The 121,896-nt window shown below is 44.8% G+C and overlaps 2 protein-coding genes across 15 annotated transcripts in view; one reads left to right on the top strand and one right to left on the bottom strand.

Annotated features, from left to right (window-relative positions):
• Positions 1–11,818: 11,818 nt before the first annotated feature.
• Positions 11,819–60,441, top strand: GAPVD1 (GTPase activating protein and VPS9 domains 1). 11 transcript variants are annotated; one of them, XM_033138257.1, is made up of 28 exons: positions 11,821–11,856; positions 19,477–19,696; positions 20,152–20,995; positions 24,688–24,774; positions 25,598–25,732; positions 25,836–26,025; positions 28,397–28,477; positions 31,113–31,273; positions 32,458–32,524; positions 32,888–33,016; positions 34,854–35,027; positions 36,364–36,504; positions 37,556–37,585; positions 39,594–39,728; positions 40,896–41,015; positions 43,878–43,955; positions 44,124–44,485; positions 46,518–46,605; positions 48,870–48,950; positions 49,952–50,074; positions 50,200–50,329; positions 51,532–51,641; positions 52,846–53,005; positions 53,282–53,469; positions 54,115–54,328; positions 55,358–55,430; positions 56,809–57,006; positions 59,391–60,441. In XM_033138257.1, exons 2-28 carry the CDS (start codon positions 19,512–19,514, stop codon positions 59,529–59,531), a joined length of 4,425 nt encoding a protein of 1,474 aa, XP_032994148.1. In that variant the 5' UTR covers positions 11,821–11,856; positions 19,477–19,511; the 3' UTR covers positions 59,532–60,441. The 11 variants fall into 11 exon arrangements, 10 of the variants coding, with proteins under 10 accessions (XP_032994152.1, XP_032994148.1, XP_032994143.1 ...); XM_033138252.1 differs by having other exon boundaries at positions 32,458–32,587; XM_033138253.1 differs by having other exon boundaries at positions 11,822–11,856; positions 32,458–32,587; positions 44,127–44,485.
• A 50,827-nt stretch (positions 60,442–111,268) lies between these two features.
• Positions 111,269–121,896, bottom strand: part of MAPKAP1 (MAPK associated protein 1) — a 181,779-nt gene continuing 171,151 nt past the window's right edge. For 2 of the 4 annotated variants that reach the window (XM_033137517.1, XM_033137516.1), the window contains 2 exons: positions 118,178–118,275; positions 111,269–111,971 (listed from right to left, as the gene is read on the bottom strand). In XM_033137517.1, coding sequence (XP_032993408.1) covers positions 111,846–111,971; positions 118,178–118,275 — 224 coding nt within the window. In that variant the 3' untranslated portion in view covers positions 111,269–111,845. Of the gene's footprint in view, positions 111,972–118,175; positions 118,276–121,896 lie in introns of those variants that run through there. The other 2 variants (XM_033137518.1, XM_033137519.1) reach the window with 2 other exon arrangements.

The raw sequence follows: 121,896 nt of genomic DNA, 5'->3' as shown, positions 1-121,896 counted from the left end.
CAGTTGTAGGTGTGCCCCTGCTTCTGACATTAATTTATGCAAAGGAAAAACTATTTTCAAATCATGATATCAAGTACCAGCTTGCCAGGGTCCATATTTTCAAACTTTTTTTTATGGGTAAGATAATCTTTCTGCTCTATGTCACTGCATAGAGGTAGATAAGACAAGGAAGATCCTCCACACACACACACATGCAGTAGTCACACATGATTTTTTACATGAAGCATTCATAAGCACATCCAAAGTCTGTTTTAGGGGCCAAATTTGGCCCCCATGTGGTTTTATCTAATTTATTCATTGGGGTCAAATCCTTAAAAAGCTCAACAACTTTGGGGTAAAATCATAAAAAAGGTTGGCCCTCACGCATGTTCACTTCATCAAATCTGGCCCTCTTTGAAAAAAGTTTGGGCACCCTTGGCATAGAATGTGCAACTGAGAGTCCCCATGGGGGAAAAACAGACATAACCATCCACTGAAGGGATATTGTTTAGATTGAGCTTTTGAATCTTAAATACACTTAGTTTTGGACACTATGGGTGGTATCCAATTAGGGTCACTTTGCTCTTTGTGGGGAAGTTAGACAACAGTCACACCATCTTTTCTGTATGATACTGCACATCAAGCAATTATCCATCACATTCGAGTGCATTTTCCTGTTACTTATTATAAAAATTCTGATGGGGTGGGGGAAGCAGGTTTGTTGCGCAAAAGCACCAAATCAACTTCAGTTGCACAACCTGGATTTAAAGCTAGTGTGGTGCAGTGGTTAGAGTGTTGAATTAGGACCTGGTAGACCAGGGTTCAAATCCCCCTCAGCCATGAAGCTCACTGGGTGACCTTGGGCCATTCACTGTCTCTTAGCTTAACCTACCTCACAGCATTGTTGCGAGGATAGAACAAGGAGTGGGGAAACCATGTATGCCACTTACCGGTAAATCAAATAAATAAATACCGGTACATAACTTTGTCAGTATGTGATCGCATCCCACCTGAAAACAGCAACTGTTTGGAAGCCTAAGCCATGCTCAGAGTAAACCTATAGAAGTCAGTGGTCATTGATTTCAATTGGTCTTTTCTGACTTAAGTCACATACCACCCAGTGGGACTAATATCTGAGTAAATGTACATAGTATGAGTCACCCCACAGTTTCGTAGTATTGCACCATATCCTGCCATTCAACTTCCTAGCATTCATCCAGGCAGAAGATGAGGGAGCTGTCCTAGGGTTACTTGAGCACAGACTTCCTCAACTTGCTCAGCTGCCTTCAAGAAGAACTTGTGAATCCTGTATACCTATAAAATATAACAAGATCTGTACCAATAAGATTCTATGACTCTAAGAGAAGTTAAATTCGGCTTAATGCCACTAATGTGCACATATTCCTCCTAGCTGCTGTTGTTAACCCTCTGTAGAATAAAACAGAGGTGATTCTACCTTTGAAAAAACAGTGTGTGTGTGTGTGTGTGTATATATATATATATACATATATATATATACATATATATATATATGCCACAGAATTAAATATGTTTAACAGTCATTCCATCTTCCCAATGCATAGGCGTAGCCAGAATTTATGTTTTTTTTGGGGGGGCAGGCTTCACGTTGGGGGGGGGCAGAACCTCAGTTAATGAAGTATTTTTATTGTTTTACTTAATCTGTGGGGGCAGCTGCCCCCTGCCCCCCCCCCCGATGCACCCAAGTCCAAGGAATCCTGAGAACTATAGTTCTGCAGTGACAGGGATCTTTAATGGAGATGTATCAGTGTTCTCACCAACTACAATTCCCATAATTCACTGGAAGAAAGCATTACAGTTAAAACATTTATAAGCTTGTTGTGTCACTATGCAGTCCTCGTATGAATTACTTCTGCTCAACAGAATACAAGTTACGCTCTATTATGGGGTCCCACACACTACTGTCATTCAAGGGGAAATAAGAGCTGCAAACAACAGCTGGATGTTACAGCAACAATTTAACACCAAACTACTGGCTGTTGTGAAATGTGCTATGTAGCAAGAGAACAGCCTTCAGTAATTCCTTCTGTAAACTGATTTGTTGCTTAACAATAAAAACACATGAGACAAACCATGGTATCCAGACCAAAGTCCCTCTTAGTCTAGTGTCCTACATTCCCACAGTGGCTACCCAGATATCTATGGGGAGCTCAGAAGGCGAATATGGGCTCAACATATTCCTGCTGTTTTCCAGCAAGTTGTTCAAATGCATATCTGAATCCTTGCTTTAAACTTTCAAAGGAGCCTTGGCAATTGATGCCTTCCGGATGCTCTGAACTACAACTCCCATCAGCCTCAGACAGTATGACAGCCAGTTGTCCAACAAAATATTGGGGAAGAAGAAGAAGAGAAGAAGAGTTTGGATTTGATATCCCGCTTTTCACTACCCGGAGGAGTCTCAAAGCGGCTAACATTCTCCTTTCCCTTCCTCCACCACAACAAACACTCTGTGAGGTGAGTGGGGCTGAGAGACTTCAAAGAAGTGTGACTAGCCCAAGGTCACCCAGCAGCTGCATGTGGAGGAGTGGAGACACGAACCCGGTTCCCCAGATTACAAGTATACCACTCTTAACCACTACACCACACTGGCTCTCTTTCAGGGAGCAAGAAGCTCTGATTCCTGGTTTGGATGTAGCTAAATGCCAAGGCATCTGGGTACATTTACCTTTTTTGTACTAAGGGAGGAGTGAATGGGCTGCAATAAACCATAATGAGCCAGAAAGTCTGTCTTATTGTGATGTGACTTATGCATCTGGGGCAGTGATTTTGGCCAGACATTAAAAGGTATTTTCCAGGTGTTACTAATGGTTCAACAGTGGAACAGATTGCTTTGGAAGGTGTCAAACTATCTTTTGCTAAAAGTTCTTTAGGTAGATGCTGAATGGCCACTAACTGTATCAGCAGATTTCCTGCATTGATGGGGTTGGACTAGATCATGGGTAGGCAAACTAAGGCCTGGGGGCCAGATACGGCCCTATCGCTTTCTAAATCCTGCCCACGGATGGTCTGGGAATCAGCGTGTTTTTACATGAATAGAATGTGTCCTTTTATTTAAAATGCATCTCTGGGTTATTTGTGGGGCATAGGAACTCGTTCATTCCCCCCCCCCCCCAAAATATAGTCCAGTCCCCCACAAGGTCTGAGGGACAGCAGACTGGCTCCCTGCTGAAAAAGTTTGCTGACCCCTGGACTAGATATTTGAGATCTGTTCCAACTCTGCTCTTATTTCCTTCTCCGCAAAACTGGCACCAAAAAGCAAGCAAGCAAGCAAACACCAAAACTGTGCGCTCCCTTGCCCCAAACCCTGTATACTGTGGAAGAACCAAAGCTGAATACATACCAAATTATTTGTGGGTGCATCTTAGCGAGAGAGCCATCATTTGTAGTTGTGCTATGATGTGTGTTGCCTTTTTGGCAGACTCGCAGTTTACAATTGAAGTTTTAAAACACACCTTTCTGATCCTTACTGAGATAATCATTGTCCCCAGGCCAGTGGAAACCTCAAGTAGGAATGATACAGTCTCAAAATATAATTCCTCACTATTGTTAGCAGACCTTGCAGCTTGAGTGATTTAGATTGAAACAATCAGTTACAAGTTTGTGGAGTTCAAAGGCTTTATTAATGCATAAACCAGTTACAGGATAAGTGGAGGGAATGAGAGAAATTGCAGACATCTTGTATCAACAAGTTAGGGAGAACAACAAACAAAGTGGCTCAGCTTTTAGGGGTGGACTTAATTTAAGAGCTAGAGACTACAAGCAGAGGTTGGCTAGATCATTAGACAAAAAGTTTCCTCATGCAGACACTTTTAAAGTAACACATTATTATTATTATTATTATTATTATTATTATTAATAATAATTGAATTTGTATACTGTACTGCCCAATGCCCGGGGGTCTTAGGGCAGTTCACAGAATAAAATGCATGCATTAACTACATGCATTAACTACAATCTAGCACCCTAAAAAGTGCTAGCACCTTTCTCCCTGAAGTGCTGGATTTTTCCTTTCAGGGAATATTGTCATGTTTGAAACAGGTGTTATTTATGGTGGAGGAATTTCACACCTGGTTATTTGAAAGACAAACTGCACTCACATGGGCCTATCTGAGCTTTAAGATCATCTCCAGGAACCCTGCTTGCCTTTTGATAAGGTCAGAATGAAATGTAACTACAGTAGTCTGGTCAGATGGAAAAGAGGACAGGGCTTTAACAGTTATGTAGAAGAGGGAATTCCAGCCGATGTAGATTGCATGAGAAGCAGCAGTGGTATATGAGAGCCAGTGTGGTGTTGTGCTTATGCTGTTGGATTAAGACCTGGGAGACCATGGTTCAAATTATGGTTCAGCCAGCCAGGACACTCACTTTGAACTAGTCACAGTCTCTCAGCACTAACCTACCTCACAGGTCTGTTGTGAAGAGATAGTGTTTTGGGGGGGCATGTGAAGGAAAGCTATGGATACAAATGTAGTAAGCACTAAAAAAACAACTGTGCAATGATCAGAGTATTAAAAGCTAAGGTAGTCCCTGTCTTAATTTGACATTTTAAAAAAGGGGTGGGGGGAAAGGATGGGGAGGACCAAAGAGAGCATAGCAAAATGCTCCAGTGAATTAAAAAAAAGTTCTGTCATAATTTATTGTCCATCTTTCCACCCCATAGGCCCCAGGGTGGGAGAGTACATCAAAACACACAGAACCCTAAAATAGTAGCACAATGTGAAATCACAGCATCCCCCCTATCCTAAATATGGTACAGCCCCCTATAACCCCCCCCCTATTTATAGCATGTGTTTTAATTCTATTAAAATTTAGCTGTTATTGTTGTTGTTCAGTCGTTCAGTCGTGTCCGACTCTTCGTGACCCCATGGACCAGAGCACGCCAGGCACGCCTATCCTTCACTGCCTCCCGCAGTTTGGCCAAACTCATGTTAGTAGCTTCGAGAATACTGTCCAACCATCTCATCCTTTGTCGTCCCCTTCTCCTTGTGCCCTCCATCTTTCCCAACATCAGGGTCTTTTCCAGGGAGTCTTCTCTTCTCATGAGGTGGCCAAAGTACTGGAGCCTCAACTTCAGGATCTGTCCTTCTAGTGAGCACTCAGGGCCGATTTCCTTGAGAATGGATAGGTTTGATCTTCTTGCAGTCCATGGGACTCTCAAGAGTCTCCTCCAGCACCATAATTCAAAAGCATCAATTCTTCGGCGATCAGCCTTCTTGATGGTCCAGCTCTCACTTCCGTACATTACTACTGGGAAAACCATAGCTTTAACTATACGGACCTTTGTTGGCAAGGTGATGTCTTTGCTTTTTAAGATGCTGTCTAGGTTTGTCATTGCTTTTCTCCCAAGAAGCAGGCGTCTTCTAATTTCGTGACTGCTGTCACCATCTGCAGTGATCATGGAACCCAAGAAAGTGAAATCTCTCACTGCCTCCATTTCTTCCCCTTCTATTTGCCAGGAGGTGATGGGACCAGTAGCCATGATCTTAGTTTTTTTGATGTTGAGCTTCAGACCATATTTTGCGCTCTCCTCTTTTACCCTCATTAAAAGGTTCTTCAATTCCTCCTCACTTTCTGCCATCAAGGTTGTATCATCAGCATATCTGAGGTTGTTGATATTTTTTCCGGCAATCTTAATTCCGGTTTGGGATTCATCCAGCCCAGCCTTTCGCATGATGAATTCTGCATATAAGTTAAATAAGCCGGGAGACAATATACAGCCTTGTCGTACTCCTTTCCCAATTTTGAACCAATCAGTTATTCCATATCCAGTTCTAACTGTAGCTTCTAGCTGTTATATATACCGATAATTTAAATTCTGTTATTGTTTAATTGTTTCCCTCCCTCCCCAATGTTTTTAGCTGTTCCGGTTTTAACTGTAAGTCGCCTCGAGTCTCTTTCAGGGAGAAAAGCGGGGTACGTATAAATGAATGAAACAATGAATGAAGGTAGCGACAACTCCGAAGGACGACACCACCTCACTTAACAGATTCCCCGCCTTCGGGGCGTGGCGTCCCACCCCTTCTCCTTTGAGTGACTGCACTTGCAAAGCATCAACGCCCTTGCTGCAGCTGCCGCCGCCACTGCCACCTGCTGGCTACGCAAGTGGCGAGCACCCTTCCTTCCCTCTCCCAGGACTACAGTATTTTTCCCAGCCACTCCAGGGCGCTCCCCTCTATCCCGCATGCGCAGTCTCTGGCTCGGGAAGCGAGAGGGAGAGGGAAGGAGCGTCTTGGTGTGGCGGCGGCCCTGCTGGAAGGAGCTCGCGCGGGGCGGCGGGCCCGGAGAGACCGAGGAGGAGGAGGCGGCGGCCTCGCTTCACAGGTTGGTCCCCTTAGGCGGGAGAAGGCCCGTACCAGGCCGTCCCACGTCCTCTCAGTAGTCCTGTCCCCTCTCGCCCTCGCACCGCCGGGCCCTGCCGTGAGGGGGCTGCCCGAGGTGGGACTGGTGGAGTTGGGGGGGGGGATGAGAGGCACACAATGGGTGCAGAGTCCGGCCTGAGCAAAAGAAGGGGCGGGCCTGGTCTAGCTTACACTCGTCTGCGACGACGGCAGCAGCCCGCCCGCCCCGCTTTATCTCAGCCTTATACCGAGCCCAGCTAACTCAGTGTTGTCTACACTGGCTGGCAGTAGCTCTCCGGGGTTTTGGAGACGCCTCTAGGGGTTGAACCCGGGACCTTCTGCACGCGGGGCGGGTCCTCTGCCGCTAAGCGAACGACCCCCAAAGCCCCGCCGTGTCGTTTTCCTCTCCGCTGTCCCGCACGCCCCATATTTCGCTTTGGCATCTCTTTACGTTCTCTCTCTCCCCGCCCTCCCTACACTCCTCCAGCTTAAATTCAGGATATTCCTGTCCCACCTGGTCATTCCCCAACCCCACCCCAGTTTTTTGCATTGCTTTCTTTACAGCTTGCACGTGACCGCCTATTTTCTCTCCCCCCTCCATATTTTGCATTGGCTTCCCGTTCTCTCACCTAGCCTACACCCTCTCCCCTTTCAGCCGAAAACCAAGGTGTTCCTATCCCACCTCGTGACTGTCAGTTTCCCAACCCCGCCCCCAATTTTGCAAGGACAGCAGCCCCCTGCCCTTGCCTTTTTTTTTTTTTAGGCCATGCACGTCTTAGTCCTTACCCTTTCAGTGTCTGGTCAACTATTCACACCATTGACATTGCATCCTACCCACCCCGTTTACAGCCCCTTTAGCTTAAGGGCAGGCTATTCTCTCCTCACTTTGTCAGTTCTTACCATGGTGGCACTGACACACATAAACCCTGCTTTCCTTACACTTTGCATTTGCTTACCCCCATCCTCTCAACTTCTGATCAGGTTACACCTTAACTTATATGCATTGACCCCCCCCCCCCTTGCACTTATCTCAGAAGTAATTTAGCTTACATATGTCCTTCCTCTGCCACAAGTTAGGCTTCCCTCCTCCATATTTTGCATTGACATCCCCTCCTTTCCCTCTCAGCCCCTACAACCAACACCTTACCTTGTTGTTGAACCAACACCTTGTTGTTGTTGAACTCCAGTTCCCATCAACCCCTAGCCAACTGTACTGGTGGTGAGTGATGATGAGAATTGTAGTCCAAAAACATCTGGAGGGCCATAGGTTCCTCATCCCTGCTGTGTGAAGAATCTGCCTCAGGGCATCACACAGTCTAATCCCAGCATCCTGTTCTCACAGTGTTCTCCCTCAGTTTAATTCTTAGGTCAGAGCATTCCTTCCCTTCCTTATGTGTTTATACCGGTAGTTTTCATCTATATCTCAACTAACTTATTCTACTCTTTGTGCCTCCACCCCCCACTTTAGCCTAAAGTCAGGATATTTCTTTTCTCTTTGCCAGTTAGGATTGTCCCCTGCTGTGTTGTTCTGTGACATCTCCCCCGCCAAATCTTGTTGAAGAAAAGGAATTTTCCTCCAACCTTCAAACTTGTAAGGCTCTAAAGAAAAAGTGTTGGGTAGAAGAGTACTCCAAATTGGAGGTGGTGGTAGTGATGGGGGCTGCTGGAGGGAGGGAGAGAATGTGTTCTTAATGTCTAGCACAAAATGTGCTGCTGGGGGCTTATTCTTGGGGCATTTCCAGTTTAAAATATCTCTGGTAATAAAGCTCGAAGCACTTACCCCCAAAAGAGAAAATTCTGTCTGAGACACTAGAGTTTCTTCCCTTTTGAGATGACAGTAGTTTGGCATAGATGGGGTCATGGTCTGGCTCAGAATCAGGCAGGTTCACAAAATCAATCTTGGGTAGGTTCAGAGTGGATGGAAGGAAGTACTGCTTCACACTGTGTGTAATTAATGTAAGGAATTCAGGGCCACAGTATGTGGTGGGTGATTGGCAACCTCTGGCTTAGATAGCTTTATTTCTAAAATCATGGAAGATAAATCTGTGGATGAGGCAGGTGCTGTAGTTCAGTGGCAAACACTATGTTTGAATGCAGGGCATCCCAGTTCAATCTCCAGCAGATCATATTGGGGACGGGACATACTGTCTGAGATGTTCAAGAGCTGCTGCCAGTCAGAGCAGGTAGTGTTATGCTTGATGGGCCAATGACCAGACTCTGTTTTAAGGTAGCTTCAAATGATCAAAGCCATTATACCTCCCTGGAGCCAAAAATTATGAGGGGTGGGGTGGAGGTAGCCTTCTAAATGCAGCCCGCGGACAGACCGGGAATCAACGTGTTTTTACATGAGTAGAATGTGTGCTTTTATTTAAAATGCATGTGTGGGTTATTTGTGGGGCATAGGAATTCGTTCATTTTTTCCCCCAAAATATAGTCCGGCCCCCTCACAAGGTCTGAGGGACAGTGGACCTGCTGAAAAAGTTTGCTGACCCCTGGGCAAACCTCACATGTGTGCTTATCAGACAAAGGAGGCAGTGGGGTAGAGGGAAGGATCCCATGCTGTTTTAAAGTGGCAGCTACTGGTAGTTTGTTCATATGAAAGTGATTTTGAGAATTCACCCATGACATACAGTCATACCTCGGGTTACAGATGCTTCGGGTTGCACGTTTTTGGGTTGTGCACTGTGCCGAACCCGGAAGTACTGGAACGGGTTACTTCCGGGTTTCGGCGCATGCGCAGAAGTGCTAAACTGCGCTTTGCGCATGCGCTGAAACACCAAATCGCGACCCGTGTGTGTGCAGATGCAGCGCTGCGGGTTGCGAACGTGCCTCCCACACGGATCACATTCGCAACCTGAGCGTCCCCTGTACAAACATTGTTAGACATGGGAGATGATGTCAAAAGGTAACATAATAAGCTGCCATCTAGCATTGTTTATACTGACTGGTAGCAGCTCTCCCAAGAATTCAGGGCGGGTTCTCTTCCAGACCTACCTGAAGATGCCAGGGATTGAACCAGAGACCTTCTGCATGCAAAGCAGGTGTTCTGCCAGTGAGCCACAGCCCCTCTGGAGAGTGCCAGGTTGGCAAATTTTGCTTATGTAGGATTTCCTGTCTCTCATCCTAGCACTGCACTTCAACTTTGCTTCGGCAAGGTGGTTGCTTTATATGCCTTCAGACACAGCCCCAGGGACTTTAGGAGAAAGGTGAACACCTGGGTCTGAGTGATCTTAAATGGGAATATAGCTGTCTTTCTACTTATAAGATTCATGTTAAGATTTGGATTTTTTTGTTCATTACTCTGTTTAGTAATGTGTCAAGTTGTGTAGTAGAGATGATGCAGAAAAGGGTAATGTGGATGATGATCTTCTGCCTTATTTGGAGGAGCTGGCACAGGCCACAAAGGAGGTCTTAAATTTATATTAACCATTACAGTACTGTGTTCTGGGTGGTGAGAATTTACTACATATTGCAGTTACTGCACCATCTGCATAGTTGTCAACCTTCCTTTTTCTTGCATTGGGAAACTGCCATAGCTGTCAACCTTCCCTTTTTTGGCAGTGGGAAACGGCGCTGGAATAAGGGAATTTCCCGCAAAAAAGGGAAAGTTGACAGTAATGCATCTGTCCCAGAGGCTGATTAGCCATCCTTTATCTGCTCACACATAAAATTTGAGAGAGAACAATTTTTTGATTATGCTACTATCCTCTGATTACATACCTTGTCCTCTTTGAATAGAATGGAAATGATAATATTCACTGTAGATTTATGATTTTCATCCTGTAAAAATTGTATTAGATATATTTGTAGCAACATGGCCTTTTTCTGTCTGTTGATGGTTGAAGACAGGTTTGTAACTAGCCACTTACAGTGGTACCCCGCTAGACGAATGCTTCGCTAGACGAAAAACTCGCTAGACGAAAGCATTCGTCTAGCGGGAGGCTGCCCCGCTAGACGAAAAAGTCTATGGGGCTGCCTCGCAAGACGAAAAAATTTCGTCTTTTTTTTTTCCGTTTTGCGGAGCGCGGCTCCCATTGCCGCTCCGCAAGACGAAAACCCCGCTAGACGAAAATTTTCGCGGGACGAATTATTTTCGTCTAGCGGGGCACCACTGTACTTGCTTGGTCTTATATGGTAACAACTCATGCAGGTTACAAGGTATGGAATATTTGTTCTGCTGCCTGGAACACTGCTTCATATGTGGTGGGATTGTTGCATAGTTCAGAGCTTCTGGAGCCATACTTTTTCATTTAAATCAAAGCATTGAGTGTCACCTGGGTTGAATCCATGATGCCTGTGCAGCACAAAACAATATTTTCTGCTGAAACATTCCAAAGGATGCTGCTCTTGCTGCCCACAAAGGTACTCTCAATACTCAGAGTTCATTGCTAGAACAGAAGGATATAAGATGAAGTAAACAAATTACTTTACTTTCCCTCAGAAACTTGTTTCACATTTTCCTCCTTTGCTTTTACATGCAGTTGAGCCAGGAACAGCTGAACAAACTTTACCTGAGACATTTTCATTGCAGCAGCATAAATAGTTGTCCGTTTAAAACTTAGATGTGTGTGTGTGTGTGGGGGGAAACAGAGCATAACTTCACAACTAACCAGTATGTTGAACATTCCCACCTTCAAACTACTGTAGCTTTACAAATATATCCTCTGTTATTAACCTAAAAATGCAACACTAAACATGTTTACTCAGAACAAAGTCCCACTTGAGTTCAGTGGGATTCACCTCTAGGTAGGGGTACAGAATTGCAGCCTTAAAAAATTTACATGGCCTGCCAGGCAGAACTATGAAAGCCATGTGTTACTAAAAGGGGAAAGGGAACCTACTTTTGATGCTATCTCCATTATCGCCTCACATATCATCAGACCCAGGCTGGAGCTCCTATCCTTGGAGAACAGTACCAACTCGCCCATCATGCTTCTAGCAGCAGCCGCATTGTTAGTGGCCTCCCACTGGAAGTCCAAATCAACTCCTTCCCAAGAGAAGTTGCTAGTGAAAGTATGGGACATTGCATTGCCAGAACATCTGGCACATAAGTGGAGAGTCCTTAACTGTTCATTAAAAAGATACTGTATTCTTTATTTGACAGGGTTTTTCTCCTATGTTAATCAAACAGCCCACTAAACCCCCTGTTTTATGGATAAACATGTGGAGGCTTTATTGAGAACTGAATTGACTCACTCACTGAATTGATAGTTGAATGTTGTATTGTATTCTCTGTTGCTTTCAGGTTTTCCTCCTCCGAAGTGGTACCTTGGTACTCAAACGGCTTGGCTCCCGAACAAATTGGCTCCTGAACGCCGCAACCTGGAAGTGAGTGTTCTGGTTTGTGAACGTTTTTTGGAAGCCGGACCTCTGACGTGGCTTCAGCTGCTTCTACTTGAGTGCAGGAAGCTCCTGCAGCTAATCGGAACCCACGCCTTGGTTTTCAAATGGTTTCGGGGGTCGAACGGACTCCTGGAACAGATTAAGTTCGAGAACCAAGGTACCACTCTTAAAAAAAAGAATATAGGTAAAACTCGAAAAATTAGAATATCATGGAAAAGTTCATTTATTTCAGTAGTTCAACTTAAAAGATGAAACTAATATATGAGATAGACTCATGACATGCAAAGCGAGATACAGGTATGTCAAGCCTTTATTTGTTATAATTGTGATGATTATGGCGTACAGCTGATGAAAACCCTGTAATTCTGCATGCATTTGTATTGTTTACACTTAATATTTTTACTGTATTTTGTATCTCTCTCTCTGTCCAGGATGAGCTTAAATTATCCAGTTGAATTCAGTGGACTTTAATTTCACTGTATTACACCCTATTATCGCATCCTGTTTTTAAGTGTTTTTCTGCTTTCATTCTTACTCTAACCATACGGAAATGTACGGAATCCTGAGCTCGAAACTACAGGCCTGGGAAAATATTTTTCAGGTTCCTATGCATGGTGTCAGAAGAAAATATTTAGACATCTTCTTTGCTGGAAGATGGATATGTTTTCTTGAGTGATGCTAGCAAAGAGTCAAGATGCCCAGGATTTTCTTGGCCCTGTATAGTGGACACTATGATTATGCTATCTTTTGATGGTATGTTTTTGTTGATGTTTTATGGGTTATTGTTTGGCAGTTGAAGTTGTATCCAATTAAGTTCTACTCACTGTAGATGCATTGAAATTAATATACCTACATTAGTTTATCAGTTTATTAATTTCAGTGGGTCTGCTCTAAGTAGAGCCAACATCAGAATCATAGAATTGTAGAGTTAGAATGGACCATGAGGGTAATCTAATCCATCTTTCTGCAGTGCAGGAATCTTTGCCCATTGTGGGGCTAGAACCCATAACCCTGAGATTAAGAGTCTTGTGCTTTACCAACTGAGTGATTATTATTAGTATACTGGATGCAACCTGGTTTTTGTGTGTGTTTTCCATGCTTTACGCTTTAAAACTTGGTAAATCACTTGGAGATACTTTAAAGAGGTATGTCAAGATACTACTAATACCAGAATATAAGAAGAATCTGCTGGATCAGGCCAGTGACCTATCCAGTGCAGCATCCTGTTTTCACAGTGTCTCAACAGATTCCTGTGGGAAACCTGCAACCTGCACTTCAGTGCAGCATCCCTCTGCTCACCCAGTAACTGGTATTCTGAGTTATGATGCCTCTGATATTGGAGGTAGAACATAGCCATCATGGCTAATCCTCTTTTAAAGGATTAATCATACTATCCCTGCTCAGGATTCTGACTGCATTAGCCAGACATCCTCTGCACTTTAGTATTGGACAATTACAAGTGGCTCAGTATAGAAATAGTAAACCTTGCCAATGGGCAAACTGCCAACAGGGCTAATGGAGGGGGAAATGGGGTTCATGGGAGCCAGCATCAAAGATCAAGGTGAACTATGCAGATTGAGTGCCTGTGAGCTTCTGTCCAGCCCTGACAACCACCCTACAAAAGCAAGCCCACTGACTTTCATCAATCTGGGTGTTTATAAATGTAAGTTCATGAATGTATTTCACCCTTGTAAATAAGTCTACACAACTTACTAGTCAGCCTGCTGCCATATACCTGTATTAGTCATTGGTGCAAGCTTACAGTATAAAAGCACCAACTCCATTCCTGTTTGCCAGTGTTCTTACCTTGTTTTTCTCATGGCAGTTCCTTGATGCTGCAGGTAGCCAGGTGGCCACCTGATTTTTAAGCCTAATGTATTTAACAGGTTAGTATTTGGGTGGTGCTGGTTTAATAAGGAAGCTGTCTTTTACTCAGAAAGGTAATTGCTTTGGGTAGGACCCAATCCCAAATTAATCTTTTTAAAAAACACATGTTTAAATTGTTCTTAGTTACTATGGATATTAAGCTTATCCAACAAAGTTCTAATGAACCTAAATCAGTCCTGTCCATTGACTTCAGTGGATCTGTTCTGAGTAGAACTAACATGGAATAGCACCGTAGGAAGTAGAGGCTATTTTTCATAAATGATTTCAGCTGTAACAGAGGAGTAGCGGATTGTTTCAGGTTCGTCTTAAATATATTTTGATATAGACAGATTAGTATTGATACTGCTTTGCCTTGGTCTGCTTTGTATTTGATGTGGCCATTTCTGCATTGGTAAGTAGATCTTCTACAGTATTGTCTGCTGTGGCTATGTTAACACAAAACAGAAGGCTTTCCAGGATTTGGGGGAACATAGCTTTTGGAGGGTTTTCTTAAGGGGAAATGGGTGGGAGGAAGAAGAATAATTACCGGTATAACAGCCTGCTGGATCAGGCCTATCTAGTCCAGCATCCTGTTCTCAAGTGGCAAATCAGTTGCAAACAGGACCCAATTATAAGAGCACTCTCCCCTCCTGTAGTTTCTAGCAAATGGGATTCAGAAGCATTTTTGTCTAAGCCTTTATCTGTCACAGTTCTGAAAATTCACTCCCTCTGTGGAGGGACCAATAAATTAGAACCCTAGAATGGGGCAATAGAGAGAATCAAGTTTGATTGGGTGGGCATTACCAAGGGCAGAGCAGAGTTAGCCCCCACTCTATAGTGTGCCTTATTGGACCCTTTCGTTTATCATATGTAAGGGAGTAGCTGCCATTCATTCCCCAAGTGAAGCACTGAGCTTTGAAGATACTTGTGTCTTTCCCCCCACCCTCTCAGGATAGGAGGTTTAGCCCTCACTACCAGCTTTTTCTTCCATGTCCCTTTAATCCTCATCCCAGACTGTAGCCAAGTTTTAAATGCATTTGCCCATATCCTCCCTACCTATATTCCCCCACCCCACTCCTTCTGTTTTCCCCATTGTCCCCTTATAAGATGGGCAGGGACTGTATTTTTTTGCCTATGAAAGTTTGTAAGGTACCATATATGTAGGTGACACTGAATATATTATAAGTAATAAGCATCCTCTTTCCACATGCTCACCTGTCACAATAACGGCTAGGTTTTTTTTGCTGAAAATTTTATATCAATTAGCACAAGCTTTTAAAAGCAGCTCCTCTTGGACTGCAGGATCAACCAAGTCCTGTGTGGGCTGCACCATTGTATTTCCAGCATGCCTCGTACAGCCTAAAGCATGGGTAGGCAAACTAAGGCCCGGCCCAATCACCTTCTAAATCCGGCCCACGGATGGTTTGGGAATCAGCGTGTTGTTTTTTTTAAAAAAAGATAAAGGGACCCAGAATGTGTCTTTTTATTTAAAACATATCTCTGGGTTATTTGTGGGGCCTGCCTACATGAGTAGAATGTGTCTTTTTATTTAAAATGCCTCTCTGGGTTATTTGGGGGGCATAGGAACTCAATCATTCCCCCCCACAAAAAATATAAACCGGCCCCCCACAAGGTCTGAGGGTCAGTGGACCCTGCTGAAAATGTTTGCTGGCCTCTGGCCTAGAGGCTGAAAAAGCCTGACAAGCTTGAATTATCTCATTTAGCTCTCTTTTTTTTAGTGATCTTTGTTCTGTAAATACAAAAAAGCCCTTTCCCTCCTCTTTTGATGTCATTTTGTACCAAGCTGTCAAAATGAATAGATTTTGAGTGTTTTGAGGTGTCGCCAGTGCTGTATTGTTGTCTGTTTTCAGCATTTGCCAAGCTCCACTTTTCTTTGGTTTTATCATATTGCAAGGAGGGCATCTCCTGTTTTTTATTTTTATTTTTTAAAAAATCTTTCATCCACTGGTGTTTGGGGCCAGTTTGAGTTTGGTGAGGTACTTGCAGTTCCAATACTCATGTGACCTTTCTGATGTGGTGAGGAAGGCTCATGTCTTTGACTATTTTAAACCCAGAATCTGTACGTGCGTGTTTAAGGTGAAAACTGGAGTGGAATATCAGAACTGGTACTTGGGAGCTTATCGGAATCCATGTGCCTAAATGCAACTGGCGGCTGATGTACTATAGTTTCTTATGTCTGCCTAGAATTTAAACTGTTGATTATAGTGAATCCAAAATAGTTGTGCTGGTTCATATCTTCTTGCATGAGCAGCTGTAATGCCTCTGCAAAAGCAGCATTACAGTGTGCAGTAAAATGTATAAATAAATGCTTGAAGTTATTCATAGCTGCTTCAGTGGTTTTCTACTGGAAGTGGGACATAAATCTTAATAAATCTGTGCCAAGAGTTCAGTCCCAATGGAATGTTAGCTTAGCTGTTGCAGAGTGACTTTCTTAAAGTGACCCCACATGTGGAAAACACAACAGAATGGCAGGCTTAAATGATTTTTTTTTTTTACCAGGATGATACTGCAAATGAGATCCTAGGTTCCTAATAGATGACAGCTCCAGGGCTTATTCCCAAGAGAAATACCATTTACATATAAATTTTTTTTGGTAACTTACTGTGAATCTGTGCCAAAGGTAGCCAATGTGATACCTTCTAGATATTGTTGGACTAAAACTCTTATCATCCCTGTCCATTGACCAGTGCTTGTTTTGAGGCCATACGCACTGGTGTGCCATACCGCCACCTAGTTTTTCCTTGCCTGCTACTGCTGCTTTTTTCATGGTAGCAGGCAGGCACAACCTCCTGGAAGTGCTTTGGCACAGTCCTTTAACGATTGCCATAGCACCTTCCAAGCAGGTGCTGTGGCACCGATCGTAAAAAGGTTGTGGCGGACCCCAAGGTTTGGCGTGACCCTTTTACGATTGTCAAGCACCTTCCTGGAAGACTCTTTGGTGATCATAAAGGGGCCACACCGGGAGGCCGTGCCTGCTGCTGCAGAAAATGGTGGCCACAGCAGGCAAAGGTGCAATTGGAAGAAGTGGGGGTGGGTCTGAGCAGGCAAACAGCAGTGGTATGCAACAAGATCTAAAGGGCAGGGGTCTGCAAACTTTTTCAGCAAGGGGCTTGTCCACTGTCCCTCAGACCTTGTGGGGGGCCGGACTATATTTTGGAAAAAAATAAAAACGAATGAATTCTTATGCCCCACAAATAACCCAAAGATGCATTTTAAATAAAAGGACACATTCTACTCAAGTAAAAACACGCTGATTCCCGGACCGTCCGCGGGCCGGATTTAGAAGGCGTTTGGGCGGGATCCGGCCGCCGAGCCTTAGTTTGCCTGCCCATGCTATATTGGCCATCCTTTCTATGCGCTTGTGATCACTTTAGAAAGTAATCTGTAGCACTTAACATATTGTTATAATGTAGTCTCTAATTCTTACGTCTGGGGCATGCAGCACTGCAGCAGGCACCTTAAGTACAGATTTATTTGCACAATGTAGTGGTTTTCAAACTGTTCTTCAGGAACATGGGGCGATTCTTTGAGCTTATTGAAGAGGGACCTCCCTGGGGGTTTTGAATGTATTGTCTCCTAGTGCATCACATAATTGTGCTTGAAATGTTAGTCTACTATATTCTAGTCAAGAAGACTTCAGTGAGGCAATTCTGAAGAAAACTTGTTGAGAACCACAAGTGGTAGAAATCCATTACACTGTCAGTTCCGAACAGCAAAAGCTCTTTATGCATGCGGCCTAAAGTACTTAGGGCCTTCTGGATCATGTGCATTAAAAAAATTAATCTTGGGTTGTCTTTTTGGTGCTGAGGTCGTTCCACAATGCTATAGTGCAGTGTTTTTCAACCACTGTTCCGTGGCACACTAGTGTGCCGCGAGATGTTGCCTGGTGTGCCGTGGGAAAAATTGTGTTTATTTGATTCCTATTCAAGAGAATTACTTTATATATAGTCAATATAGGCACAGAGTTAATTTTTTAAACATTTTCTAATGGTGGTGTGCCTCGTGATTTTTTTCATAAAACAAGTGTGCCCTTGCCCAAAAAAGGTTGAAAAACACTGCTATAGTGCAGGGTGGTTGCCTTTTGAACGCAAAATATGAACAATGCAAAAGCAAATTATTACAGATTTTCATGCAGAATTGCCAAGTACCGTTAAATATTTTCCCCCTTTTAGTTGAACTCCTTAACTGATACTGTGGTTATACTATGTTCTTTTTAAAAAAAGAATCGGCCAACACATTTCATGTCACTCTCTGTTTAAAAACAAGTGTATAGTCAACTATTTTTCTAGCATAACACAAGTGCAGCATATAAAACCATTTGTAATATTTGTTTTGGAAACCTGATGAGAGAAGGAACTGCCATGGACTGCCATATCTGGACTGTAGCGATTATTCTTACTTAGTGAGAGGATTTTCCAGAGCAGACTGTTCTCTCAATATCTACTTTGGCAACAGTGAAAGTGAGACCAAAGCACACAGTCATCTTGACAGTATTTTTTTTTTTAAATTCCCCTTGGGCTTCCCATTTCACTGAATTCAAGTATCACTTTTATTCACGCAGCCAACTTTTAAACACTTCCAAAGCAACATAGGATTGGTTCTTGTGGTTCTGGTCGGTAACTGGCAGATGTACAGGTGAACATGGGAGATGGAGAATGGTTTTTTAAAAGCTGGGGAGTGGAAGAATGCTTAGTTTATGGAGCCAGGGCTCAGTTTTTTTTTGTCTTTCAAATGCTGAGGCCCTACCAGAAGTGGTCTTACAGTGAGGCAAGGCAGAGAGGTGGTCATCTCAGATGGTGAGTTTTGAGCACTTTGAAGGGTTTTGGAGTGAAAGACTCCAGCCTCATCTGGGATAGAAAAATAAATCCTTGCTCCCATAAGTTTCAGCGGGGCTTGAACAGGAAGAATGAATAGTGGCACAGTAGAGCATTAGCACAGTTCCTGCACCATTTCAGTGGAGAACCTGCTGTGGTCTTCCCAGTATGTTATCCTCTATATTAACTGGTGGAAAGGGGGGCTAGGCAGATTTTGGATTTTCAGCTTCAAGCAGCCAGACATTTTGAGCCAGCTGGGGCCCCCAGGATCACACATGTTTGTACCCACTGTTAGTCCTACTCACTACCTACCCATTGAAAAAAAAATGGACACTTGACTATTTTAGACCCATTATTTTAGAGGGTCTTCTCCTAGTACAACTTAGTTGAATAGAAAATCTGATCTCTTATAGTTGGATGCGGTGAAACATTTGACCTTCTGGTCAGCTTGAAATGTTTTGTGTGGCTGGTTGATGTGTTGGGGTTTTGGGGGTGGGGTGGGGGGTCTTGGTTGAGACAGTGGGGAGTGCATAGTGTCTTACTTTTCTCAAAGGCTAACGCTTCCATGAGGATAATGTAATTACCTGAAAGCCAGCAAACCATGGCAGCGTTGAGCCCATTTTTCTTCTTTCTGCTCTCCCTTGAAGAAAATGCTGAACAGCCTAATTGATGTCATTATTTTTTAGGTGTGTTCAGTTTTGCAGCTGTGTTCCCTGATGCTATTATACTTTCAAAAACTGCTGCTTCATTCCATATACTTCACACCCAACTTGATACTTGGGCTGCTTCAGAATTTCATTTTTATTCTCTTCATTTTTAATTACTGGAGAAGCCAGGTATTGAATCATTATGTTGCTGTTGCTGGCTAGATTTGATAAACTGAACCTGACAGGTTCCCTAGCTTCTAAGTTAAAGGAGTCAGAGGGTGCTTGGGGTTGGCAGATCCCAGCTAATTCTGCCAAATCATGATGGCCACTGTGGTGGCCCCAGGTTCATTCAACCAATGTACTGTGGGTTGACTGAACACAGTGTAATGCTGCCTTATCCATGGATCTCATTCTGTTTCTCCTTCACAGCAAGTCACCCAACGTCCTGCTGCCCCCTTTCGAAGATGGTGAAGTTGGACATTCACACATTGGCTCATCACCTCAAGCAGGAACGGCTCTATGTGAACTCCGAAAAGCAGCTGATTCAGAGACTGAATGCTGAGGTGCTGAAGACTGCTGAAAAGCTGTATCGCACGGCATGGATTTCCAAGCAGCAGAGGATTAACTTGGACCGGCTAATCATAACAAGGTAACTGCTGGTACATACAGAAATAAAAATGCTAATATCTGAAATTGGACAGTGCTTTGTGCACTGAAACACTGCAGAAATCGCACATTGCAAATGTAAGCTTTCAAGTTTCACAGAACTTTGGAACAAGCATAAAGAAAACGTAGCTTTGAGCTGAGTCAAAGGGATGCAATTGGGCATGTATTTTATAGCGCTCTTGCAACCACTGAGAAGACATACCTGTGTCTTGAGTTGGTGGCCATCTCTTCATAGATGGGACTTTGAGATCTTAATATTTAGGAGATTCTCTCTAAATGTGTGTGTGTGTGTGTGTGTGTGTGTGTGGATATACTTGGCAAAATTAGGATGTTTCTCTTTCCATTGATTTTTGTGACCACATGACTATTTGTAGACTTTGAGAAATTAAGATTTTGGGTGATCTAAATGGTTTCTGTATATATTTATAATTTTCCTAGTGCTGAAGCTTCACCTGCTGAATGCTGCCAGCATGCCAAGGTCTTGGAGGACACACTGTTCGTGGATGGGTACAAGCAGTTGGGCTTTCAAGAGACAGCCTATGGAGAATTCCTTAACAGGCTGCGCGAAAACCCTCGCCTTATTGCATCGTGTCTGGTTGCTGGAGAGAAGCTCAACCAGGAGAACACACAGAGTGTCATTCACACCGTCTTCACCTCCATCTATGGCAACTGCATTATGCCAGAAGACGAAAGCTACCTCCTCCAAGTCTTGCGCTACTTGATTGAGTTTGAACTCAAGGAAAGTGATAATCCCAGACGGCTCCTAAGGAGAGGCACCTGCGCCTTCAGCATTCTGTTCAAACTCTTTTCCGAGGGGCTCTTTTCAGCCAAGCTCTTCCTCACTGCCACTTTGCACGAGCCCATCATGCAGCTGTTGGTTGAAGATGAAGACCACCTGGAAACTGACCCCAGCAAATTGATTGACCGCTTCTCGCCCACCCAGCAGGAGAAGCTCTTTGGGGAAAAGGGCACAGAAAAGTTCAGGCAGAAAGTTCAGGAAATGGTAGAATCCAACGAGGCCAAGCTGGTGGCCCTGGTGAATAAGTTCATTGGCTACCTCAAGCAGAACACCTACTGCTTCCCACACAGCTTACGGTGGATTGTATCCCAGATGTACAAAACGCTCTCGTGTGTGGACAGGCTTGATGTCGGAGAAGTGAGAGCCATGTGCACGGACCTTCTCTTGACTTGCTTCATTTGTCCTGCCGTGGTCAACCCAGAGCAGTATGGGATTATTTCTGATGCCCCAATCAATGAAGTGGCAAGGTTCAACCTAATGCAGGTATAACAGTCTTCAAAAATATATTCTCTCTCTCTCTCTCTCTCTTATAGTGTTGCTATATTAGTTTGTAGTACCAGGAAAATAGAGAAAGGTGCTGTGTCGTCTAAGAAACAAAGTGTACTTTGAGGTTTGGGGTGGGTGGGCGAGTTAGGCATTCTTGATCCTCTTTAGCTCAGAAAGCAGACTTGTAGGTGAATGTTGTCAAGAGGAATAGTGCAGTAAAAATGCCAAGGTAATCTAGAAACCTTCGCCTCCCCCAAAACCCTATACCAACCTGGTGCTTTCGCAGGTGTTTTGGACTATACCGTCCATCAGCACAGTTGTGCTGATATAAATTGTAATTTAGAACTCCTGTAGGGCACAGGGTTGGGGAAGGCTGCCCTGCATACCTTTTTAATCCATCTTTTTCCATCCTTGGTGCTGCATTCCCCTTTTCTGCCTGCAAGTGGTGAGACCAGTTGTTTGCAGGCAGCCTCTTCAGCCTTCCTGTTAGCTGGTGGTTCACAGTTTTCTTTGGGCAAATGTTATTTTGTGAGCTGTTAGCTTTTCCTCTAGACCCACAGACGAAGTCCAGAACAGTTATGTCAGATGACTAGGAGCCAGAGAAGCAAATGCTACACAAACTTGAGTAAATAACTTTATTTTGCAGTGTAATTCCTTATTTAACAATCACATTTACATACAACTTAAATGCAACAGTATAATACAGAAATAAAACATAAGGCCACAATCTTGCAATATTCCCAATAAAGTAAAAAGTTTCTTGTACTTTACTGTACAAGCAGATGGGTTTCTAACTTTTTCATACGAATGGCAAGCCTGGAGGGCAACTCCCACTGCTTAAAGCCATGCCCGAAGTGTGAAGAATGGCTGTCCTCATTTGTTGCAAGAATGAATTAATGCTTACAAACCCTTACCCTAGGCCAGGGGTCAGCATACTTTTTCAGCAGGGGGCTGCTCCACTGTCCCTCAGACCTAGTGGGGGGCCAGACTATATTTTTTTTTTTGGGGGGGGGATGAACAAATTCCCATGCCCCACAAATAACCCAGATATGCATTTTAAATAAAAGGACACATCCTACTCATGTAAAAACACGCTGATACCTAGACCGTCCACAGGCCGGATTTAGAAGGTGATTGGGCTGGATCTGGCCCTGGGGCCTTAGTTTGCCTACCCATGCCCTAGGCTGTTTTCAGATTCCTACAATTAGGTTGTTATTCATCAACCCTATATAGACTAGGACAAAAGTAAAATAAAATTTCTAGCTGCCATATATATATATATATACACACACACACACACACACACATACACATATACACATATATATACACATATATAGGTGCTTGGAGTGGCCTTTCCAGCCCTGCTTATATTGCAGATAACTCAACTGTCATAGTGTGCGTCTTTCTTCTTTGCTTAAAAGAACTGGGACAGCATCCAAGTTGCTTTATTTTATTGCCAGTTGTGCTACCAGAGTATTTTTCATTTGTTGAGATAAGGTGGTGTTGACTGTTATTTCTCCCAGCGCTACCTACCCCAGAGCAATTGAGCTCAAATAACCACTTTATTGTAAAAGGGTTGAATTTTTAAGAGGGATGTGGTTTTACAGTATCCATTACAAGGAAAGTGTGTGTACACAGTAGAAGTGATAGGTCTGTGTTTAAAAGACAATATAACACTAGATCTTTACAGGGAGGATACTTTTAAATACACGACTGAGCACTGAAAAGCATTTGTTGCTTTGATGATATTGTAAGCTAGGAGAGGGCAAAACCAAGAGATCCACCAATAGCCCTGCTACTTGGACTACCCTTTGCTACCTTCAGTGAAATTTACATTTTCTGGGTTGTTCCTTGCCTTCCAAGGACAGTTAGTGTGCCAGTCTAATTTGTACCATGCTGACCAGCTTTAAAATGCTGGTGTTCATACAGCATCATCAATGTAGATGACACTTTGTGGAGAGTTCCTTGGACAGCAGAGATCTTTGTTCCCAAGGAACAAGGAGGAAATGAGAGACAGAGCGGAGCTGTGAAGGGGAAAGTTACTAGTGCCTAAATATTGCAGTTTTGAATGATGTTAAGAGGGAGAGGTGATGTATGTTATACATTTAGAGCAGTAGTTCTAGGCATGTGAAGACTGGGCACAATTGAAAGACATAGACATTTCTCCTTTAGCTGGCAACTAGGCTAGTGATCTATTTGCTTATTTGTTTTGTGACTCTGGCCATATTTGAGATAGTTTCCGGAGGTAATAACTTTTTTGTTTTGTTATACCTAGCACACAACACCTTGTGCTGTTTAAGAAAATTCATGGATATTCAGGGTAGTCCTAGTTCTACAGAGCACACATCACACAACGTATAAGTGTGTGCTACTTTTGCATTACCCATCCTGCTTTTGTGGGGGAGGGAATTAGCATGGGTGTTGCAGTGTAGCATGCATGAAGGCATAAGATCAGATTTTGATGGTCAGGTGTTGTCTAGTATTCAGAGAAGAGCAGGAATGGAAGGACTTGTGTACAGAGCGATGCCAACCTGCTGTAGCTAGCCCACTAGTTTCTAAGCATTCACTAGATAAGCAGTCTGATCCTTGCAGCTGTCAGAGGCCTGTCCTTTATTTTTGGAATAGCTGGATGCCCATTGGTCTAACAGTGTGTGTGTGTTTTCTTCTCCCCCCACCAAGAGTTTCTTGCTTCTTTACTCATGTAAAAGGCTGCAGTTGAAAAACGAATTGTGGTACAATCTTTACACTTGCTTCAATTGCAGCCTTCTGCTTTGTACTGTAGAATTCAAGGCCTCCTGTAGGCACTTAAGTGGACACTTTTTGATATTGACCTGTTATCTTCCTGCTCCTGCAAGGTCCTTGTTATACTAGGTTTCCTGTCTGTGAATGCCCTCTGCAGGAGAAGCTGGCACCCTGCAGTTCAGCAAATTCAGCAAGACCCAAAAGACAAAATGGAATTTTGTGTGTTTATATAAACATGTTTATGGGTTCAGTCCAGGTTGATGGATAGATGCCTGGTTGGTTTTGATGGACTTTTGCTTCATCCCAACTCTGGATGATAAAAGCTGGATGTCATATTTATTGCCAGATGATTATTCCGTGTTTATGTGAAAACCACACAGAAAACACTTGGCCATAATCTTTTGGCACCTGTTAAGTATGGGTGGAAATAGAATGAACAAGTTTCATTCAGGCTGTGAACTGTGGCTTAGCAGAAAAATTAGTTTGCAAACATTCCAGGTTCCCACAACTGTTCTTGCCACTGAGGACTCAGCTATACAGCTGCAAATGAAACGTTTTAAGTGGAATATACAGTGTGACACTAGATGGTGATGGTGAGGTTTATGGGAAATTCAATGTATTATTTAAAAACACATTTAAAAAAGCATTTTCAGAACAGTTTTTATGTGTGTGTAGGTTCCACCTGAGATGAAGCAAAGCTGATAAGATGTAGCCAAACTTTTTGTAAGGGAAATTGAAGTTCTGTACCGGCATTTTGCTGTGGAACTTTTCCATGTAATTGTTTTTAATTTTTGGAAAGAAAATACGGTTGTAATGTCTCAGACTTTGTGCAAGCTGAGTATGAATAGTTATTTTTCATGCAGTTTCAACTTAGAGGGTGGAGGCAGCTTTCTTTCTTTGTGGTAGTATTGCAATCCTGTCTTTAACTTGTTTCCTATTGTTAGGTTGGGAGACTTTTGCAGCAGCTGGCCATGACCAGTTCTGAAGAAGGAGACCCCCGCACAAAGAGTTACCTGGGCAAATTCGACAAAGTAAGAGCAAAAGCTATTGAACTTGTATCTCTGTGCATGCCAGTGTTTTTCTCCTTCTGTATAATTTTGGAAAAGGCGCCTGCAAATAGACTTTTGTTATGACTGAAGAGATTCAAGTGAGCAAACTGCAACCTTAAGAGGAAGTATCAAATGGCACTTCCCCTCAACAGAATCTGTAGTGTGCAAGAGCCACTACTAAATGTAAATGAGTTTCAAGGAACCTGTATGAAGAAGTGTGCTTTGGCATATATTGGTGGGTTCCCCCCCCTTAACTATTAAAAATGTAGACCTGCTTCTATTCTTGCTGCATGTTTAAAATAATAATATAACAATTTCAATTTCTTACCTGCCTTTCACCATAAGTGAAGAACCAGTGTAGTGTAGGGATCAAGAGTGTTGGGCTAGGACCTGGGAGACCTGGGCTTAAATTCCCACACAGCCATGTATCTGACTGGGTGTGATCTTGGGCCAGTCACTACCTCTCAGCCCAACCTACACCTCTGGGTTGCTTTGCGGATTAAACGTGGAGATGTAGAACTATGTATGCCACCTTAAGTTCCTTGTAGAAAAAGGTGGGATATAAATGAAATAAATAAAACAATAAAATAAAATAAACAAAGGTCCCAATGTGGGTTACAGCAAATTAAAATACAATATTAAAATCAGTTTAAAACTAATACAAACAAAAGGTCCTAAATTCTTTTTCTCTCTGTGTGTGTATCTCTATATCTTCTACACGCTTTGTAGGGGTGTAAAGGTGTCTTGTTGAAGTGCTTGTATTGAAACAGCTCACTTGCCGCCCCCCCCCATTTTTTTCTTGCAGGGTTGTGTGGCTGCATTCTTGGATGTTGTCATTGGCGGACGGGCAGTAGAGACTCCACCCATGTCCTCGGTGAACCTTTTGGAAGGGCTGAGTAGAACTGTGGTTTACATGACCCATAGCCAGCTCACTGGCCTGGTAAATATCCAACTCCTTTTGGGCTGCAGGAGGAGACAAGTCAGAGTGTCTGTGATGGGGGCCTGCTTTGCTGCTTTCTTTTAACATCGCACACATTTTTTAGATCAGTTTTATGCGGAACGTCATGTCGGGCGACCAGCTGAAGGAGGACCGCATGGCTCTGGAAAACCTGCTGTTAAACGTGCCCCAGAACAAGCCAGGGAAAAGCAGCAGCCTGGAGATGACCCCATACAACACCCCACAGCTATCCCCTGCCACCACACCAGCCAACAAGAAAAATCGGCTGCCTATAGGTGAGGAAGATCAATGGTCAGGCTTTTGCATGATAGCTTTTCCCAGCTCTATTTTCGGATGCTTTCCTCTGCCTCTTTTGCTTTAGGACAGTGGAGTCCCCTTGACTAGTGTCAGTCACTTGGGTTTTAAGGTACAGTGGTACCTCGGGTTACGAACTTAATTCGTTCCGGAGGTCAGTTCTTAACCCGAAACTGTTCTTAACCTGAGGCGCGCTTTCGCTAATGGGGCCTCCTGCTGCCGCTGCACCGCAATTTCTGTTCTCATCCTGGGCAAAGTTCTCAACCCAAGGTACTACTTCTGGGTTAGTGGAGTTTGTAACCCGAAGTGTTTGTAACCCACATCGTTTGTAACCTGAGTTACCACTGTATACACCAACCTTTTCCAACCCAGAGCCCTCTTGACGTGTTGAACTATAACACCCTTCTTCCCTGACCGATAAGATTTATTTCTTAAAGTTTTTTTAAAATTCATTTATCCACTCTTTTCTTACTGTATCTAATCCAGATAGCTTTATTGGATTTGCTATTGGCCATGACAGATCTGAATCCGAAATAAATACAAGCAAAAGGGATGCTGTGCCACAAATAAATCTCTATTTATTTGATCTCTGTTTAGATCTCTGCATCTCTCTTACAGTTCATGGCTATATTGTCCAGGGTCTTCTTTTTGATCTTTTTGGCCACCAGAGCAAAAAGGGCAAAATCCATTTATGAATTCCTTCACACAAAGTATCTCAAAGTGATGTCAGCGATAAAAAAATTAAGAAAAAATCTGTATATAACACAAGATACACATGTTGACAAAATTTAATTTATTGTTATTTATTATTTTTATTATCAACTTTCTTCAAAAAACTGAACTCAAAAGCAACCTGCAAAAGCAAATGTTAGAAGTAGATATAAAACATGAATAAAAGGCAACCTAAAATTCAATGGGTGGTGGACACGGGTGGCACTGTGGGTTAAACCACTGAGCCTAGGGCTTGCTGATCAGAAGGTCGGCAGTTCGAATCCCTGCAATGGGGTGAGCTCCCATTGCTCGGTCCCTGCTCCTGCCAGCCTAGTAGTTCGAAAGCACGTCAAAGTGCAAGTAGATAAATAGGTACCGCTCCGGCGGGAAGGTAAACGGCGTTTCTGTGTGCTGCTCTGGTCCACCAGAAGCGGCTTTGTCACGCTGGCCACATGACCCGGAAGCTGTACGCCAGCTCCCTCAGCCAGTAACGCAAGATGAGCACCACAACCCCAGAGTCGGACACGACTGGACCTAATGGTCAGGGGTCCCCTTTACCTTTACCTTTAAAATTCAGTAGTATGTATTCAGGAGCAAATCCAGCACAACCCCACTAATAACATAGGCAGAGAATTAAACTCCAAAGACCTGGGCGAATAACAATGTTTTAACAGGGCACCAAAGAACTATTTCATATGTAAAATATCCAATTTCAAATCTAATAGGGATACAGACTGGGATAAAGATCCGCCTAAAATACTTGTTGAAAAAAGGGAGGCCTTCAATAAATGCCAACAAGACAAACAGGGTGATACCTTTCTTTAGTTTAAGAGGATTGCACTGTCGGGGGCTGATGGGAGTTGCAGTCCAAAACATCTGGAGGAAAGAAGGTTGTGAAAGGCTTGCATATGTACTTGTTTCATTCCAAAGCCTAAGCAGCAAATACACATTATCCCAACTCTCTGTTCCTGTTGATTTGCTTACTTAAAAAATGCCTCTATTCAGCTCATTGATGACACAGCCTGTCATAGTAAGTGGCCCATTTTTAAATAGGAAATTAAGCATTTTTTGTGGTGGGCTGCATTAATCCTGTTCCTGCTATAAGTTAGGGGCTGTGTACATTGTGCAGTTGACAGGAAGGTAGGGGTAAAGTTCAAAATTGCTTACTTGCACAACATTTACATAATTTATTCCATTGTTGTAAGTTGTTTGAGTTACTTTTGTACAATAAGCAACTTACAACTTTAAATAATAGTCAAGAAGGGCAAAAAACGAAAAGGGGAACTGGATTCCACTTGTTAAGTCTGCAAGAGATTTAGCAGCTCTTCTGGCTTCTGAGATCTCGCCAGACATGTTTACTTTACAATCATGAAGTATAGTAACTTGCCTTAAAAATATATCTGTGTATACTCAAGACAATGATTTCTGCTCCCAGTATTGCATTTTTTGGATTTTCTGCATCCATGCCAAATTGCAGTTGACACACGGCTTTACACAATGCTGCACTTGAATTGTTGTAAAGCCAAAACCTCACAGTCTGAAATAATTATTGACTCCTGCACCTCCAAATGAGGCATTTGTATTATGTGCTTATTTTACAACTGTTTGACCTGTGTTTCTTTTTTAACGCTGTCCACTCAGGACAACAGTTGGCAGCCATCACTGCCTGGGATACGTCTGCCACCAACTTGACAGCTCACATAAACCTTGTAACCCCATTTGGTGGGTAACTGAATCCTTCCTCTTTCTCAGTGTTTCTGCAAAGCCATGCTCTTGCCTTGCACGTCTGTGTCCACACCAGCTGCTTTTTTTAAAAAAAGAAAGGCATCTTCCTTTTGTTCTGTTCAGAAGCTTGCTTTCTATTTTTAAAGCTTTTTATAGCTAGAAAAAGTATTGGAAAAGTTGGGTCAGACTTTGTGCATGAATGAAACCCTGACTTAGGATCTTGACTTTTAAGATTTCTGCAAGGGGGCAGTGGAAAGGAGTCCGCTGGTTCTGAATATTGGGTCAGAATCCTGCATGGACCTTTTGTGGTCGGAATTATATTATATGCTTTGATAGTCTACGTGTGAAGAGATGTAAAAAGAATGTGTCAAAAACGTTTGTGCAGTGTTCAGATAGTTTGCTAGAGAATAGGCACCCTGTTCTTCTCGCTGAATCAGGCATCCACCTATGATAATGGAGACACGCGTTCCCTCTGAGAACATGGCTTAATTTCTAGGCATGTAGGTCCCCCAGTGGCAGCTGATCAAGTGAAGCTGCCTTAAACATCACAATGGTGTGTATATTGAAGAAATCCACCACACCATAAACCTTTGTCCACAACCCAAAGAAGAGTTCAAGCACTCCCTGGGCTGTTGAATTCTTGTGGTCTATCATCCTCATAATTTTCCAAGACCAACATTCCTGGTGACAACCTTCTTCCATGTAAACTCCATTTATGCCTAGCTGGTTTTGAATCATCTGCATTTTTTCCTTTTTAAGTCTTTCTAAATAATAGCAACCTATTCTCTAGATGCCTTTCTATTTATTATTATTATTATTATTATCATTATCATTATCATTATCATCATTATTTTTATTATTTAAAAAATGTATTATCCTCAGCTTTCAAAAACATCCTCAAGGCAGAGTGCTTTGACAAAAATGGTTTAACTTCTCAGTTGTGATGACCAGCTACCCTTTGGGATAGTTTATGCAATTGGCAAATTCAAGTGTTAATGTTGCAGATGGAATGGGGTGGTGTTTTTTTCTTCATATGTACATGTCACACTGTAAAAGAAACCAAACGCCCTGTGAGGTGGAACAGTTGAGTCTAACCTTGCAGATGTATTATCTTTCTACAGATAGAGACTTAAAAAAAAAATCGTGGGGAATGTTCAAACATATAACCCTCTTGTTGCTTGAAATAGTTCCATTCAAGCAGAAAGAATACCATTTAATTTTGCTGGTCTGTGTAAACTTGCCATCTTGCAAGAATTGGAGAGTAACCCTTGTCTGGAACGGAACTTCAGCAGGGATGTAGACTTGAAATTCCATCATGTATTTTGTTCTGTGTTGTTTATGTAGAAGTCTGTCTTAATGTAGTAAAAGTTTTGAAAGTTTGTGTTTTTGTTTGAAGCATTTTATGCTTTATTCCAATGTTATGCATTTTATTTTGTGAAAAGAGCTTGATTTCTTTTCTTTTTCTTTTTGGACGGGGGTAGAGGAAACTTAAGATTTTTCTGCAAGACCTCACCTCACCCCCTACCCCGGTTTATGCTTGGCTGTTTGGGACTCTTTCTGGTGCTATGTCTGCATTTAGATATTACCCAAGATACTTGGCCCTCATTCTTGGTAATGCTGTGTTTTTTGGCATGGAGTTGTTCGAGCAGCTGTCTAAATAGCAGGATCTGAATTGCTGCCAGTGTGACTTTTCCCCCTTGCTGTGAGAGGAAGGCCCTTTCCTTTCTCATACATTTGCTGCAAGTTGTGAAGAGACACTGGCTATTTCATTACTTGTATCTAGGAACTAATTATCTCTCATTGAGGTAACTCCATTAAAGATACTTAACCCTCCCATTTTTATGGGGTATCCTGACGATTTTTTCTCTACCAGCGGTCCAAGCACTGGGGGGATATTTTTTCTTTAACCACTGCAAGGCAGCTATTTATCCACTAACTTGGTGCCCTCTGGACATTTTACCAGAGATTGTGTTGCATTGGGGCAGAGGAGATGTAACGACAGACAGTTTGTCTTTCCTTAGAATAAAGCATGAACAAAAACCAGGGAAGTAGGAGTAACTGAATTCCTACTTATGCCTCCCTAGTGATTTTACAAAAGTGAGTAGTAAACAATGCAAGAATAGCTTTGTTCCCCCCTTGGATGGTTGGACAAGATGCCCCTGTGCCTTGAGTAATTACACAGAAGCAGGGATTTGGGCAGGGATTTTTCCACTTGCTCCCTGCAGCACTCAGATGTGGCAAAACCCACCTGCCAGTAAAGCATCTTCTGCACAATTAATATAAAGCTTCTGTCCACAGGACTGTTGGAAGATCTATGAGACATATAAACTACTGTGGTTAATGCCTGGTAGCCAGAGGGCAGGTGTACACGTAAGGTTTTCCTTGACCCTTCCTGAAGGCTCATAGTGTGCTGGCTTGATGCTTGCAAGGCAACCCTCCCTTGCACATACTTTTCTTAACAGCTGGAGGGTAGCATCATATAGCACCACTTGGTGCCAGTCTTTCAAAGTCATTTTTGCCTTTTGCTCAGCATGCTTGTATTAAGCATCACCCTGTTGTATGGATATTGCATTTGCCTCTTTTTAAAAAAGGTCAAAATCCTTTATAAAACAATCCCTCTAAAATGTTCCAGCTACCCGAAGCCGGAGCCGATCGAATATTCAAGTAGACCAGCATGCAGATCATGATGGATTCTCCCAGGAGACGATACAAGAAGTTCAACCAGAAGAAGTATTGGTTATTTCTCTCGGGACTGGGCCCCAAATAACTCCAGGAATGATGTCAGAAAACGAGGTATTGACCCAGCGAGGCTTTGAGATCTGTGTAGGTGGAAGTAGGTGTTGTGCAACACAGGATGCTACCTTAAATTCATTTCAGTAGCACCTTAGAGACCAACTGTGTTTGTTCTTGGTATGAGCTTTCGTGTGCATGCACACTTCTTCAGATACCTTCAGATATCCGAAGAAGTGTGCATGCACACGAAAGCTCATACCAAGAACAAACACAGTTGGTCTCTAAGGTGCTACTGAAAAGAATTTTCTATTTTGTTTCGACTATGGCAGACCAACACGGCTACCCACCTGTAACTGAACCTTAAATTCAGATAGTATTAGGTGCTGTGGAACTATGAAAACATTAACTGCTGTTTTCCATCAGCAAACAAGTACCTGTCCCTCCTTGATCCAGCTTTCAGCAAACATGAAGTAGTACTTCCTTCACATATGGGTTTGGTTAACTGGAGTTAGTATATATTGTCTGGACCCACAAACTATGGTCAGCATTAACAATGTTTAGTTTAAGCAAGCCAGTTTCAGAAATTGCACTTTGAAAAAAAAGTTCATAATAACTTGTTACTTGAACCCCAAATAAGTTTTGGGTTAAACACAACAAGCCGTGGGTAACCAGAAGCAAAAGTTTATGAGCTCCTTCCCTCAGCCATATGAGAGGGCTCATTCATGTCACAGTAAACCATGATTTCATGTGACACCTGAACAGTTGTTGGATGTGAGCTTTCTGGGTGAGGTGCCTATCACTTCTATATTCAGGACAATAAATGTTAAGACAGACGTATGGCAACTTGATAATTCACCTCCTCATCTCCCCGCCCCCGGTGTGAAGGTGAAGAAGATGTAAAGGATCCTGTGATGTGAATGTTAGATTTATTATGGGCTTCAGAAGCACTTGACGAAAACAGTGATAGCTCTGTATTTGCCATTGTTAATGAATATATACCCATTATTTCTTAAATATAGATAGTTTAATTTAGTATGTGATTTCTGCTATGTTCTAATGACTCCAAACAAATTGGAGAAGCACTTCTGATACCAAATTGCTACACTACAAAAGTTTGATGGCACTAGAAGCCAGAGAGACTCAGTTAAAAATTCTGTCTTAAAGGTATTTGACATAAAATAATTCTTTCTTGACTGTCAATCCATGACCAAAATGCTGATCACCCCCCACCCTCCTTTTCGTAGGTTTTAAACATGCAGCTTGCTGACGGAGGGCAAGGAGATGTCCCTGTTGATGAAACCAAACTCCACGGTAAACCTGATAAAACCTTGCGCTTTTCCCTCTGCAGTGATAATCTGGAAGGAATATCTGAAGGTGATGAGTCACTTTGGCCTCTTGTCTGTCAGGCAATATTTAATAGGAGCTTCTGTTCATTGTAGCTGGTGTGTGCTTTGTATCTCAGCCACTGTTGTAAATGCTGTGATATCTGCTCATTCCATCGGCCAATAATGTTTTGGTTGTTTGTTTTTTTAAAAAACTTTTTAGTGCAGTTTTCTTTTTGATCACCTTGTCTAATGACTTCTGTTTGGTTCCTGGTTGCATTTGCTTGGGTGTATATTTCCTCTTACTGGGTGAGGGGAGATCAGGCTAAATAGCACCATCTCCTTCCAACAGGCCCTTCAAATCGCTCCAATTCTGTGTCATCATTGGACTTGGAGGGGGAATCTGTGTCTGAACTTGGTGCAGGCGGCCCATCAGGGAGCAATGGGGTGGAAGCCCTGCAACTGCTGGAGCATGAGCAAGGTTAGTGCTGACAATGAACACAGCCCAAGGGGTAGCTCGCAGATGCTGAACTCACTGCCTTTTTTGGTTTATGCCTATTTAGTTACTTTAAAATATTTTAATTCCACTCTTCACAAACACAAAAAGTCTTAACAAATGCCAACAGCAAAAAAGTGAGTTGCTAATACCAGTGATCAGTCCCTGCTCTCAAATTTATTATAGTCAAACCTTGGTTTTCAAACATCTCTGCTGCTGAATGCCTCGGCTCCCGGACGCGGAAAACCCGGAAGTGAATGCTTCCGTTTTTGAACACGCCTCGGAAGTCGAATGGCTTCCGAGGCATGTCTCTCAATTTTCCCCGTTGAACTTGCTGACAGCCCTTTGATCCTCGGTTTTTGAACATTTTAGAAGTCGAACGGAACGGATTACATTCAAAAACCGAGGTTCCCCTGTATCAAAAACTGAGGTTCCCTTGTATCTAAAAAGATACAGTGAAAAATAAAAGGGGGTGGGAAAGCATTAGGAAAATAAGCAAACTTGGAACCTATTCCCGCTCTTACTCTTAAGAAGCCTAGGGCAGTGTACATTGTCCTCCTCCACAAACCCCCTCCGCCCCACGTTGCAGGTCATGATTAAAGAGGAAAACTTAAAGCACAGTTTCAGTATTTGGACAACCTGCACTGACTTGAAAAGCCCAGGAAGTAAAGCAGGTGCAAGTTTGTCTTCAGGAGACTGCATGGTTGCAGTAAACCATATTCTGACATGCAGACCAGTCACGTGTGTGTGCTTACTTCATGTTTGTAAACAGAGTGTGCTACTTGTGCCCTTCCTAATACCTTGGGAGCTAGTGGTTTTGATGCATGCCATGGATGGAAGCTTAGAGTTGGCTGCTCCAACTGTGGTCTACTCAAGTGTCGGGATAACCAGTTGCTGGAGAGCCTGCTCCCACTGGTTATGAGGGTTCTTGAAGGTCGTGAGGAGTTTTAGGAATAGTTGAAGGGCTGAAGAAGATAGCGATAGGCAGCAAGGAAAGCAAAAGGAGTGGCCGAAGAAGCAGAAGGAGGCCAAAATAAATCAGACTGCAGTCTCAACGTGAAGTGCACTCACTGAATGCGAGCAGGGGCTATTTATTGAGAAATTATACAGCATCACCAACTCAGCATCAACCAATTACAACTTAGCAATAACGAGCTTTTCCAGGCGGGAAACCAGCCTTGCAGCCGTTAGCAGAAGGCTTCCTGGCGCGCTTTTGGGAGCGCGGAGGGATCCTGGCTCTAACTCCGGCCGGATCTTCTCCTCCTTCTGCGCAGTGGCGCGGAAGGATCAGTGCAGCGGCTATCGCACGCGGGATAAACTAAAACGTATTCCCACACTCAAGTGTGGTGAAAGTTGGTTTAGATGCTAAAATGGGTTGTCTCCAACCAAATTCTACTTGAACCTAGACCCATTGAAATTGATGTTCCTAAGTGAGCTGTGTACATTAATTTCAGTGTGTCTAACTTTGAGTAACAGCAGCACTGGGTACAACCCACTTTCTCTGGATTTCTTCTTTACCTATGCATTGTCCTTCTCTTTCCAGGGGTGATCAAATACAAAGAAGGACACTGATCTTGTATCTGTAACAGTTGAGTGGAAGGGGGAATTCTGGCAGATGATTTCCCCCCTCATCCCTGTGTGATAAGCTATGCCTGCCAAAATTCCTGCTTCTGTTAAAGGTTCAATAAGCCTTCTGTCTTCTTTTTATGTGGTCATCCTGCCTCATGTTTACTTCAGTCCCCCACCTTTAAAAACACAAGCTATGAAATAATTGTGTAGGGATGCAAAATGTTTTAACCAAACTCTGATTTTTTTACAATAGCAACCACTCAGGATAACCTTGATGATAAGCTCCGTAAATTTGAGATCCGTGACATGATGGGGTTAACAGATGACAGGGACATCTCTGAGACTGTGAGTGAGACCTGGAGCACTGATGTTCTAGGGAGCGACTTCGATCCAAATATTGATGAGGACCGCCTGCAGGAAATTGCAGGTAACTGGTCTGCTGTTTGATGCAAGAAAAAACACTGGTCCTTCTGCAAAGCAGTGAGGTGCCTGCACTCTGTATTTGGATGTGTGTTTTGAAACAGGTACCCAAAAAGAGCACACTGCATAATTGTTGCCATGCTTTAAGGTTGAAACTATACATTTAATTAAGTCAGGAAATATTTTGCAACTGTTCAAAGTTAGGAAACACCTTTTAACAAATCATGATCAGAAAGTTCAGAACAAATCTTGGCTACAGATCATGGTTTCTGGGGAGCAAAGCAAAACTATGATCTCGTCCAGATAAAACATCAGTTTAGGGATTGCACTTTCTTTCCTCCCAGTGCTAGCCGGGAGGAGCAGAGGAGTCCATCTAAAGCATATTCATGCAATTTACAGACTGGGTTAAAGGATTCTCTGCATGGAGTGCTTTACCACAGTTCCTCAGAAGGTTGTTTAGCCTCGCAGTGCTAAATGTATGATGCATGGTCTTGACAGCACCTGATATAGTAACATGGTTACAGCTACTGAGGTTTAGACAGGATGTGCTTGGATGGAAGAACCAATAGAGAGCTGCATAGACATTGCCCTTAGCATTCCATAGGAAGAGCGGGGTGTAAATGTAATAAGCAGGAGCTCATTGGGTGGTTACTTCCGTTGCCAGTGGCCCACTTCCACCCCACAGGTGATGATGTGGGAATGAACCATGCAATTTGAGTAATCCACATGAAATCTGGGTAACTCATGTGGACATCCAGTAAAGCTGAATGTTGAAGAATCGGGACGGATAAAAGAAAGTATTTCCTCACGCACTGCAGAATTAAACTTCGGAACTCATTATCACAGAAGCAGTGAAGGCCACCAACTTGGATGACATTAAAGAGGATTAGACAAATCCATGGAGGAGAGGGCTGTAAATGGCTGCTAGCCATGATGGCTATATTCTGCCTCCACACTTGGAGGCAGTAATACTTATGAATTCCAGTTAGCTGGAAACAGCAGGAGCGGAGAGTGCTCTTGTGCTTGCAAGTTTCCAGCAGGCATCTGGCTTGCCACTGTGAGACCGGAATGCTGTGCTAGATGGGCCATTTGCCTGATCCAGCACAGCACTTCTTACATTCTTAAAAGATTGTAAGCTTCCCATGGGTGGTGGCCCATATTGTTTAGTGAGAATAGGGGCAACTTAATGTTTTCCATGTTGATAAGTGTTTTTGCCTCTTGCACATTCGCTACTGGACAGCCGGAAAATGGATCCTTTCAGAGCTAACCTGAGGGATAAAGGGTAGATGTAATTTCCTTTGGGTATCTCCCTGCCGTTAACAATTTGTGGGTTGCTTCCTCAGGTGCCGCAGCTGAGAATATGCTGGGAAGCTTGCTGTGTTTGCCTGGTTCAGGATCGGTGCTTTTTGACCCCTGCACAGGCTCAACCATCTCAGAAACCACCAGTGAAGCTTGGAGCGTTGAAGTGCTACCAAGTGATTCAGGTTAGATTCCTCAGCTTTTAAGATAACTGATTTCTCTGTATGTCCCACACAAGCAGGGCTGTAATTATGCAGGAATGCTGCCTCCTGGTTTCTTTGGTTAAGGAAACTTGAACTTCATTTCCATATCTCTGTTGAACTTCTTACTGGAGACTTAAAACAAAATAAAATAAAAAATTCCTTCCAGTAGCACCTTAGAGACCAACTAAGTTTGTTCTTGGTATAAGCTTTCGTGTGCATGCACACTTCTTCAGATACACTTCTTCAGATTCCAAAGAAGTGTGCATGCACACGAAAGCTCATACCAAGAACAAACTTAGTTGGTCTCTAAGGTGCTACTGGAAGGAATTTTTTATTTTATTTTGTTTTGACTATGGCAGACCAACACAGCTACCTACCTGTAACTGGAGACTTAAAAGAATTTCAGCAGGCTTTTAAACTGAATTTTTGATTTTATAGTTTTAACTCATTTTTAGTTTTATTGTGGGTCTCCTGTACACGCTTAGGGACAAATGTGCCAAAACAGTATACAAAATAAAATGAACAATCCTTCCCTACCTTCCAGTCCTTTCATTTCAGAATCTCTGTGGATTCTGTCCAGCTAAGTTCTACTTAGAGTAGACCCATAGAGATTAACAAAGCTAAGATGGTCACACCCAGCCGTTTCAATGGGTCTACTCTGAGTAGGAATAATGTTGGACAATGTTCCCTTGTCATTAACTTTAAGCGCTCTCCGTGACGTTTCTCCATCTCTTCTTGGCCCTTGTTTCCAATTATATTCTTAACCAGGCCTCTGTTACTTCGACTCTTACCACCCTCAGCTGCTGGAGGTCTTTTGCTTCCTTAAACATTTCTATGCTCTCTCCTTTGTGCCTGGAACTCTTTCCCAGAGGTGGACACAGAACCGTTTCTCTTTAAACCCACTTTAATTAATTTAAACCTTAAGCTTCAAGGGTGGCGGCACCTGTGCTTTGGAACTCCCTCCCATGCACATTAGGCAGGCATACCTTCATTGTACTGTTTTCGGTGCCTGCTAAAACCTTTTTTGTTCCAGCAATCCTGCCCAGGCACGTGATTTTAGTAGGTATGCTTCAAAATTACTGATTTTTTATTGTATGTTTTTTTTTATGTAGCCTGTTAATATTTGCTTTTATTGATATTTTAAACTACCGTAACATTTGAGTGTCTTGTACCCTGCCCAGAGGTCTATTGTTCTAGTAAGTAGGATTATAAATTTGGTTAAATAAAATAAGCTCCTGGAGCTGCAGGTGCCTCCATCCATCTTCCTCCCCTCTCTCCACCCCTGTTAGATCTGTAAGCTCTTTCCAGGCCAGGGACCTGTCTGCTGCCTATGAAATTCTGTAATGTGCTTTTGCTGAGGATGCTATATTAATAAATATTATACAGCTAATTTATTAATCTCCTTCTAAAACACTGTCCGAAGGTGATTTACACACAACATAAAAAACAATAAAAAAACACAAATACATTTAAAACAAGGCTAAAACCATGACAAGTGGGCACTCATAGTAAACGATCATTTATTCACCTGGGGAAGCCCATCAGAACAAAAATAACTTCCGTTATTTCTGGAAAGGGCAGAATATGGGTGCTTTTTATTCCACGGAATGGGGCAGCCACACTATAAGTCCTGCTCTGCATTACTGTGGAGTGAGCTTCTGAGATCTTTGTAACTTGCAGGAGAGATTCTCCTGCGGACTGCAGTGATCTGCAGGTGTATAAGGGATAAGGCAGCGTTTTAAGTAACCTGGTCTCAAGCTGTATAGGGATGGATGTGTTAGTACCAACACCTGAACTTGGCCTAGTAGCAAATAGACAGCCAGTGCAAATCCGACAAGCAAGGTGTTATATGCTGCTGATAGTTTGCCCCCCACAAACATACTAGCCACCTTGTTCTGCATTGGCTGTAGCCTCCAGATCAACCCCAAGGGGTAGCCACAAAGAGAGTACATTGCAGTGCTTCAGCCGTGAAGTTACCAATGCATGGACAACTGTAGTCAGCTAGTACAAGTAGTGCCTTTTCTCACCAGTTAACTCACCCATGCACAAACTTTCTGTTTCTTTATGGTGGAGGAAGATATCCTTTGTTGAGTTGCTCCTCTCACTCATTCCAGACAGCGGGGCCATTCAAATAAGGCAACCTAGAAGCCTCCCATGGGAGAGTAGCCTCCCCTGGTCTTCCATTCTGCCTACTCACCCATGCAAATGTTTCCTTAATTCTCTACACAAACCTTGTATTCTGGGGCTGTGGATCGATCCCACACTATTTTCCTTATGAACCACTTGAAAACTGCTGAGAGTCTTAGTGATTTTTCTTGTTGATTTTTATTCCTGTTGTAGCGATTGCAATGCACTGTGGTAGGTGCCACGTGATTTTTAATTGCATTTGTATTGCTTCTTTTGCTCTTACGTATTTTGAATTCCATAGAATCAAATTGTCATACAGTAAAAGACCAATACCGAAGAAATAAAATTGGCAATAAACATACTGTTAAAATCAGTATGAATATTTAATGTGGACATGCTATGGACCACCTGAATGAAGCTTGTGGACCACTGGCAATGCACATACCAAAATTTGGGAATCCTTGCTCCGGGGAATTCTGAGTTCTTCATTGAGGAGATTTTCCACAATGGGGCGATTATTAACACCAGGGGAGCTTCTCTGAAAGGCAGCTTGCCTGCTACTGTAGATCTTCAACATGCAGCTGCAAGGAAGGGTGATGAGTATATTATGGGACAGCCCTTTGCTCTCCAGATGTTGTTGGGTACCCTGGATTCTTGCCTATGCTGTTTGGAGCTGATGCCCCAAAACACCTGGAGGGCTACAGATTCACCGTCCCTGTTCTAGGGGGTTCATGTGGGGGCGATAATAAGGCCAAGAGATCCAGGTCAATGTACCATGTGAATTGAACATGACTCTGTGGCATCTGCACTGGGTTTCCAACTTAACTCTGTTTGGGAAGCGTTCACGGAAGGTAGGAAGTTTGTGAAAGCTGGATGTAAAATTACAAGACTACAGTATCTAGAAGGTGACCTTTGTGTTGTATTTCCCCCCACCCACTATTTAGAGGCCCCAGATCTAAAGCAAGAGGAGAGGCTGCAGGAGCTTGAGAGCTGCTCTGGGGTGGGGAGCACCTCTGACGATACAGATGTGAGGGAGGTCAGTTCCCGCCCCAGCACACCAGGCCTCAGTGTCGTATCAGGTGAGACTTCAGAAAACAACACATTATGTGAACAGTTGAAGCTGTGCTATGTCTAATAAGACTGCTTGTCCGTCTAACCTGGTATTGTCTACCCTGAATGGCAGTAGCAGTCCAAGATCTCAGGCAGGCAACTTCCTTAGCCCTGCTGCTGAAGATGCCAGGGATTTGAGAACTGGGGAAGTGACCTTAGCTCATATGGGCAGAGCATGCACTTTGCATGTGAAAAGATCCCAGGTTCAATCAAAAGTATCTCTAGACAAAAGGGTTAGGGAGCAGGTGAAAAGGAGGGAAGCATTCTTGGCCTGTGAGACTGGAGAGCCACTGCCAGTCAGAGATGGATCAATCTGATCTGGCATGAAAAGCACTTTCCTGTGTTCCTATTTGTGTGTCTCTTGTGTGTTTGTGGCATCTTTGTAAAACTTGTATATGAGATTGTAATCCATAAGAAGGCCAAGTCCTTTTTCAGTGTATAGGCTAGCTTTTCAAAATTGCTTCTCATCTCTTGGCTCCATGCTAAGATGGCTCTTGTGAGAGTTGTTCTGCTGCCTCCCCACAAATGGCAGCCTTTCAAAGCCAGACATATACTCACTACCATCAGAAGAATTTTAGCTGGTCTAAGATTCCTGACAGGGTTAGTGCCTGGGTGAAGGAAAAGTCAGTAAACACTGCAGGGGGGTGGTCTTTGTGTGTGTTTCTTGCTGCAAAGAGGAGGAGAGTTTCTGCTCTAAGTGTTGAGAGTTGGCAGAGAGGGGTGTGGAGGTTGATAACATGGCATGAATGGCAAGGAAATGCAATTATATATTCCTCCTCAAAGTTTTAATTGGGGATGAGAATTAAAGAGTTAAGCCCAAAGCATTCATTGTCATCATTCTGCTTTCTGGACTAGGCAAATTCCCATAGAATAATTGAAGCAGGAGGAGCTCATAATCCAGCTGTAAAGTAAAGGAGGGGAAATTGCATGGCTTGGATTGCTTCCTCAAGGTAACAGGGTTTGCTCTTGCCAGACAGGGTTCTAGATGTGGAGAGCAGGAGGAGGCTCTTGGCCTATATATCTTATGCACTCATTGCTGGAATGGATATCCACTGCAATGGTCTAGTTACTATTGTGCTGAATGTCTTCAGACTTGGTGGCTTCCCTTTCAGTGAGGTCTCTTGTTCTCTCCTAAGGCATTAGTGCAACCTCTGAAGACATCCCAAACAAGATTGAGGACCTCCGATCCGAGTGTAGCTCTGACTTTGGCGGGAAGGATTCAGTAACCAGCCCCGACATGGACGAAACAGCTCATGGTAAGATGAAGCACGGGCCACCCCGCAGTGAGTTTCCTAGCAAATTAAACATCAATCCTGAAAGAATTTGAATTTACCAGATGGAGGGTGATGACATTCCTGATAGGGATGACCCCCTTGCTGGAGGCAGTCAGGGTCTTAAGATTATTGTGTCCTCTCCAGGGGAGAGGAGTCATCCTGTCTCTCCAGACTGGCCCTTCATGTTGCTAGGGATGGTTGGGACTTCACATCTCTCCCTGTGTATGAAGATAACACTTGTCTGAGTACTTGTTTTTTGTGTGGATTTTTCTTTCTGTGTACAATCTCAGTCTTCTCTTTACTTTCTGCTCTTGGATGTTTCTGAATGAGTCTCGCATGTTTCCCCCTGCCTGCCTTTCCCACCCTCCAGCACCACCACACCTTCCATTTTGTTTTCCATTATACACACTGTCTGGTTGTTTTCAACATTGTGGTATATCACCAGCTAAACATTGCAATTTAGTGATATATCACAATGTGTGAAACATGGAACTATGTAGGGTGGAGCCGGGGAGATTGGGCAGAGCAGCAGTCATGGAGATTAATAGGTATGTGCTATGTGCACTGCGGATTCCTCCTCCCAGAGGCAGGCGAGCCCTTGTATTTGGAGGGTGAACTCCTTCCACTCCTCCCCAGACAGAGGGAGAAGGAAGAATCAGAGAATCATAGAATTGTAGAGTTGGAAGGGACCGTGAGGATCATCTAGTCCAACCCCCTGCAATGCAGCAATATGCAGGTATGCAGGAATATGCAGCTGCCCTGCAACCTTGGTGTTACCAGCACCACACTTTAACCAACAGAACTATCCAGCCCAGCTGTGATTCCTGCATCAGGTAGAGACACCACGGTTATAGGGGGGCACCAAGGCTGGGAGTGAGAGTGTTCTGCCATTGGAGGGGAAAGGGAGCCAAAAGGGCAGCCAGCCAGCCAGCCAGCCAGCCAGCCACCAGAGGACTCACAGGAAGGCTGTGCTTTGCAATACATTGCCAGCTCAATCGTTCTGTAATGGTTCTCATGATGTGATCCACAAACCAGTGTTGGACGATGTATCAATACATCACCCAGCCCTAACGCCCACCTTTAGTTTTTCGTTGTGTCTCGTCTCCCCTGCTGTTCTCGTAAAGGGGAGTGTGTAGTAGGGGATTTGACCCAGTTTTTTCAGGCACCTCACAATTCTCTAAATCACAACCTTCCTCTTCCTTTCAGAACAGATGGGGGAGACACCTTCTGTTGTTAATGAAACAGAAAGGAAACTAATTGTTAAAGTGTCTAAAGCAAAGCAGAAAGGCTTGATTTATGGTGGACAGGAAAGATTAAAATGGACGATAGGAACTCGTATTTGAAAAACATTTAATGCTTTATTTGTTTCCTGCCATTAAAGAACTGGTGAAACTGAAAGTCAAATGGCCATAATTAGCTGTGAGAAAGGAATTTGTGATTTTAAAGGGAAAACATTAAGGTGGATTGAGTGGCTGATAATATCCATAACATCAAAAGCTTCCAGTATGGAAAAGGTAGTTTTGTTTCAAACAGTGACTGTTGGTACTGTTAAACAGTGGATGACTGAACTATTAAAAACGATCATATCAATGTTTGATGAAGATGAAGAAAATGAGCCAGAGGATTATGAGGTGGAAAATGGAAAGAGGGAATACCCAATCGGTTGCAGTTCTGTACGGGAAGGAGTTTGGCGGGGGTTACCTTTGAGTTTCTGCATAACGTCTTGCGGTTTGTATGAGTGTTTTCATTCCTAGTGCTGAGTTCCTGTGGGTTCTCCTTAACTTCTTGGGGGTTGAGGTGTTATTGCGCTCTGACACTCAGTCTGGAGAGACAGGATGAGTGGACACGAGACCCACCAGGGGGAGTCATCCCTATCAGGAATGTTGCCCTCCTGCACCCAAATCTGTAAACTGAAATTCACTGTAAGGAAAAAAAAAGTTCTCTTTTGTGGCCGCCATGTGCTGAAGTAGAAACCCAAAATTCTCTGATGAGTAATGGTGGCATTTCTCTGTTGAGGGTGGGTGATATCCACTTAGGTTGTGGGCATGGGAGGAGGAAGCCAAGTTTAAAGAAGGGCCATGTCACTCTTACTCAGGGGTCTGAGCAGATTACTTGTAGGGAGGACTTCTTGAAGCCAGGCCAAGGGCTGCTGATAGCCCATCCTTGCATTAGGGCTTTCAGAGCAGGAGCCACTGAAGGTGATTATTGAATCTGGCAAGATTATCCCCACCAGGAATGAGGAAAGGATTGCAACTTGTCCCGAGTACTTGAGAGATGAATAATGTCTGGTAACATTGATTTAAAGTATCCATAAAGGTAAAGGTAAAGGACCCCTGACAGTTAACTCCAGTCGCAAACAACTCTGGGGTTGCAGTGCTCATCTCACTTTACTGGCCGAGGGAGCCGACATTTGTCCACAGACAGTTTTTCCGGGTAATGTGGCAAGCATGACTAAGCTGCTTCTTGCGAAACCAGAGCAGCACATGGAAACGCCGTTCACCTTCCCACCAGAGCGGTACCTATTTATCTACTTGCACTTTGACGTACTTTCGAACTGCTAGGTTGGCAGGAGCTGGGACCGAGCAACGGGAGCTCACCCCATCGTGGGGATTCAAACCGCTGACCTTCCGATCGGCAAGCCCTAGGCTCAGTGGTTTAGACCACAGCACCACCCGTGTCCCTTAAAGTATACATAGTGAAAGGCAAATCCTTTTGTATGTCAGGGTGCTGTAGGCATGCTGGAGTAGGTGACCTCAGGGGATATCTCTGGCTTCTTAGGCTCTATGCAGCCTGTTAGTGAAAATCCTCCTGGTACTTTCTTAAACCCACTTCTCCATCTTTTAGGAACCAGCCAGGTGGCCTCTACCTTGTCTCATGCAGAATCCTTGCTTGCCATGTTCGATCCCTTGTCTTCTCACGAAGGTAAACCTGCAGCGTGTGGGCCACATGCATGTTAACAGTAGTGTTACTGCATTTGGTTTTCTTTCCATAGCTGCAAAACTTCCATGTGTTAACTGTAACTGTAAAGGGATGTGAAAGAACAGCGTGGGTGTAATGCTTTGCTTGGTCTGACGCTGGTGTTTTTTCCAGCAGTGGTGAGGCCCAAAGTGCACTATGCAAGACCTTCACACCCCCCGCCAGACCCCCCGATCCTGGAAGGGACCCTAGGAGGCAACGAGGCAAGGCTGCCCAATTTCAGCTCCCACACTGCCATACTCATTGACTCCGAAGTGTTCAGGCAGCGGTATTCCTATCCTGAGAGGCTCGTGCGGAGCAGGAGCTCTGATATAGTGTCATCCGCCCGGAGGCCAATGAGTGACCCTGGTTGGAACAGGCGGGCCGGCAACGAGGAGAGGGAGCTTTCTGTGCTTGGCTGTGTAGGGGGAACTCCTTTGATGACAGCCTCTCAGTCTTCTTCCTCATCTCCTAGCAGAGATTCCTGCAGAGGAGAGGTAAGAAAAGACAAACTAAGCCTCTCAATGGCTTTCTCGAATCAAGGCTTTATAGCTAAGTAATGCATTAAATTTTACCTCTATCTAAAAGCATTTTGTGTGTATTATGTGTTAGCTTGTTTGCTACCTCAATTCTTTCTTGAGCTAGAACTCCCTTGAACTGCAGCATAGTTGAACTATGAAACATGCTTCCACAGGAGGCAGTGATGGCCACCAACTTGGATGGCTTTAAAAGAGGATTAGCTTAATTCACGGAGGGCAAGGATATCAGTAGTTACTAGCCATGATGTCTATGTTTTGCCTCCACTGTCAGAGGCATGGTTTCTCTGAATACCAGTTTATGGGAATCTTAGGTGGGCAAAGTGCTGTTGCACTCATATCTAGCTTGAATGCTTCCCACAGGCATCTGCACAGCCACTGTGAGAACAAGATGCTGAACTAGTTGGGCCTTGGCCTGATCCTGCTGACTTAATTTTACAGTCCTTTGTTCTTAACTCCATGCACAGTTAAGTACTGAAAAGTTTGGTGGGAGTACTGAAAAGCCACAAAATTTGGTGTTGGCTGCAGAATTCCTAAGAATCCCAAGGGTTTCTTTCCCCTTTGAAGCAAGTTTTTAGTCCTTACAAAGGTTTAAGAAGCAAGCTTCTAGCCCAGAGGTCTTCAAACTAAGGCCTGCAGCTGGATACGGCCTGAGGGACTCATTTATCCAGCCTGTGGAAACCCCTGCTACCTCTGCCCACTCTTACTGGTGCCGTGCGGCTGCCCACTTCTGGGTTGGAGGAGCACCGGAAATAGCTTGTGCGTTATTTCTGGTGCACATCCAGGTCGGAGGAGGCCCATGCACATGCGCACAAGCTATTTCTGGTGCTCCTCCAACCCGGAAGTGCGCTGGAAATAGCGTTTGCGCACGTGTATGGGCACGCGATCGGCACTGGAGACACCGGCCCAAGGCACGGTAAGTTAGCTGACCCCTGTTCTAGCCCTTAAGAATATATGTTTGAAAGTGCCTGACTAATGTGGGATTTCAGTCTCTTGTATAGATCCTTTCTACTTTTCATAAGTAGCTCAAAGCAGAATGCACCAGGCAGAAACTGGTTGGCAATTTTTACATAAGTCACAGAATTCAGTCTTTTAGATTTTGTAGCATAGAGGTCACACTGCCCTGTCTTTTAATCTGCCAGTTTTCTCCTGTGGGAAGAGGGGAAAGCTGACGAGGCTGTGAGAGGCTAAACAATCAGTCACCCTTGACCTCAGAGGAGTGTCCCCCACACACCCATTAGCTTTTGTGGTTGAGCAAATGGGGGGGAAAGTCACCAGCATCCCTTTTAGTCCTGCATAAAGGGGTAGAAGAGTCCACTATGCCCCCTCCCTCTTCTGCACACAGACCAAAGAACTGAACGCTCTAGTGCTCTTGGTTGATCAAAGGAGACAGGTTCTTATCAGATACAGGTCCATGTGTCAACAGCCTCTTTGTCTGATTCAAAAGTGATGGACTGTGATTCATGCAGAGGGCAGAGTTTCAGTGGTGGCTGCTACTGCTACATGTCTTGAAGCAGTAGGGGGAAGGGTATATTCACAGTTGCCAAAACTCTCAAGCAAGGATGGGAAGCCTGCGGCCCTCCGTGGTTGGACTACAGTTCCCATTTTCTCTGGCCATTGGCCATGCTGGCTGTTGGGGCTGGTGGAAGTCCAGCGACATCTAGAGGGTCACAGGTCCCCCCTGATCTCAAGTATTGAATTTAAATATGCTCATATTCAATTCATATTTGAATTGATTACTTGGTTTAAAAACCCTATGGTTGTTGTTGTTGTTTTTTAAAATCCTGCTTCTTACAAGCCTCCAACCAGAGTTTAACATTTATTAACATTCAACAGAATCGGATAAAGCAGAATGAAAACCGCAGGTTGGATCTAGTAGTTATTTCAACTTTTCTGCTGAAAAATCAACAGGAAAAGATACTCGTGACTCAAGTTCCATTGATTTCAACTAACTTAACTCTAGACCTGACCCAACACATCTCTCCCCAAACAGGTTGAGGATCGCAAAGACAGCGACGATGAGAAGTCTGACCGGAACAAACCATGGTGGAGGAAACGTTTTGTTTCAGCTATGCCCAGAGGTGTGGTTTTATATCTTACTTCTTAGATAAGTTATGTGTATAATGCCTTATTTCTTTTTCGGTGCTTTGTCTAGTGGCAGTGCAGTTCTTGCGGCCAACTCAGGCCACAACTCAGCTGTGGGTGGAAGACTAGTGTCCTAACATATCACCCTAGATAGGTAGCAAAAAAAAATCAGTTTTGGTTATTTGTTTAAAAGCTGGACTTGTGCAAGTTTTCTTTTTTTAAAAAAAATTAACATGGATTTTCAACAGTAATACCATAAGCATATCATAAAAACAAGAACAACAAATGGAGCACATATTATTGGCTTGTCGGTTACAAAAAGTAACAGTAAGGTACATGCATAGTAAGTTCACTGATTAGTTAGTTGGGTGAGGTAGTCCTCTCCATCGACATACATGTGTTGTAGGGAGTTGCAATAACTGTGCTGACTTATTGATGTGATCAATGTTTTTAATGTTGTATACTGCCCTGGGATCTTCAGATAAAGGGCAAAATCATCATCATCATCATCATCATCATCATCTAAATGCACGTGCCTAAATTTTTTATCTTTTTGCCTTTCCATTAATAGCCCTGTTGTGTTGGGTCAAGCATTCAGAAAGTGCTAATTCCCATACACATGAGTACCAGAAATGCAAAGTAAGATTTTTCTCCTGTTTTGTACCCAGCAGCTGTCTCCATTCTGGCCATAGCTAAGAGAAAAGAGACTAGAGCTCAAGATGGAACCTCAGGGTTAGAACTGCCCTCAAGCATCCAAAGTGTTAATTTAGGATCCAAAATCAAATTATGATTGATTATAATAGAAATTTCAGAGGAAATGTTTTGCCAAAATGAATGTAGCAGGGCACAGTCCCACCACATATGGATCAGAGATCCCAGAACATTGCACCTTCTCCAACAACTTGGGGAATGCTGAAGATTAAACTTTTGTGGGGTCCAACGCCACTTAAATATAATTTTCAAGTATTTTATTGTATCATGGCCACTATTGTTTTTAACAGTAGTCTGGACCACATTTTGCGCCATTGATCCTCTTGGATCACCAGGCCTAGGTGACTTTTGCACATTTTCAAGTGATCGTTGCTCTTCCTTACAGAGAAGAGAATCACCTCAGTAAGTCAGGGAGTCACATTCATATTGAAAAATGGGTTGCCTTTATTTTTCTACTGTTTTTCAAAAAATATTTTTAAATGATACAACAAACAAATATTTATACCCCTGCCCATCTGGCCGGGCCTCCCCAGCCACTCTTGGTGGTTTCCAACAGGATATTAAAAACATAATAAAAGATCAAACATTAAAAACTTACCTAAACAGGGCTGCCTTCAGATGTCTTCTGAAAGTCAGATTGTTTTTTATTTCCTTGACATCTGGTGGGAAGGCGTTTCGCAGGGCAGGCGCCAGTGCAAAGAAGGCCCTCTGCCTGGTTGACAGAGACAAATAAACAATTACAAAAACCCAATGATATGTCCAACTAAAGGAAGGGCATGCAAAACCTCAATATATTAAATGGCAATCATATTTTTCCAAATGGCACAGGGAGAGATTCTTGTATATCTTAAACTGAACTATATGAAATAAAATCCCATCATACTCAGTCTTCCTGCCCCTTAGATACCTGTAAATTATGTGTTATTTCTTAGGCACCTACAAAATTCTGAAGGTATTTTTAAATATATATATAACATAAGGGATATAGTCATTTTTAAAACAATTTCTATTGTTCTGTAGAGAAACTGGCAGTTGGCTTTTGTTGAAAGTTCCTTTTAGTTAAAAAAACAAAACAAAACAAAAATCCTGATTGTCTTGCCCCGAAAACAGCTTGTCTGCTTCTTTGCCTGCTGATGCCTTGCTTCAGCTTCCAGTGTTGTTGCAGGAAGACGGGTGGGTTACTTTATATATATATATGTACCTGTTTACCTATCACCCAGACTTGTGGCAATATCACTCAAAACATGCCTAGAATAATCTCTCTCTTCATACAGATACTAAACTGGGTTTTTTGCACCTCTGGTATTTTTATTTTTATTTTATCTATTGAATTTATATACCGCCCTATACCTGGGGGTCCCATGGCAGTTCACAGAATTCCTCTCTCTCTCTCACTCACTCACTCCTCAAATCCTTTCTCTCATTACCATGGGGTGAAATGTTTTTTGGGATAATCTTGTGCAAACTGAGCTGTCGCAGAAGTTCCTATTTCAAATTAAAATATGCACCATCTGACTTCCTCCTCCTCCTGCCTTCCCCACATCCCCAGCTCCCATCCCATTTAGGAAAAAAGAGAAGCAGGACAAGGACAAAGAGGACTTTGTGCCTGATAGATACAACTCTCTTCAAGGTTAGTAGTTGCTGCTGAATTTTATAACACGTTTGACTTTAAATAAAGAAGATCTCAACGACTCTTAATCCTGGTCTAGGGATTCAGATAGGATTTACCTATACTTACTACTTGAGAACACTCAGCTTGGGGCCAGTCTGTAGAACTGTAAGCTGTATATGTGTGTGTGTTTCTCTGCACACAGATGGCTTGTATTACACCAGGGGTGTGGGACCTGTGGCTGTCCAGATGATGTTGAACTGCAACTCCCATCTATCTACCGGTATTTATTTAGTGTTTATGTACCCCACTTTTCAACCAAAAAGGCTCCCAGAGCAGCCAACATACAATCAACACAAGACAGTCCCTACCTGCAGGCTTATAAACTAAAAATAAACACAAGGGGAAACTAATAAACAGGACACCACAGATAATATGAAGAGTTTTGAAGTGTGTGTTTGAACCAGAAAATGCTGTACTTCAGTTATTTCATTGCTTATAACCACTTTGAATGTCTGTAGCTGGAGTCTAAACCTCCTGAACCAGTTTTTAAAAAATAAAAATAAAAAAAGTTCTTTTCTCAAATCTGTGTTTTGGCATGTTAAGTTTCACCATCCCACCCCTCTCTTCTTCCTCCTCAAACTTATACTGTATACAACACTAATATCTCATATCAAATGTAACTGATCCGTAGAAAAGACTTTACAACCTGAAAAAAGAGACAATGCACGTACTTTTGTAAACCAAGAAAAGCTTTAATAAATTTAAAAAAAAAAAAAAAAAACCAACCAACTTTGTTTCTGCAGCCATCTTTCCCACATATCTGATTTGATGAGGAAAGCAAATGGCTGGGAGAAACCCCCAGTGACAAATTTCGGAATTCTCACATTCAATCATGTCCATAGTGGCTGCGAGACTTCACCCACCGTGTGATGCCTTTGGTATTTAGACTGCCTACTCGAGACCAACACCCACCCCCATGTTAATTCCTTGCTGCTTCTCCCCCCCCCTTGACATTTTAGATGACGCTGGCCCTAGACTGAGCGCTCAGGCCCAGGCAGCGGAGGACATCCTGGACAAGTACAGGAATGCGATTAAGCGAACCAGCCCCAATGAGGGGGCTGTAGTGACCTATGACAATGCAGGTGAGAGTCTGTTCTGGCCCCCAGCCGTCATAGTTTTCAAGCAATGGGGGGAAGAGGATGGCTGCTACCTGCAGCTAATGTGAGAACACTAACTTTTCTATGCTCATTTGGTGGGCTGGGTTTAGATAACATTGGAGATGGCGAGAGCATCCATGACTCTATGCGGGACGACAACTTGCAGAACATATCCGCAGATGATCTTCCGGATTCTGCCAGCCAAGCAGCTCAGCCACAGGATTCGGCTTTCTCTTACAGGTAGCTTAACTCTCTCTCTCTCTCTCTCTCTGTGTGTGTGTGTGAGAGAGAGAGAGAGAGAGCGAGAGAGAGAGAGAGAGAGATGTTCACTGTAGTAGACAAAGGGACTTTGGGAAGAAGGCTAAATCCAAACACTGTCTAGGATTCTGTGTTTGGCGGAAACTCTCTGCCTCCAGTGTGGCGGTTAGACCAGGACTCAGAGAGACACCAGTTCGAATCCTCCAGCTTTGCCATGGCCGACATTTGGGGAAGAGTGGCACACTCTCGCCCTAACATATCCCACAGGGTGGTTGTGAGGATAGTATGGGAGGGAGGGTGAACCACATCCTCTACTCAAAACAAAGGTGAGGTATAAATGTAGGAATATTAATAAATGAGCCCAAACACTAAGGCTGTTCGATGTATAGAGGCAGACATGGCAGGCATTTAGCTCTCTGCTGAATAACATTCCCTGCTTTTGGAAGCTCTGCTTAGAAATTCTCCAGTGTGTAACTTGAGGGTGGAAACTGCCTACTGGTTTTCTATTCTCTTCTATCACCATGAAGGCAAGTTACTCTTTTGGGGGTTGGGAGAGGCCCTGTGGCATCTATCCTCCTCTCCTGATGTGTTCTTCCAGGGGATTTGGGGGTAAAGGCAAAGGTAAAGGGACCCCTGACCATTAGGTCCAGTCGCGAATGTCTCTGGGGTTGCGGCGCTTATCTTGCCTTACTGGCTGAGGGAGCTGGCGTACAGCTTCCAGGTCATGTGGCCAGCATGACTAAGCCACTTCTGATGAACCAGAGCAGCACACAGAAACACCGTTTACCTTCCCGCCGGAGCGGTACCTATTTATCTACTTGCACTTTGACGTGCTTTTGAGCTGCTAGGTAGGCAGGAGCTGGGACCGAGCAACGGGAGCTCACCCCGTTGCGGGGATTCGAACTGCCGACCTTCCAATCGGCAAGCCCTAGGCTCAGTGGTTTAGACCTTACAAAAATGGATTCCAACAAATGGCTCACAATATAGACTTCCTTCCTGTTGGAAAAGGGAGGACGGGGGACAGCAGATTCCTATTACACAATGAGCATTCCCCGGGTGAGGTGCTAGAGTCCACCACCACCTCTCTCTTTTGGGGGGCCACTGAAATAAAATATATTGATTTTGGTGTTTATATGAAAATTCAAGGCAGAAATGAATACTTTCCCTCTGCCCCTCCCTCCCAGAGATGCAAAGAAGAAACTGCGGCTTGCCCTCTGTTCAGCAGATTCTGTGGCCTTCCCCATGTTGTCCCATTCAACGCGGAACGGCCTTCCAGATCATACGGACCCTGAAGGTAAAAGACCTCTTTTGACGTTCAGACTTCTAGTATAGCTACAACCACACTTAAAGCAGGAGGCACACTTGACACATGACACCACTTAGAAATGTGTAAAATTGCTGGAAATTTTGAAGCAGGGACAGGATGGTGTTTTCCTCGTACCCCCCGGAGGAAAAGTGGAAAATTTGAGAAATTTTATTCTGTTTATTGGATACCTTACCCACCCTTCCACCATAAAGCCTCAGGGCCTAAGTTATACAATGCTTAGGGCTATATTTTAGTGTTAGTTAATCTCTTTGGTCAATGAACCAGTGTTCTCTAATGCTAGTCCTACTCAGAGTAGACTCATTGAAACAAAAGGACATAACTTTTTTAAAAACAATTTTTTTAAAAGGTTCTTAAATGAATACAAGTACAATAACTATTAAACACTTATCCAGCAGTAAGGACATAACATAAATCCTTTGACTTCAGTGTGTCTGCTTTGAGTAGGACTAACAATGGATATATAACTCTTATCAAAGTCAAACTTATTTTACTTCTTTGACACACAGTTTGTCACTTAGAACAGGGGTTGGTAACATGAGTTTTCCCACAGTGGACCTTTAGGTATTACTGAACCAGATGTCCCATCAGCAACCATGACCAAGTCACCGGCTGGTAACTAGGCAGAGCATTCTTCTCCAACCTGGTGCCCCTCAGAAATTTTGGACTACAGCTGCCATCAGCCCCAGCAAGCATGATCAGTTGGGGATAATGGGAGTTTTAATTCAGCAGCAGGTTGGGGAAGACTGATATAGCATGTATATGTGTGTGTTAGTGTGAAACGTAGACTAGGAACAGGTGGGTAGCCGTGTTGGTCTGCCATAGTTAAAACAAAATAGAAAATTCTTTCCAGTAGCACCTTAGAGACCAACTGAGTTTGTTCTTGGTATGAGCTTTCGTGTGCATGCACACTTCTTCAGGTATCTGAAGAAGTGTGCATGCACACGAAAGCTCATACCAAGAACAAACTCAGTTGGTCTCTAAGGTTGTAGACTAGGAAGTGTGTGAGAGAAATCAAAGTGTTGCCAAATATAGAGTATCTCTTGTGCCCCAGAAGATGGCAGGGAAGACAGCAGGGGGGATCCCAGAGGGCCGCAACTCGGGGGGGGGGGGGTATTACCACAATGCTCCTTTACTCACTCAGTTCCCCCCCCCTTTCCACCATCTTGATCAGACAACGAAATTGTATGCTTCCTAAAAGTCCAGCTAGCCGAAGCCATCAACCTTCAGGACAAGAACCTGATGGCTCAGATCCAGGAGACCATGCGTTGTGTTGGCCGCTTTGACAACAGGACCTGTCGTAAGCTGCTGGCCTCAATTGCTGAGGATTACAGGTAAATCCCTTACCTTCCATAAGAACACAAGAAGAACCCTGCTGGATCAGGCCCATCTAATACAGCAGTGGCCAGTCAGATGCCCCTAGGAAGTCCACAAGGGCAGCATTTTGTCTGCCCCTCACTCATATACATTTGGAGTAGAATTATGCTGTCACTTCTCATGGGGCAGGTGCTTTGAAGCCACCCAGCTTGGAGCACCTCCCCCAAACATGCACTTTCCAAATGTCATTGAGCTGTGCAACCCCTTTCTTCCCACCCACCTCCAAATCCCAGGAAAAGGGCTCCCTATATTGCCTACCTGACGCAGTGTCGCCAGGGTCTACAGACCACCCAGGCCCATCTGGAAAGGCTGTTGCAGAGAGTCCTGCGAGACAAAGAAGTGGCCAACCGATACTTCACCACGGTGTGCGTGCGGCTGTTGCTGGAGAGCAAAGAGTCAAAGATAAGGGCGTTCATTCAAGGTAAGCCACTCCCAGCATTGTGCACAAGAGATGAAGTGGGAAGTATGCAGTGTAGGGCCAGGCACACTTTGGTTCAAAGATTTACTGGGTGACGTTGGGCCATTGGCTGTACCCTAGTGAATGGTCCAAGACATATTAAGATAAAAGGGGTGAGGGAAAACTCCTAACTGGAGGAATAGTGGGGCAGAAATAAAATTTATTTTAGTCTGCCATTGGGGAAACCTTGACTGCAGTTGGTTGAGCTGCTATGATCTCACAGAAGGGGCTTCTAGTCCCACTCTATGACATCAAGCCACTTGACGTTCTAAGTTAGGCAGAGAAGGCAGGAACCAGTCATGGAATAGGAAGCAGCAGGCCCATGTGGTATGTATTGCTGGTCTTGGTTCTTGTGCAGATCCAGTTAAACATTTCTCCCTTGGAAATGCTCTTGGCCAGCTCTCCTTTGCAACATGTGCAGGTTCTTTGCATAGGGAATAGTGGTGCACATGCACTGCCAAGTTCAAATGTCATGGCTTTCCTGGAGAATACATAGGGATTGTAATTTTGGGGCAGCTTCTAATAACTCCTATGTCACGTGCGAGGAGAGAGGGTGTGCTTCTCCCTCCCCAGCCCTGTGATTTCCTCCCTTTTGCTTTGTTGCCAAAGATTTCCAGAAGCTGACGGCAGCGGATGACAAAACTGCCCAAGTTGAGGACTTCCTCCAGTTTCTCTATGGTGTAATGGCCCAGGATGTCATCTGGCAGAATGCCAGTGAGGAGCAGCTCCAGGATGCCCAACTGGCAATTGAGCGCAGCGTCATGAACCGCATCTTCAAACTGGCCTTCTACCCTAACCAGGATGGAGACATCCTGCGTGACCAGTGAGTGGGACATGGCTGGTTTTCTTCAGGCTTGAGCAATAATGGCAGCAGAGGGCAAGCCACAGCCACCTTTCCTTGTGTGCTTCCTTTACTTCTGTGCAGGCCCAAGTTTGCTTCTGGTTGTAGCTTTTTCAAAATACCCTAATTCTGTTCCTTTCTGATCCATTGCTTTCTTTGCAAGAAATGAGTGTTCAATTTGCACACTTGTTCTGAACTTGGGGATTTTGTTAGGGCTTTCATTTGCCAGCCTGAGGGCCACATTTACTCTGGAAAACCTTTCTGAGGCCGCATGCAAGTGGTGGGTGGGGCAAGTGGGCAGAACAATGGGAGTAAATCCTACCTTTGTACAATAGGCTTGTTTTTACTCACACACCCTTCTCCATCCTTCATTTCGAGGCATTATCAGAGTGCAAGGACACATTTCAGCCAGGCAAAACCACTCACGGGGTGAGTGGAGGGTGTGGCTTGGGAAGAGTTCCAAGGGGGAGATTGAAAGGCCTGAAGTGTTGCACTGGGCCCTCAAGCCTGGGGTTTCTCACCCCTTCTGTATGGGGCCCAATCTACCTCTCCCCCCTCTCCCCCCACACCCCTGTATATATAGCCTGTCCCTAGAGGCAACAAGAAAGAAAACGAGGGCTTGAGATTCTGGAAGAGTGGCAGCCTTGCCAGTGCTTGGTCTCTTCTGTGCCAAAATAAGTCAGGATAAACGTGGATATTCTGATCTGTCTCTGAAGCTAGCTGATTGGTTATCTAATTGCAAGTTCTTGCGTCCTTCTTCAGTAACCTCAAAATGTTACTTTCACTGTGGCATTATATTTAATTAGTCGCTTAAGCCATGCAAGTTATTGGGTTGACAGCCCAGACTCCTTTGTAGTATGGATTTTTGTAAGGAGTGCTGCTGCAAGGAACTGAAGGTTGCACAAGGAAGCCCCCTGCTACCTAACAGTGCACGCTATGCAGAATCCCAGATTGTGCCACCTATATTACTTAAATTGTTTTGGTTCTCTCCCCTCCCCGCTTTGTTTCTAGGCTTCTTTATGATCACATACAGAGGTTATCTAAAGTGGTGACTGCGAACCATAAAGCACTTCAGATTCCTGAGGTAAGTCCTTGGTGGTGCATGGCACCTGAGAGTAAGACTTTGTCTGAACTGTGCCACTTGTGACTGAAGATGGCAGCTCATGATGTGGACTGTCACTGTAGTATGGGGGCGGGGGGTTGAATTTTGCACACATACACACAAAGCCAGTTTTGGATATGCTGGAGTTGGGAGAAGGAAGAACTCTTCTCCCTAAACATTCAAATTGATTGTGTGGAAGTGATTTTTCTGTATGGTTGAAAGTTTGGCCACGTGGCTGTAGCTCAATGGCAGAGCATCTGCTTTGCATTCAGAAGGTCTCAGGTTCAATCCTTAGCATCTTCAGGAAGGGCTGAGAGAGACTTCTTGTCTGAAGCAGTAGAGAGACACTGCTGCCAGTCAGTGTAGACAATAGTAAGCTACAGGCTGTGCTGTGTGCTTGTGAGCTTTAATGCCATTCCCCTTCTGGGTTTGAGGATCAGATTAAGCTGAAAAGCACCCAATAACTCAGTCATAGTTCTGACTGAATTGGTAAGTACATGAAAGAGTTTGTGTCACTTGATATTTGCTGGTACAAGTTTTTCTCCTCACCACAGTGAGGTCTGGAAGTAGTAGTAACCGTCCTGTGGCTCTAGCTTTTCTAAGTGCATCCAGTCATTTTAGGCTCAATGGATAAGTAGTCCCAACAAGCCCATATGTCCCATTCTTATTTGGCAGTATGTGGAAGCTTCCTTGCCTTTTGTGTGCTGGCTCCCTACAAAATCTTCATTGTTTTCTACCAAAAAACCAAAAAGATCAGTGGTTAGAATCAGTGCAGCTTTGAAAGTTTCAGTCTGCCATCTTTCAGTCTGCTCTGATTGTTTCCAACCATGGGTGAATACTTGCTCCTGGATCTCAGGAATGATCACGCAGAATTTGTTTACGATCCAAATATGAAGCAAGCAGGGAAGTTTTCAAAATACGTAGTAGGTGTTAGTTATAATATCGCATAACATTTGTGTAGAGGTCTCAGGCATTCGGAGCACATCACACGCAGGTTCTAGTTGTAATATTTCTAGCAACTCAGTAAGATAAGTGGGTGTTAGTATTTCCCAAATTGCAGACTGAGGCTCCAAGGGAGAGCGAGTGTGCCTTGTTTGAAGCCTCATAGTGAGTTCACAGCCAAGGTGAGATTTGAACTTGGGGACCTTCTGATTCATAGCTTGCCCTTTTAACCGTTACACTACACCAATCATAGGTATTTTAATAAGCTTGCATATTTACCCTGTGCAGTATGTACACATTGCTGGATGCAAGGGGTTAATCGTGTTTGTATGTAGACATTTTCTCACCCTCCCTTTTCTAAACACTGCACTGTATTGGGCCAGTTGGGCTATAAGCAAGTCTTCTCCTTTCTTTGCAGGTCTACCTCCGCGAAGCGCCATGGCCGTCAGCACAGTCTGAGATCCGCACCATCAGCGCCTACAAGACCCCCCGGGACAAGCTGCAGTGTGTCTTGCGGATGTGCTCCACCATCATGAATCTGCTGAGCCTGGCAAACGAAGATTCTGTTCCTGGGGCAGACGACTTTGTCCCTGTTCTCGTCTTTGTTCTCATAAAGGTAAGGGTGATGTCCCCACACAAGAGCCTTGGGCCTCTCGTTCATGAAGCAACTCAGACTGCAGACCGTTTTTTAGTATTTCCCTACACGAAACATTCTCTGCAGGTGTCGTCATTTTTTAAAAAGTGAACCAGCAAGGTTCCTGCCTGCTCTGCTCTTTGTTTGCACTGGGGGAGTATTCAAGAGACATGGCTGAGAGTAACACAGTTCATCCTCCTGCCCCTGTCTCCCATCTGCCATTTTGCTGCACCTGTGGGCTAGGCTTCAAGCCTGTGACAAAAAGGGACGTTTGTTCTCCCAACTACAAGGGGCAGTTCTGTGCCCAAGAGAGTTTGCTTTCCACACCCAAGAACCATGCAAAGGTCATGGGGGCTATTGGGCGCTCCTTAGAAGAAAAATATCCAGTAGGTATGGAGCAGGATATACTGTTTTAGGCTAGTCTCAAGTCCAGTCCAGATGGCTATAATAATAGAATTGTATTTTTGGAAGGGACTCTCAAGGGTAATCTAGTCCAACCCTCTGCAATGCAGGAATCTCAACTTTTAAAGATACCCCCCCCAAAAAAAACTTACAATTCCCAGCGCAAACTACTGTTCCTATTTTTCTTGGTTGTGGGGGGTGCTTTACATCAGGCACCCCCAAACTCAGCCCTCCAGCTGTTTTGGGACTACAACTCCCATCATCCCTAGCTAACAGGACCAGTGGTCAGGGATGATGGGAATTGTAGTCCCAAAACAGCTGTAGGGCCGAGTTTGGGGATGCCTGCTTTACATGTATGCTGTGCCTTACCTGCTTCTGGCTGGTTCAACTGCTGTGGCAGCTATTATCCAGTGGCTAGACCAGGCCTTGGGAGGGGGGTGCGTCATTGGTGAAAAGAGTCTCCAACAAGCACAGTGCCTACACCTGCTGCTTCACTTAATCCTGCCTTGGCAGGGGCTGCAAGGTGACTTGTATGGCTTAAGGTCCTTTGACTTCTTCCAGGCCAGAGGTGTGACTCCTCTGTACCATTTTCTCATAAGAGGGTTCAATTAGGGCAGGGGTCAGCAACCTTCTTCAGCCGTGGCCGGTCCACTGTCCCTCAGACCATGTGGTGGGCTGGACTATATTTTTTTGGGGGGGGGGGAATGAACGAATTCCTATGCCCCACAAATAACCCCGAGATGCATTTTAAATAAAAGCATACATTCTAGTCATGTAAAAACACGCTGATTCCTGGACCATCCATGGGCCAGATTGAGAAGGCGATTGGGCCGCATCCGGCCCACGGGCCTTAGGTTGCCTACCCCTGAATTAGAGGGTGTTCAGTGTCTTTGGAAGGCCCTGCCCCTTCTGCGCTTCATGGTGCATGGTCCCGTCTCCATCCTTTGGCTCTGAGATAAACCCCGACAAACCATCTCTCATTTTCTCTTTCTAAGAGGGAGAGAGAAGGGGCACAGGGGGGGGGGCGGTGATCAGCCCTTTCAGTGCCCCTCCCTTCCCCTTTGGCCAACATTATCTTCTGGGAGAGAGGGACACAGTTCCTCCCTCCCTCCCAGCATATCCTACCCAACATATTATTTTTTGAGTGGCGGGGAAGAAATGAGATTATAATCTAGGTTGCAAGCAGAATAAAATTGGAGGTGGAGGAGGGAGAGAATTGGGGTGGGGAGTCTTCCTGCATTTTGTGGGAGAGGGTGTACCCTAGCTACTGCCTCCCCCCTGTAGTAGGGTGGTTGGAAGGGGGCTAAATGCCTCAGCCCCTTAAGGTATCCTTGTTCATGTGGACCCACCCCAATCCTTCTGGCCACCTGCACTTTGCTGCTGCCGCCACCAAGGAGCCAAGCGCTGCCATCTTCCTCCTCGGAAGGCAGGTGCCTTCCCCATTACTTCTTCAGATGGCAGTGTTCAGTTGTATTTCTAAATGGTATTTTTGCCTGCTTTCCAAGCCGTTATAAGGGGGGGGGGCACTAGCATGGTGCCCTCAATATGTTGTTGGACTTGAGCTCCCATCATATATGATGACGATTAACTGCTTGATGGCAAAAAATAGGCTTCTAAGCAGCTTACAAGTATAAAAACCCATTGCATGAACGTTAAAATATAAATACTCTTACTTAAAATATGCAACAAAATAATACCATTAAAACAACACAGTAATTAAAACAGGAGCCTCAGGTTGAGAGAGCAAAGGAATTGCCTGTGTAAACAGGTGTGCCTTCAAAAGCAGACATCGGGATGCCTGTGCAGATGGGGACCTCTCATATTTCAGCAGGGTGGGCATTCCATAACATAGGCATCATGATGGGAAAAAATTATGCTGTCTAGGGCTGATGGGAGTTGGAGTCCAATGATCTCTGGAGACAACAGGCCTGCCAACCGTGACATACATCTCCTCCTCTCTGCAGGCCAATCCGCCCTGCTTGTTGTCCACTGTCCAGTACATCAGCAGTTTCTACGCCAACTGTTTAACTGGAGAAGAATCCTACTGGTGGATGCAGTTCACAGCGGCAGTTGAGTTCATTAAAACGATAGACGAGCGCAAGTAAACCCAACCCAGCCAGCATCTCTGCTGAGAACCAAATGGCTCACAGAGGAGGACCTTTATGAATGTATGACGCCTGGTCTCTGCCCATCAGGCTACAGGAAAACAAAGAGAGAAGACCTCCATGTGTAAATACTGTAAAGGAGTTCCAAGCATTTTCAAACAAACCTTTACTAATTGGACTAATTCCAGCAGGGTGGTTTGAGGTATTATTTTGGTTGTGTGTGTCTCCTTTCCTTTTTAAATCCTTTTTCCCATAGAAACTAGCACTGTGTCAAATCATAATAAAAATAAAAGGGACCACATGTTAAAGTATCCTGGAATCTCCAGGCCTTTTTTCTGCTGCCACAACTTCCACATCAACATATTTTTCCCCCCTAACAGTTTAGTTAGAAATTTTTAAAAAAATTGGTGAGTGGAGAGAATAAAGGTAAGCACTTTCTAATGATCTTTATTTACAAGAATGCATTTGTCTTGTTGAGAGGGAAGGCACCAGTCACAGAGGACTGTTTGCAGCAAGCGAAGGGGTCAAACTTGAATCATGAAAGAGCAATGTATTTATTAAAATGTAAAGGCTCACCAAATGGTATACTAAAACTGGAAGATATTCATATGGCCTTTATCATAATTAGCACATTCTTTCTAATTTTGGACAGGGCATTAGAGTTACTCATCTGTTGCACAAAAGAGGTAATGTTTTAAGGGTTTATAGGGGGAAGCGGGATTGCTTGAAGAGAATTTTAAATATAAGCAGGAAAGAAAACCATCAATAACCTTAACGTTTGTTTTGTTTTTGTTTTTCTTCGGAAATACTGTGTATACTGTACAAACCCAAAATGGAACTTTCCCCCTACGAAACCAGAATCTGTAATATATATTTTGATTATTCGTATTAAAAGCATACATCAAGGATTTGGGTGAAAATCTTTGTCTTTTGGCTTGTCATTCTCTTTGCTGTTTGTAGATTTAAACTGGTTGTATCTAGGATAACACTCTTCTTTCTTTTTTCAATAAGGAAAACACAAATATATAGGGGTTTATTATACAAATTATGGGTGTGTGTGTGTGTGTGTGTGTGTGTGTGTGTAAGTGTGTAAAAGCAGTTGGTTGAGGACCAGGCATAATCTCTGGCTGTCTTGGAGATGTGGGGTGGGGGGAAGCAGAGAAGAAAATGGGGAATTGGGGTTGGGGTTGGAATGGAGTATCCAGGATGAAGGAGAGGCTGGCTGGCTGGCTCCCTGTACAGCAGGACTCCACAGATCATTTCTTATTTATATAGTGCTATCTTTCTACAGTGACAGGGCATGTCCCCATCCCATGGAGCTTACAATTTAAACATAGATACAAAGGTATATAGGAGAGGAAGTATTCCTAATCAGAGAGAAAAATAAGTAACTCTGTGTGTGTTTTGCTTGTACATTACATAATTATAAATGGACTACGATAACCCCACCCTTCCCCAGTGTAACCTTAGCCTGGGGAGCTTGTGGTTTTCCAGATGTTAGGACTCCCAACTCCCATCGGCCCCAGGCAAGGATGGCCATCAACCAAGGATGATGGGAGTCAAGAGCCCAGCAACAGCTGGAGGGTCACAAGTGAACATGCAAACAGGCCCCAGTTTACAGAGCAACTGAGCTGTGTTTTCTTTGACATAGCAAGCTCAGCTCGGACCCTGCCTTAGGCACTCTCACCACAACACTTCTGCCTATGGGTTTGATCAAACTTGATGCTGCACATGTTGGGGGAAGGCACTAAAGTGTTGTTTTCTTCTTGAGTTTTACAAGTTAAATATGATGGATTGTACAATCAAGGGATTGTTTCTCAGTGGTAGAGCATCTATTTTGCATGCAGGAGCTCCCAGGTTCAAACCCCAATTGCATCCAGGTAGGGCTGGAGAGACTCCTGTGTCCAAAACAGTATGGTTGCTTCCAGTCAGTGTAGGCAATACTGAGCTAGATGGACCAAAGGGGTTCTCAGTTTCATGTATACTGATTAGCAGCACCTCTCCAGGGTTTCAAGCAGAGGTCTTTGTCATTACCTGACCCCCCTTTCTCTTTTTGGACAGTATAGGAGAGGGTTGGTCGAACCTGCTGCTCTTCCAATGCTGTTTGACTCAAACTCCCATCATCCCTGATCCTTAGCCATACCAACTGGGACTGATGGGAGTTTGCGTCTAACAGTAGGAGGACCAGGAGTTCCCCACTTTATTGCACCCAGAGGCAGAGAGCAGGGTTGCTTTGTGTTTGATGGCCCAATTGCCACCCATACCTTGTTTTTAGGGAACAAAATTCTTAGCAGGTCCTTCAACTCTTGTGGATAAATGTATGTTGGGTTAGTTTCTGGTGAGCCACCGTTTCGTTTCCGCTTTATAAAACAGAAGCATGAACGATGCAGGCTTAAAAGACAGAAGCATTGATGTATTTTTTTCAATCGAATTTGATCCAACCTAGTTTTTGGAATGGTGACTGCAACTGTTGCTCAGAATGCAAAACGTTTCCTGCGTTCCACAAGAGCCCTCAGGGAGGCTGTGCAGTTAAATCACTGGTGTCTGGCACAGAATTGAACACACTGAAAACCTTTAAAAATAAAAAATTAAGTTTCTAGCCCTTGCAATGGAAAAATAAAGAGAGCTTGAAGATGAGTTTGTATGCCTGCTTCAGTCATCATCCTTGTCAGCTGCCCGCTTTATGAGTGGTACCACCCAGAGGGGAATCCCACAGTAGAGTCATAATCTGTGTGTTTGCCTGCCATGGTACTGGTAAGAAAATGTTGCAGCGTATCCTCAATATATGAGGATATGAGAGCCAGTGTGGTGTAGTGGTTAAGAGTGGTAGACTCGTAATCTGGGGAACCGGGTTCGTGTCTCTGCTCCTCCACATGCAGCTGCTGGGTGACCTTGGGCTAGTCACACTTCTCTGAAGTCTCTCAGCCCCACTCACCTCACAGAGTGTTTGTTGTGGGGGAGGAAGGGAAAGGAGAATGTTAGCCGCTTTGAGACTCCTTCGGGTAGTGAAAAGTGGGATATCAAATCCAAACTCTTCTTCTTCATCATCTGTTTCTGTTCAGCCAGGCACCCCTCTTTCCAGGATGCCATTCTGTTCCCTAGGCTCTTGTTTCCTACTTTTCTTTACCAGCTGTCACTCAACATTCTATTGCTACTGAGCATGCTCAGTTCTTAACGGGGGTGGTGGTGTCATTTTTATTTTAAGGAACTATTAGTCTTCTACAGACCTCGCAGATACCTCACTTTTCTTTTCCTCAATTTGGTCATTAGAATATTACATCTGTATAAAATGTCACATTTCTGTCCCTAAGGCATTGGGAGGGGAGGGAGCAATACTTCTTTGCACAAGAGCCAGATTCACCCTTGGCCAGAAGTGGGTGGGGGTAGTCACACACACCCACACACACGCACACACACACACCCTTGCAATGCATACTCCTCAATTCCTGCAGATCAGCTTAGGAAAGCAGCTGCCTCTTGGGGGATTTCCCTCTTCTCCAGTCACTTGCGCAGACTCAATATTTCCAGCTGAGATTCAATTGCATACTGGCACTGCAAACTCCAGATTGTACAAGAAGTCTTGCACAACCCACTTCTCTTTCTCATCAAAGACTTGACTTTCTGCAATAAGGAAGACGTGATTAGAAAATATATAATATAATAATAAAATTGTCCACTAGCACCTTAAGAGACCAACTAAGTATCTAAGGTGCTACTGCACAATTTTTTAATATATATTTTGACGGTGTCAGACCAACATGGCTACCTACCTGATTGGAAAATGCATAGTAAAGTGTGGGACCCTTGCTTTGATTCAGCATCATCTAACCTCCCCACAGACAAATCAGACTAAATGCTCATTTAAATGGCTAATGTCATTTAATTTACCTGCAAACACTTGATAAGCATATGGTCTGGAGGCACCCTCACTCTCTTGGGGTTGCATCAGTGATGTTCCCTGCACACACTCACACACCTCTTCCTCCCCTCTCTACAACACACATACCTCAGCTGCTGACACTGCTGTGGGACACTTTCCATGATCTCAGGGCTCCAGCATTATCGAAACTTAGACTGGACTACTACAAGAGAAAAGGGAGGCGTTTTTCTGAAAGCCCTATCCTTGGCAAAGGCCTGGGCATATTACCTGTGCATGCCTTGAGTGACATCTAGTGGCCAAGTTTCTTTCCGTGAGCTCTGGTTTCTGTCCTGTTATGCCAGAAGCGGTTTAGTCGTGTTGGCCACATGACCCGGAAAGCTGTCTGTGGACAAACGCCGGCTCCCTCGGCCGCAACTCCATAGTCGCCTTGTGACTGGATTTAACCGCCATCTCGTCCAGCATCCTGTTCTCACAGGGGCCAGCCAGAGTCCCTAATGGGAAGCCCACAAGCTGGACCCAAGCACATGAGCATCTCCCCTCCTGCAAATAGTATTCAGAAGCATAGAGCCTCCAGCTGTGGAGGCAGGGGATAGCCATTGTGGCTAGTAGCCATTTATAGTGTTATCCTCCATGAATTTGTCCAACCTGCTTTTAAGGCCTTCCAAATTGGTGGCTGTTACTGCTGATATCAGTTCCTTGTACATCACTGCCTCCTGCGGGTGTGAGTTTCATAATGAATAAGTCTGAATCTTTCAACATTGGATGTTCCTGAGTTCTAGCATTGTGAGAGGGGGAGGAATAAAACTTTCTCCTATTCACTTTCTCCAGGTTATGCATCATTGTATGAACTTCTATCATGTCCCCTCTTTCTCGCCTTTTTTCTTTTCTAAACTAAAAAGTCCCCAATGCTGCAACTTTTCCTCCTAGGAGAGCCACTCCCCCCCCCCCGCCCCTGATCATTTTGGTTTTGTATATCAACATTATGAGATTGGCAGCTATATCTTCCAAGTCCTCTTCTAACAGTGTCTAGCACAAAGTTTGCCTTTTTCACAGTTGCTGCACACTGGGTCAACAGTTCACCAAGCTATTGACTACAGTCCTAAGGTCTTGTTCCTGATCAGTTTGCCAGTTCAGCCTCCAGTGTTTCTACATTCACTGGTGATCTGTGAAAGAGCTCCATACTGGGTATTTTCCTTATTTTTGGTTGTTCAAAACTGCTGGGGTTGTGTGTGTGTGTGTGTGTGGTGTATGATTTGTCATTTCAGCCAATCCCGGGCAGCTGACCTTAGTGCACCTGGCAAAGCATTTTGCAAAATGCTGGGCCCGAGTCGTGCCCATCTCCTCCACCATGCCAGCTCTCCCCACTGCCTCCACTCCTGCCGTAAAGTCCCTGCCGTGTGATTGACCTTGAATCTCATTCGCTCGCTGCCGGCATTTTTCATCCCCTGGAAGATGGCGTTTGGGGACCTTTCCATCATTAAGTGGATTTACAGCAATTTCCTTATGTGTTTTCTCCAAGGGATTGTGTTATGAGAGGCACATTAAATCTCCATTAATACCTCATTATCCCACAGATAAGATTACCATGATAATGAGGCAGAAATTCTAATTGTCTCACTTCTTATTGTGCCTTTCATTAAATCATATACCTGGAAGCGTGAACAGGAGGAGGGGTGTTCTTGAGCCAACAGGCCCCTGGGAAGGCCTACAAACACACATATGTACACACCGCTCCAGGTGTTTCGGGGGGGGGCGCGAATCTGCACAGAGGGGCATTTCCACAGAGCACTAGTGGATTCTCTGGGATCCATTCCTTAACGGTTTAAGAACCGCTACATACATAAACTATCTCTGTTTACATATTCAAGGGCCAGGGCCAGCAAGACCATTGGACATAGGGAGGCGACTGCCTCAGGTGGCAGAAGTTGAGGGGGCAGTAGCAGCAGCAGCAGCAGCAGCAGCTCCTTGACTTTCCTCTGTAGGAGGGCAGGAGCTGGAGTTCCCTGTGTCAGCAGCCCTTGTGTGGGCTGGGGGATTCTGCTATTGCTATCCTGATACCAGCATTGAAGTTTGAGTCAGCTCTCAGTAGAGTCACCATCTGAAAATGGGAGAGGGTGGGCACCATATTGTCCTTTGCCTCAAGCTGCACAATGTCTGGGGCCAGCTCTGCTGAGGACTGCTGAACATTTAAGTGTAATAGTCTTAAGAGCCCTTCCAGACATCCTTTTCATTGTGCATTCATGATTTGTGCTCATGGTGGTATCGGAGCGATCCCACTTTTGAAATTGCTTGCTCCTGCAAAGGTTTTAGGGTGGGCAACCTGCTTCATTTCCAGTCAGCGTACATCCTGCTGAAATCCTGTAACTTTTCATACCACAAATGTTCTGGCTTGTATTTTTTCATTCTGCTCTTGCTGCACCATGGAGCAAGAGTTGCCCTGCAAGTGGCAGTAATGCAATACAGTAACATTTGGGACGCGGGTGGCGCTGTGGTCTAAACCACAGAGCCTAGGGCTTGCCGATCGGAAGGTTGGCGGTTCGAATCCCCGCAACGGGGTGAGCTCCCATTGCTCGGCCCCAGCTCCTGCCAACCTAGCAGTTTGAAAGCACTCCAGTGCAAGTAGATAAATAGGTACCGCTCCAGCAGGAAGGTAAACGGCATTTCCGTGCGCTGCTCTGGTTCGCCAGAAGCAGTTTAGTCATGCTGGCCACATGACCCGGAAAGCTGTCTGTGGACAAATGGCGGCTCCTTTGGCCTGAAAGCAAGATGAGTGCCGCAACCCCATAGTTGCCTTTGACTGGACTTTACCTTTTACCTTACAGTAACATTGGCAGAGCACTGCAGAACTACTGATGAAGTGGAATGATTCATTGATGGTCCAGTATGAATCCACCATAAATGCACTACGTAGCAAAAAACACCCCCAGTCTAAAGTGTCCATAAGTCTGTTGTGAAGTTTGGTTCCACAACACTTGAGATTTTGCCATGCTCCCCACAAGACCTGCTAGATTTAGTCAGCCTCTGCTGACAAGCTTCCAGATTTATCTGTGTTCTGCCCACCCCAGCTTTCTCTCATCTGCTTCGCTCCACCTATCAGGTTTGTATCCACCTAACGTGTACACAGACCCATTGAAATCAATGGACCTGAGCTAGTCACCTCTATTCATTCCAATGGGTCTAGTCTGAGTTGGACTAATGTTGGATGCTGCCCATAGTATTTCTTTCAGGCTGGACATTCCACTCGTTCTCATTTATCCTAAGAAGAGAGAGCAGTGGGGGGGTGGGGGGTTCAAGTTGCTTTCACATTAGGACTCTGGGACATTGGGCCACAGAGTTGACAACTTGTGTTTTAGAAACAGGTCCTGCTCCTGTGTCTTGAAGTTTGCTACCAAGGTCTTAGGCTGATTGTGTTACTTTCTAGCTTGGAAATGATGTCATATGTCAGGGAATCTTGGCTGCTTACTTTTAAAAGTATTATTTCTTTCTGATCATGGCAGAGGTGCTCCCCACCTCACCCCAAAAAGGTGTTATTGACTAAGCACAGAACATAGAAAAGATGGTAGACTTGAAGACAGAGTCCAAGCTCTTTGGAGATCTGCTGGCTGCGACAGAGAAGAAGAAGAAGAGTTTGGATTTGATATCCCGCTTTATCACTACCCGAAGGAGTCTCAAAGCGGCTAACATTCTCCTTTCCCTTCCTCCCCCACAACAAACACTGTGAGGTGAGTGGGGCTGAGAGACTGCAGAGAAGTGTGACTAGCCCAAGGTCACCCAGCAGCTGCATGTGGAGGAGCGGAGATGCAAACCTGGTTCCCCAGATTACAAGACTACCGCTCTTAACCACTACACCACACTGGCTCTCAAATATGTTGCATGCAGGAGGTCCCGGGTTCAATCCAGGGCATCTCCAGGTAGGGCTAGGAAGGCTCCCTGCCTGAAACCATGAAAAGCTGCTACCATGCAGTGCTAAGCTAAAGAGACTGATGGTCTGACTATGTACAAAGCAGTTTCCTATACTCTTACACACCCCACATGCCCCCTCTGGTAAAAAAGAATCTTAAGAGTCCTTTGAAAAGAGTCGTTTTCTGCCCAAAGCACCTCTGCCAGTCAGAGAATGCATTGCTGGGCTAGATGGGCCAATGGTCTGAAATCAACACAAAGCAAATTTGTTAAATATTCAACAAGAATCTCTATTCCCTGAAATTTGCTTTGCTTGCCTGTTCCCTGCCCCCCAAGATGGGGGAGCAGGGGGATAATTCCAGCTTCTCAAAGACACAGTAAAATACAGGTAGCTTTATATGGCACTACTGTGCCTTCAAAAGCAGCAAACCAGGCTGGTGTTCAACTGGTGCAGCCACTGCTTGCATTGAAGTGGCATGATTGCAAGTCACTGCTTGATGTCCTTTTGACATTTGGTTATTTGTTAATTATTGTACGCATGTGTGTGTATATATCATATCATATATCATATCATATATCATATCATAACACTATTATAAATTTTGTTTCCATTACGTTGCAAGCGACCAGTATGGCAGCCTAATTTTTTTCCTTTAAAAATACTTCCCCCCATCATTTGCTCATTTCATCGCATTCCATTTATGGATCACTTCCTACAAAACATCTTGGAGCAATCTAACATAAAAAAAACACCAGCAATTATAGATATAGATTACATATTTAAAAACAAATCAATTTTGTCATTAAAAACCATTTAAAATCCAGTACAGATGCAGCCTGGGATTTATTATTAAAAATAAAATAAAATCCCGAGCCTTGTTTATTAAATATTGTGAGAAAGCTTCACTTGTTGAATTCCTGTCTCCCGGAGCCCGGGAGAGCTCCCTGGGAAGAAGGGTTGATTGTTAGCCACTCTGGGAATTGCAGCTTTGTGAGGAGAACAGGGGTCTCCTAACAACTCGCAGCATCCTTAACAAACCCCATTTCCCCTAATTCTTTGTGGGAAGCCATGACTGTTTAAAGTGGCATCATAGTGCTTTGAACGCATGGTGCGAATGTGGCCGCAACATGCCAAATAGCCTTGGCGGATGATCAGCCGGACCCTTCCCCGTTCCTTGACAAAAGCTGTGCCGCCCCTGCCCTGCAGCCTTTGGCAGGTGCTCTGATTGACAGCGACAGCTCCAGAGCTGGCGGGAGGGAGCAGCAGTGTCGAGGTCGGCCATTATTCACCGCCACCCTGCTGAAAGCTCCCCATTGGCCTAATAATGAGACCTGCCATTAACGGCTCGTCCCCCCATGGCTGAGGCAGCTACAATGGCGGAGCCCTTGCTGGGCCAATGACTAAACTCAGGGCAGGACAGCTTGACCCCAGGACAGCTTCCAGAGCCCTGGGGTTCAACAGGCTGCTAGGAATGTCGGCCCAGAGCCAAAACCAGGAGGGCGGAAATGGCTTTGAGGAAACAGACATGTTCAAAGTCCTCATCCCAAACCAGCCTATGTGCAAAATGTTTAGCATGGCCCAACTTTTCAAAAGTCTTGTCATCACAGGCTGAATGGCTCTGGTCATGTTCAGACCAGGGCTTTGTTTCTTTGGAAGGGCAGAAAGTTTTCATTTTGAAATGCTTAAGAACATTAAGGGCTGGAGCTCAGGTCCAAATCCCAGTTTATTTTAGATGTTGATAACCTTTGTATGTAATGAATGGAAAAATTCATAACTGTTATGAGAGATGTAGCTTTGCATGCAGAAGGTCCCATGTTCAATCCCAGGCAGCTGTGGATAGGACTGGGAATGTCCTATCCATCTGAAACTCTGGAGAGCCTGAACAATATTGAGCTGGAAGCACCAACAGCCTGACTCTGTTTAAAGCACAATCCTGTTTTTTTCAAAACCACAAGGACTAGAATCTTACTTATTTATAGCAGGCAAGACCATAGCTCAGTAGTAGAGCATCTCCAGGGGAGTGGGAAAAGTCTCACTGAGCTAGCAGGAGCCATTGCAATGTCTTCCACTAGCAAAAAAAGGTAAAAGGACCCCTGGACGGTTAAGTCCAGTCAAATTCAACTATGGGATGCAGTGCTTTCAGGCCGAGGGAGCCAGCGTTTGTCTGCAGACAGCTTTTCCAGGTCATATGGCCAGCATGACTATACCACTTCTGGTGCAACAGGACACCATGATGGAAGTCAGAGCACATGCTGGGCTGGTTGAACCCAGCCTGTAGTCTTTGAAGATCACCACCCTAACCCACTGCTGGATTTCAGATACAGTGTCTGGAATGCTGCGTGCACACAGTTCTGTTCACCTCACATTGGAGAGGATCCAGTACTGTATTGTAAAGTTGGAAGATGTTCAAGAAAGGGCAATCCAAATGTTCAAGGGGTTGGAGCAGCTCCCCTGTGAGGAAAGGTTACATCATTTGGGGCTTTTTAACTTGTGGAAAAGGCAAGTAAGAGGTGACATTGTGCAAGTTTCTAAGACGATGGACTAGAACTTGGGGGCATCCATTGGAAGAAAAGGTCCGTATAGTTAAAGCTATGGTTTTCCCAGTAGTAATGTACGGAAGTGAGAGCTGGACCATCAAGAAGACTGATCGCCAAAGAATTGATGCTTTTGAATTCTGGTGCTGGAGGAGACTCTTGAGAGTCCCATGGACTGCAAAAAGATCAAACTTATCCATTCTTAAAGAAATCAGCCCTGAGTGCTCACTAGAAGGACAGATCCTGAAGTTGAGGCTCCAGTACTTTGGCCACCTCATGAGAAGAGAAGACTCCCTAGAAAAGACCCTGATGTTGGGAAAGATGGAGGGCACAAGGAGAAGGGGGCGACAGAGGATGAGATGGTTGGACAATGTTCTCGAAGCTACCAACATGAGTTTGGCCAAACTGCGAGAGGCAGTGAAGGATAGGCGTGCCTGGCGTGCTCTGGTCCATGGGGTCATGAAGAGTCGGACACGACTGAACGACTGAACAACAACAATAGTCAGAGGCAGTACTGCTTCTGAATGTCAGTTGCTGGATAATACAGGTGGGGTGAGAGCTCTTGTGCCCAGTCAATTGTGGGCTGCCCACTGGGGCATCTGATCAGCCACTGTGAGAATATGATACTGGACTAGATGGGCCATTGGTCTCACCCTGCAGGCTCTTCTTAACATTCGTATGTTCCTTCCCCACAACTGCACCCAAACCCTGCAACTGCACCTGTCCAACGCAGGTGTAGCTTGACAGATCCTTCTCTTCTTCCTTCTGCTTCTTCGCTGCCAGCCACACAGCCACTTAACCAAATCGCATGCAGATTCATTGGGTTGGGGTTAATCAACATTCATTCATGTTTCCAAGTTTAAATGGAGCATTTGTTTAATTATGTGCAAGTAGCAATACATTCTGGCCATTATCTAAATCACTATTTTATTTCCTGGATGTGGTTTCATAATGCCCAGCTTTCACACTCCAGCCTCTGCATCATTAACAGAGAAGAGTTAATGAATATAAAAGCATAAAGGCTAATTACACTTTAATTTACAATCATGATCTCATTTTGGGACTGGAGAAAATCTGTTTTGAAAAACAGCTTCTTCCTTAAAAAAAAAAAAAAAGAACAACCCAGTTTTAAAGACCTGGTGTTAAGGACAGGATGATGTTTGGATCCCCACCAAATTGGAATGCAGGGAAGAGGCGAGAGCTCAGCGGTAGAGCACCTGCTTGGCATGCAGAAGGTCCCAGGTTTAATCCTCTGCATCTCCAGGTAGGACTGGGATAAGATACTCTTATCATCTATCTAAAACCCCAGAGAGTCGCTGCCAGTCAGTGTAGATAATACTGAGTTAGATGGACTAACATTGGTCCTACTCATTGTCTGATAGCTTTCTGTGTCCTCTACATTTCAGAACTATGCAGACTACAATATTACTTTATTTTTAGGGGAAGGGGCTATAGCTCAGTGGTAGAACACCTGCTTTTCATGAAGAAGGTCCCAGGTTCAATCCCCCAGTGGCATCTCCAGGTAGGGAGGGGAGAGAACCCTGCCTGCAACCCTGGAGAGCTGCTGCCAGCCAATGTAGAAAACTTAGCATAATAGAATCATAGAATTGTAGGGGTGGAAGGGACCCTGAGGACCATCTAGTCTAACCCCCTGCAATGCAGGAGTGTGTACCTTTCCTGGGCTGGCCTTAATATCTAATCACTTGGCTCTTGTTGAAAGGGTCTGGGCATAAGGGACTGAGATGGGTGATACAAGGGTGAAAGCAGAACTTTCCAGACTTTCCATGTTGGGGACACACTTTTTAGAGAGGCATCCTTTTGCGAAACAGTAATTCAGTTTTACTAGCAAACCAGAGGTTAAACTAACTCCTTTCCAATCCCAGGAGGAGTGTGGCAAGTGTTTGGGTGACACACCTACACGCTGCAGCCGACACACTAATGTGTTGCAACAAACAGTTTGGAAAGCTCTGAGGTAAAGTAAGGTAACATTTATTTTCATGTAGTTTTTTTTAGACAAAAGGCTGGGGCAGAAATATGTGCAGTTTCTCATTTTGCTGCACCTTCACATCTTTCTAAGACAAGCTCCTGGCCCTCCAGTCCGGTGACATTGGACTCCAGCTCCCATCAGCCTCAGCCAGCATAGCCAATGGCCAGGGATGATGGGAGTCGTGGTCCTCATTTTTAACGCCAAACTCCCCGAGAGAGCCAGTGTGGTATAGTGGTAGGAGACCAGGGTTCAAATCCCTACTCAGCCATGAAGCTCACTGTGTGTGAATTTGGGCCAGTCACTGCCACTGAAGCTAACCTACCTCACAGAGTTGTTGTTGGGGTTAATTGGGGAGAGGGACAGCCATTCTATGTTTGCCACCTTGAGCTCCTTGGAGAAAAAAATGTGAGCTGTAAATGCAATAAATAAATAAATAAATAAATTTTACTTTTTGCAACAATTTGCAAAGTGAAACATAAAAAGGTAAAAGGTAAAGGACCCCTGACAGTTAAGTCCAGTCGCAAACGGCTCTGGGGTTGCAGCGCTCATCTTGCTTTACTGGCCAAAGGAGCTGGCGTTTGTCCGCAGACAGTTCTTCCAGGTCATGTGGCCAGCATGACTAAGTCGCTTCTGGCGCAACAGAACACCGAAACCAGAAACAGAAACAGAAACGCCATTTACCTTTCCTTACCTATTTATCTACTTGCACTTTTTGGTGTGCTTTCGAACTGCTAGGTGGGCAGGAGCTGGGACCGACCAATGGGAGCTCACCCCGTCATGGGGATTCAAACCACTGACCTTCTGATCAGCAAGCCCTAGGCTCTGTGGTTTAACCCACAGCGCCACCCTGAAACATACCTCTTGCTTAAAATCCACACATTTCTGAATTTTGCAGTGCAGTTTTCCATCCAAATCACACTTACAAGAAATGTGTGTGTGAGGGCAGGGGAGGCATCAAAATGCTTATCTTAGTGAAAATACCATACCTCCCCTGAGATGTTTCAGGGAGTTTTGAAGAAAGTAGACTTGATGAGGCCTAGTTTACCCCTGGAACAGGAAAGAAAACTTGGGCTTGGCTTTTACAGCCCAACTCCCTTAGGGGGACACAGTATCCCCTAAGTCCATTATTGTTCAGAGAAGAATTGGGTGGAAGCAGGAACCTGTGTACAAGAAAAGCAAGGAAGGTCTTTATTTTCTGTTGTAACCCACCACTTGCAAGGAGGTGAGGACAAAGTTGTGCGACAGCTTTTAAAGACTTTAGAAATTGCCCAATCCCTTAGCCAATGACCACCCAAAAAATTGCGAGTGTGGCTTGTCTCCTGTTTGCCTGTATATGATGATGTTGTTGTTGTTGTTCAGTCATTCAGTTGTGTCAGACTCTTCGTGACCCCATGGACCAGAGCACGCCAGGCACGCCTATCCTCCACTGCCTCCCGCAGTTTGGCCAAACTCATGTTAGTAGCTTTGAGATGATAATGTACATGATAATGCTTGCTAATTGCCTTATCCTGGCCAGTCTTTTGAAATGGGGAACACTCTGGTTCCTGAAACCATTGTCCCAGACCTGTGAGAAGTCCATCACTTCACAGGGCCTTGAAGGATTTTGCAAGTGAATGGAAGAAAAGTTTTTTCCAATATACTTTCTTCTACTGTAGAGGAAGTATTTGGGGTCATTAAGAGAGTCAATATGGCTTCGGGATTGTTCTGTGTACTAAAATATAATGTCTATTTTTTTCAGGGAATATGTACTAATTTCAAAGGGTGGGGGATTGGTTTTCTGTGGAATGTGGCCTGCTTTGTGTGTGCATGTTAAAATTATTACGTATAACAATCCCTCTCTCTGAGGCTATAATTTTAACTAAAATTGTTGTCCCACTATACAACCTGGTATCCACTCTTCCCAGGTGTTGCAGCTGGATGGTTTTATGTAAACCCGAGGAGGGACTTGCATGACAGGTCTCTTAAGACTATTCACAAGTGAAGCAGCACACATAGGCAGACATGGGAGTCTGTAACATACAAATATCATGCATACAGTAACAGAGACAAGAACGAATAAAATTCCATTGAACTATTCCATCAGGCTAAAGCAGAGTGAGAGACAAAACCATAGGGTCTCCACAGCCAACAGATCAACCTCTTTTGTTTTGCCTCCTTGAACCCATTCCACACCATCTGACTGTTACAAAAACTCAAAGTTTTTAGTGACTGAGCTCCTTCACTCCCCTTCCTCGTCCCCTTTCCCTTTTGTGCCATCTAAATTTTATTGCAAACCTGAGGACGGGGTGATCCTATCACTGATATTTGCAAGCCACTCTTAGAAACTTTTTCAGCTTTAGCTATATACAATGCAATGCAAAACATTGCAGAAGCCCCCTCTGGTTTGTGGTGGAGGGCTTACCTTTTGGTGGTCTCCATGTTTTCCCCAACGTAAGTTGACTCAAAATAACATTAAAAGAGCCCTGAAGCTAGGTCAGGCCCAAAAGGCCCCTCTAGTCCAGCATCCTGCTTTCACAGTGGTCAACTAGATGCCTCTGGGGAGCTCACAAGCAGGACCTGAGCATAAGAGCACTCTCTCTCTGCTTGTGGTTCCCAGCAACTGGTATTTAGAACTATTGCTGCATCCATGAATTTGTCTATTGTGCTATTAAAGCTATCCAAGGCTGAGTCCCCTGCATATTTTAAAGCATATTACTCCATGCAAAGAATCCTGGGAACCGTAGTTTGTTAAGGGTGCTAGGAATTTATCTCTGTGCTGGGTAAACTACTGGTTCCAGGATTCTTTGCATGAAGTAACGTGCTTAAAATGTGCTTTAAATGTTTGGTGGCCATCACTGACTCTTTTGTGAGCGGATTCCATGCTATGTGCTTGTGTGATGAGGGTACTTTCTTGTGCCCACTAGCACCCTGTGGCCTCTAGATGGCACGAGCGAGCTATTTTTAATCCTACTTGAATAAGATGATTTGGAAAGGGGAGTCTTCTGCAGGGCACCAACCATAGGAAAAGAAAGCAATTTAGGGTTGCTGTATTTCAAAAAGTGAAAAAGTTGTTGAGCTTTTTTTTTTAACATATATTGGCCAAAATCTAGACTTCTGGCATGTGGGTTACCCATTTGCTGACCTGGGAGAAGTACCGGTATATGCTTGTTCTAGCACTGTGCCGGCAAGCAAGAGGTGAAACACACATGAGCAGCAAAAAGCGTGAGATTCCAAAAATTTCAGGCTCACTGAAACTTACTGGGACAATGTACGTGAATCACAATACTTAGTTCTAACCTAGGTTGGATTTGCACACTACAGCAAGAGTTACTGGTCTACCACAAATGGGCAGTTTGTTCATGGCAGGCTCCTCCCTGCCAAATGAGTGAAAGCAACCATCACAATCCTTGTAGTGTCAGAAGTGGCTGCACCTGCTTTGCATGCCAAGGGTCCTAGGTTCATTCTCTGGCATCTCCAGCTAGGGCTGGGGAAGACCTGCTTTCTGAAACCCTGGAGCGCTGCTGCCAGTCAGCGTGGACAATACTGAGCTTGGTGGAGCAATGTCATGACTCATATGTGGCAACTTTCTATACTCCTATTTAAAACTAGGTCTGTATTCAGGACCATATGGACTAGAACCTTACTCACCCAGCCTTTAGGGCTGAACATCTGAGCTAAGGAACAAAACAAAACACTAGCCTGAGATTCTCAAGAACACTGCATTCTATAGCCTTGAGCACTTGTGTCGAGCAAATGCTTCTGAACTCAAAGATGCCGAAGGCTATTGTTACTGAATGTTGTGTTGTTATCACAATGTGGTTATGTATTTGTGGCTTTATTGCTTTCCCCCTTTATTTGTGCACCTTTCTGATAGCCTTTTTGGCTGCAAAGTGGGGTAAGAATATTTTAAGTCACTTTAAGTCACGAAAGTAAGTATTTATGCCTGCTTTGGAGGAGGTTGGACGAGATAGCCCCCTGGGACACTTCCATCTCTACAATTCCATAATTCTGTAAGTTAAGGATGATGCAGTGAGTTAAGGCACAAACATGCTTGCACTCTCTAGAGACTGCATATACGCCATATACAAATAAAGCACACACACCTCTCCAAAGTTTGTTAATGGGTGCTGGGAACTGTAGTTCTACGAGGGGTGATCTGCAGTTCACAGGATTCTTTGGGGGGTGGGGAAATGTGCTTTAAATGTATTGTGTGTACAATGGCTGTGCGCAGGAGCGCTGGAGCATATTCCCACACCCTCTCTGTCTCTGGCAGGAGTCTGCGCGTCCTTCCACTTTCCAGAGCCGATGGCTCGAAGTGGCCGGCCAGCCATCTGCCTAGGTTGAATTTCAAAAGCTCAGCATTTGCGCCGGCCTCCAGAGACTCCACCGAACACATTTCGCAAGCGTGTGTCTCCTCTTGACTAATGTGCTGAGTCCAGCAATGGAAGGCTGGCCTGCTCCCCAGGGGGATCGTTCCCCAAACTTCCTGAACGCTGAGACACACTTTTTTCTCTCTCTCATAAAACTGAAACAATGCAAAAGTTTGGGGGGGGGGGAATGGCATCTACGGTAGGAACATAGGCAGCTGCCTTATATGGAGTCAGACTATTGGTCCACTTAGCTCAGTATTGTTGACACTGACTGGCAGCAGCTTTCCAGGATTTCAGGCAGGAGTCACTCAGTCACAACCCTACCAGGAGATGCCATTGGGGATTGAACCTGGGGACTCTGCATACAAAGCAGGGGATTTGCAACTGAGCTACTGCCCTTCCCCATAATGGGGTAGCCATGCCTATTATTTCTCTGAGTAGGACCAGCACTGGGTAAAACTCATAAATACCACCATCCAGTACTTTTTTCCTTAAAAAATGTTTAGGGGTACTCTCATTTTGACTCAAGAAAATTACCATTTTGTAGTTCAAATAGGGAATGATAAATACTGTACAGTAAATGGACAAAGAGCCGGGTCACGAAGAGTCGGACACGACTAAACGACTAAACAACAACAACAACAACTGGACAAAAGTACAAAGACTCACAAAATATTTAAGGGTCTGCGTACCCCCCAGAAGCAAGCAGTGCCACCATCAACAAAATATGAAGGATGAGTTGTTGCATTCAGTGCTAGAGCTATTCTGAGCAGACCCATGGGAAACAATGAACATAGCTAACTTAGATACATTCATTTCAAGGGGTCTACTCTGAGTAGAACTTGGCAGAAGACAACCAATGATCTCATATATATATGTACCGGTATGTCTATGTAAGAACAAGTACCTGAGTTGCTCTCATGTTCTCTGCTGTAGGATGGCTGTGACATCCAGCCAGGTGGAGCAGGAGAAGGTCCACCGATCTGTGTCTTTGGCCACCTCTTTGTGCCTGTAAATTGTGGTACTTAACTAGCCAGCCAAGGGCATTATAAACTGGGCTGACCAGTTCAGCAGCCTTTTCTACTAGATTCATCTAAACCTCACTGGATGTGGACCACAGGCCTGGCAAAGACCCACAGGTATAATCTAGACTGCCCCCCACAACCCATAACAATATATTTTGGTAAGTTGTTTGTTCACCGTGTGTTTGGATACCGACGGAGCAGTTTTTCTATTATGTTTGGACACGGTTTTGAATCAAAATGGCAGACTTGAGCTTTCAAAATTTTATTGTTTTTTAATTGCGGATTTCAAAACTGCAGTTTGATTAACTGATTGCAGTGTTTTTTAGGGGGTTTCTTTGAATTCTGGAGCAAAGACAGGCATGAGGCAGCTAGTAACACATAGATACATACATGCACACATACACAATACCTGCATTCATAAGCGGTGCAGAAAATAAACTTTGCACATATAGGTGAGGCTTATTATTTGGATGGGTGCCTTCCTTGGCCGTCTGATTAGGTTCAGGTGCAAAGCTCTAGTGAACAGCACTGGCTCACAAATTTACACCTCAAGCACGTCCTCTTCTTGAGTCCTGTGTTTTGCCCATGTCTCCATATTGATGTGTGAGAGGTTCTCCTCATCCCCTCGAAGAACCTCTAGACAGTTTGTCATCTGGCCTGTCACTCGGTGACGGGGCTGTGTCTCGCTAATGAACACATCAAGCCGCCTGAGTGTTTGTGCTGCCTAATTGAAAGAGCTCACAATTGGGAATATTTTTAAAAATGTGGCTTAGATGACAACACTTGGGACGAAGGGGGAGAGCTGTGCCCTCTGCAAGCGAGATAAATTATAAATAAAATGACCATGTGTAGCACTGTGACTTTTAATCAATTTGTTGATTAGATTCATGATTTAAAAACAAAACAAAAACAAAAACAAACCCTTTAATTGACTAAAAATATGTCTCCAATTAGATCGGACAGAACTGTAGTTGGTTATGGGTTCCTGATGTTATTAGGAGACCTCTATTCAGCCCCCAGATCTACAGTTCCCAGGGTACTTTAACTATAAATCCCTCTTCTCAGAGAACTCTGAGAATTGTAGCTCTGTGGGGGGGAAATGGTGGTTGCCTGACACCGCTCAGCACCCTTAACAAACAACAGCTCCCAGGATATTTTTTTTGGGGGGGGGAGCCATGACAAATGTATTGTACAGATAGGGCCCCTGTTTGCATTCTACAGGTTGTGGGGACCCCATGCTCTTGGTTCTTTTGGAAATAATTTCCCTCCCACAAAAGCTGCTTCTAATGCAGTGGGGAGGAGGGGGAGAGCATAAAAGAGCCTTGAGTTCAGGCAGTGCTGGCTGGGGCTGATGGGATTTGTAGTCCGATATTTCTAGACGGTGCTAGGTTGGTGAAGGCTGCTGAGGCATTTCAAATTGTGGCCTCCTTGGGAGCCCTTATCACTGGGCAAGGTTCCACAAGTCATTTCCTTATTCCATGCACCATGTGTGGAGAATACAAACCAGCCACGGTTCTACCTACAACCTCATGTGTGGCCTACCACGTCCCATATTGCAGTGGTGTGTTTTAGGCCACAGCCACATTAAAAGCACCTTTCTATGACAGTACTTCGAACAGTCATGGAAAATTCTTGGAGCTGTCATTCGTTAAGGGCAGTGAGCTGTTACGAGATCCAGATTCCTGTCCCAGGGCTAAAAGTAATCCCCAGAGTTCTCTGGGAAGAGAGATCGATTGTTAAACCACTCTGGGAATGGGATCCTAGTGGGGAACAGGGGCCTCCAACAACGCTCAGTGCTTTAACAAAACGCAGCTCCCAGAATCCTTTGCCAGAAGCCATGACTGTTTAAAGTGGCATAGGAGTGCTTTAAATGTATGGAGTGAATGTGGACTTAAACTCACTGCAATTGACCCCCCCTCCTGGTTCTCCCCCTCTCCCTCACTCACGCCCCACCCTCAAACGCCTCCCACCCCCATCTACGTGCTGGGCCAAGCTGAGGACAGCTTCAAAGACGTTAACCAGCTTTTCAATTTTTCATCACTGCTCATGGTAACCATACCTTCAACTTGCTGCCTCCCTCAGGCTAACCCACCCAGCCTGCTGTCCGTTCTTTGGAATATTAATAATTTCTGCGCCAGTCTGCTCAGCGCGGCCCCTTCCCATTGGCTGACACCGGGCAGAGCAGCCGTTGGGTTCATTAGAAGTCCTGATGATCACAAGCCAGGCAGAAAACCACCTGCACCGCCAGCCTGTCAGCAAGGAGAGCGAAGGCAACACAGACCAGCTGCTTGCGGAGCCTCGAGAAAGTAACATATTTTTGCTCTTCGTCCATCGGAACTGCGCACTGGGCCTATGACGCTGTGTCTTCTACTTTAGTTTGATGGCCAGGAATGTTAGCACTGTGTTACAGACTGCACACATACACCATACATTTAAAAACACAGGCTCCACTTCCCAAGATTCCTGGGAACTGTAGTTTTTAAGGGTGCTGGAAAACTACAGTTCCCGGTATTTTGGGGGTGTAATAATGTGCATTAACTATATGATGTGTCCGCAAGCACAGCAGGGCTACGTTAAACATGGCGGACTGCAAGCTTTCCATTGGAGCAATCAATGTGAGGTTGGTTAGACTGAGAGATAGTAACTGGCCCAGAGTCACACCCAGCAAGTTTCATGGTGGTGAGCATTTGAATCCTGGTCTCCCAAATCATAGTGCAGCACTCTAACCACTACAACACACTGACTCCCAACTCTACAATATCTTTTTTTTAAAAGGTGGGGGTGAGCAGATCTGCATGCAGTATTCAAAGTGTGGTTGCTCACCAGATTTACTAACAGGTGTTTCAATATTGGCATTTATCGAAACAAAATAAAAAAATAATAAAAAATCCTTCCAGTAGCACCTTAAAGACCAAGTTTGTTCTTGGTATGAGCTTTCGTGTGCATGCACACTTCTTCAGATACACTGAAACAGAAGTCACCAGACCCTTATATATAGTGAGAGAGTGGGGAGGGGTATTACTCAGAAGGGTGGTGGGAATGGGTCATTGGCTGATGGTGTGGAAAACCTGCTGACGACTTTTAACGACTGCAATTGGTCTTACAGGAAAAGGCAAGGGGTGAGATGGCTAAAAATAGTTTTAAACAACAGGTTTTCCACACCTATCAGCCAATGACCCTTTCCCACCACCCTTCTGAGTAATACCCCTCCCCACTCTCTCACTATATATAAGGGTCTGGTGACTTCTGTTTCAGTGTATCTGAAGAAGTGTGCATGCACACAAAAGCTCATACCAAGAACAAACTTACCGGTAGTTGGTCTTTATGCTGCTACTGGAAGGATTTTGTTTCGACTATGGCAGACCAACACGGCTACCTACCTGTTATTGGCATTTATATTTTTGATCCTTCTCCTAGTGATCCTTAGTGTGGAATTTACTTCCCCCCTGCACAGCCGTCATGCAAACTGTGTCAACATCTTTCAACTTTTTTCTATGGGAGGAATCAAGGGATGAAACGCTCAGGCCATAAAAATTGGCAGAATTACAAATTTCATTTAATTTGTGTCTGCTTCCTCATCCACCCCCCACCCCCCCAGCCCGGTTCTTCTTTTCCATCCTCACATTTGCTAACTTCACTGTGCAGTTATTCAGGGAAGACTGCCTCACCATGATGTTCTGCATATTGTGATTGTAAGCTGGATTGATTCCTTACTGCCTATGTAAAAATTTCTCTGTAGTGTTACGATCTTCCTGAGAGGGCTATAAAATATAATGTGGGGGAAAATGTTTAATAAAATGTAGAGCATCAAAAAACAGTGCCTGAATTATGCACGGAGAGGTTGAAGGGATTCCCATAGCTAACAGGGGTAAACAGAGTCAAGTTCACTCCCTGTGCTGCCTTAGGTTGGGCTTCTGTTTGAGACACATGCCAACTGGGCAGGGTGTTGGGGAGGACCTGTAAGGAGGACCTGGTGGCAGGTGCCCAGTGGAACTTGTAAGGCAGCAAACAGGGATCACCACAATAGTGGGAGCCAGAGCCAGTAACAGGTGGAGCTGGATGTAGGTAAGCCACACTGCTGAGTCAGTGCAGCATAGTGGTTAGAGTGTTGGTCTAAGACCTGGGAGGACAGGGTTCAAATTCCCTCTCAGCCATGAAGCTCACTGGGCGTTCCTGAGCCAGTGCCTCTCTGCCTGTCCACAGGGTTGTTTTGGGCATTAAACGAGGAGAGAAGAATCAGGTATGCTGCTTCAAGCTCCTTGGAGAAAAAGGTGGGGTTTAAATGTAATTAATCAATAAAAGTATGAATAAAAGAAGGCAGACAGGTCGGGGTCTGGAGGAAGGCAGGCTGAGGCAGTGCCCCATTTGCCCTAACAGATCACAGGCTTACAGAGGCACCCCAAACGGGCCATTGTTGCCTAGCCTCAGAACTATCGCTCAAATCCTAAAGCTGGGGGATCTGTTGCTTCAAGTCCCATCATTCCTGACTACTAGTCATGCTGGCTGGGGCTGATGGGAGTTGGAATCCTACTCCAATAGATGCCAAAAGACAATATTATGTCAAATGGACTTCCTGGTAAGAAGTGCAGGAGTTGAGACAACCTTTTAGGCATGCTGGTCCCAAGCTTGTATAGGGTTTTCTCCACTAGGAACTAACACCTTGAACGTAGCCTATTAGCTAACTGGCAGCCAGAGAGAAACCAAAGAGTTTCTCATTGAAATGCAGGCAAAACCCAATGTTTCCCTGAATTCCTTCCATCCTCCCTGCTCCCTGCCCCCAGCTTTGTAATGTATGCATCCTCTTTGACCTGGAAAAGACCAGCCTGACTCCAGCAACGGTGGCAGCGAAAGGGAGCAAGCCGGCAAATAGGACATGACAGCATATCACAGGCCGATATGGTAACCAGCTGTCTCAAGTTCATGGGCCAGTCGGAGCACTTGGGAAGGAGAGGGGAGCTCCCACCTGAGGCCAGGCATCTGCAGGGGAAGGAGATGGTGAGAGAGAGAGAGGGGGGGTGTTGCTGATGTGTGGGTCCTACCGCCCCCTTTCTGCAAATCCCTGGACATTGTGTATTGCTTGGACATGCTTCAAAACTCGCAAGCTAGGGACATAGAAAGCTGCCTTACACTGAGTCAGTTCATCGGTCTATTTAGCTCAGTATTGTTTGCACTGACTAGCAGCAGCTCTCCAGCATTTCAGACAGGAGTGCCTCCTCCTGGCTCTACCCTGGCAATCCCCGGCTGGGATAAGACTCCCTGTCTGGAACCCTGGAGAACCACTGCCAGTCTGTATCTCAGTGTAAGGCAGCTTCCTACGTCACTATTTAAATCAGCCCTTGATTTAGAAACATGAGGACTACAGTCTTGCTTTGTTTTTTACAGGAAATGCCACAACTCAGTGGTAGAACACCTGCTTTGAACATAGAAGGGCCCATGTTTAACCCCTGGCATTTCTTATGTTCTTATTTTGAATCAACCCTTTATTTAGAATCATGAGGACTGGAATCTTACTTTGTTTTTGTGGGAAATGCCATAGCTAAGCAGAAGAGCACCTGTGTTGCATGTCGAAAGTCCCAGGCTCAGTCCCTGGCATCTCCACATAGGGTTGGTCAAGGCTCCCTGTCTGAAACCCCAGAGAGCTGCTGCCAGCCTGTGTGGACAACACTGAAGTAGATGGAGCAAGGGTGTGACTCTGGTTAAGCTTTCCAGATTCCTATTTAAAACCAGCTCTTTATTCAGGACAGTGAGGACTAAAATCTTACTTTATCTGTAGGGGAACGACCATAGCTGACTGGCTCAGCACATGCTCTGCGTGAGGAAGGCCCCAGCTTCAACCCCCAGCATCTCCACGTAGGGCTCAGAATGTCTCCTTTCTGAAACCCTGGAGAGCCAATCAGGGTAGATGGTACTGAACCAGATGGACCAATGGTCTGGCTTGGTATAAGGCAGTGTTTTAGAAGCATGAGGACTGGAATCTTACTTTATTCTAAACAAGGAACACCGTAGCTCAGTGACAGCGCTCCTATGCTCTAGGTTCCTATGCTCCTGCATCCTGCAAGAGGCACGCATGCAGTGACCAAAGGACCTATCTGCAGGCATCAGGACGCTGCCAACCCTCTCTTGCATAACTACCCTTGGCTCCCATCCATCGCTTCCAGGCCAGCAGCCTGAGCCAGCCGAAAACGGACTCTAATGAAGCCACTGTCTGTTTCTTGCACAGAGCGCCATCCCCGGCAGACACATCGCCATAAAAACCCAGCCGTGCCGGCTTGTTCAACCTGCTCATGTCCCCGGCTCCGAGGCAATCACCAAGCTGCTTAGCTGCCCTGTAAATGGTACCGTACAAGCCATAACACCGGCTGTCGGTTCTCAGCAATGGCCTGGACCCATCTAGAGAGCACTTGCCTCTTAAACTCTTGGCCTCGTAATGGCATTGGAAATTTGCATCGTGTGCAGGCTGGGGGGAAGAGCCAGGGCTAGAGGTGAGGGGAACACATTGACAGTGGAATAATAATAATAATAATAATAATAATAATGAGAAAAGTGATATATACAATAGATGGAGGAAAGAGTACAGATATTACCCCATAATGGAAGGGCGTGAGGTCGAGATCTTACCAAGGGCATCCCTAGGGAGAGGTCGTGGGAGAGAACCTTGCCGGAACCCCTGGATTCAGTGTAGACAAGGCTGAGCTAGGTGGACTCATGGGCTGACTCTGCATAAGGCAGCTTCCTATGCTCCTAAAAGAGAAATTCCACCCGCAATGAAACAAAGAAAAAGACAAGTCTTGAGGCACCCAGATATTCTTGTCTGTTTTTGACATGTAGGACTGCACATCCAAAGTATATTAATTTATTTTGTGCATATGAGATAAAGTTCCACCAAAAAGCCCTGAATGACTGTGGTTTCCTGTTCCCTATTTGACAAAAACTGCTGAGCAAAGACTTCAGCTTCTTTGAGTCGCAGAACGTGAGAGGGTTCTACTAAATCAGTCCATTGGTCCAGCTAGTTCTGTGTTGTTTACACTGACTGGTAGCAGCTCTCCAGGGTGTCAAGCAGGTGATGTTGTGCTCACCAGTGCCACATTATGTCTTAAGCCATACAAATGCTCAAGGCTTCCACCTTTTCAGATCCAGGACTCTTTTACTAATCACACCCTAAAGCATGGAAGCTACATAAAATAAAATAAAAATTAACCACATGTGAACATAAGAAGAGCACTGCTGGATCAGCCCAATGTCCCATCTAGTCCATCAGCCCGTTCTCACTGTGACCAACCAGACGCCTGTAGGAAACCCACAAACAGGACCCGAGCACAAGAGCGCTCTCCCCTCCTGTGGTTTCCAGCAACTGGCATCGAGAAGCATTCCTGCCTCCAACGGAGGAGGCAGAGCACGGCCATCATGGATTGTCGCCATCAATAGCCCTCTCCTCCGTAAATCTCTCCAATCCTCTTTTAAAGCCATTTAGGTTGGTGGCCACCACTGCCTCTTGCTGACTAATCCAGCATTCAGGTTTATCTCTCTCAAATAACCCTGGGGTAAATTGCAGTGCCCAAGATTCTTTTGGGGTGGGGCAGGGAGAGGAGTGGTTTAAATGTGCTTTAAGTGAATGCTACACAAGCAGTTTGAGAGGGTGGTCTTCGCAGAGCCTGCTTCGCAGATGCCAGGGGCTGGACGGACCTGGGACACTCTGCATGCTAAGCACCACCAAGCTATGGTCCTTTGGGTGCGCCAGACTTGCTGACTCACTGTAAAGTTTCACAATGTGGCTGTCACATCAAAATTATTTCTCTGTCTTTCTCTCTCTCTCTCTCTCTCTCTCTCTCTCTCACACACACACACACACAATTTCCCCAGCACATCCCGGAATGGCAGAGGCATCCAGGCTTCTGATTTGATCCCAGAATATCTCATTTCACTGCTCTAGCGCTGCTGCTGCCGCCAAGCACAGAGAGGAGGGGAGGAGCTGGTGTTTGCAGCCAGAGTTACAGCCAGTGCTTGCACTTACAGTGGAACCCTCTTGAAGCAGGACCCCTGTGTGCAGGGGAGGCAGTTTCCCCTGGAGCAGAGGTGGCAGATGCATACAATACTCTTGCGGGACCCTCTCTGCTGCTGCCAAAGCAGCTGCTGCTGTGATGGCAGCATGAGGTGCAGCACAGGTGGAGGGAGTGAGGGGAGGAGGTAAGGGAGAGAGTAGCTGCTAGGCTGGGGCTGGGGCAGCAGGGGAGGCAGCCAGCTGACTTACGTGGCAGCGCACACCTAAAGACACACATGTCCTCATTTTCAGCCGAAGAATGTTGGAGGGTATGTTCTTTTGCAAACCCCCAAATTTCCCTTTCTAAGAGATGCACAATTTGGCGGATGCAATTCCCGCATCATCTACATAAACGCCCGGGGCTGTTTTTACATCTTTATGCATTAGCTCGACATGAATATACAAGAACTATTTCAACTCTAATTCTGTTTGAAAATGCTAGAATAGTGTCTGTATACATTCTCCAGGAAAAGTAGGTCCCTTGAGTTCTGAAGTGTGTGAGTGTGTGTGTGTGTGTGCATGTATTTACATATTTCCATGTAAATCTGGGTTTAGAATCTAATGTTCCCTTTTAAATAGGCATTAAAATGTCAAGCACTTCCCTTAAACACTTGCTATAGATCAGCAGATTAGTCTGCATGTACTGAGAAAAGATACAGATCTGTCATTGGTGAGTGTGTTGTGGGGTAGGTCAGAGGTCTTTCACTGTTTATTTTATATATTTTTACATTAATACTCCAGCTTTCCTCCAAGGTGCTCCAGGTGGCACACAATGTTCTCTCTTCCTCCCCAGTTTTATCCTCACAATAACCCTGTGAAGTAGGCTAAGGTGAGAGTGAGTGACTAGTCTGAGGTTACCCAGTAAGCTTTGTGGCTGAGTTGGAATTTGAACTCTTCTCCCAGGTCTTACTTACCGGTAATCCAACACTCTAACCACTGTATCACACTGGCTCCCCCCAGAGGCTGTGAAGTGCCATTACTTTACTCCTGGGCTTGGGGGAAGGACCACAAAACTAAATGCCATAGGCAACCCTGCCTTATTTGCTAGGATTTCATCAACTTTCTCCAACTTGCTGCCCTCCAGTTTATTTGGATTACAACTCCTATCAGCTGCCGACCAGGGTTGATGGGAGAAGGCAGCAAGAGGGCACCAGGATAGAGAGGGCTCGCTGACACTCTGTGTGCTTAAGACTTGCATAAGAAGAAGAAGAGTTTGGATTTGATATCCCGCTTTTCACTACCCGAAGGAGTCTCAAAGCGGCTAACATTCTCCTTTCCCTTCCTCCCCCACAACAAACACTCTGTGAGGTGAGTGGGGCTGAGAGACTTCAGAGAAGTGTGACTAGCCCAAGGTCACCCAGCAGCTGCATGTGGAGGAGTGGAGACACGAACCCGGTTCCCCAGATAACGAGTCTACCGCTCTTAACCACTACACCAAACTGGCTCTCCACTACACCAAACTGGCATAATTGCTGTCTCCTATTCAGAGATGGGCTCTGGCCATGAACTGATATATTTTGCCGCTGCCATGTGGAACAGTCAGAGCCAAGATGTCAAGGGAAGTTTGGAGTCAACAGCAGAGGGCCGGGCAGCCTAAACGGGAATACGTTAAGACAGGGACAGGGAGCTTCAGGCACAGGGGCCAAATGTCACCCTCCAGGTCTCCCTGTCTGGCCCTCAGAACTCTCTCCAGGCCACACACCCTCTCCCTAGGCTACACCCTTCACTAGGCCTGCTTTGCACCTTCCTTCAGTGTATTTGCCTGGCTGGAATGTGTCCTTGAGCTCTGATAATGCCTCTTGTTTGTCTGGATGGAGATGGGTGCGTCAGTGTCTGTATAAAGTAGCCTATGGTACAAAGAGTGAACTTCACAGGTTCGTACACACACACACACACACACACATCTATACACTCCAGTTCTGCTCCTTGAGGTCTTTCATATCCTGTAGCTGTTGTCTTGCAAAGTGCTTCAATCCGGCAACTCAAACTCTCTGAAAACTCTCCTTGAATTGTCACAGAGAGCTGGAGGGAGGTTCACATGCCCCCAACCAGATCTAAGGCAAAGACAGAAGGCAGAGCAGGAGAAATTACTGCCATGCATTTTTTAAATAAAAAAAAAATGATCAATCATTCCTGGATGAAACACATTAAACACACACACACACACACACACACACACAACGGAAGGTAGCCTTCCGTGCTTGACACGCTGACAGTTTCCCTCCCTGCTCTTCTGGTTGTGAAACATTATTATCTGCCAGTAAAAGTTAAATCTCTCAATTGAAATGGGCTCCTTCCCTGCTGAGTAGCAGAAGGCACCTCCTGCCCTTCCTGATTAGCACTATGTAGCCCCCCAGGTTTGGTTTAAAAACAAACCCCCAACAGCTACTCCCTCCAAAAGGGACAAACTAATAAAGACCTAATTCAATTATGGCTCTGAACAGCATGGGGAGCTTTGTTTGTGTTTGTGTGTGTGTGGTTATAATAGTACTCTTTAAGTATTGCCCCTTATCCCACACTCCCTTTCCTTTCCTCCTGCTGCTTTCTCCAGGACCGGCTAGAGTCAAAAGCAGGCTGTTAGGTTGTGTGAGGATCTAAGAACCGAGCAAAGCAGTTACTTCACCCTGGTCCAGAATGTTGAAGGCTCTCTGCCAAATAAGAAAAATGGGGGCCTGTGAGAAACAGAAGTTCTTCTGTTTTTGTTAGTCCCCAGTTCTCTCCAGTAATGCAGTGCAGGGTCCTAGGGAGAGAAATGTTGACAATCCTACCTGCCATTGCACTCACCTTGGAAGAGAATTTTGAGATGGAGGGAGAGTGTGTTTTGACTCTATGTGATTCTGGATATGCGCTACCCCAGAATGTAAACCTTGCATAAGTTGAGAGTTGATTGGATTCCTGAATGCTTAGCTTTGGAGCAGACAGAACAAACAACTCCTTGGTGTTCTTCCTGAACACCTTCTCCAGATTGACCCTAGGAGCCAATCCTCCGTGGCTGACTCACCTAATTTTGGCTCTGATTGGTTCCAATCAGCACAAAGGGTGAGAAGACTTCTCATTGGCTTACTGGAGGTGAACAAAAGAATCTAAGTCAAAACAAAATAAAAAAATAAATAAAAAATCCTTCCAGTAGCACCTTAGAGACCAACTAAGTTTGTTCTTGGTATGAGCTTTTGTGTGCATGCACACTTCTTCAGATACACTGAAACAAGTCTGAAGAAGTGTGCATGCACACAAAAGCTCATACCAAGAACAAACTTAGTTGGTCTCTAAGGTACTACTGGAAGGAATTTTTATTATTATTATTATTATTTTTGACTATGGCAGACCAACACAGCTACCTACCTGTAAAAGAATCTAAGGACATAGTAAGAGGCCAGTGGTTCATCTTGTGGTCCATCACAGGGGGCAGTCAGATGTGTATGAGAAGCCCACAAGCAAGACCTGGGCACAGCAGCACTCTCCCCACTTGAGGTTCCCAGCAACTGAAATTCAGAGGCATACTGCCTCCACCCAAGGAGGAACAGCATAGCCATGAATCTAATAGATGATCAATGGTTACTAGCCAAAATGGCTATACTCTGCCATCACAGTTGGAGGTAGTAAAATGGGCGTAGCCAGGAGTTTTGTTAGGGGGTCAGAACCTCAGTTTGCTATGTATTTTTATTGATGGGGGGCATCTGCCCCTTCCTGCCCCATTAGCTATGCCCATGGGCAGTAATGCTTCTGAATAACAGTTATTTGAAACTACAGGAGGGGAGAGTGAGTCTTGTGCTCAGATCCTGTTTTCAGGCTTTCCACAGGCATTTGGTTGGCCACTGTGAGAATAGGATGCTGTACTAGATGGGCCATTGGCATGATCCAGCAGGCTCTAATTATGTTATTAATGGTTGAACTGTGGAACTCACTCTCAAATGGTGTAGTGATGGATGGCTCGGATGGCTTTAAAAGAGGATTAGGAAGAACATAGCCTGCCATATAAAAGTAAGTATCACATTCATTTCTTTGCCGCCCACCTTTGCCTCTGGCTGGCCCCACCTACCACTGGCATGTGGCCCCCAGATGTTTGGAGGGAATGCGGCCCTCAGGCTGAAAAAGCTCCACCCCCAATTTACTGTTTTTTCCTCATAACCGGGAAAGCTCCTTTTCCAATTGGAACAAGTGAGTGTCTTGTTTCACACTGTGAAGATCCTTCCACCTTCCACCTCCAAGTTCTGTATATTTACTGGCTTATACGAGGGATACAGGTGCTGCCGCCTTAAGAGAGTTTCGGCAGCCCTTCCAACAGATCTTGCTCTTTTGCTTTCCATCTGCAACCAGGTCACCCTATAGCCCGAGGGACCCAACATCTGATGTCCACAGTTGGTATGGAAAACAGCTGCTACTCACCCTGAGTTGTGGAGAGAAAGAGTCTGTTGTTCCAGCTGACATTCCACGCAAGACAGGTCATGGTTGGGAGGAAGGCCATCCAAGAAGAGATGGATTGGTTGCAAGAGAAGTGGGAAGACTTACATAATTGGGCTGGTGAGGAGGAAGATCAGGATCTCTTGCTCAACCTCTGGGTAGCTTTCAGTAGATCAGCAAGAGTTTCTGTGTCTCTTTATATAATTTTTATTCATTTTGTATTATTTAATGCATAGCAAAACAAATAATAATTCAGAGAACAGCATATACCCCAATCTATCTGCAAGCATTTCTGTTGTTGTTGTTGTTGTTGTTGTTGTTGTTGTTGTTTAGTCATTTAGTCATGTCTGACTCTTTGTGACCCCACAGACCAGAGCACGACAGGCACTCCTGTCTTCCACTGCCTCCCGCAGTTTGGCCAAACTCATGCTAGTCACTTCGAGAACACTGTCCAACTATCTCATCCTCTGTCATCCCCTTCTCCCTGTGCCCTCAATCTTTCCCAACATCAGGGTCTTTTCCAGGGAGTCTTCTCTTCTCATGAGGTGGCCAAAGTATTGGAGCCTCAGCTTCAGGATCTGCCCTTCCAATGAGCACTCAGGGCTGATTTCCTTAAGAATGGATAGGTTTGATCTTCTTGCAGTCCATGGGACTCTCAAGAGTTTCCCCAGCACCATAATTCAAAAGCATCCATTCTTCGGTGATCAGCCTTCTTTATGGTCCAGCTCTCACTTCCATACATCACTACTGGGAAAACCATAACTTTAACTATACAAACCTTTGTTGGCAAGGTGATTCTCTGCTTTTTAAAATGCTGTCTAGATTTGTCATTGCTTTTCTCCCAAGATGCAGGCGTCTTCTAATTTCGTGATTGCTGTCACCATCTGCAGTGATCATGGAACCCAAGAAAGTGAAATCTCTCACTGCCTCCAATTCTTCCCCTTCTATTTGCCAGGAGGTGATGGGACCAGTGGCCATAATCTTAGTTTTTTTGATGTTGAGCTTCAGACCATATTTTGCTCTCTTCTCTTTCACCCTCATTAAAAGGTTCTTTAATTCCTCCTCACTTTCTGCCATCAAGGTTATGTCATCAGCATATCTGAGATTGTTGATATTTCTTCTGGCAATCTTAATTCCGGCTTGGGATTCATCCAGTCCAGCCTTTTGCAAGATGAATTCTGCATTTAAGTTAAATAAGCAGGGAGACAATGTACAGCCTTGTCATACTCCTTCCCGATTTTGAACCAATCAGTTATTCCATATCCAGTTCTAACTGTAGCTTCTTGTCCAACATAGAGATTTCTCAGGAGACAAATGAGGTGATCAGGCACTCCTAATTCTTTAAGAACTTGTCATAATTTGCTGTGGTCAACACAGTCAAATGCTTTTGCGTAGTCAATGAAGCAGAAGCAATTTCGTCTCTGGTTCCTCTGTCCCTTCAAAATCCAGCTTGCACTTCTGGGAGTTCTCCGTCCACATACTGCTTAAGCCTGCCTTGTAGAATTTTAAGCGTAACCTTGCTAGCGTGTGAAATGAGTGCAATTGTGCGGTAGTTGGAGTATTCTTTGGCACTGCCCTTCTTTGGGATTGGGATGTAGACTGATCTTCTCCAATCCTCTGGCCACTGCTGAGTTTTCCAAACTTGCTGGCATATTGAGTGTAGCAGCTTAACAGCATCATCTTTTAAAATTTTAAATAGTTCAGCTGGAATATCATAACTTCCACTGGCCTTCTTATTAGCAGTGCTTTCTAAGGCCCATTTGAGTTCACTCTCCAGAATGTCTGGCTCAAGGTCAGCAAACACACTACCTGGGGTGTACAAGACCTCCATATCTTTCTGGTATAATTCCTCTGTGTTATGTCCTTTCCACTTTTGTCCTTTATTATGGTAATCTTTGTACAAAATGTTCCTTTCATATCTCCAATTTTCTTGAACAGATCTCTGGTTTTTCCCATTCTGTTGTTTTCCTCTATTTCTTTGCATTGCTCGTTTAAGAAGGCCCTCTTTCTCTCTCCAAGCATTTCTGACTCCCTACAATCGATGGACAAATTGGTCAGTTTCACTTCTCTACCTTTTTATTTTTCCATTCTTAAATTTTGTCCACATTGCTACAGCAATTTGAGGTGTGTTGTTGTTGTTGTTGTTGTTTTGTTTTTAAAAAAATCCTCATGAAAATTTGTCATAATTTTATGTGTGAATGTTTCCTAAAAGACACATTTTGTAAGCAATTTTGCCTAAGGTACACATTTTATGCAAATAAATTTCCCCTAATATAATGCATTTGTTATTTTCACTAATAATGCATTCGCATGCATACTTTACACTAGGATTTGCATCTTTATACCCATGACTTGATTGGAGAACAGCACTGCAAAATTTGGAGAACTGCCACTTTTAAAGGGTAGTTGTAGTCCCATTTATGAAAACACATTTTTGAAACTGCAACTTAAGGAGTTTGGTCTTTAAATGAAAAGTGAATTCATCCCCCATCCTTGGAGTAAAGTGCAATAAGTGCCCAAGTCAATCCTCCAATTCTAAAAACGTCAACTCCACAGGGCTCCACAGAAGGTGGATGGATTTCTGACTGCTTTTTCCTCCCACGACCTCGAGGTGGCGAGCTAAGTATGGAAAGCAGAGCCCCTCTCTGGCCCATTTTCAGAACAAAGGCATATTAGCCCATCAGCTCTGGCAAATCGGCTTCAAGAATGCCGAACCCTTTCCTAAACTTGCATCTGTAGGGCAGAAACTCAAACAAAACAAAAGGACATTTATGGGATGATCTAAGCAAACTTTACCTAGGATTACTATGCTTATGTATGCACGTAGGTACTATGTAACTGTGAAGCTTTTAATGCAGGAGGTCGCAGCTTCAAATCTCAGCATCTCTAGGTACGGCTGGAAATGCCCACTGCCTGAAACCCTGGAGAGATGCTGCTGATCTGTGTGGACAGTATTTATTTCTTTATTGTATTTAATAAAATTTATATACCGATTGTAAAAAAAACCAAAACAAAACAACCTAACAACTTCAAAGTGGTTTGCAATAACAATAAAACAACAAACTTGTCCGGGGGGACCGACCCTGTTGAAAACACATATTTAAAACACACCTGGGAGGTGGGTGGTGCTGTGGGTTAAACCACAGGGCCTAGGGCTTGCTGATCAGAAGGTCGGTGGTTCGAATCCCCATGACGGGGGTGAGCTCCCGTTGCTCGGTCCCAGCTGCTGCCAACCTAGCAGTTCGAAAGCACGTCAAAGTGCAAGTAGATAAATAGGTACCACTCCGGCGGGAAGGTAAATGGTGTTTCCGTGCGCTGCTCTGGTTCGCCAGAAGTGGCTTATTCACATGACCTGGAAGCTGTATGCCGGCTCCTTTGGCCAGTAAAGCGATATGAGCACCACAACCCCAGAGTCGGACACGACTGGACCTAATGGTCAGGGGTCCCTTTACCTTTAAAATCAGCGATAAGTGAAAGAACAGATCAAAACATAGGTCAACATGCTACAATCCAGATTGATTTGCCTAAACAGAAATGTTTATAGCAGGTGCCAAAAAGAGTACAGGGAAGGCACCTACCTGGTATCAACAGGCAGGGAGTTCAAAAGTTTCCACCTATGAATCACCTATGAACATCACAAAGCTCAATACGGAACTAGACTGCTTGGTACTTTGTGAGGTGGAGTCCAAATACATTCTGGCAAATTTAAGTTGCAGAATTAAAGTTGTGTGGGACAACAATTGCTCGTTGTGGCATCGTATAACCTTCCAGCAAATATATCAGAGCAAATACTCAATAGACAATGGCTGTTGTATAACTGCCTCACAAGCTGTGTGTGTACAAAAATCAGGATGAATGCCCAAGAAACAAGCTGACTTGGTTGCTACCCTAGATGCATCTGTGGTCTGACTCTGTATAAGGCAGCTTCCTATTTTCTGTAAGAGGTGTGGAGATTCAAGGCTGAAAGGTGGTTACTTGGGTCAAAGAAAAGGGCCCTATGGAAATCCTGGTGCATTTGCTCCACAAAGGCCCTCATCTCTTGCAAACAATTTCTCTGGAGCTGACAGAAAACAGAGAGGCATACTTTTAGGAGATGCTATAGCTTCTCTCCATCTCCATCTCTCCTCTCTACCCCCCCCCCCATTCCCCCCTTTGCTGTCAGGGAGACAATCTGTTCCTCCTTTGCTGAGGAGGAACTTTACAATATGGTGACGAGATGTCAGGAATCATTAAACAAAACAAAGAAAGATGGAGCAGGGACGTTCAGGAGAAACATCTTTTCGGCATGGGGGTAGAGGAGTGTTGAGCACCCAGCTGAAGCTTGGCAGGGAGGCAAGGCCTCTGTTGTTTATTATTTTGATCCACCTTGATCTCCCTCAGATGCCTCCCATTCTTAGCATACACAGGGGATTTGCAGTGGTTAGGATTTGGGTGTGGATGTGGGAAATCCCACTTTCAGCTTGCCACCCAGCCAGGAAGCCCACCAGGAGATTGTGACAAGGCCTGAGACTCAGGCTGATGGAACCAAATCAAGGGGAGGATGTGCCCAAATCTAAACCCAGGATATGTGTGCTCCAGAGTCTCTGGTTCTGGAGCAGAAACAAGAACCCCTAAGTGCAGTAGGTCTTATTCCAGGAAAATCCAAGGTGGTGTGTTCCAGATGTTGTTTGACTACATTTCCCATCAGTCCCAGCCAACATGGGATTGGATGATGGGAGTTTTAGTCAAGCAACAGCTGGAAGGCACCATGTTTATATCAAGCTGGGTCAGTTCCAAGCCTTGATACTGCCTGCCAATCACAGTGGCTGATGTTGCAAACCCGCAGTTCCTTCTGTGTCTGCAGAGAAGGCTCTGAGGCAACTGAGTGGGCATGATCCTGGGGAGTTTGCTGGGGTAGGTGCCTCTCAACTTCAGCTTCTTAAAATCCATAGCATGCTCTGATCTACCTCACGAAAATATGGAGGATGGGCAGGATACATATGGAAACAGTTATAACTACTTGGTCTCCCTATGCAGATCTGAACAAGGAAAGCGTGCTGTAAATTTTCCTGAATGTCGTCCATTGACCACAATCATCACTGGGTGTAAGCAACCATGGAAGGCTGTGAGGCTCCCCCAGCACCTATCTCAATTTGGACAGTAACTTGCTTTAGGACAGGGACGATCTCAGTTTAGATTGTGAGTTCCCTTGGGCGAGTGATTAAATAGGAATCTGAATGAGCACGAGACTGTTCATGCTGATGTGTAAAGCTCAATGTACACCAGTGGCACTCTAACAGATAACAAAACAAAATAAAGCATGCCTAACACAGCATGTAGTTTGACCCTTAGACTGTAAGTTCCTAGAAGGCAGAGATCATCCCTTGTCTGAATTTAGCCTGTAAGCTCAATTTCAGCATAGATTCAACAGGGGCAGTTGTGACCACATAGAAAATTGAACAGACATAAACTTAAGACTCTTAACAACAACAATAATAATATATTGACTATTATTTGTAGTAGTTGCAGTAGTAGTAGCGGTAGTTGAATCCCACCCTTCCCCCCCCAAAGGGTGGCAAACCAATAAACAATAAAATAATTTAAACATGTGAAAACATCTAAAAACAATTCCAATACAGATATGCAGATGCTATTGCGTCAAGGGCAAATGCACACCAGTGGCACTATAGTAAATAAGATAAAAGATAAACAACCACACCAGTAATACTTAATCTCCCTCCTCCTCTTCCTCTGGAGATAATTCTTCCAGCTACAGTCAAACAGATGTACCTGTTTGCAACTGTCAGATGTTGGTAGGGGACCCCTCAATCCTTCACAGCCCCCCTCCTTTTAAAGATTTAAGGCTGACAAGTGTCGCTAACAGAGGATGGCTTCTCACTCCTTGCCTGCAAATGTTGGAATATCCCCCTCCGCCCCCCCTCCTCGTTCCTGCTTCTCCCTCATCATCTGGGCTCTGTCACATCTTCTGCCATCAAGTCACGGCACTCCAAACATGACAACATTGATGTGATGTGTCACAGCCTGTGTTCCATGGCAGCAGCTATCACAAAAAGGCCAAAGTTTGCTCCTGGACATGTTTCTGTTCGTGCCAAGAGGCCCAGGGGTGGAGGGCCATGGAAGAAGAACAAAATTTAAACTTTGCGAGTGGCAGCAATGAAGGCTGAGATAGTTGTGCTCTCTCCCCCCGCCCCCCGTGTGTGTGTCTGTGTGTGTGTTAGATTGGGGTCTGTGTGTTTTCCCAGCTGTTGACAAATAAAACCTGGGGTGTGTGATTTTCAAGAATCTTGGGGATAGAGTATTTAGCACCATAGTGAATACCTTAACTGTCATGATGGTGAATAGTTTGCTCAAACAGCAGATCATGTTGTAAAGCAAAATGGGGAGGGGACTTCAAAAAGTGGTTCTTCAGGTCCTACTCCCTGACCCTCAGGCCACACACCCTTCTCCCCATGCCATAATCCTCACGGCCCTTGCTTTGCACCCTCCCTCAGTGGTATGCATCCTTGAACTCTGAACAACCTTCTTGCTTTTCTGTAGGGAGGGTGGGGAAGGATGTGTGTAGAAACTAGGCTACTGTGAAAAGGTAGAATTTACATAATTTGCACTGCCCACTTTTGACTCTGCCCCCCCCCCCCGCATGTGGCCCCAGGAATGTTGCCAAGGAGCATTTTAAAGCAAGGTGTGTATTTAAAAAGAGAATCATGGAATTGGAAGGGACCCCAAGGATCATCTAGTCTAGTTCCACTTTGGAAGAAAAATGTATACGAATGCAAGAAGAAGCCTTTTGTATCAGAGAAGAGGCTTGCATATTCTATTCCAGCAGCTCCCAAACTCCCCCCACCCACCCACCCACCCACAGACCACATGAAATTTGCTGAGCATCTCGGTGGCCCACCGAACGATTTTTCCTGCCTTTTGTAGCAGTTGTAATTCCATAGAATTCAAACTGCAATACTATAAAAGCAATAAAAAGAAGCAATAAGAATACAATTAAAAATCAGTACAAATGTTTAATTTGATGGATGTGCCATCTTCTGGCTCTGATCACAAATCCACAGGCATACTGTGGGCCCCTGGTGGTCCACAGATCATATTTTGGGAACCCTGGCCTATCCTGTTTTCACAATGGCTGACCAGACACTTTAGGGAAGCCCATAAAGGGAATATGAGCCCCACAGCGTTCCCCTGCTTGAATGCTCCGGTAATCAAACACAGAGTACCACTGATACTGAACATAATACTGCTATTGTGGCTAATAGCCTTATCCTCTGTGAATTTGTCTCATTCCATTTTAAAGCTGTTCAAGTTTATTTCTATCCCACTTTTCCTTTCCTTTTGGAAAGGAGACACACTTGGGTCCCCATATTGTTTCAGGAACTGGTTGATAGATAAACCCATTTCTCCCCCATCCCAGGTTGACATCACGACGCAACCAAATGAAAATGCACACACACCCTGCTTCTTCCAGGCTCTTAAGCCCCCCCACCCCCATAGATCCATCAACCCCCCCCCCAGCGCTTCATTTAATCATAATAATGAAAGGTGTGAGCCACTATTAATTTGAAGGCATTCGCATTAGCCCTGCACTCAGCTACCAGGAAGCCATGGCCATTTTCCAAATGAATGTGCCGAGGCCATAAATTGGAAAGTAGAGATCTGACCGACAGCAGCTCTTCATGTCTGTACATCCCCCCTCCTTCTGAGAGGCACTTTACACACACACTTTCTCTCTGTACGGCAAAAGAGCCTCCTTAATTAAGTAAAAGTGGCAGCAAAAGAGCAGGCCTAAGTGTGGAAAGAGGCAGCTTAAAAACGTATTTGATTCATTATAAATAATAATAACTGGAAGCTGGGAGAAGGGTGGTGTCGGAACAGAAGCAGGGGGGAACAGCTTGCAAAAATAAAACAGAAACACTGGAAGCTTCCTTGCAGAAGGTCAGGCTGTTTTGTCCACCTAGGCCAGCATTCTTAGCAGCAGTAAAAAAAAAGAACGAAGAGTTCTGGGGCACCTTCGGGAGGAGCAAATGCAGAACGGCAGGGGCTCCCAACCTGGCACCTATAAAAGCTTCTATTATTGCCCCTTGGAAACATCCCCCAGTTTTCTTTTGAAAAAGGAAGTCAATCTCTAGCCCTCCTAGAAAGAAAGTTATGGAGCAAAATGTGCAGGTACTTTCTAAGTGGTTTCTGTGAAATGGGAGTAAGTGTGATGTGCTATTTTTCCTGGTATTCAGGAATGCTGCCTCTTGCTGTTAGACAGCAACATCATCAGTGTATGTGAATATCAAGTTAGGACTGGGAGAATCACCTCTCTGAAATCCTGGAATGATGCTGCTAGTCAGTGTGGACAATACTGTATGGAGCTAGATGGAGTCAGGGTTTGATTGGCTATAAGGCGTATTCCTTTGTTTCTTCCCCCCCCCCAACAAATCAGCAATAGAAGCGTAGAAGCATACTGTATAATTGTAGAGTTGGAAGGAACCTTGGAATCTAGTCCAACCCCCTATAGTGCAGGAATCTCAACTAAAGCATCCATGACAGATGACCCCGCCCATCTGGATGGGTTTCCTTAGCCATTCTGGGCAGCTTCCAACAGAACGTTAAAAATGAGGAAGTCTGTTCTACTGTCAAGCAGCTCTTACCATCAGAAAGTTCTTCCTATTGTTTAGTCAGAATCTACTTTCTTGTTACTTGAAACCATTGGTTTGGGTCCTACCCTCCAGATGGCTAAGGGACCACAAAAGCTGGAAGTGACCCAGGTCTCTCTGGACCTCCAAGAGGCCCTGCTGATGGGAGCTGGAGTCCAGTAATGCCTGGAGGGTCACAGGTTCCCCAACTCCTACATAGAGCAGTGATGATGAACCCTCATATGCAGACTGAGTATACCTCTAAGGGTTGATGGAGGGGATGAGGTGAGTGTAAATAATCTTCATAAATTCCTACTGGACTTTAGAGAAGCAGAATTCTGGAGTTGATCCTTAATTTCCTTTTTCTTTTTACACATTCTATCCAAAGTCAACCTGTGGGCATCTGGAACACAAGAACACAGCTCCCTCATAGTGTGCCAGACCACTATCCATCTAGTTAAATAATGCCAACACTGACTGGCAGCAAATCTCTAGGATTTCAGTCATGGTGTCTCTCTCAGCCCTATTTGGAGATGCTGTTTGGGACTGAGCCTCGGACCTGCATGCAAAGCAGATGCTCTACCGCTCATAAGATCCAGCTCCTAGGGGCCGAGGTCCCTTTGGTTCAACCAATAAACTATTTAAGGGCGTGCCCCCCCCCAAAGTTGATGGGCACTGCCATTCAAATTATGTTTGTGTGCTGTGTCATGTGATTGATTATGTGGGCGGGGCTTACCCCCCATTTTATTCAAGTTGGCACCCCTGCTACCATTGAATTACCTGTATTGTCTTTCATCTAAAAACAAAGTAAGACTCATTTCCCCATGATTCTGAACAGGAGATGTTGAGGATTGAACCTGAGACCTTCTGCATGCAAAGCAGATGTTCTACTGCTGAATTCCTTAATCTAAAAATAACAAGGCTCCGGTCCTCGTGATTCTGATTAGGAGATGCTGGGAACTGAATTGGGGGTCTTCTTCATGCAAAGCAGATGCTCTGCCACTGAGTTATGGCCTTTCCCCAACAGCCCCATCACCTCTCCCCTTAGCACAGGCACCCCCAAACTGCAGCCCTCCAGATGTTTTGGCCTACAACTCCCATGATCCCTACTAACAGGACCAGTGGTCAGGGATGATGGGAATTGTAGTCCAAAACATCTGGAGGGCCAAAGTTTGGGGATGCCTGCCTTAGCAACTAACCAGTGATGGTTAAGTTGTCCCCACCATGCCAGTTGTAGCATGTTCCTGTGGTCCCCACATGGCAGTGGGCACACCCTCGCTCAGTTGCAGCTGCTGGTCCGATTACACATCACTGCATCACTCTGCCTGCATTTTAGCATTTAACGTGCCTTCGTCTGTGATCCTTAAAAGCTGAAATTAATGACAACCTTGCTGCCGCTCATTAATAATTGCTTCATTACTGTATACGACTGCAGCCTCTTGACAATAACGGAGTTTGCTCGGGTATTTCTAATTATCTGGCATTTCAGCTTCCTAATGGAGGCCCCCCCCCCCAATGAAACAGGCCATGAACTGCAGGGGACCAGTGGACCTCTGACTGTGTAGTCTTCCAGACATTAACTTAGAAGTAGGGAAGGGAGATGAATTCAATACACATTTGAAGGGGCACCCACCTCATTTACATTCTCCGAAGCAATGTTGTGGAACTGAAACACAGAAATCCTTTTACTTTTGTGCTTCTCTGAATTTTGCAGTGTAGTTCTGCAGCCAAGTAATGTGTACAAAAATACACAGACTAGAGTGAAGCCTATGCACAGAAATGCACTGAAATTTGTGGAAGGGGTGTAGCTTAGAAGTGGAGCACCTGCTTTGCATGCAGAAGGTCCCAAGTTCAATCCCCGGCATCACCAGGTAGGCCTTGGTGACGTCTGAAACCCAGGAGAACTGATGCCAGTCAGAATAGACAATGCTGAGCTAGCGAGCTAGCTGCACCAATGATCTGGTTTGGGTATAGGTCAGTATACAAATAATAATAATAATAATAATAATAATAATAATAATAATAATAATAATAATGCAGTGTCCAATGTTCACGAAAAGCCTGATGAATTTTCATGAGGACTTTTTTTTTTTTAATGCCACAAACCAATGTGGAAATGTGAGAGCTGTACAGGTAGTGACTGTTTAAGGTATGACTATTTGTTGCGCAGCTGTACACACACGAATCACACTGACCCTGGAACTGGCTGGAAAAGGGGGGGGGAGGCCTACACATTGTCCACCAATGCATGGGGGCAGACGGACGGATAGGAATGCAACCCCTGTGCAAAACAGTTGTTGCCTGTATTTATGATTGGAAAAAAGCACATGAACAGTCTTCAAAGGCAGCCCCATGTTTAACACAAGGCAGTAATCCAGCCAGGTGGTAACCAGAGCACCATGCTCAGGTTAATTCAAGAATCAATGGCCAAAACAAGGCTTAATCCTCTATAAGCAGCTGGGACAAACTATTTCAGGACTTATTTGTGGAAAATTGTATTTAATTTGGGCCTACCAACTCCTAAAAAAAACCACAGCTTCTTGGAGAACTCCATGCAGACAAATACTTCACTGGCCCTCTGTTCAGAACACCAGCATGAATGATACGCTGTGAACTGGAAAGCTTGTGTGACTCCAGGCCTCATTTTCCTGGGATTCCCCATCCCCAACTCCCGGGAGGTGTTTTCAGACAATACAATGCTGAAACCTCAATGGACAAATGTCTGCAAAGGGCATTTGCTGAGAATCCGCTGAGCATTGCAATCAAATTTGCCGAATCTCTCTAGGAAGTGGGAAAAACTAAGAGGTGGGGAGAAAGGAAGAAAAAAGCAAAAACTGCCTGCAAAAGGATGGTTGGCTTCTCATCCCATTTGGGTGACCAGCTCAGCTATTGAGACGCAGACCACCCCTCACCTACTCAAGAGGCTTGGCAGGTGTTTTTGCAAGGTAGCAGGGAAGGCTTTTGCTACGCTACGTTGAATTTCCAGCTGCCCTCCTGTCTCAAGGTGGGGTGTGTGGAGAGAGATGAGGAGTGTGTGTGTGTGTGTGTGTGTGTGTGTGTGAAGCTAGAATTACAACCTACTCAGGTAATTAGCAAAATTCGGAGCAGACAGATTTCCGCTTGCACCGCTGGAACTTGTCACGGGGGACCTGCTAATTAAGCTGGCTTTGGAAGTGGTTGCAACCGCTGCCACAGCAGAACAGGAACGCCATATGCAGCTCCTTGGGGTGGGGCCTTGCTACCTTGTCTTGTCTGAAAGGTGCCATTCTGGTGGTCACAGACCCCAAGTGAACTGCTACCTCTCGTTACCAGAACAGCAGCCATGAGCAGCCCCTCCCCAATGCTCGCAACAGAAAGGTGCTTACTGTGTCCAGAAGTCCACCTGTGTTTATTGTTCCCTATCAATCACCCCCTGGGGAAAGGTGTCCATAGCACTGTATTCTTTTTCCTATGTTCACTGTGTGTACAAGGGCCGCTGCCTAGAGCTGCATTGAAACAGATCCTCAGATTAGAAAGCGAGAGCTAATTCCCCCTTAGGGATGGGGGGGGGAGGCATCTCACTCAGCTGGCTTTTAAAGGCAGACCTACCTAATTCACACATTCTGAAACAATTTGCAAACTGAAGCACAGTTCCCCAGCCAGGTAATGAGTACGGAAATGCACATACTTGGGCAAAGTGTGCAGATAAATGCATGTGCTAGTGAAAATAATATACAACACTACATTGTATTAGGGAGAAATTGTTTTGCAAGAATATATATCTTGGCCAGGATTACATTCAAAAATGTGTAAATGAGGATAAATTTGCACTGAGACGCAGAATAATTTTCATGAGGAATATGAATGAGACTGATGTAGAAATGTGCAGGAGTTAAAGATGGGAAAAACGAGAAACTGCCTGTCCCTGATTCTCCAAGATTCGGAGATTCTAAGCAGGGAATACACTTCTCTCAGACATTCACAATCTGAATATAATCTTTAAGAAGCGAGTAGCTCACATGGTGTTTGGGGACTGCAACCCCCAACATCTGTGGCCACTGGTCATGCTGGATGGGGCTGATGAGAGTCTGAGTCCAATAACATCTAGAGGGCACCATGTTGGCGATTCCTGCTTTAAGTGGCTGCTCATTTCTTTTTCTGTGGTTCTCAGCTTCCTCCTTCTGTGTCCACCCTCTTGGGCAAAGCAATGGCGTCAAATAGCTGACAATGTCCATTGTGGCTCAGGCCATGCTGAAGAAGTATCCGCAAGGCAAGCCAGGCTTGGAGCCTTCCGTCTGCCCCAGGGACAGACCCTCTTTTGTAGGAGGTGTTAGGTGTGGTGCACCAGGAAAGGCTTTGCTCCTCAAAACAAAAAGTCCTGAAATGATTTACAAGAAGGATAAAATACAGGAAGAAAAATACACAAATGCATTAAAAACACAGCCAGAATATAATATCCAATTGTTTGTGCTGCCCAGAAAGTCTGATGCTCTAATGATGACAATGTTGGAGCCAGCCGGGCCTCACTGAGGGGAGGAGAGGAGAGGTGCTGCAGAATAGTCCTCTCATTGCCAGACTAATGACCACCCTCAGAGGTGTGCAGGGGGCTGGAATAGATGACCATTGGGGTCCCTTCCAACTCTAGAGTTCTATGATTTTGTAAAACTATGTATGGAAGAACCAGATTGAAATGCCCCTGAACAAATGGAAAATAATATCTGGGATATAGCAATGTCTGAGCATCTCACCAGACACAGGAGGGCAATTAAAGGCATAGCAAATAGAGACACCTTCCAAGGACCTTCCAAGGGACCCCTTTCTTTAACTATGTTAATTACCAAAATCAAGTCCTTATTATACCACCTGCTCCATCTTCACAGTGGAGAGGTTACGTTAAGTAATAGGTAATAGGTTTGAACACTGAATGTGTGAATTAATGTCCGAAGTCAATGGGCAGAACAAACACTATTAGATGTACTGCTGGATGCTCAATGGTTATTGTATTTGTTTAAAAACCAATAAAAAAATTGTTTAAAAACCCCCACTATGTATGGCATGGAGAAAACAGATAGGGAGACCTTTCCTCCAGGGCCGTCTCGTCATAGGGGCTGGGTGGTGCGGTGCACCAGGGTGCCAGGCCCCCCAGGGGCGCCCCCGCGAGCCTGCCGGCATACCGGGCGCCCCCTCCCCAACCTGCGCCCTCCCCCATTGGTGGGCGGGTGCTTGTGCACCGGCGGGCAAGTTGCAAGCCAGCTGTCCTCCAGAGCCCCAGCTGGAGCGCTGGGAAGGGCGCGCAAAGCCCTGCGCCGCTCCAGCGCCACACCCCTCATCCCCCACTCACCCACCTCCCTCCCGCGCTGGCCGCCCCTCGGGGGATGAGGGGCTTTGCGCGCCCTTCCCAGCGCTCCAGCTGGGGATCCGGAGGGCAGCCGGCTTGCAGCGCCACGCCCCTCATCCCCCGCTTGCCCACCCCCCCTCCCGTGGGGCGGCCAGCGCGGGAGGGAGGTGGGCGGAGAGGTGGCCTACCGGGGGCGCCAAGGGATTGTCGCACCAGGGCGGCCAATCCCTTTAAGATGGCCCTGCTTTCCTCCCACCCTCTGCCATGAAACTGTTGGGAAAATCTTCTTCTTCTTCTTCTTCTTCTTCTTCTTCTTCTTCTTCTTCTATCACTCGTAGCCGAGTAAGATTGACTTCCATAAACACGGCTTTAACAGAGTCCGTAAATGAGGCCAATTCTGGATCCACACATCCTTCCACAGTGGGGACATTGGTTTCCAGGCAGGAGTTGATCACAATGTGGATTTGCCAGGTGTGCCTCCCTCTTGGCACCTTTCTCCCTTGTGTCCTGAGTTCGAGTGTCTTCAAATCCCATGACACCTTTGGTAAAGGCTGTTCTCCAAAAAGGAGTGCTCGCAGACCAGTGTTTCCCAGTTGTCAGAGTTTATACTACCGGTACTTTTTTTTTTAAGATTTGCCTTGAGACAGTCTTTAAACCTCTTTTGTTGACCACCAGCATTACGTTTTCGGAATAGAGTAGCTGCTTTGGGGTTCCAGCTGCCTGGAACAGCCAACTGAAGCCAGACACCAATTGTCAGCAAAACAAGACATTTATTTAGGCATTGCAAGACTGGTGCGACACAGCCTAAGCCAGCAAGTAGTTGGGGGCCAGCACACTAAATATGAAAAACAGCATAAGCATTCCTATGCAAAGGGAAGCAAAGGGCAGTTGTGTCCATATTTGGCAATACTTCCTTCTACTAGCTTTCATTGGGGTAAGGGGCATACCAACTTCTTATATTTCCCTACATCCTTTGTCATTAAAAGTTATAGCAGCTGGTCCTGCTCACATGTCCTTCTTCTCTCAAGGTTCTCTTGCAGACACAACCTTCACATTTCAACCTTCACGTCCTCAGCCCTTCTGATACACATTTCAATTTTATTTAATTCGTTAATTCCTTTATAATTTTATTCTTCTTCCACAGTGTCAACAAAACTATCTATGGATTCAGGACAAGTAAAAGGAAAGGTTTGGTCACATCTGCATGAACCACGTACTATATATTTTGGAAAGCTTTGTTCACTATGCATTCGGACGTCTCTTAAGATATCGTAACCCGATTCAGCATGACGGTTCCTGAGATCTAAAAGTAGTCTTTCATCTATGTTTGGCTACAGTCAGAAGGCTTTTTTGAATCAAGATGGCAGACTGAACCTTTGAAAGCTGTAGTGATTTTAACCACTGACTAAAAAAACAGCACTTACCAGTAGTTTTCCCCCCTTACTTAGAATTTCCAACCCATGCCAGATATGAGGCTCCCACTTCACTTATACAGAGCCAGTGTGGTGTAGTGGTTAAGAGCGGTAGACTCGTAATCTGGTGAACCGGGTTCGCGTCTCCGCTCCTCCACATGCAGCTGCTGGGTGACCTTGGGCTAGTCACACTTCTCTGAAGTCTCTCAGCCCCACTCACCTCACAGAGTGTTTGTTGTGGGGGAGGAAGGGAAAGGAGAATGTTTGCCGCTTTGAGACTCCTTTGGGTAGCAATAAAGCGGGATATCAAATCCAAACTCTTCTTCTTCTTCTTCTTCTTCTTCTTCTTCTTCTGCCCCAATATGTGGTCACAAGTTTAAATAGCTTAAAGGGGGAATTCAATTAATCTAGGGTTGCCATAGGTCCTGATTTTCCCAGACAATTCCCCGATTTCTGCCCAGACACTGCAGTATTCTGGATATGTTCGGGAAAATCTGGTTTGCTGAGCTGATGGGTTATGAAACATGATAGCTAAAGAGAACCTCCATGTGCAAAGGCAACCTGCCTCCGAGTTCTATATGCCAAGGACAAACAATTGAAGAAAGGCTGCTGTGCTCATGTCCTGCTTGTCAGCTTCCCAGAAGTATCTGATTGGCCACCATGGAAAACAGAGTATTAGACTGAGTCTCTCTTGGATCTGATCAAGTGCAGCTCTTTTTAAAGACCTTATGAAAAAGGAATTAGGCACAGCCATGTAGTGAACTTACCAACAGCTGTTAACCATGACAGTTAATGAAGTTTCTAGGTTCAGGTCAGGACCCAGGATATCTCAGAATGCCAGTTGCTGAGGAACAACAATAGGAAAAAGCTATTGCCTTCTCAGCCTTACCTGTGGGCTTTCTATAGTCATTTGGAGAAGGGGGTGCTGGACTTGATAGGGCTTTTGTCCTGATCCTAAACGGCTCTAACTTTGGCTAGACATACATCTATTTTGGCAAAAAAGGCAAGAGACCAGTGCAATTCAGTATTGGCAGCTAAATAAAGCAACAATGGACAAGCCAGGGGTGGAATAATCCTTAATTCCTTGCCGAACTGCTTGGAGAAATGCTGGCAGTAGCCAGAGGTGGAATCAGCCACACATTCCCCAGATGGGATCACTCATGCTGGTTTTTCCTAAACACCTTTCTGGAGGAGGCATTAACTTTGTTGGGGTGATGCTCTCGGGCCCCTCTACCCTTGGCACACCTGAGAGAGGCCCTCATTTGCTGTTAAAAAAAATCTATTGTGACTTGTCAGAAAAAGTGAATAAACGAGGGCATTATTTTTTCATTCTGGAGCTGAGCGTCTGTTTGCCTAATCAAGAGAGAGCCAGGAGAGTCAACCACGGTTGACGCACACATTTTATTTAACTTTTCCTCTGTCAAAAGGAGTTTAAATGTGTAATGAACAGGCCACGGCGATTTGAAATATAATCCCATTACTCTGATGAGATTACCAAGGCTGGGAGAGTTCACAAATCATGCTTAGGGCTTTTTATAGCCAACATCACCCTGTTGAGATTTTTACATTTAAAGCAAGAGGTGTGCAGCAAGAATAAAACGTGACAAGGAGACCTGCTTTAACCATTCACTCACCCGATTTGCAGGCAACTGACTCTCTGCCCATCTCCAAGGGAGGAGCCAGCCTGGGAAGATCAGTCTCTGTGCTAGTTCTAAAGGGTGGCCTATATATGCAACAGACTGAGGTGGTAGAGCCCTGAGGTAGCTGAAGGGATTATACCACTTTGTCCTTCCAGCTGGGGCTTTTTTGACACCCCCCCCCCCGACACTGCTCACATCTTCAGATCTGTCTGTGACTATATGGTCTAGGAAGTTGGAAAAGAAAGCAATCATTCTGTTCCTCTTTTAATGCTAGATCAAAGTCTACCCGTCACCTTTCAACTCTTGACATTGTAGTGCATTTGGGTGAGAGGTAAGGTTCCTGCCTGAAATATTGGATCTTCCCCTGGCACGTGATGCCATGTGGGTGTGCCATACGTTTTTGGCTCAGTCCACAGAGACCATTGGCAAGTCCCAGTGTCCCTTGCCCCCAATACATTGTGGAACTAAACATGCTCCAGTGGAGATTCCCAGAATCTTCTGCAGTGAGCCAAGGAGGAGGGGCAAAGGTTCCACAGCAGAGGCATTAAAGATTCTTAGCAAACAAAGCCGATGTGTATGTGTGTATGGGGGTGCAGAAGGGATCTCTAATGGCAGGAAGTTTTGAGCGCCACTGCTTTATAGCCTCCCTCCAGAGAGTCCCTCCTCCTCCTCTTTTGGTGCATCGTAAAAACCTTTTGCCTGGCTCCCAGTTGCAGCAGAGGCCATGAAGAAGGCCATTTGGCACTCGAGCTGATGATTTAAGCAGCATTAATTTCAGCCGAAGCTCTCTCCTGAAATGTAGCAACAACTCTGGGAGGCAGATTCCTCTGGAAATTCATGGTTCCATTACAGACATGTCTCTGTGAATAACTGCCCCCATTAATCTTGGCTGGGCTGCACCCAAGCATTGCCTTAATGAGGTTCCTTCCTTTTGGTTTCTCCCAGAGGGTGGGCTTGAGAGCCTGGGCATCTCATTCCTTGGGGAGAAAGTGCTCTGAACTCTCTCCAGGCCTCCCAAGAAGGTGCATGGCAGGGAAAGGAGTTCCCATCACACAATATACCAGGAAGTGGGTGGCCCAAAGGCCAAATCCAGTTCACCACAACCAAGACTCAGCCTAGTCTTGTAAGAAAGAAATGGCTCCCCAGTGATTAGAAAGAAAGAAAGAAATGGCTCCACAGTGATTAGATGGGTCCCCACTGCTGTGGAGCTACAACCTCTATAGGGCTGTCCTGGGTTATGCCATGACAGCTCAACTGGTTGTCTACTAGCCTTTAAAGCAGCAGGTTAGTTAAAGGTAGTCAAAAATCCAATGAGAAGTCACCACAGTTTATTCACCATGAAGCAGAACTTTGGTGTCTGCACATGCAGTTTGGAATTCCCTCTCTAAACCTGAACTGCCGGTCTGCTGAGCATACCACAAATAAGTGGGCAAATCTCAGAAGCCAGAAGGGGGCTGAGTTGGATTTCTAGCAATTGGGAAATGGGATTGCAGTGTCATACTTGCCATTCCTAGCAGAGCTGGTTAGCTGTGAGTTGGGAGATCCACAAGTGAAATCATACATTATTACTTGGCTTGAGCCATGAACTTTGTTGTTGTTGTTCAGTCTTTCAGTCGTGTCCGACTCTTCGTGACCCAATGGACCAGAGCACGCCAGGCACCCCTATCCTCCACTGCCTCCCGCAGTTTGGCCAAACTCATGCCAGTCGCTTCGAGAACACTGTCCAACCATCTCATCCTCTGTCGTCCCCTTCTCCTTGTGCCCTCCATCTTTCCCAACATCAGGGTCTTTTCCAGGGACTTAGTAGGTCATGAACTTAGTAGGTCACAAATAGCCAACATGGCACCCTCTGGGTGTTGCTGGCACTCCCATCAGTTTCAGTCATCATGGCCAGTGATTAGGGATGATGGAAGCTGGAGATCATGTCTCTCAACCTCAGCTCCTTCATTGCAATGTTTTCATGTTAATAAACCAGAACTACCCTACAGGGCTGTTGCATGGAGGATCAATGAAAACCTGTAGGAGGACAGGCATGGAATGAGGTGGTAGAATGGGCCAAACCACTTCAGATTGTAGGTGGAGAGATTTCTCTTTTTAATACTTTTCCCCACCCCATAAAACTCCCTGCAAAATGGCATTTGGGCACCTGAAACAAACAGGTTCTTTCACCACCTTTTGCTAACTGAGGTAGCTTTCCATGCGTTTTGAGTGGTTGTCTACTTCAGCACTCTCATCAGCTCAATCTGTTGCAGGCGAGATCCAGAAAGGACAACACGCTTCCACCTGAGACAGTCTATCCACCCGATAGATGCAGGGGTGCAGTGGAAGTGATCTGAAGTGCTATAAAAAAGCGCAATACTCTCTCTATCTCTTGAAGGACAAAGAGTCTAATCCAGTGCATAGTTTAACTATGGAACTCGCTCCCACAGGAGGCAGTGATGGCCAACAACCTAGATGGCTTTTTAAAAAAGTTACACAAATTAACAGAGGTGAGGGCTTGTAATACCTATTAGCTGTGATGGCTGTGTTCTGCCTCTACTGCCCAAGGCAGCAATGCATCTGAAAAGAAGCTGCTGTAAACCACAGAAGAAGAGACAGGAGTGGTCAAATCCTTCTTGCTGCCTCCCCACTGGAACATCTGGTTGGCCACTGTGAGAATGTGATGCTGGACTAGATGGGCTACTGGCCTGATTCAGCAAGCTCTTCTTATGTTCTTACACTCTTCTCTGAATCTGCCCCACCAGAGATATGTGCTTTATCCAACACCCCTCCCTCCCTGCTGACCACATCCCTAGCCCTGCTCTAAGGATGAACTGACCTGCCTATTCTGGCTCTCTCGGTTTTTCAGTTTTCCAATCTTAAATTCAGTTAGTTCTTCACATTTCTGCAAGCGATTCACAATTATCTTATTGAAATCCGGACATTCGCCCACATTTTAGTGCAAATTTCTGCCAATAATTTCTGTATGCAGCTTTGTCTAATGTACACATTTTTGTAAGTAGTTTCACTTAATACAGTGCATTTCTATATGCTATTTCCCCCTATTTTTAATGCACACCTTCCTCTAATACATGCATTTCTGTGCACACTGGTTGGTTGGAGAGCTGCATCTGATTTTCAAAGGATAGTAGTGTTTAGGTTCATGTATTGGTTTGAGAATACCGAGAACTCCCAGAAGTGCAAGCTGGATTTCAAAGGGGCAGAGGAACCAGAGACCAAATTGCAAACATGCGCTGGATTATAGAGAAAGCTAGAGAGTTCCAGAAAAATATCTACTTCTGTTTCATTGACTACGCAAAAGCATTTGACTGTGTTGACCACAGCAAACTATGGCAAGTTCTTAAAGAAATGGGAGTGCTGGATCACCTCATTTGTCTCCTGAGAAATCTCTATGTGGGACAAGAAGCTACAGTTAGAACTGGATATGGAATAACTGACTGGTTCAAAATCGGGAAAGGAGTATGACAAGGCTGTATATTGTCTCCCTGCTTATTTAACTTATATGCAGAATTCATCATGCGAAAGACTGGACTGGATGAATCCCAAGCTGGAATTAAGATTGCCGGAAGAAATATCAACAACCTCAGATATGCTGATGACACAACCTTGATGGCAGAAAGTGAGGAGGAATTAAAGAACCTTTTAATGAGGGTGAAAGAGGAGAGCGCAAAATATGGTCTGAAGCTCAACATCAAAAAAACTAAGATCATGGCCACTGGTCCCATCACCTCCTGGCAAATAGAAGGGGAAGAATTGGAGGCAGAGAGAGATTTTATTTTCTTGGGTTCCATGATCACTGCAGATGGTGACAGCAGTCACGAAATTAGAAGACGCCTGCTTCTTGGGAGAAAAGCAATGACAAATCTAGACAGCATTTTAAAAAGCAGAGACATCACCTTACCGACAAAGGTCCGTATAGTTCGTATAGTTTTCCCAGTAGTGATGTACGGAAGTGAGAGCTGGACCATCAAGAAGGCTGATCACCGAAGAATTGATGCTTTTGAATTATGGTGCTGGAGGAGACTCTTGAGAGTCCCACGGACTGCAAGAAGATCAAACCTATCCATTCTGAAGGAAATCAGCCCTGAGTGCTCACTGGAAGGACAGATCCTGAAGCTGAGGCTCCAATACTTTGTCCACCTCATGAGAAGAGAAGACTCCCTAGAAAAGACCCTGATGTTGGGAAAGATGGAGGGCACAAGGAGAAGGGGGCAACAGAGGATGAGATAGTTGGACAGTGTTCTCGAAGCTACCAACATGAGTTTGACCAAACTGCGGGAGGCAGTGGAAGACAGGAGTGCCTGGCGTGCTCTGGTCCATGGGGTCACGAAGAGTCGGACATGACTAAATGACTAAACAACAACAACAATTGGTTTGAGAAATGCCAATTAGGTAGGTTTTTACAAAATAAATAAAAATGCATGTAACAACTGAATTTCTCCTCTGTTGTCATGAAAAGTCCTGAGCAATGGATGATTTGAGATATGTATGTGTGTATGTTTCAGAGTAAAGAAAAACAGTACATGGTTCACAGCAGAAGACAATGAATTTGGCATAATAAGACCAGCCTACTTTTCCATCCTTGACCACACCACTGAAATAACCAATCATTGAAATTAGACATTGAAAAAGAGTACAATTGGTTTATTAGTAACAAAAATGGATACATTTGTCCTATGCTTGTTGGTTTTTAGGAAATTTGATCATGTCAGCAGCGATACGTTTGTCTTTGTGGGTTTGTCTGTGAGCTGTGTGCTCGTGTGTGTGTGTGTGTGTGTGTGTGTAGGCTATGAACAAGGGCCATTCAGTTTTCACCTCTGGACTTGTATTTTTTTGCGGATCCTATGGCACTTTCCTTGCAACTGGACCTTGGAGATTTCTACAAAAACAAACAAACGAAAACAAACAAACAAGAAGTCAAGCCTATAGAGGCCTTTACTCGGCCCCAGCCGGAGATACTGAAAGCCCAACTATGTCCTCTTTGGGGCTGATATGGCTCTTTTTTTTTTCCTATGAAAGGGCAAGGCCCATTGCCAAAAGCGGCTGTGTAAAATATGTCATGTCGACCTGTAAAATAATACCTGTAAAATAATTCCTATGCTGGCTGGCCACTAGCCACCAGAATTCATGAGTCCCTCTTGTCCCAGAGGGAGCATTTCCTATTTATTCCCAAGCAGGGCAGCTGGACTCCAGGCAAGTCTAGACTTCACTGCTGCCCTGATTTCTTTTCCTTTTGGAAGCTGAAGCTGGTCCTTCGACTCAGTTTCCTTTGCTTTTGAGCCAAGTAATCTGCTCGTGTTGTACTGGCACGGGATTCCAGGATATAGTTCACCTATTGGGAAAAAAAACACAGAGTTGTTTCACTTCTAAGGCAGCAGCATGAGAAAGTCCTGCCTCATTGCAAAAGCATTTTCATGTGTGATGTTAACGCCCTAGCTCCTAAGCAGGCTTACCTGGAAAACAAGCCCCATTGATTTCAAACAGGGCTTGATTCACAGTAGGCAGGATTATCCTAGAAGGGATTTTAAAAATATATATTTAATCTCATGGTTTTTTGCATGCTTGTGGCTTGCTATAAGAAAATGCCAACCCTGACTGAGAGTTGTTTCAAGCAGCAGAGTCAGGGCCATCTTAAGTATATCCGGCGCTGTGGTTCAAAGATCCCTCTGCCCCCCCCCACCCTCGTTTCACCTTTTTACAGTGCTGCCGGCAGCTTTGCCAGGCTGGAGGAGGCGGGCAGCGGCTGGAGAGCGGCTCCTCTGGCGGGGAAGAGGTGGAGGCTCCGGGTGAGGCGCTACTTCAGCGCGGTGGGCGAGGGCAGTGAGCTTATGCCGGGAGGTGCCGCATCCAGCCCCTGCCTCTTCCCAGGCACCCTCCAGAACTTGGCGTGAATTTGGTGCCCTGGCGCCCCGCGCCACTTGCCTCTATGGGCAAGACGCCCCTGAGCAGAGTCTTAACACACATTTCAGCTCTTAAAAAACCTCACCCACTTACCCCTTTTGGCTTTTGACATTTGCTCATCCCACAAAAAAACAGAAGCCAAGTATTGGCTGGAGCTAATAAGAGCTGTAGTCAAAAACACCTGGAGGGCAGCAGGCTGTTGAAGGCTGTTCAGCATCCTTCTCCCATCCACCCCATCTCAATCCAAAACCAGCAACCTAGTTGATTATAGCATTCTGTCCCCTACAGGGCCAGCTTAGAGAGACAATTCTTGTTTACAGGCTTCTTTCCCTAATGTTAACTGTTAAGAGGGGGAAAGGCACAGAGCTCAGTGGCAGAGCATTTGCTTTACATGCCAAAGTCCCAGGTTCAGTTCCTGGAATCCACAGGCAGAGAGTGCCCTAAATCCCAGAGAATCCCTGCCAGTCAGTGTGGACAATAGTGAGCTAGATGGACCAATGGCCTGACTTGGTATAAGGCAGCTACCTATGTTTCTATCTAGAAAACTGGCACTGATCACTCTTTGACTGATAAACACTGTTACTCAGGGTTGTATCCAGTGTAAGTCCTAATCAGAATACTCACTGAAATTGGCGGACATAGCTAATTTAGGTGCATTTATTTCAATGGGTCTCCTCTGAGTAGAAATGGCTTGGGCACATTCCTTAGCAAGGTGCTGCTGTACTGAGCATGAGCCATTAAACAGCCTGCAATAAAAGGACTTCTACCAGGCCACTTCTTTCCTTACGAAGTTTGTAGTCTTGGTTGTTTTTTATGTGCCCAGGATGTTTTGGCACATGTTACTTGATAGAGGCATTTTTAAATGATATTTAGCAAGCCAGCTCTTCCTTAAAATTTATTATCTCCCAGTGCTTGGGCGATAATCACTTAGATAATTTTAATGGAAGGTTAATGCAAAAATCAAAAGATAAAAACGCCCTTTGCTCCGCCATTAGCTGGTTAATATGCTGTGGCATGAAATCTCACCCAATTTTATGCACCGCAGGGTGTTTCTCTTCTGTTGCAGATGAAGCTGTGGGGGCTAGGGGTGGATTGGAAGAATATATCTAAATAGCTATATATCTATATGCCCATGTATATGTATGTATGGAGGTTTTGTGGTAAGTAGAGTCTCAGGTCTTTTATTTCTTGATCATGCAAAGGATCTAATTGCCAAGCTCCATCCCTTCCTCTACAGAAATAAATGGATTAATCAGAGAATTCATGAACCAACCAACCCCAAACAAAACCATCACCACGACCCAGGTTGCACTTTGTGTATATTGCATGTGACTTAGCTCACTTGGATGAGTTGCCTGCCAACCAGAAAGTAATTTCATTTGATTTTAATTTAGCATATTTCACATTTTATTTCACCATTTTGCCATGAAGCACGGTACAGTATGTATGGCTCTTCCTCCCCTTCTCCTCCCCTTACAGCAACCCTGCGAGGTGACCAAGACGAGAGAAAGCCCAATTGGCCCAAGGTGACTTAGCAGGCTTCGTGGCTGAGTGAGGATTTGAACCTGTGTCTCCTGGGTCCCAGTTTGACACTCTTACAATTATACCATTAAACTCAATGCTATCTCTGTGACCCCAAACATCTTACTGACAAAGTTCATTTCCCCTCTCTGGATTAGAAAAGGGGAGGGCGGGGGGGAGAAAGTGATAAACCATAAGGTATAAAGTTGATTCATTCTCAGAAGAATCTGTTCTGCTGTGCTGCTGTGTAAGTCAATCCCTTGGATATGCACTGGAAGGAGACAAGCTCAGAGCAGTGACTCAGACAGAGACACAACAGGCAGCTTCTACCCAGGGCAGTCAGTTCTACTGTGCCTTAGCAATGGGAATGTATGAACAACTTAATCATGCCTGACTCTGTAGAGAAATGGCCATATTACCCATCCCTCTTAAGGAAGGATGACTGGAAGTAGGCAAGGCTCAAGCAGTCTTTGGGGGAAGGGGTGTAGCTCAGTGGCAGAACATCTGCTTTGCATGCAGAAGCTCCTAGGTTCAATGCCCAGCATCTCCAAGAAAGACCAGGAGATCCTTGTCTGAAGCCCCAGAGAGCTGCTGCCAGTTAGGGTAGACAGTTCTAAGCTGCATAGGAAATGGCCTGACTCTTAGGTAGGGCAACTTCCTGTGCTCTTAATTACTTGCTAATTAGTATGCTTCTGTTAGATTACTGCAACATGTTATACGTGGGGCTGCCTCCGAAGATGGTTTGGAAATTTCAGTTACAGGTAGGTAGCCGTGTTGGTCTGCCATAGTCAAAACAAACAAACAAACAAACAAAAATCCTTCCAGTAGCACCTTAGAGACCAACTAAGTTTGTTCTTGGTATGAGCTTTCATATCTGAAGAAGTGTGCATGCACACGAAAGCTCATACCAAGAACAAACTTAGTTGGTCTCTAAGGTGCTACTGGAAGGAATTTTTATTATTATTATTTTGTTTTGTTTTGACTATGGCAGACCAACACGGCTACCTACCTGTAAAAGAATCTAAGGACATAGTAAGAGGCCAGTGGTCCATCTTGTGGTCCATCACAGGGGGCAGTCAGATGTGTATAAGAAGCCCACAAGCAAGACCTGGGCACAGCAGCACTTTTTTTATTTTGTTTTGGAAATTTCAGCTGGTGAAGAATTCAATGGCCAGTTGCTCACTGGAGTGAATCGGCTTGAGCATATCACACTGATCCTGGCCCATCTGCACTGGATGCCAATTTAGTTTCTAGGCCCCATTCAAAGTGCTGGTTTTGAACTATAAAGCCTTAAATGGCTCACGGTCACAATACCTCAAGGACTGCCTCTCCCCATATGAACTGATACAGATCCTGTGATCATCTGAGGCCATTCTTCATGTGCCTCTTCTGCAAGAGGCCTGGAGGGTGGCAACACAAGAACGGGCCTTTTCTGCAGTGACTCCCTGTTTGTGGAATGCTCTCCCCAGGGAAGCTCACCAGGCACCTTCATTACATATATTTAGGTGCCAGGCAAAAACATTTCTCTTTCCCCATGGCTTTGGCTAATTAAATAATTTATGGCCTTTTGAACTATGTGGGTGGGGCGGGTATTGTTTCTGCTTGTAACTATGTGATGCATTTTTGTGTTTTTGTACAGTACACCTCCCCGTGTTCCTCGGATGAAGGGCAGTAGAAAAATTCAATAAACAACAACAGCAATAACAACAATAACAAAATAAATTCTGAGGACAGCTGATAGCCTTGAGGACCAAAATCATCCCTCTACCTTCACACAAAAACTGGGGTTATCAAATCCATACCCAATTATGGTTGTATGCAGTTGCCATTGATCTTAACTCTTTTTTTTAAATACTCAAAAATCAAGGAAGGACAACAGTAGTTAAAGGGTTTAGCTGGGTCAGGCTAAAGACCCATCTAGTCCAGCAACCTGTCCCCACAGTAGTTAACCAGGTGTCCTTATGGGAAACTTGCAAGCAGAACTTGACTGCAGAAGTGCTCTCCCCACTTGCGATTCCTAGCAACTGATATCCAGAATCATACGGCCTCCACCGGTGGAGGGGGAACATAGCCATCATAGCTAGTAAACACCGATAGCTTTACACCCTCCATGATCTCCCACCTCTCTTCCTCCAAACCTACCAATATTTTTAGAGTTCCAAAAAAGCAATGCCAAAAACTCTCCTAGGGATGCCTGTAAAAATGTGAATGGTGAAGGCAAGGACAAAGGAGGGAAACTGGGTGCCTGGAGATCGGAGTTTGCACTGAGCTCTTTCTTTTTGCTTGGGTGGTGGGCGAGAACCAAGATTGCTTAGCATATGTCAGTTACTGAACACTGCCATAAGCTTTACATGGCGGGGGGAAACGTTAAGGACTGGAAATGGCACATAAAGCTTATCACTAGAAAATTTTAAATTGCCATAAAAATAATAGATGGCAGCAAGTTCCGTTTAACCTTCCAACAGCATTAAGTGCCTTCGTTTCAGAAAGTAAATCAGCCAGGGTGTGCAGGCAAGCTGTATTTCCTTAAATTAAAGAAAAGAAAGTAAACCATAGCAATAAAAAAGGGAGAAAGATTTCCCTTCAAAACAAACAAACAAACAAAAGGCTGAATGGAAAACACTGTGCCAGGGATTGGAGACCTGCGAAAGGGTCTCTGTAAAGGGGGGGGGGAATGAAACTCGTTCACTTACAATCCAGGAGCTAGAATCAGAAAACCTGTACCCAAAAGTTTTTTCAGATGTCAAGAGCAGACTTGTGCTTTTAATGGAATGCTCCTGAAATCTTTTGAGTAAGACGAACAGCGGCAATAAAGCCCAGGAACGAGTGCAGTGGGATGCATGCTTAAATATTCCACACTATGCTCAAAGAACACTCCCATTTGTTAAATCCTTCAAAAGGGCCATCGCTTAGCCAAGGCCACCCGTATGCAAGGTGGACGTCTGCTTGGGTCGTGGGTGTTTGGGAGCTTGGCTGAAGCTAAAAGAATGTGATAGCAGAGGAAGGAGGGGAAACTTGTCTCCAATGAAATGGGAGGATCAGCCACCAGGTCCATGCTGAATCCACTTTTGGTTGCTTCCTCCAAGGTCAAGATCATGCCTGACCCTGTGACATAAAGTCTGAATACACAGTAGAGTGTATCAGATAAATATTGGGCCCATGCCAACTTGTCAGGTAGCAGGGGCCACCTGTTTCTGGTCCAAGTGTGCCAGCTGCTCACCCCTTCCCCCACATTTTCTTTTGAAAGAACCAGGTGTAGTTTAATCAATAGCCTATATAATGAAGTTCCCAAGTGCTTGCAGTAGCTATCAAACACACTGGACTACTAGGGTGCCCATTTGGAGCCTTATCCCTACCTTGATTTTGGGGAAAGGAAAAAGCTTCTGACCAACCATTCAGACTGTGACAGCAGCTTGTAGAGTGGGGCAAGAGGGGGCTGGATGATGCTTTCTACAGCTAGATGCTAAAGCCTTTCGGAGGCTTTTGCATGCGGGTACAGGCTCTTACAGGAACCAGGTTTCAGTAAAGGAGCTTCGCAAGTTCTTGGCCTCAAAATGATTTGTATTTAAGGTCAGAGAACGAAAGAGAGAGCGAGAGAGAGAGCGAGAGTGCTTTCTTCAAACCAAGCTGGCTAAACCCTCTGGGTATATTTATGCTTTCCATTGTAGCCTGTACCTTGACTTGCTTGTGTGTGCTCCTTTGAGTAAGATGTTCATTAAGTATCTTTCCATAGTAGACCTACCCTTGTCTTGTGGCACATGATGGCTGAAACTCCCCAGTGCTAGACTAAGAGTACTCCATGACTTCGCAGCCTGAGTGCAAAACCATGGCTCTTGGCACATAAGTCAACAAAGTGAGTCTTTGACCTTCCTATTGCTTCACTTACAAAACAAGCACGTTTCCAGCTTTCAACACAGCAAAAGTGAGAGCAATGCTTGGATTCTCAGAAGCAAGAAAAGGAAGGTTGTGTGTAAGTGTGGTACTGAGAACCAGATGCTTGCCTGTTTGTTGAGGTTGCTTCTTGCAAGTATTTATTCACCCAGGTCGTAGCAAACTGGAACCTCCCAGAAAATGAAACCTCCCACCCCAACAACTAATTCTTTGGAAGCCACGTACCTTCAGCACAATCTCGTTGACAGTAGCAGCATCAGACTCAAAGTAGAGATGTTTGTAGTCGTGATTGCTTAGATATGCGAGTTTAAATATTGCATGGCCTGTTAAAGCAATTGAAGAGAGAAAGAAAAGAGAAAGGATTGACGTGACAAAATGCAGTGTTCACAAAAGTCCATTCTGGAATAAATAAAACAAAATAAGTGTTTAACCTATTCCCCATCGCCACCTCCCTTGAATTAAAATTGGGGACACAATGAAAAAGATGTTTCACTCATCACTGAAATGGAAGAAACTTAAACAGGACATCATTTTGGCTGGTTTGTGCCCTGAACTGCTCAGAAGAATAAGAAGTAGCTGCTTTCTGAGGAGTCTACCCATTGTATCTCTGTCTGAATCCTTGTGTTCTTGGGTCGAAGGCAAGTCAAGAGAAGTTGCACAGAGAGGCAGCAGGGAGCCTCCTTTGCAAGGCATATAATTCTGCTACACCTTTGCGCTGAACATGATCAACTGATCCCACTGCATCTTATGTGTTTCTGACACCTGGTGGAGGCTGACTGGAAGGAGGTGAGGCTTGGGACTCATGTAGTGACTCAGGAAGCAGAATCTTCTTTGGATTGGATTGGGAGCCTTTCGCTATTTAATTCATTTTCTTCTCTCGAGAAAACTGGCCCTTCTCTCCTGAGGCACACTTTGCGTGCTCCCCAGCAGCAGACAGTTTGGGAATGATTGCTCTGAAAACTTTCAGCAAAAGCTCGTGGGCATGACAGGAAGTGGAGAGGGAAGAGCACACAGATGGCGATCTTAGCATACCATCGGCAGAACAGACGGCGGGAGGGAGCCTGACAGCCTTCCCATGTCATTTCAATTTAAGGCGAGGGGTGGCTCACCAGAGAGGCTGAACTCCTATCAAGGAAAGTTCACTCCCTCCCCCTCTTCTCTCTCCCCCCACCCCCGTTGTTTCCCCTCCTGAGGAAAAAATGCAAATATCTGCCACATGGCTAGTTGGGTGCCAGCCGGTCCCTGGACTGGATTCCTGCTTAAGCACCCTAGTTAGGGAGAAAAAGGATATTGCAAATTGTTCCCAATGTATAATTGCCATTGCCTGGGGAGGAGAGGTGGTGGACTTAAAAGTAAAACAAAAGCAAAAGGTTGTTTTACTAAGGAATGATTGAAGCTGCAACAAAACAAAAGCAGCACCTTGATATATAAGCTCAGCTGCCATCAAAGGCTACTAGCTATGATGCTTGGAGGTGCTATTTCTTCTGAATATCAGTTGCTGGAAATTGCAGGTGGAGAAGGTGCTGCTTGTGGGTTTCCCACAGGCCTCTAGTTGGCCCCTGTGAGAACAGGATGCTGGACTAGACGGGCCATGGGCCTGTTCCTGCAGGGCTCTTCTTATGTATAAAGGTTCAATAAAGCAGCACTGCAATACTTAACAGGGAAAAATACGGCTTCTGCAACATGTTTACTCCCACCCATCCCAGTTCTCAATCAGACAAGTGCTCTGAATGGCAATGTTGTTTGAAAAGGGGGAGGGAATCATGGAGGGCACCCTATCCATCCCCTTCCTCCTTTAGCCATGCCCCAATGAGGAAATCAAACTTCAAAGTGTATTATTACTCTGGCTGCATCAGGCCCTGAAAACAGCCTTCCCTGACCAGGTGAGCTCCAAGATGGGTGCAACCAGGACTTTTGTTGGGAGGGGGGTAGGCCATTTTTTTTGGGGGGGGTAGAGAATCTCAGTTAGCTATGTATTTTTATTGATGGGGGCAGCAGCCCCTCCCTGCCCCCCGGCTATGCCCATGCCCTCCAGAGGAGTTGGACTACAAGTCCCATCAGTGTTAGCCATTCAGCTGCTTCTCAATGATTCTTCCTTGATTCAAGCACTTCAGGTAGCTAATCTTATGGCTTTGCCTTCCAAAAATGGGGGGGGGGAGTGGTTTCAGTGATTCTGGCACAAGCAGTGCCCCACCCCCGCAGCAGCAGCTGGTCCGTCTTCGGGGCTAAGATACCCAATCTATGAACCAGGAAATGTCACCTCTGCCATCAACTCAGCACACTTCTTTAGGGGAGTCTCTCTACAGAGCCTGCCCTCTCCACCCAGGAACCCAATCACAGTAATACTGGGTTATTTTACATGATGTTTTATGTAGGACATTAAGTTGTTAATCTAGGTTTCACATCGGTTTCTAACACCGTCCACCTCACTCCCAAGTGGACTACAAAAACACTGTAATAAAAGCCAGCAATATCTAGTTCAAATATAATACTGCATGAAATAAAGCTAGATGTGTTCTGTGCTAGCTTAAGTTTGGCTACGAACTCTGCCTGCCCCCACCAAAAGGAAGATCCAAATGAATATGCTGAGGATCAGACTCTAGGGAGTTTCTAGGTAAAGGAAGTTTGCTTTAATATTCTCAGACAGTGTTTCCCAAAGTGGTACACATACCCATGGAGATAAACAAAACAAAACAAAAAGGTTTAAAAGGGTACATGGAGAATGTGTGTGTGTGTGTGTGTGTGTGTGTGTGTATGTGTGTGTGTGTATGCAACTACAGTATCTACCTATCCATTCATAGATAAAATTAGAGTTGCCATATTTCAAAAAGTGAAAATCCAGACACAAAAGTTGTTGAGCTTTCTTCTGTAAAGTTGTTGAAGTTTCCGAGCTATTTTTTTAAAGGAAATTCGGCAAAGAATCAACACTTCCGACGTGGGTTGCCATTTTTACTGGACTTTTTTTTTTTTACCAATTTCCGAAAATTTTGGGACGCTGTTTTTGACAGATGAATCCTGGATATGTCTGGGAGATTCTGGACGTGTGGATAAAATAGTATTACTAAAGCTACCCCAAACTAATCTTTGCCCAATAAGGGGTATGCCGGCAGTAATACTAAACCCTCAAAATGTGATTATTTTAAGTTTGGAAACACTGTGCCAGGTAGCTGGTGGACTCCTCAAGAAGCAGTGACAGATAGAGTGTGCAGTGAGAAGTTTATGCTCTGCTATTTTGGTGAGCACCGAAGATATAAGAAACTGCCTTGTACAGACTATTGGTCCATCTAGCTCAGTATTGTTTACATGCACTGTCAATGGCTCTTCAGGGATTCAGGCAGAAGTCTCTCCCAGCCAGGGGCGTAGCAAGGGGGGGGGGCGAGGGGACAGGCCGCCCCGGGTTCCATAATGGAGGGGGTGACAAATTAGCAAGGATTTTTTTAATAATTTTTTTTAAAATGCCTGCTCTGAAGGTCTTATCTTACTATACTAGGGATTATATAGCTATATATGAAATTTCATGCATATCGGTTAATATCTTGACCCTCCTACACCAAAATAGCTGTTCACTAGGCTGTTTTCCTATGTCATGAAGGCTGAAATTTCAGTTCAGAGAACACTTACTGTTCCCAACCCTAACCCTGTGGAAAGCCATCTAATTAGACTTTGAGAGGTTTTTAGGAGGTAATTTGACTATTGTTTGATTTTATACCAATGTTATGTATCTGGTGTTAGCCACCATGAGCCCGACTTTGGCCGGGGAGGGCGGGATATAAATAAAAGGATTTTTTATTATTACTTGTTATTATTCCTTTGTAAGAAAATATGAAATAACGTAAAACCATTTATGCGACGGGGGTGGTGGTCAATGGGGGGGGGGGTCGACAAGAAATTTTCCGCACCGGGTACCACCTGACCTTCCCATGCCGAGGGGGAGGGGTGACAAT

This window comes from Lacerta agilis, chromosome Z (genome assembly GCF_009819535.1).
Source record: "Lacerta agilis isolate rLacAgi1 chromosome Z, rLacAgi1.pri, whole genome shotgun sequence".
In the NCBI taxonomy this organism is placed as follows: domain Eukaryota; kingdom Metazoa; phylum Chordata; class Lepidosauria; order Squamata; family Lacertidae; genus Lacerta; species Lacerta agilis.
Note: the sequence above shows the minus strand (reverse complement) of the source record. Positions and strands in the feature narration are given on the sequence as shown.

Bases quoted from the DNA above. Each gene is read 5' to 3' on its own strand.
- GAPVD1 (XM_033138252.1), top strand. From the start codon at position 19,512: ATGGTGAAGTTGGACATTCACACATTGGCTCATCACCTCAAGCAGGAA. The intron at 35,028-36,363 runs GTAACTGGTCTG...TTGCTTCCTCAG, and splicing joins CCGCCTGCAGGAAATTGCAG to GTGCCGCAGCTGAGAATATG. The intron at 54,329-55,357 runs GTGAGTGGGACA...CTTTGTTTCTAG, and splicing joins GGAGACATCCTGCGTGACCA to GCTTCTTTATGATCACATAC.